General features: G+C 46.0%; 2 protein-coding genes across 2 annotated transcripts; one reads left to right on the top strand and one right to left on the bottom strand.

Moving 5' to 3' along the window:
- Window positions 1-10797: 10797 nt before the first annotated feature.
- On the top strand, window positions 10798-13110 carry JUN (Jun proto-oncogene, AP-1 transcription factor subunit). The gene has a single exon (XM_069232574.1). The coding sequence runs from the start codon at window positions 11492-11494 to the stop codon at window positions 12431-12433; it is 942 nt and encodes a 313-aa protein (XP_069088675.1). The 5' UTR covers window positions 10798-11491; the 3' UTR covers window positions 12434-13110.
- Window positions 13111-40374: 27264 nt separating this feature from the next.
- Window positions 40375-124462, bottom strand: LOC138293952 (uncharacterized). Its single transcript, XM_069233220.1, has 6 exons — window positions 124242-124462; window positions 122057-122353; window positions 95242-95349; window positions 93726-93781; window positions 79082-79135; window positions 40375-42587 (listed from the first exon to the last, which is right to left on the bottom strand). The coding sequence occupies exons 1-6, from the start codon at window positions 124460-124462 to the stop codon at window positions 42553-42555; spliced, it is 771 nt and encodes a 256-aa protein (XP_069089321.1). The 3' UTR covers window positions 40375-42552.
- Window positions 124463-144179: the final 19717 nt, after the last annotated feature.

Here is a 144179-nt window from a genome sequence, read left to right as displayed (position 1 = left end):
CTCAGGAGGCTACAAACAGTGCGGTCGAGGTACGCCCTATTCAACGTCCAGATTCTGCCCTACCAGATCCCGGAGAGGTCGGGCCGTGGCTTCAGGACCAACAGCCAATGTGGTTTCAACGCCTCTGATGGGGCAGCAACAGGTAAGAATTATTCCACACTCAGAGGTTATTCTGGGGATGAGGTTGAAAGAGCATATTCAGGCTTGGGAACGTATCTCTCAAGACCCTTGGATCTTGCAGACTGTTCGAGGGGACAGACTAGAGTTTTATGCTTCTCCTCAGCAGAGCGCTCCTCCTTGTCCCATTCATTTTTTTCAAGTAGAGAGCAATTTCATGGACAGCAAGATTAATGCACTTCTGCGCAAACAGGCCGTAGTCAGAATGAGTCCTCACTCTTCTGGGTTTGTAAGTTCTGTATTTTTGGTACATAAGAAAGGAGGGGGTTCCCGTCTAGTGCTCAATCTGAGAAAGTTCAACTCCTCGATAGTCTACCGTCACTTCAAGATGGAGGGCATCCATCTCTTAAGAAATCTTCTATAAGAAGGAGACTATCTAGCATGCATAGATCTCAAAGACCCGTATCAAATGGTACCTTTACGGTCTGCACCATCGATATCTACAGTTCCGTTGGTGAGACCAATGGTACGAATTCACCGTCCTTACTTTCAGACTTTTTTCAGCTTTTTGATGCTTCACCAAGCTTCTACGTTCAGTGGAGCAGTTCCTCAGAGAAAGAGGCATTTGCCTCATTATAGATCTTCGCGATATTCTGATCATGGCACAAAGTGAGGAGTCGGTGTTGATGCAGCTGTCGTGGACTATCCAGTTTCTGTAAGATCTGGGTTTCCTCATCAACTCGGACGAGTTAATCTTGACTCCGTCCAGGGTCACAGAATTCTTAGGTTTTCAGGTAGATTCTATCAAAGCCCAGCTGTTATTGCCTCTGGTAAATAGCATTTCAGGGGTTTCTTTTGCTAGTGCTAGATGTGCAAAGACAGCATCTAGATGCATTTCTTAGGCAGCATTTTCCATCATCGGAAACGATGTGTGGTCAAATGTTTGAAAGCTTATGAGGAGTGTACTTGTGAGATTTGTAGAGATATTCGGGGACAATTGCTCATTTCATTACAGAGTCCCTTTGGACCAGTCCCTGTTACTACTCTGGCAAGATGGGTCAGATGGTTATCAGGGGAAGCTGGGATAGATATTTCTAAGATTGGAGCTCACTCTGTTCTGCGAGCTATTGCTTCTAAGGCATTTAGTACTGGTTTTCGTTTAGAGGACATTATGGCAGCAGCAGACTGGTCTTCAGACTCGACTTTCAAGGTTTTTTTAGCATAAGCATATTGTTAATGTGGCATCTGCGGTGGGGGAACAGCTTTGAGCTAGCATAATCTGAAGCCTCTGGTCTTGACATAGAATCTTGACATAAAATTTAAAAAAATCTAGCTTAAGCATTGGTTGGATTCCAGTTCTAAGGAGTCAAGTAATATGGTTTCCCCAGCTTGCAATAAAAGAGGAAGGACTGTGTTTGCAGGGACTGATGTACATGGATCAGGCATGTGATTGGTGGACAGTATGGACTACTGGGGCTCTTGGGAAAAGTAGTTTTGTTTTTAAAGGTTTTTGATTGGTTGCTGTTTAATATTCAGTAAAGAAAGGGAAGCATAATCCTAACCTCAGTGTCCTTAATAAAATTGAAAATTCTTGACACGTAAGCTAGAAAATATTTTATTCATATGCCAGAAGTAGATGCAGCATGTAGCTGAGACCTTAAAAGGAACAGGAGAGGAAAATACAATAGAAAAGAAAGGGCAGATAAGCTCCCCGCAAGAAAGCAGGAAACTGAAAGGAAAAAAATAAGGAAGATTGCGCAAAAAGGAGGACATATTGAAAAGAGGTTGGAAACGTAAGAGATACATCCTTCTCCAGCATGCAAGCCTTTGCGGGGGCTGTGAGGGTGCATCTTCTGAGATTGTCTAATTTATTGGACAGTGTCTGTGAAAATAGCAGAGTGGGTGTACAAATAAGACAGCACACACTGTAATCAGTGCCCAATGAACAAGCAGTGTGCCACACAGTCCATGCAGAACTACCTCACATCCAGCCCCACAGAGGATACAACTACGTCACTTGCAGAACATGGTCTGCAGTTTGTGTAAAGCCATCTCGGAACAGCTGCGTGACACAAGATAAAATAATGCCCTCAGGGCGTGAGGCATGAAGTTCTTCAGAAGTACTGCAGACCATCTCTAGAGTAATGCTCCTCACAGCACAAAGTTTACAGTACAGTCCATATAGAATTGTCTCTGGAACAAAACAAAAAGTGAATTTGTAATGAAATCTGTGCTTAATTCTTTCCATATTCATTTGTTGAGAAAACCAGTGGCACCATGGATTGAGCTCAGAGTATATTAGCATGTGATTTCCTGGGATACAGGAAGACGTACCTGGGGGTGAGCAGGCTCATGTATCATGTGCTGTCTTCCAGAAATGGCCTAAGTGGCAGAAGAAGCAGCGCAGAGCAGGAATAATGTCAGTGTGATCATTCAGTTGGTTAAGGGTGCGTTCTTCACACTTTTAATTGGTGTGAGTCCCAGGTGTTCGTACATGCTCATGCTCCTGGAGAAAGGATGTGCTTTAACTGAAGCACAGCACAGGAAGGCGAGGCAAGGAAAACCGCCACAGAGAGATAAGAGGGGGCAGCGCTGAAGGCCACAAGTCCCCGGCACAGGAGGAGGAAGCAGTGACTGGGACAATCAGCAGCCAGGCAGATGGCACTTGTATCTAATAAACACAGCAGCACTCCTAACATGTAGTGGACCGGTCACCCATTTTAAAAATATTAAAAAGTAGTTGGGCGGTGGGCTTTGGGGGGGCTAAAAACCAGAAGAGGCATAATGTATGCATGCACTTGACAAATGGGGAAACCTACAAATTGAGCGACTATAATGCCAGCAAATAAGAAGCTTGTGGGCAGGGCTGTAAGACCGAAAATAGATACAGCATGTCTCAGTTCGAGACAACTCATGCGTGCCACCTAGAGCTGAGACCTAAAAATGATTGAGCTTAAGACATCTTTGTTTCTAGGGCACAGTGTATCAAATTTAAGTGTTATCTCTTTAGCCAAAAACCGTACGATCTAAATAATCCACGTTTTAGTAAAAAAAAAAATCAAACTTGCAGTCATGCCTCTCCCATTTAAAACTTCAAACATTTTAATCAACCAGCATTATGTATTTCAGGGCTGTCAACATATAATCTTACAAATTCTGGGTGCCAAAGACATTCTCAAATATATTAATTTAGAAACAGTGTGATAACATATGTGCTCAACCCTTCAAACAAGAAATCTGGGATACATTTTGAAATGCAAATTTGGTCAGCCTGAGAAGCAATGTTGGGAATGGAAAGCTTAGTCTAAATAATTTAGAGTCTGAAGAGAGTTACAATCCACAAATGGGAGCAAGAAAACAAGTGTCTCAACATGACCTTCATAAAACACTGTAATACAATAAAGCATTGACGTAGAGAAACTCATCCTGGAAGATCATAACTTGGCTGTGCCACTGTGCCTCTTACAACTTGAGAAGAGGGGGTGGTTATTTGTCTTTTTGTAATGGCTAAAACGGATTGTTAAACGTAGCGCACTGAAATATATCAGTAAAAGTGCACAATTAAGTTAATGTTTCATGTATGCCACATTTAATCCTCGTTTGCAAAAATTGCTGCTATAGTATTTTAGAAATGTTATTCTTTATGATCATTTTATATTCGACAAGTATAACATTTACAGTATATTGAACTGAAAGTACATTTGTGTTCATTTTAGTTTGGTTGGAGCAAAGGTGCATTCTTTTTGTGTATTCTAATCTTCAACGTGAAAGCTTGTTTTTCCAAAGCCGCAGGTGCCAAAGCTAACAAGGAAAGTGTTGTACATGAAAGATAAGAGTCTGAGAGAAGCGAAAGAGTATCCTGGCATTTGGAGCTATAGCTTTTAATAATCCTGAATGCGAGGGTGTATGAAGGTCAAGTGCCGAAAGGCTTTGGAAGACTGAAGTGTCAATTATAATTAATTTGCGGTTTTGTTTTTCAAATGAGAGTTTTGGTTATTATGTCATAACACCTGGAAAAACCAAGAGTTAAGTGTGGTTTAGTGGGCGAATGCTTCAGATTCCCTTTGCCCCTTGCTCGGAGCAGACCCTTTCAGCTGCAGACCTCCTACTTTCTATGTGGATTTATGCCACTGCACCGCTCCTGAACAGAATCTTTTACCGAAGTTCTGTTTGCTAACCTTTCTCAGATATTCCTTTAGTATTAGAATAGTTTAGGAGCTAGGTTCAATGGTTAGGCAGGAAAACTTGATTTTAGAATCTGGACATCATGTACTTTTCCTGATTTTCTGCATTATTGCTATCCAAGTCTTGGTCTTTATATGTTTCTTCCATTTAATATTGTGCACTGCCTTAATTCTTAATTGGTCATTTGTATATCTAAACTGTTGTTTTGAGACTCACTTTTGTGACTTTGGCATCAAATCTGTAATAAAGCCCTTTGAAACTTTAATTTGGACTCTATGATTTCATGTGGGAATATTGATTTGCAACGTAATTGATTTGTATAACATGGTAAAATTATTTCTCCAGCCCTCGGAAAAGGAACAAAAGATTCATCAGACCCCAGATAGAGAAATAGGGCCCCTTGCTAGATCAGTCCTTATACTTGAAGTATTTCCAAGCTCTAGTCCAAGCTGACTTTAGGTCCAAAGTTGTTATGCATTTAGGTGACTGCCCCCAATCACAGTCTACTACCTGACAATTGCAAAGTACCTGTGATCATTGTTGGCAGCCAAACAAAATGTTTTAAATAAGTGGACCAGTGTTATCTGGACTTCTCATTGTTGCGATGCTCGCGCACAGTGCTTCGCGCACAGTGTGTTTACACTGGGCACGAGCATCGCTAGGCAACGGGAGTTGGACGGAGGTTGAGGAAAGACAGTTGCGAAGACGAGCGCTTCGGATTTCCTGTATCGGGGTCGCATTTAACGTTACAATAAAAGCTTGTAAATCACATGAATTTCGTAACGTTTATTCATCACAACAAAATTGGCGACGAGTTATTAGCGACCCCGAGGAAGAACCCACACGTCCAGCAAGCAAATGTCTTCACAGCTTGAGGCAGGATTTAAAGGAAGTTGTAGGATTTGATATTTTCGTGCTGTTTTCAACAGGACTTGGTGATTGATGTAGCGGTAGGATTAAGACTTTGTTTATCAGTTGTTTTGTGCCAAGTAAACCAGACTGAAAATGTCTACACGCCGCATCTTACGTTTTCAGATTGTCTGACAGTGTCAAGCAAACAAGTCTCTTGTGCTCTTGCGCAGGGCCTGCGCACGTTTGATTATTATTTTTTTTTCGTAAGTCCATCATTTTTTCAAACTTAGCGAACTTGCTGGATTAATATTTTCTCCTTTCCAAGGAAATATTTGTTGTAAAGTTATTTCATCATAATTTTTGGTCATGGCTTCTGGAAATGCATGGAATCTTAGCGCTCCTGAGCCATTCTTGCCAAAAGATGGAGAAGCTACTCTAAGATGGGAGGAATGGCGAGAATATTTTGTAAACTACATTTCAACTTTTGAAGATGAAGAAGAACTTACTCCAGAAAAGAAGAAGAAAATTCTTTTACACTGTTTAGGTGCAAAGGGTTTGAAAATTTACAACAGTATTAACAAAAAGATTAGAGCACCTGAGCAAGGAGATGTTTTTAGCCATGCTCTTGAAGATCTCACAGAGTATTTTAGACCTGCCGTGTGCGTAGCTGTTGACCGATTTAAATTTTATCATAGGAAGCAACAATTTGAGGAATCTGTAGATGATTACGTTGCTGCACTCAAGAATTTGGCTTTGTCATGCAAGTTTGGTAATCTTCATGACGAACTCATTAGAGACCAAATTATAATGCACACTGCCAATCCACATATCCAAGAGAAACTTTGGTCTAGAGGGGAAGCACCGTTACGAGAGGTTATTGACATGGTCAAAAGCGCTGAACTCACTGGAAGATGCGCAAAGGCTGTTCTGCGCAGTGAGGAAAAATCATTTTCAAAGTTGGAAGACAATGCTACTATTGCCATAGTCAAGAAAAACAATGAATTATCGTCTAAGAGAGTCCATTTTTATCAAGGGGAGAAAGATAATTCATTCATGAAAGACAAAAAATTTTGTTTCAGATGTGGCAGCAAATCTCATCTGGCAAATGATAGGAAATGTCCGGCTCGGAATCAGAAGTGCTCAAACTGTGGTGTTTTGGGACATTTTGCCAAAGTGTGTCGCAGAAGGAAATTTGGTGGGGGTGACGCAAGTGTTAAATGTGTGAGGGAATGTGACAGCGGTTCATCGGAGGAGTCGGATTCTAATTTATGCATTCTTAATGTTGATGATAAGGTACAGAATGTTAAAAACAACATGAGTAGACTCTTATGCCATGTTACGATTGCTGGCATTGATATTTCGGTTGTTGCGGATTCTGGTTCTCCCTACACTATTCTGAATGAGGAGATTTGGCAACAATATTTTGAACCTTTTTTAGGTAATTGCTTTGAAAAAACTGACATTTCTCCAAAAACATTCACGGGTGAACCTATTAGAATGGTGGGTTACAGAAATTTGCTAATTGAATTTAAACGCAAACAAGCGTACTGCAAGGTGTATGTAGCGGTTTCTGGGCCGTCCGTACTGGGTTGGAAGGACCAAGGAATGTTGGGTATTATTTTGAACCCCAGTAGTAGTACACCTGTGTCTATTGTACAACATACCGAAGATTTATCAGGAAATATTGCAAAAAAATTCCCCAATGTCTTTTCTGGCCAAATTGGAAAACTAAAGGGTTTCCAACATAAAATACAAATGAAAGCTAATTCCACACCTTGTATTCACAAAGTCAGAAACATACCTGTTTCTGTGAGGGACCAAGTAGAAGAAGAACTTAAAAAACTTCAGTCAGACGGCATTATCGAACCCGTGGAATCCGCAGAATGGGTCGCACCTTTAGTTGTAGTTAAAAAAAAAAATGGCAATTTGAGACTCTGTGTGGATCTCAGAGATCTTAACAAGAATATTTTAATTGATCAATTTCCTTTGCCAAAAATAAACGAAATGTTAACTCGCACTAAAGGTATTAGATGGTTTTCTAGTATTGATCTTAAAGCTGCTTACCATCAGGTGCCTTTACATGCTGATAGTAGAAGTTTAACAACTTTTGTGACACCTGTTGGTTGTTACAGATTTAAAAGAGTACCTTTTGGGTTGGCTTCTGCAGCAGCTATGTTTCAGAGGTTAATGCACAAGGTATTATCGGACATAAAGGATGTACTGATTTTTCAGGACGACATTTTGATAATGGGGAAGGACAGAAATGAACATGATCGTAATTTAGATATTGTTTTGCATAGACTGAGCACACACGGTTTGACAGCAGAAATTGAAAAATGTAGATTTGCATTTAACAAAATTGATTATTTAGGTCATGAAATTTCAGATGCTGGTATTAAACCCAAATTGGAATTAGTTAATGCTGTCAAAAATGCCCCAAGACCTCAATCTAAAGATGATTTGCGAGCTTTCTTAGGATTGGCTGAATTTTACGCCAAATTCGTCCACAATTTCTCAGAAAAAACATATATTCTGCGTCAACTTCTTAAAACTAATGTTAAGTTTGTGTGGAGTGAGGCATGTGATGAAGCATGTGAGGTAATAAAGAATGATGTGGCTTATGCTCCACCACTTCATGGTTTTGACCCCATGTTGCAAAGTGTGGTCACAACGGATGCCAGTTCTAAAGGCATAGGTGCAACGTTATCCCAGATCGATGAAAGGGGAGTTGAATGGACCATAGCTTTTGCCTCGCGTTCGATTACACCGACTGAGGAAAGGTATTCTGTGATCGAGCGTGAGACACTTGCATGTGTTTGGGGTTTGGAACATTTCAGACAGTTCATTTGGGGTTTTCATGTGTTGTTAAGATGTGACCACAAACCGCTCACTAAAGTGTTGACAACAAAAGGGTTAATTTCAGCGTCACCACGTATAGCTCGTTTGTCGGTTAGACTTTTAGATTTCAATTACAGTGTACAATATGTTCCGGGAGTCAAAAATGTGGTGGCAGATTTTTTAAGCAGGATGCCTTTACCTGTTGTGTGTGATGAAGATACGGATATTGAACAGTTTACAGTAGCCAATGTGTTAACTGATTGTCCAGGTATTACCAAAGAGGATTGGGAACAAGCTCAAGCTCAAGATAACATCTTTGGTGTGGTTAGCAGATATATCAAGAATGGATGGCCTAATAAACATTTGTTAGATCATAGTATGCGTGTGTTTTGGGAACTGAGACATGAACTTTCTCTGGAAGGTGGTCTAATTTTTAGGAATGGCAGGGTTATTCCCCCAACATCTATAAGAAATAGGATTATTGATATATGTCACGAAGGTCATCTTGGAATTGGTAAAACCAAATACAAAATTAAGTGTACTTATTGGTGGCCAGGTTTGGACTCAGACATTGAAAGAAAAGTTAGAGACTGCTATGCATGTAATTCATCTGACAAGACTCAGGTAACATTAAAACCACCTCTCCATCCTATTCCGTGTCCAGATGGACCTTGGGAAAGGATAGGCATAGATATTGCAGGGCCAGTAATGTACAATGATAAACAAAAGTATTTTTTAGTTTTGGTTGATCATTTTTCTAAATGGCCAGAGATTGAGATTGTTAATAGGGCTGATGTGGATTCAGTTGTACACTTCCTGGACAAGGTGTTTCTGAAAGAGGGTTTACCTAAGTGTATAGTAAGCGACAATGGACCTCAATTTATGTCTCGCATTTTCAAAGATTTTGTACAGGGGAAAGGTATTGTACATAATACTACGGCTTTATATCATCCGGCAGGAAACGGTGCTGTGGAGAGATTCAATCGGGTGATTAAGGGCGTCATCCAAATGGCAAATCACAACAATTTGGATTGGAGATGTGAATTAATGCGGAATTTATGGTCATACAGAACGACACCTTGTGTTTCTACAGGGTATTCTCCCTTTGTGTTGATGAGAGGGAGAATTCCCTGTGGGAAAGATAATGTGGGTTGGAGTTTTGGGGATAAAAAGGCTGATTGGACACTTAAACAAGTTAAACACAACATTAAAAGTTCCCAAGTGCATAGTAAGATGTATTATGACGCGAAACACAAATGCAAAGAACAAGCCATAAAAGTTGGTGATGTGGTTAGAGTTAAGAAACCAGGTTTCATAAAAAAAGGTAATAATCGATTTTCAGATCCCCTTAAAGTAAATAGAATTTTTTGTAATTCTGCATTATTAAGTGATGGTAAGGTTTGGCACATGTCTTCATTGTCCATGTGTAGGAATGTTAATTCTGGGTTGGTTGGGAAGGAAGGAAAAGTTATCAGCCCAGAACGCAAGGTATGCAAATTTGACTGGTTAGATGATTGGAAGTATACGCCTTCCTATGATTCTGATTATAACTCTAATGTACAGTCTAACGTACCTACTGTCAACAATCATTTTGATGTGCCTGCAAGGAAAACAAGCAAGTGTGGTCGTTTAGTCAGGACACCAAGCAAATTTCAGGATTATGTTTGTTTTGCATAATGCTACGAATGTGAATGTATTATTCCTGGAGGGTAAAATTGTTTTCGTTTTCGGAATTGTTTTTTATTTTTTCCTCGTTGTATTTTTTGTTTGTTAGGGGGAAGATGTGTTGCGATGCTCGCGCACAGTGCTTCGCGCACAGTGTGTTTACACTGGGCACGAGCATCGCTAGGCAACGGGAGTTGGACGGAGGTTGAGGGAAGACAGTTGCGAAGACGAGCGCTTCGGATTTCCTGTATCGGGGTCGCATTTAACGTTACAATAAAAGCTTGTAAATCACATGAATTTCGTAACGTTTATTCATCACAACACTCATCAATGTTGTTAATATTTACATTTAAAAAAAAAATATATATATATATATATACACATATATATATATCTCTCTATATATATATATGTGTGTGTGTGTGTGTATGTCCCTTTTCTATAAATCCTATGACCATTCTGTGATTTTTGTATTTATTTACTTAATGTTATTCATGCACCCTATAAAAATGCTAGATACTGTGATGTACCAAGGGATAATAGACTAAAACGTGCTTAATAAACTTGAACTTGATCACTGTACTAAGGACTAATGCATTCTGGCGATAATTAATGATGAATTATGCATCCAGCCTAAAATTGCCTCTGCTCCAATATCTGTTAATGGAAACATATTTTTTAAATTGTTGGTATAACACAAAGCTATACAGATGTGTAGCGATAACCAGACAGGCGAGTTTTGCGGTTGTTACACGAGTACAGCAAGGCTGCCACTGCCTATTTTAACCCGGAAGTACAACGCGTCATAACGCTACCCATATTAACGCCCTCTCCGTGGGCGGCGTGGGTGAAGCACTAAGTTCCCTTCCCATCCCTACCACAATGTTCAACATTATCCCCTGAGATTTCAGAGCATGCGCGCAAGCTTAGATGAGGACAAACTGGTGACTATTCTCCCGCCAACATCCACAACCCTTCCTCCTGTTCATCCCCGCCATCCTGACGTGGAGCTCACGTGACCGCCTCTTCTAGTTATGGGAACTCGCAACTACCGTAACCAGATATTCAAAAACAATACGTAATCCCAGCGTGCTCCGCTCGCCGGAGGAGGGAGCATTACCTCATCCCATGAGCCTTCGCGGGAGTTTAGAATCTTCTAGGTAGTCGCCATGGCGATAGGTCCGTTCTCAGGCCTGGGGGCCACCCACAGGCCTCGGCCGTCCAATAAGGAACGCCCGGGGTGACATCATGGTTATTTTTAGCGGGTGACTAGTAGCTGATAAGTGTGCGCTCCACGCTGGAAGGAACTCAGACTGAGCACAGCGGCTCTCGCTGACAGCAGCAGCGCCGAGCGGAGCTGTCACAGAAACACTTGTGGCTGGAGCCGCGCCGCGTAGCTGGTGTGCAACGAAGGCTAGGCTTCTCTCAAAGCGGGACCCCAACACACGCTTTCACTATACTTTCTGCAGCTCCTGGCCCGTTGGAACTGCCAACCCAAACTAAAGACACTTCAGGACCCGTTCGCCACTTCTGGGCTATTCTATCACAACTCTTAAAGGGCGCCAAACAATTCTGAAAGTGGTCCGGGGCTGCATGGTAACACTGGGAAAGGGGGAGACCCCTTCTACTATGCTCTTCTGACAAGAGCACGGCACTTTCAAACTTTATCTTCCAAAAGTTGCTTGTGTTCGGACTCGAAGGTTTGGTAGCGCCCAGACCTCTGCTCTCGAGGTTCTGGCACAGAAGGAGGATTTGTTACAAGTCGCGCAGTGACTCCTTCGGCTGCCCCGCTTGAGTTTTGTGAACTTTTTATGCCCGCGCCGGACGGTGTTCTATGACAGCGAAGATGGAGCCTACGTTCTACGACGATGCGCTGAGCGCGGCTTTTGTCCAGCCCGAGGCTGCCGGCTACGGCTACAACCCCAAGGCGCTGAAGCAGAACATGACCCTGAACCTGTCCGATCCGTCCAGCAGCCTGAAGCCGCACCTGCGGAGCAAGGCGGCCGACCTGCTCACCTCCCCCGACGTGGGGCTCCTCAAGCTGGCCTCGCCGGAGCTGGAGCGGCTGATCATCCAGTCCAGCAACGGCCTCATCACCACCACCCCGACGCCCACGCAGTTCCTCTGCCCCAAGAACGTGACGGACGAGCAGGAGGGCTTCGCCGAGGGGTTCGTGAGGGCGCTGGCGGAGCTGCACAACCAGCACACCCTGCCCTGCGTGACGACCTCCCCCGAGGCCGCCGCCGGCGGCGGGATAGCGCCCGTCTCCTCCATGGCCGGGGGCGCTGCCTTCGGTACCAGCCTGCACAGTGAGCCGCCCGTCTACGCCAACCTCAGCAACTTCAACCCCGGCGGCGCGGCCGCCCCCGCCTTCAGCGCGGGCACCACCATGGGCTTCCCCCAGCACCACATCAACCCGCCCATGCCGCTGCAGCACCCGCGGCTCCAGGCGCTCAAGGAGGAGCCCCAGACTGTGCCCGAGATGCCCGGGGAAACGCCTCCGCTCTCGCCCATCGACATGGAGTCGCAGGAGCGCATCAAGGCGGAGAGGAAGCGCATGCGGAACCGGATCGCCGCCTCCAAGTGCAGGAAGAGGAAGCTGGAGCGGATATCTCGGCTGGAGGACAAAGTGAAAAACCTGAAGGCGCAGAACTCCGAGCTGGCCTCCACGGCCAACCTGCTGCGGGAGCAGGTGGCGCAGCTCAAGCAGAAGGTCATGAACCACGTCAACAGCGGCTGCCAGCTGATGCTCACGCAGCAGCTGCAGACATTTTGAGACGGGAAAGCGGACTGAGAGAGGTAAAAGTTGGGATCACTAGTGCCAGAGTAAGCCAGGGAAGAGAGCGGGTACAGTGAGTAGAGCTGAGCGCGTCAAGCCCTGCACTGCGCCCAGCCGAAAAGTGTGTTGAGAATGACACTCTTCAGTGTGACTTGATGGTCCCTCAGTGGGATCTGGTGGCAAAGAGACAAGTTAGTGTCACTCTGGCAAGCCCTGTTCTGCCACCACGAGGCGCGAGAACTGTGCTGTAACACTGACCAAGACCTGCACGGTTCTAACCGTCCGACGAGCATTCAGTATTAAGAGGTTAGAACTGCAGGAAAGACTGCTGAGAGACTGACTGTTGCTTCTGTAGGGCACGGGAGGTAGTCTGCACTTGAGAAAAGAACAATACTTGCCTGCAAGTAAATATTGTCTGTACATACGACTTTTTGTACTATTATTTTATGAAAGCTGACCCAAGTTCGTAAGCAGCTTTGAGCCTTTGTAAGTTATTTGTTGTTTATTCTGGGCTCGGCCCAGTACCGTCTGTAAATAAGAGCAGCGAGCACCCGTTGAGTTTACCATTTGTAATAAAGTATACAATTTTTTATGTTTGTTTCTGAGAAAATTCCAGACAGGTTCAGTTATATTTAAGAAAATATAATAAAGAATAAAAATGACTCATGTCCCTGGCCTTGTGTTCTGTATTTTATTTTTGAAACTGTTTTGACTCTAGTAAACTTGCTAGCGCGGTCACTGTAAAGAAATGCGGTTCAGTGCTGCAGAATCCTGCTGGGAACTAAGCAACATAAGTAGAAACCCCCAAACTCATGTAGGGCTTTGTCGTGGAGGTGTGTCTTATTAAGAAAGTAATGGGCGGGCGGATGGCATGTCCTTCAAACTACCTATTCGTTTTGAGCTGTAACCGGGGGGCGCTAAGAAATTCGACTTACAATGTAATCACTGCGTGGCGTTTAATCTTTTGAAAGCTAGCTAACTATTTGTATGTGATTGAAAACTTCAAAGCAACAGTTAGCGTGTGGTGTTACGTGCAGGGCCAACGATAGTGTAGTGTGAGCGAATAGAATGTAGGCTCACTTAGTAAATCCACCTTTGAAGAAGCATGTAAACCTACCGGGCGGCCACACTGCTGGTAAGGAGTAATGTCAGCAATGCGTGACTTTGTGTTCAATTAAGAAAAAACATTTACTTTGAGGTCATGTTTTGATTAGCGCTCTATTTTTCGAATGGTTGTTAGTAAACCTGAAATGGAGCTCGTGCAAGCCAAAAACCTGGGCACCGAGTGTTGCTTTTGTATAATTAAATAAATACTAATAGTTTACGGTGCTCATTATCACTATAAAAGCAACGGCGTATCGTACGCCTGGTAAACAGTTCTCCCATGATGTCAGTTTGTCCCCGCGGAGCTGTACACGTGTATCCAACGCTATTCTGTTTCAACGTTCAACTGTTTTTTTTTTTAATAGGGACGTGCCCATTCCATTGGCAGATATGCAGACTACGCAGAGCTGTTATCTGTCCATGTTTCTTGTGAGGGTCGACAGGCGAGACCTGGCTCCTTCTCCGACGACCCCCTTCTAGCCAATAAATCTGTTGTGCCCTGGGAGTTGGGAAACAGGACAGTGGAAACCAAACGGCTAACGCAGAGTTCGGCGCAGTGGCGTAATGAAACTTGAGGGGGTTCTCCACTCCAGACTCTCAGGAGCTTTCTAATCAGGGTACTGTACTGATGGGAAGGGAACCCTGGAGTTTGTCAGCCCCCACCCCACGGGCCTTCACAACCGACCTTGCATTATCGTTCTGCGAGGCTTTGTACCATCATGTGTCCGGAGCTGCCACGGGGGCTCGCTAAAACCGATTCGGGCTCCTTACTGTCCTAGGGAAGTGACAGTGAGCGTGAAATAAGCCTCGGAGCAAGCGAAGAAGCGAAGAAGCGCTCCTGCACCTGCTGTAGCCTTGGTGATAACTACAGACTTTGAGGGGCGGGAAATCCATCCAAACTTCAGTGCGCCTTTTGGTGGCTTGCTGGAGTATAATCCCAAAGTGAGAACTTTATTTCAGAGCGGCCACTACCAAGCAGGGAAAGCAAACTGTTTACCAGATTGAGTCCGGCAATAGTAGCGATAGACGTCGCTAAAATAGCTTTGCAGTTTAAGAAGAAATATTAATTTAAGCACGAAACCTCTCGCGCGTTAACCGAACTAGTGAAGAGTAACGGTTATGTGTTTGACACCATAAATTTAGCATTGCAACAACCTTCGTGTCCGCCAAAAAGCACGTCAAACTGTCGTTCCATTACTATTCATAGGCTTCGAGGAATGCACCGTTGTCAAGTCTTGCCTGCAAGGGGCGGCTCTGGAAACTTAGAATCCACAAAGGTTAAATATGTGGTTATTCCTAAAGTTTATATAGTTAACAAAATAGTGTGCCGTACCAAAAATACATTGCCTCTCCCCGTGCGCACTTTAACAGCGTAAGCCCAATTAACACGTGATAACCATCATCGGTGAAATCTTTTACGGGAAAGTTATTATTTACTGTCCCTTCCCTACTTTTTACTTGTCTCGCCAGTAGAGAATGAATGCATCGGTGAAGTTCGCATTGTCACACTTTGCCTCTGTAGTGTAGACGGTAGCGAGGATGTCGTTCTGGAATGACGGAATCCCTAGTATTTCATTTATGTCATATGGAGTCGGTTGCAGGGGGGCACATTATAGGTATAGCCTGCCAACGAGACCGAAGATTTGTCAACTCAGGGTAGCATTGTGACGTCCTGTTTCATAGTTCAGGAGCATTAAATAGTTCTTTGCAAACTTTAGTTTTTCGAGCATATTACTGCAAAGTTTATGCACTAGCCAGTAGCCTACTCATATTCACCTCTATGTCAGTGGTCGCAGAGGTTGTTTTGGCTGTGGTGTGTACCTGACATGAAAGTCCGCCTCTGAGCAGTCAAATAAGGTGGCCTAGACGCGTGGTACACCGGGCCCTGGGCGAGGAACACTTGTGTACATAATACATGCATGCAGGTTCTTTTCAAACTTTAGTCTGCAGTCCGAAACCCCTCACCGAGTAAATCTGATGATAATTCTGCGCTTGTCGATTAGCCCCATATATGATATATTATTTAGATCCTTCCAGGCAAGGAGGTACGCGAAAACAAGAAGTTGAAACATCACAAATGCGCCAGGTAAAACAAACACGGTTTACCAGTTGTCACGTGGGACTCGGAACAAACGTACTTTTTTTTTTGTTTCTGTAATCTGTGTGTGAGGCAGAAAGAAGAGTCCTGCTCTGAGCGCAGTTAGGTGTGGCAAATTAATGCAACGAGTTCTAACTAGTAAAGTGAGGAGGCAGGGCAGCCAGGCCCCTGCACAGGCCGGTTCGTTTCTCCATTGTATGTTTCTGAATAAACTCCCTCGGCTAATTGTCGACGTTATTTGTGAAGTGTTTACTCAGTAGACGATGGGTTGCCCCACAGGGCTTAAATATGAAAGCGGAGTAGCCTGTCCGCAGCCCAATAACAGATTGTTTTACTTCCAAGGCCGCCAGCAGAAAAGCATAATATTACACCAGCCACAAATGAATATTACACAAAACACAGCAGAAGGCCAACTTGCAAGACTCGGGCAAATCTATATGAACATTAAAAAAGATACCAATAACCAAGTAACTACCGCTTTTTTTTTTTTTGGGGTGGGGGGGGGGGGGTGTGTTAGTGACCCATGAACACTGCCCTCGCTTTTGTCCCAGATGCTTGTACTTGTGAAACCTAGTCCACGCTAAATCTTATACCTCCCAAATTGCTTGTTCTAGTTGACTTGATGTTTTTTTTTTAAGGTATGTTAGACTTCTCAATTCCTTCATTTTCCCCCCTACTGCAGACCAACGAGCATCCCGTTGCTCTCTCACTCAAACTATGCGATTTATCCGAGCATGAACAGACCTGAGAAAAACAAATGCAGACGTCCAGAGAGGTCCGCCTTTATATTTTCTACACAGTGCCTCTCGGGACAGACATACAGTGACACTTCCTTTTAGTGTAAAAGGTCATTTATTTAGGACAGGATTTAAACATAGCATCGATCAACATTTTTAACTGTACATCAACACTTTTAACCAGACCTTAACTTGTACTCTTCCTTTCCCTTCATTCTTTCCTCAAATAGTTCCCTTCAATTCTCCTACCGTATACGCTCCCCTATTCCTCCCAAGCCTTCCTAGCTTGTAAACCTACCCCCCCCCGTTCTGATCCTTCAACTCCTTGTTTTTCCCCCTGGAAGGGTGGACAAGCCTGCATCTGGCTCTCCACCCTCCCCATCTCCTGCTACCACACGACCTGCTTCACCTGCCCTAAATGACAACTAAACTCCCAAAAACCTACCCCCCTATTCTACCCTGAAACTATATATGCCATCCCCAATCCTCTTTTCTTCTCAGCTGGGTGGGTGGGTGGTCAAGAACTGCCTACGTCTAAGCCCCACAGTCGGCGCGGACAGAGGCCGACCCCACCCCTCCACCCCCCTTTTAAAGACCTGTCCTAAGCCCTCCCCCACTTACCTGGCTACCAATAGGGCGCCTCCGCGCCACTTCCTGCGTCCCGAAAAAGCCCACGGAGAGACTAGACCGGGTCTCTGTCTCCGCGGGCCCCTCCATAGTGTACCCCATAGGACAAACAGAAATAAGGGCCTGTGGCATTGCAATCGCAGCTCTGCAGGGCTAGTGCTCAAGGTAGTTCCTCTATCATTAGGCCAAAGTCGCACAACTTTTTATTGTCAGCAGTAGCATCTTACTACTGGAAATTCGGGAGTAAGGGCCTAGGGCCAGATCATGAGGCAATTTTGCAGTCTCAAAGGATCTGGTTTGGAAAACCAGGGCCTTTGAGACGGCAAAATAACCTTTTCGTACATGCAAAACCCAAATTGAGATTCTGTAACGTGTTTGGATGTGAGTAAATAAAGAAGCTGTATTTGGAAGGTGCCTGTTTAGGATATCCCTTCCAAATAGCATTTCACAGTGAGATGTATTCATGTTTTATTACAGAAATCTGGCCGCAAAACATTAATATATTACCAACTACATAAAGGTAGTGGTAACCCATTTGCAAATGGGAAGGGGTCCTGAAGGGAACCCTTACACTTTGTGAATGTTGACAAGAACGTTTCTTAGTGGTAGACACTAGTCTCTATGGCAAATACATAGTCTAAAAAAAGTTTGTAAAACATATTTTTTTTAACATGCTGTTTTCCTTTATGAAACAGGCTGCTTAAAAAAGATTACTTTGTTTAAAATAAATCACAGAGTGATGTTCTGCTGACCCAGCAGACCGCCTGTTACGTGATGGCAGGGAATTGTGATAGGTCGCAATTTGCAATCTACCTCAATAACATACATGAGGTAGGTCGAATTGCCACACACTACGATTCAGTATTTTGCGACCCGAACTATTAGTACATAGGTCAATTTGCAAAATGCCATGGATTCATTAAAAATCAAAGCACATGTGAATAGTGTTCAAACATCTGGCTCTTGGTGTACTATTCTCATTCAAAACACTGTTGTGTGCAATTCACACATGGACTGGTGTGTGAATGGGTATGCACTTTGTGATGACCCCTGTGTACTAATATCACAAATTGTCCATCACAGATGGTCACAAAATGGCCTGATTAATGTACATTAATGAGGCAGATCACAATTTGTGTCCCTGTGGGCGTGCCTGCTACACAAAGAGGGGAGCACAAGGCACAGAATATCACCAATCCTGTGCCACTGTTCTTCTAAAGAGCTGATGCTGCTTTTAACATGACACTGTCCTCCTTGCTTCTTCTCCAAGGCTGTGGAAAGCATTAATGAAGACAAAGGTATCCCCCTCTTTTGAGATGTCAGTCAATGGTTTGCAACTGCGGTTGCAAACCATTGATGCATACTTACGACTCACAATTGGGAGATGACGCCCCTTGCAATAACCCCTTCGTGACTGAGATTTGGAATGGATCACAAAACCCATTTTACTAGTCAGAAATGCGTTTCTGACTCACAAAATGAGCTTCATACATGCCAATAGGCCATTTTTCTCTCTCAAACCCAGTGAATTTGCAATTTGCTGGAATGCAATCACAAAACGGCTTTGTACATCAGTCCCCTGGTCGTTTCGGAGTCGCAAATAAGAGATAAGTATCTGCAGGGTAAAGGTGATGTATTTTTACTGCCCTTAGTTTTTTAGGTCTGGCCGAAGATCTCAAATTAGAATGGCAGAGTTGTTTTCCCATCTCAATGAATAATGCCGCCTTGAGAGAAAAGAGAAGGGATTAGTCGCACTTGAAATGTAAAGGACGGCGAACCCCTCAGCTGATTGATGCCATCACTGGAAATTGGACGGTTATTTTCTAGAGACATCAGAAATCCTAAGGTCCACGGATATCTCCCTGATAGCAAGTATGCTACGCCCAATCACCAAACAAAAAACAACCCAACTGCAAGTGCCCCGCCCCTGTTTGCTAAAGGCACGTATCACGCCTGTAGAAGGTGCATAGCGCCTCTTCTCTATAGAAGTATCTAAACTGACTGCTGGTGCGCCACCTCGCTTTGCCGAACACATATCACACGAAAATCAAGTGCGCAACTCCACTTCACCGAACAAAAATATCATAAGAAAAGGCACTGCCCCACTCGTAAGCACACATTACACAGATAGAAAGAGCGCTATTCCTCCTATTACCCAGAGAGAGTCCACCTTCTCCACCTCATCGAGCATACTCTATATGTGTAGCATGTGCACTACCCCTCCCCATCAACCGGATCTTCCTGAGCCCCGCTCTAATATAACATACTTCATGTCTGTGAGCTCCTTCAAAACGAGGCAATTTGGCATACCTTCTAATTAACCTCGGACACCGACGTCACCGCTCATAGAACACTTGACAGTAAGGTGAAGCAGATGTCTACATTCTGCCCCACTTACACAAAAGAATTGTCCCCTCCCCAGCAAATGGGGCAGCGAGTTCAGATTGTGGCATTTTAAAATACAAAGTGTCCGGAGTCCATATAAAAAAAGTCCAACTTCTTTTCTCCTATCTTGTCCCACCCCAGTATGTCTGTCCAGCCCCCAGACACAATCTTTCAGCGTCCCGAAATAGGAGAATGTGTAACAAAGTAACGTGGGAGTTAAGAAAGTGATGGAGACTTCGGGGTTTGAACACTTTACGGGAATTGGGCAGACAAGATTGGTCGGTTTGTCTGCTTTAAACATCAATGGTACGCTACCAATCAGTGCAGATATCTCTCTCCACAGACTTAAAGTTCCGTCTGAGTCCGCTCTTCGCCCCCACGCCTCTTCTCTGTCGTGGTTGTCTCTTTCAGCCTCGCGGCAGATATTCTATTGTGCCTATTACCTCTATTATCTCCAGATTACCTGCATGCGAACACCACCTGAAAGCACGCTAGCGCCTCGTCAGGGATAGTAAGCGCTATATAAATAGCAATGCAATCAATATCCCGCTATGTAAAAGTCACAGGGCTAGCGCCTGTGAGAAGCAAGGGGCCAGTCTTTAGCCTTCAGCAGTTGGCATTCTAATGCCACGTATCGCACCGCTAACAGTGGCAGCGGGGCAGTCCTCACTTGGAGGGGGCATACCCTTATGCAGATGAGAATGCCACCTAGGAGGCAGAAACCAGGTGGTGTCAGCACCCTGAGTATCGCCCCCTGTTGCCCAAAGGCAACACTGACACATTTTTATGGCAGTCCACCACATGGCAGCGCCGCCTGTCTATTTTTAAACATCAACAGAGGCTTTAACATTGCAAAATACATAAAAGTAATAATACCATCACTTCCGAGCAATTCTAACACTAGTATATAGATAGTCTATATTGTCACATTTACAGGAGTGTAATGGTAAGTAGGTAACATTGGTACTGGTAGGTAACATTGGTACTGGCATTGGGTAGCACTGGTAGGGAGAATGGGTGGTGAAAGCTGTTAGGGCCTCCTGAGAAATAGCTTAATCCGTGGTACTTATTTTTCGACAAGTTAAGATAACTTCTGACGCGATAAAATATATTCGCTTTTGCCATAGGTTTTGACGATTTGCTTTGTGACTGGCATCATGTTTTTAGAGCCTCTTATAAAAAACAGCTACCCAACCAAACAGTATCACGAAGACGGACCTGAGCTGAAAGTGATACAACTAGGCAAGATGGCTGCTTACGTTTCATTCTGTAAAATGGCTCAGCGACACAATATGAGCAGTGCAAAAATCTGTGCCATTTCAACCCCAAAGGTTTAAATAAGGTCATCAACTCAGCTTCACCTTTCTGCGGCCAACTAATGAGTCAAAGTGAGCAAGGGGAGGCGTGCTTTACTCAGCACCAACGATAAAACAAGGTTTCATTAAGGCCTGATTGAAGTTTAGGAAGAGAATTAGGAGTTGCACGTAGAGCTTTGTCCATGGGAGTGTCCACAACGCGTTTTCCTTTTATAAAATAACAGAATAAGTGGGTAAATCAAAGTTTTCAATCTCAGCAATCAAATGTGCCTCTTCCTCAAAGAACTGCCTGAATAGGCTGTGCTTGAAAATAATATTAATATCTCAGTATTATTACCAGTCGTTTAAGTGTCATACCGTAATTGGGACTTATTCATAAAATCAAAAATATAACTTAAGAATGTATGTGCTAATCAATGAAACCACCTCTAAACAGCAGTCTTAAGTGTTAGCTGAAAAACCCCACTAGTGTATTTCAAGTTTGCATTTGAGACAATATGGGAACATTAATCAACACCCACTTGGTGCAGGGCATTACAAGATGACTGAACGCTATATGTTCGTTCTTTCTGCATCTAGAGCCAACTGGGCAAACGTTTATGCAGTGCCTAGGTGCCTCTCGAACCATGGTATGGCATTTAGCCACATACACCCAGTATCACTGCTACCAAATGCTACAGGGCACAGCCTTAAGCAGGAACAAGGTGAAGGGCACGGCCTGGGCGCGATTTCACCGGGCCCTTACTGATGTAATCCTTGTGTTTTTCTGTTAATGTACCCTACATTGCATTATATGTATTTGAGTGCACATGTTCATTTATAAACGGACGCTTACTGCATTTAGTATTGATTGCACGTGTATAAATTAAAGTTGATAAATAAAGGATCAGATCCACCTGCCCCAAGAGGCCACTTGGCACAGCCTCATTAAATGCCTAAGTGCACCAAGAAGCAGGGTACAGCTTCCGTTCAATTTGGATTTAGTGCTTCACTCAGTTCCAAAGGTCCAGAACACAGTGGGCAAATCCTTGAGCTGTGACCTGTGGGGACACAGCATGCCAGTTGACACTTCCCTTTGGAAGATTTCCTGTTGCTCTAGCACACGTGTTTTAATTCAGGTAAAGTACTGGGGTGAGTGGAAAAAGGGCCAAACACAAATGTGGAGAAGTGGAAAAAAGAGGCAATCTTCCTGAAGTGTGATTTCAGAGCTTATCTGTGAGAACTCACCAAATCGTCTGATTTATTCAGTTAATGTATTAAGGTGCTTGTATGTTCTATGAGACTGCAATTATCATGAATTATCCAGTTCCTGGATGAATAGTACTCTTCATACTCAAAATCAATTTCTTGCAAAGTTAAAAGGCGGTGGCATTGAAACAGCAAATCTTGCTATCGCACGAGGTAAGTAAAGGCCTCAGTTGAGTAAAAAAAATTCCTAACAAGCGTAAGGATAAAGATCTGGATGAGATACAGTACAGCAGTCAATTGTGTCATGGATGCATAAATATTTATAGCTGGAGGAGTTCAATGTTTGCTATGCCGTGTATCATACAAACATTTTGATGTGAATTTATATGTATTTTTAATCATATTGGTTACTAACTGACCTTAGCAGACAACCCTAATGCCTGTTAATAAATATTATTACTTTACTTTTTTGTGTTTTGTAATGCTTCACCTGAACAGCTGCCTAAAATGTGTACATTGCTTGTGCATGGTTGATGGCCATGCTCATTATCCAGCACGCTTTCACTATCCTTATTGGGTGTGGCTTGTTCCTTCGCCCTGTTGTACCATGCTTATGCTGAAGTCAGGACGGAACAATCGTCTGTATACCTTTCCCAGTGCTACTCCCCCAATTATCCACTGAGCACAGGCAAAGCCTGCTTCTGAATGTAGAGAATGGCTGCTGGCAAGAAGAGCCCTCTGGGTAAAAGCCTTTGGTTCTCTGTGGAAGGCATGATTCTCTTTGGTCACATCACGCACCCAGTCCAACAGCTTCAGAACGTGCCATGTATGGCTGTGCTATGTGTCAGCATAGTTTGATTCAGGGCAAAGCCTTTGTCCCAGCCTCAACATCTCCTTGCACCCTAACATTTTTTTTCTCCCCCCAATAGCCAGAATCTCTCCAAGTGTGTTTGTCACTAAGAAATTGGGGTGTTGGTTGAGGGGGGTAGGTATCAGCCTTAGGTAATACAGTACATACAATCCTTGTTAGAATGAATCACTAAAGTCACTAAATTAACCTGAACTCAATACCCTAGTAGCTATGGCACAGAGCAGACAGGCTTACCCTAGAGGCAATGCGTAAAGAATTTATGCAGTACTAAAACAGTAGTAATGTCGAAATGCTAAACAATAAAAAATCCCAAACTAATTAGAAACATAGAGTAGTATATTTAATAAACCATATGACACCAAAATTACCAAGCATTCAATAATGGGAACAGGAGATATGAATTTTAAAAGTTTTCAGTATAAATAGCACCAAGAAGCACAAAGTACAAGTAATAGCTAGTTGTTGCAGTAGAACAGGACCTAGATGCAATTTGGTGTTCACTGCAATGGTGTGCGACTCAGATACACTAGCCAGGTTCATCTTGGTCAAAGATTTTTCATTTTCATGTTAGTCCTTTGAGTCCCAATCCACCTCAGGAGTACACTTCTACCCCTCCCGCCAGGACCTCAGGAGAGGCATAGAGAAACTCACAGTGTGGCAGGCAGAGGCCCACAGGACGGTCTAATCTAGCTCCAGCTGCCACTGGTCACCTAGGCAGTTGCAGGAAAGACCTCTTGTAACTTGTTGTATCCCTGTACGTTTAACAGGAGATCAGCCTTATAACTCTTGTCCACATCTTTGTCCTGGGTTCAAGAGAGAGAGCAGCTCCAGTCTATAACCTTTTCTCCTGTTTCAGACAGCTGGTTCAGTCCTCTTCCGATCTTCCACAGGTCCAGGACTGTTTTGAAGTGGGTGTCTAGCAATGCCATATTTATCCCTGGTATGAGCTGATGGGTGGGAAAGACCCCTGGGCATGCCTTAACCAATGGGGTAAAGGTTTTTGAAGCACTTTGGGCATTATCAAGATGCTGAAAGTCTTCAGCCACATTAAACATTTGGCTTTCAGGGCTGGGGTGTATTTAGGGAGGTTATTATGGTAATCCCAGTATCGTCCCAAATGTAACAATAAAATAGAGTTGAAGCATGTTCTGTACACACAATAAACACATAGACATGTGTTTGGTAGAACAAAAGTTGAATTTTCCAAGACAACAATACAGTGTACACTAGAACTGTTCCCTGCAAACTCTATCTTTAAAAGATGAAGCCAAGAGGACTTAATTTCCCATCATCCATCTACACACTGTCCACTGCCCTCTGCGCTCCTCTTTCTTTCCAGGACCTCCTCAATGGGGGCCACAGCAGACGTGTCACAGTCACTCTAAAGGTGCACCCTTGTGCCTGTCCGTACCTGAACCACCACAGGCATCATGGGCCTTCCCCTGCCCAAAGCTACCTTACTGTGCTCTGAACTCTGGCTACTGCTCACTGCACTACTGCCATACCACACAACACAACATGCAAGGAGTTTTCACATGCACCTCCTCCAAGTCTTCATGCACTCTCCTCCACCCTACACGCACCACTCCAGCACCAAGAAGCACTCAGCACCACACTCACTTACACAAACTAGCCTCCCACTCACACCGACCAACCACCACCCATGCAACATGCCACACATGCATGCATGCTCCTCAACACCTGCTTGCTCACCAAACAGACCCCGGAGATATGAAACCTACTGCACAACCTTGTCTGGACCAGCTCTTTGTCACAGAAACATGGCTAAACCCAGTTTTTTCCACTGGACATCGCTACATCCATCCCTGCCAGCTACAAGATCGCCAGACACAACCATCAGTACAAAGGTAGAGTCTCCATCATGTTTGAAGTTATCATCAGCTGCACCACGTATAGGAACACCCCCAACAGCTACATGGAGCACCTCATGTTTAAGCCAACTTCTCTGTAACGAAAATCCTTGTAAGCACCAATTTCACTAGCGACATCACGGACTTTGTCACATTCCTCATCATCGGCGTCTTTATCCTCATCATAGAGACCTTAACTTTCACCTAAAAGGTTGCACTGACCCAAACTCTACAACCCTTCTAGAAGTCTCAGAAACCTCAGCCTCACCCAGCATAGTACCAAAACCACCCCCACCAATGAACATCTATTGAACTCAATTTCTCCTCAATCATCTACATCACAGTCAGCAAGCAGCAACTATTACCAGGATAGACCACACCCTTGTCAGTTTCGACATACCGATCCCAGACACTCCAGGATTTTGCGGCTTTGTCGCAAAACATCAAAATTTGCATCCCAAAACATCAAAATTTGCTGTAATTTTGTGGTGGGCAAAAAAGGTGGCTGCCATTAAAATACTACAAGGCCTGTGCTGTCACTGCTGGAGACTGTGCTATGTCCCAACCTGTAACCTCATAGAGTTTCCAGAAGCCCAGCCTCTCAAACTTGAGGGTGTCCGATGCCGCAGAGAGCAGATTATAATATGAAACATACCCTTTCTGGCATCAGACAACCTGCATGTGCTTGGAGGTTAGGGGGTTGACAGGAGACAGACCCGAACCCCAAAGCAGAGGAGTGAATGGAGGATGGGGGCAGCAGTGCCTCCCAATGACCTGCAGAGTCCGCAGGGGGCACACAGGAGTATGAGACAGGCTGCAGGCTAATCGCTCAGGAGGTGGGTCTCTGCATTTCAAAGGAAGGCCGCAGAGAAAGTAAACACCTCTGCTATCTGCCAGCCTGTTGATCACCTTCCCTTTACTGGGTCAGCGGTAGCACCGAGCCAGTAACGTGAGGGCCAACTCCATGTTTTTTTAAAACATATTTTACAGGCACTTTTGTAAAAATCACAGGATTTTTACAAAAGGGCAGATTTCCTAATTTTTTTCACAAATCATGAAATCGCAAGAACCTAGGGGTCTGCTGTACAGCATCGCTATAGACCTGCCACCACCAGACCCACCCGTTGTAGGTTGAAAAGTATCACAATGAGGCAACTGGGCTTATGCCCACTCCATGCACCAGCTGGAGCACACAAGTAATTTACCAAAAACCATCAAGAACAGCTGGCCCCCTGCAGGTGGGACATCCTGGCACCCCTTAAGCACAATCCAATGACGAGAGCACAACCACAGGACAGGTGGTACACAGAGGAACTTAGGCTGATGAATTGCAACTACAAGCGACTGGAGTACTGATGGAGAGCAAGTCAAGACACCACAGATAAAAACATCTTCAAATTCACCCTAAAATACTACCAAGAGCATATATGGAACACCAAGCTCACAGCCCTTGTAGACTGCATTGATGCTGACACAACAGCAGCAAGGAAATCTTCACCATCATCAAAGATTTCAAAGCACCACCTGCCACTTCCAGCAACAAGCTTTTGAAATGCTTCCGTAACAAAGTATCTCCGTAAGCATCAACTTCAACCCTCAACTGGATCCGGTCACTGCTCCAACTCAACTTCCCATCACGGCTAAAGAATAAACCCTGACCCCATGGCCATCCACCACCACAGTTGAAATTGCAGCTAACATGAAGACCATTTAATTGGAGGCCCCATCTGACCCTTGCCCCCATCATGCCTTCACCAGAGAACTACTACCTATCTGTGAAGCACTAACACCCATTCTTAATGCATTCATTGACTCAGTGACAATCCCGGACACCCGTAAACATGGCACCATCACACCCCTGCACAAGAAACCATCGACTAACCTCCAGCCACACTCTCCAACTACAGTCCCATCTCCCTTCTACCATACCTGACCAGGGTCCTAGATAAACAAATCAACTGATGCCTCACCAACCACCTCAGCAACCACTAGCTCCTCGATGCAACACAGTCTGTATTCAGGCCCAACCACAGTACAGAAACAGAACTTATCACAGCCACAGGATCTGCATGATCCTGGACAGAGGAAACAGAGCAGCCCTCATTTTACTGAACTTCTCTGCAGCATGTGACACAGTAGCACACCCTTCCTCATAGGCATCTGCATGAGTTTGGCATCCAAGAACCCACTCTTCACTGTATCTGGTCTTTCATAATGGATAGAACATACATACAATGGCACTTTACTCTACAGAAGCCTGTAAATTCATCTATGGAGCATCTCAAAATTCATCACTCAGTCCCTCCTTCTTCAAAAAATACATGATCCCTCTGGCTAACATGAAAAAAGAACACCACATCGACATCCTCTTATATACAGATGACCTCACCTCACCGTCACCTCATACTCATCCTCTCGAACAAACCCCCAGCACAAGAAACAAGTTCACTGCCTGTCTGACCAAGAACGCTAACTGGATGAAAGAAACAAGTCCACTGTCTGCATGACCAAGCTCCCTCACTGGATGAAAGCAAACGGTATCAAGCTCAAACCCAACAAGACAGAAATAGTGATCTTCTGCAAGAAAGCCTTGTCATGTGACTCCAGCTGGCGCCGGCTGAACTCAGACGCACACGCAGCACCCACTCCAGGATCCTTGGAATCATCATCGACAGCCAGCTGGACTTGACCACACAAGTCAGTGCTGTTGCTCCATCCTGCTTCCAAATTCTGAAGATGCTGAGGAATATCTTAATATCGCTCCCAAGCAGCAAAAGAAATATCATCACTCACACCTTTGTCACAAGCAAGTTGTATTATGGGAACACCCTGTACGCCAGGTTCTCCAAGCAGCTCACCAGAAGGTTACAAACCATCCAAAACTCGGCAGCCAGACTCATCCTCAACCTCCCCCACAGAATTCACTTCACACTACATACTGTCAGGTCCACTGACTCCTGATACACAAGGGCACTCATTTCAAACTCCCAACATACACATTCAAGGCTTTACTAAACTTAGTTCACACCTACTTGAAGAGTTGCATCTTGTTCCACCAACATTCCAGACACTTCTGCTTCACAGGACTCCCACTTGCACACATCCCACGCATACACAGAACCAGATCAGGACAACAGCCATTCTCTTACATCACTCTTAAAGCACGGAACGACCCCCCACTCTACATCAGAGGCCCTCCCCACCTTTTCTTGAATTCTGCAAGAAGCTGAATGCCTGGCTTTTCAATTAACCAACGTAACCCTAGGATGGGCTAGGCACACACAACTGCTCAGCACCAGAATACCCCACTGGTCACAGTGCTCTTACAAATACTATAACATAAAGTCTTCTTTGCACCCTTTGAAGTGTACCTCAAGTGTTATATATAAAGCTCCAGTAGACCTATCAAGCATGTATTGAAAGTCCAGCAGGATTTGACATTGTAATGTCAAAAAGAGGACCACTGCAATTGAAGCCTGCCTCGCTCGGAGGGGGGCAAAAGAAGGGGGCAGTCTTGGGTGTTAGCTACATCTGTTCATTACAGGGTAAGCCACTTTAAGTTTATCAAGTTCCTGGGCACGTTCCAGAGGCCATCCTCTTAAGGGCATAATAATACCTTCCCACATCCAAGAACTTTTGTCCCTGTCCTGGAAGAAAGTTCATACCTCATCAAGGGGCTACTGAAATGCTAATTACTGGCTAGCAGAAGTGGAAGAGCAAAAGCAAATTAGTCTCCAGGAACTTCAGGCAGGCAAAATATAACTTTCTAAACATTACTTTCCTATATGTTTAGTACAAAGTTGGCTTCACCATGGAATTGGATTTTTAATAATTGTTAAAAATAGTTATTTATTATTTTTCTAGCTAGCCCCATTGCCGAACTACAGTATTAGTATTTAATATTGCATCCTAGTGTTTTCTCAAGCAACAGCCAGCCTTGCTACAGTGAAAATAGCTTTGAGATGCTAGTTTTTGGAAGGACATGTGCTACTTTTAAATACCATGTACTCTGCCATATAGGCATAAGACATACTTAAAGGTGGCTTAGAACTATTTAAAAGGAAAGTTTAAGCCTGTCAAAAGTGATTATTTTGAAAGGTTGAACTTGCAATTTAAAACTGCACAGCCGGGCTAAAAAAGTAGGCCTGCAGTCATGTTTGCACTGTCAGTCTAGTGGATGGCACAATGGGTGCTGCAGTCCACTAGTGGCGTTGAACGTACAGGCCCTAGGTTCAGTTTCTACCAAATACTGGAGACTTATAGGAAAGATAAAAATGCCATATACGAGTATACCAATTTTGCCATGTTACAAGGAGGTGAGAAATCACTTTTATAGGTTAGCAGGGGTAAAGTGCACAGATATAATATAGGGTCCAGCAAAATGTGAAAAATGTGGGGTGACCATGCTGAAAAGGCAGATTTCCTAGACTCACCTTAGGTATAAAAACATTTTTAGAACTGCACATAACCCAGTTCATGAATCAGGAAGAGGTTTAGTATATGGTTCATGAACTCCATGTCTTAAATGTCACTTTTTGGGGAGAAGGGAATTTCAGGAAAAAGTTTAAAAAATGCTTGTGGGGCCTGGCGAGGTCCCTGGGGGACCCCAGCACCAACCCTAAGGGCTCAGGGTATTCCAACCCAGCCACCTTTTCTTTATTTTTAGGTTTATTTTTGGGACTTAGCTCAGTTCAAATCCTAAAATGGCTGCCAGCACTTCCTGGTTGAAGTGTTGGCAGACAATCAGATATTAGCGCAGGGACTATCGGATTTGCAGAAGATCCACATCCCTAGATATCCATATTTTTTCCTTTATTGTCTTAAAAATGACTGAATGGATTTACACCAAGGGGCTCTTTCTGGACCAAGAGCTACCTTTTTGCCAAATTTGGTGTAATTCTGCCCAGCGGTTCGGCTGTAGTCGTGTTCAAAATCCCTATGGGAAATTGCATTGGAAAATGCCTTTTGGGACCTCTCTTCTTTTCCTCAGCCCATGCTTTGCGAATCACCCCAACACTTTCAAGACAGAAGCTGAAGTGAGAAGCAAACTAGCTTTGAAAAATTCAGGGGGATATGAAGATATATATATGTGTGTGTGTGTGCATGTGTGTGTGTGTATATATATATGTATCTATATATATATTTCCTTATCCTTCTTACTGGCTGCCACTGTGCTCCATATCCGAGGGCGTGTTAGCTGTATGAGGAGTCAGCACTCTACTCTTCACACCAAACTCAGCCTTCACAAACCTCACAGTAAGGACACCGACGCTGAGAGTACTTTTGGTGCAAGTTTATTAAAGTGCTCTTGTGCTCCTAAGTTGACGTGTTTCGGCAGTAGTACAGTCTTGCTCACAACATTGTGAGCAAGGCTGTAATACAGCAGAAACGCATCAACTCGAGGGCACAAGAGCACTTTAATAAACTTGCGCTGAAAACGCCCCCAGTGTCGGCGTCCTTGCTGTGAGGTTTGCAACGGCTGAGTTTGAATTATTATATATATATATATATATATATATATATATATATATATATATATACACAGATATATATGTGCATGAAAACAGTTAGGGTATCAGGAATATGCCCAGTGCTATTCCCAGAGCACTGGTAGCCAACCTGTAATATTTAATGCAAATTAATGAACTTCTCTCCCATTTTCAGAAACATGTTCCACATGCTTCGTTTATTGTTGGGATACTATTTTCACAGCCAGACAGCCATCATATGTTTCAAGACTCAATTTTTTCTTCAGGGCTGTTCAAACAAAAAATACAACACTGATTAGGCTTTAGAGCTCAACAATGTGTTGTTACATAGGATGACCCAGAACATGTCAAAATTTAAGTTGGTTAGCAGGTCCTGAACCCGTCGCCTCCATGCCGTTGTCTGTTGCTTCCCCCTTTTTCAGGCCCCCGCCGCCTCCCCACCGTTATTTCCCGCTCTTTGCCCTTTACACTCCAGGATCTACTTAATGGCAGTCACTGCGCGACTTCTCTGAGCAGGTTCTGAACCAGCTCTCTTGCACTATACTGCTAACGCTCCTCTAGAGCTTGCAGTGTAGCGCCTACATTGCTTCCTCTGCCGCTCTTTGCCTTGCTGCTTCTCCTGTTTCCCTTATTATAGTCCCCACTGCCTCCCCGTATTTGTTTGTTGCTTCCCCCTTTTGCAGGTTGCCTCCGTCTCCCCATAGTTTTTACCTGCTCTATGCGCCTCCGCCCGCCTCCTAACTCCTCCCACTCCAGGACTTAGTTAATGGTGGTCACTGTGCATCCCACTGAGCAGGTCCTGAACTAGCTGTCCTGCACTACACCACTAGTGCTCCTCTAGTGATTACAATGTAGTGCCTTTGCTCCCTCTGCTGCTTTTGCCTTGCCGCTTCTGCTTCCCTTATTTCAGGCCCCCGGCCGCCTCGCCACTGTTGCCCATTCCTTCCCCATTCTTCAGGTCCCTGCCGCCTCCCTGCCATTATTTACCGCTCTTTGTACCCCCGCCATCCTCCTCCCTCACTCGCCCCATGCCCCTTCTACTCCAGGACCTACTCAATGGCGGTCGTTGCATGACCCCACTGAGCATGGTTTGAACCAGCTCTCCTGCACTACACTACTAGTACTCCTCTAGCATTTGCAGTGTAGCACCTACATTGCTCCCTCTGCTACTTTTGCTTTGCTTCTTCTCCTGCTTCCCTTATTTCAGGCCCCTACCACCTCCCCGCTGTTGCCTGTTACTTTCCCTTTTTCTAGGCCCCCGCCAGCTCCCTGCTGTTTTTTCTTGCTGTTTGCAGCCCTGCCTGCCTCCCTCCTGCCCCCGCACCCATCCCACTCCAGGACCAACTTAATGGTGGTTGTTGCACAACTGCACAGCGGCCACGCACAGCAGGTGCAATGCTAGCATGCCAAAGAGAAGCCCTTCTGCATGCATCCACGTCTGGACAACACCCAGCGGACGGGACCCTGGATCTCCCGCCACCTGCCAATACTCTGCTGCCGAACTCCGGGACTTGGCCCCCAGGAACCGGGACAACAACTGGTGCATTTCCTCCCCCTGCATCACTGTTCAGCCCTACATCTGCTGCCAATGCCACTTCACCTGCACTTCACCTGCAACACCTGACTGACACCACACCAGCACAGCTGCCCTCCAAGCCCGCAAAGCAACTCCAATGTCTGCTTATCAACGGAGTCTCAACCCTGAAAACATGCTATGGAAATCTGTGATACTGTATCCATGCGCTGGCCAGACCTGATGTTCATCACCGAGACCTGGCTCACACCTGCCTCAGTCCCCGACATCGCCTGCGCCATCCTTAAAGGACAAAAACTGATCCACAAAGACCACCGAAACAAGCATAGAGGAGGCATTGCCATCATGCAAAAGGACAAACTCACATGCACCAAAGAAGATGAGCTCCACCTCATGGAACACCTAAACTTCAGAATCTAAACCGATGCCAGAACAACCATCAGAGAAACCCCGCATACAGACCCCTGGGTCCACGCCCCATGTTCTGCAGAGCCATTGCTGACCTCATCACCCTTCTAGCAATCAACTCGACACACTACATATTCCTAGGAGATCTGAATTTCCATCTAGATGATCTTAGCGACCACTCCACCACCAATCTCCTAAACTACCTAAATAACATTGGACTCAAATAACTAGTCACCAGACCCACCTGCACCGTGGTCCACACCCTGGACCCCATTTTCACAGCCAGCGAGAAAATCTAGTTCACCCACACAATGGAGCTTACATGGACCAACCACCACCTGGTACACTTCACCATAGCCAGCAAACCAGAACCGTCTACCTCACCCTTGCCTGCCCCTCCTCCCAGTTGGGGAAAAGTTACAGAGACACGATGGATCACCGCCCTCCAGTCCAGCAAACTCATCCTCTCCGGCAACCTCAAACAAGATGCCAGCAACCTTTCTGAATGGATCATCAATATCACCAACAAAGTCGCCCCCACAGGGAGCTTCACCTCCAGACGATACAGCAAGCCCACTAGCAAACCTCCCTGACCGCACTACCTTCAAAGATGCGCTGAACAAGTACCATTACCGCCTCAAGCAAAAAAGGTCACCCTACTTGCCTCATTGAGGAAAGCACCAAGCACCCGAAGGAACTCTTCAAGATCGTCAAAGAATGTTCCTGCCCAGCAGCCACTGAAGACACGATCCAACCTTCCCAGACCCTCTGCAACCATTTTGCTGACTACTTCCATGACAAAAACACAGCCATCTACAGCAACTTTCCTACTCAACCCACCAACACAGATCACCTTTCGATTCCCCATCTGAGGACTCCCACAGCCACATAATCACAGATTGATTCCCCCTGTCCACACAGGAAACAGCCGCCCTCATGACTTCAACCCACTCTGGTGTACCCACATTACATCTTCAACCTGCTCCAGAATGAGATCAGCAGCTTCCTCACTCACATCTTCAACACCTCCATCGAGAATGCCACCATCTCAGAACCATGGAAAGAAGTAGAGGTCAATCCGCTCTTGAAGAAACCTTGTGCCAACCCCAGTGAGTTCAAAAAGTACTGCTGCATCTCTCTGTTTCCCTTCCCAGCCAAGGTCCTGGAAAAAGCCTTCAACAAGCAAATCTCTCAACACCTGGAAAGACACAGCTGCTAGACTCCTTCCAATGTGGTTTCTGCTCCAACCACAGCACTGAGACCGCCCTCATCGAGCAACAGACAACATGAGGTCCCTCCTAGACAGCAGGGAGAAAGTGGCCCTGATCCTCCTAGACCTCTCCACTGCGTTCAACACCATCTCCCACTTCACCTTCGCCTCCAGACTCCACCACATCAGGATCAGAAGTAACACCCTCAAATGGATGCACGCCTTCATCACAGGCTGCACTCAGCAGGTCTGCCTCCCACCCTTCACCTCAGAACTTAAGAGCAACATTTGCACATTCCTCAAGGATCCTTCCTCAGCCCCACCCTTCTCACTGTCTACGTGACGCCGTTGGCCGAAATTGTCCATTCTCATGGACTCAACATCATCTCCTACGCCAATGGCACTCAACTAATACTCTCCTTCTTTGAAGACCCTGCCACTCCCAGAGACATCTTCAGCAATGCCATGACACACATCGCCGAATGGATGAGATCCAACTGCCTGAAATTGAACATGGACAAATCGGAGGTGATCATTTTCGGAAGCAAGCCCTTCCCGGGGATGACTCCCGATGGCCATCCACACTCGGACAAAGCCCCACGGACTGTGAACGCAACCTTGGCATCATCATCAACAGCAAACTCACCTTCAAACAGCAGATACACAGTGGCCTTCTCCAGCTTCAATAATCTCGGCATGCTATGGAAGATTTTCGAATGGATCCTCATCGAAACCGAAAAGACGGTCACCCAAGCCATCGTCACCAGCAGACTAGATTACGGAAACACCCTCTACATCGGACTCCCTGCCCAGGTCCTCTGCCAACTCCAGACCATATAGAATACAGCAGCGAGGCTTGTCCTAAACCTCCCCAGAAGGGACCCCATTCCCCCCACCTCAGAGAGCTACACTGGCAGCCGGTGCACAAGAGGTGAACATTCAGTTTTCTCCCCATCGCATACAAAACCCTCCACAAAATTGGATTCAAGCTACTCAACCACAGACTCACCTTCCACCAGCCAACGAGGAAGCTTTGTTCTACAACTCTCACCCTCACTCACATCCTGGGAATCTGACGCAGCTGCAGCAGAGGTTGCTCCTTCTCCTACCTTGCCAGAAAATCCTGGGACGCCCCCCCCTCCCACCCCCCTCCACCCTCACCTTCGCACATCGCACACCCTCCTCGACTTCAGGAAAAAGCTAAAGACATGGCTGTTTGAGGAGTAGCCACTGACGCACAGCAACATCCCAGAGTGCCTGTATACCCCTGGGGTGATAAGCAGCACTTTAGAAATCCTCTGAATGATATATTGGTTGATTAGTCAGTAATAAAATATTATATTACATATACATTTGAGAACTCAGCCATATCTGTATTTCTTATCTCTCTCTAAACAAGTTTTCTCAGATAAAATACATGTCATATTCAGTCTCCTATGCCAATGGAATGTATAATACTCCATATTCGAGCTAGCTCTAAAAACCTAAATGTCAGCTTCCAACATGTGGACTCTAACCATTATCTTATGGGCACAGAACCCTGTGGAAGAGTCCTATCTAAGGCATCATACATCAAGTTTCAAAATCCATGAAAATTACTTGGTTGTGAATAACTCCTATAACTTTCTCGTAGTTAATTGTTCTAGTTTGAAGTTTCCCATCACTAACCCACTAGAGGATATGATCAGTATTATCTGTCAAGCATACCACGCTAAGAAATAAAACACAATGTGACCTGGCCTCATGTACTCGCTTGCACCACTTAAGCTCAAAAGAATAAATCTATCCAAACAGCATGATTTAAAAAACAAAATACTAACCCCTAATGGAGAGTTGTAACCAAAATTACTTAAAAGTGCTATTGAAAAATTGTTCTTGCGACGTAACTCCTCTGTCGGACTCGAATTGGCACTCCGCAGCGTCTAAGAGGTAGAGAGCTGCTACATGCTATCTAAACAGTTAATGAGTTACTCAGTCAAAAGGAATACCGTATCCGGAGAAATTTGCTTACCTTCACGGTCAGATACAGTAGCTCAAAGCGACTTGTTATATGGTTATAATTCCAATTGTGGTGACAATTCAACAGATACATTGGTATCCCCAACGTGCAACATTGTATTTGTAAAAACGAAGAACATCACAGTTCTATCGAGGTAGAATTGCGTATTTCACAACCACAGAGCACCTTCTGCTCACCTTTTTAAAAAATCGAAGAATTATGTACTGTAAAGCGCCTCCAAAAAAGTCAACTCTCTGATTAGGAAATCTGAAAGCAGATAATTATAAATTATTAATGTGATCGATTATAGCAATAAAAATCGGTCCATGGCATTCAAGGTCCCACCGATAATCTCCTCACCTAAACTGGGAATTATGAAATAACATATTCAATCACAGCATAGTTTTCATGCAGCAACTTTGCTTACTCCAAAAATTCAAAAGAAAAAAATAGCTCTTTCACCATGGCGTAGTTAATATAAATATACATATATATAGGCTATTTTGTAAGGTTACTCGATGGTCAGGCAAGATAGACTATTGCTATCATCTTCAAACGGAGACCTCAAATGTTCTTTCTCTGATCTCCCCAGTGATGCTGTGAAGCCTTCTTTTTTCTCCCTGGCCCTCTCAAAAAATGACAGCTGCGTAGCAGATATATTGTCCCTTCTAGCATTGCACTATTCCAATGCGTTGGTGCTGGGTGATTTTAATGTTCATTACGATGATTTAACTGCCAGATAGCAAAAACTGTAGAGTCTGCAGCTCCGACAGCTAGTATCTACCCCATACACAGATTCGGTCATATTCTTGACCCTGTGTTTACTAACTTGGTAAACATTGAAATCTGCATGACCATTTCGATGGTATGGTCAGACCACCTAGCCTTCTCTCTAAACCTATCTTGTGACAGGATGCCAGTGATCTCTACTCCCGCACCCGCTAGTTCTCTACAGTAACTCTGGTGAGGCACAACCATGCCTTGAAAAGTAATAGTCTGAGCCTGGATCACAGTGCAAACAAAGCCAGGTCCTCTGCTGGACACCTGGCTAAGAGAAGACCTTGACCAGATTGCCCCCTTCCTCCCCACTTTCAAACAAGCTGCTCGGAGATAAAAATCCTCAGCAGGATGGTTCAATGATGAACTTTTTCCTTTTAAAAAGAAGTGTATAGTGCCTCTGGCAGACACATTATGACCCCTGTTGTGAGGTGAATTATAAAATGGCGATAAGGATATCACCAGCTTATTTCTCAGACCTGGCAAGCATACCACTCACAGAAGATCTCAGCTGCTAATAATTCTTCCTGTGAAATATTTCAAATTGTACTAACTCTCACATCACTATCTTCTGTTTCACCTTCCTCTGTGTCCTCTGAAGACAGTTGCAATGCACTAGCCTCCTTTTTTCACTGAAAATCTATAACTCCTTCCCTATAGAAGCTAGGTGTCACCCACAGCTGGAGATGTGGTTTGACTAGTCAGCCACCAGTGTTAAATACTTCAATTCTGTCCAGTTTCTATTACTAAACTGACTTCCCTCTGCTGTATTGTTAAATCTGGATCTTCAGCTGATCTAAAACCCGGGCCATTCTTGAACAGGGCTGCAAGATTATCCAACCTGCTGTCTGTGAAGTCATTAATCTCTCCCTTCCCTCTGGCCGAGTACCCCAAACATGGAAACATGCCATGGTGGTTCCTTTGTTAAAAATAAAATTATTGGATCCATCAAGGCCGGGAAATTATCGTCCCATATCATTGCAGCCTCTTTTTGGCAAGCTAGCGGAAAACACTTAAATAGGTAGCTTTCCAATTTCTTGGAGTTCAATAAGCTCATACATGGTACCCAGTCAGGCTTTCACCCCTCTTATAGTACAGATTACTTGCTGCTTGCCCCCGAATCTGCAAGGCAGATTATGGATCAGGGTAACATTGCAGCCGTTCTTATGCTTGTCCTCAGTGCTGCGATTGATACTGTATCACACAATATTCAGCTGAAGCAGTTCTGAAACAGTGGAATTAATGGAAAAGCGCTGTGTTGGCTGACTTTATTTCTACAGGAATCTTCCAGGTGTCGCACAAACCATTTCCGTCTTCCATTTGCTCCTTGCAGCAAGGATTGTCTCACAGTTCGTCATTAAGCTCAACTCTTTATCATATTTATGTTAGCCTTCTGAGTGGGGAAATTGAACAGCATGGTTTCACTATTATCCCATATGCGGATGACACACAGCTTGTCATCACTTTGTCCCACAATCACAACTGGTCTGCCTTCTGTATCTGGGCCCATCTGTCTGATGTTGCTACTTGTATGGCCCTCAGTTGTCTAAAGCTGAATGCTGAGATGGCTAAGGTTCTGGTGCTGGGCAGCCATCTTAATATCTGGTCCAAGACATGGTGGCCAAATCTCTTAAGCCTAAACTTAAGAACCTTGGCATCTGGTTTGATGAGTAGCTTTCCTTTGATGACCAGATCAATGGCCACACAGCAAAGTGTTTTTGGACATTGAGATCCCTGAAAATATTCTTCATCTCCTTCCTCAATCTGCCGAGAAAACAGTGTTCCAGACTCCAGTCATATCTAGATTGGACTACTGCAGTGTCCTCTAACTGGGTGTTGCCTATTCATAATTGAATATGCTTCAATGCATGCAGAATGTGGCAGGTCGAATATTGCTTGGGCTTCCAAGATGAGCCCCCATTAGAGATGCACTGAAGAAACTGTACTGGTTGCTAGTGAAACAGAGAATCACCTTTAAGGCTCTCTGTACTGTTACACGGTGTTTGCCTGCCAAGGCCCTGACTATTTACAGGCTATGAACACCCTGAATACCCCAGCCTGAAATCTGAGGCTGGCGGCTGCCAAATTGGCCTTTTTCCCCAGATTTAAAAAAGCTAGAATCGATGGCTGGGCCTTTAGTCGTCTGACCCCTAAAATCTGTAACGCAATACTTGTGGAACCTCGGCTAGCCCGCTCCGAATTGATCTTCAGTAATAAACTGAAAACCTGGCTTTTTGGCCCCAGTTAAGATTTTTTTGTCTCTGTACAACTTCTTTCCATATTCAGCATCCTAGCGCTAGGATGTTAGAAGCAGTCATGCGCTCTACAATATTGAATTATTTTTATTATCATTATAATTTTATCTAAAGCCTTACCAGTGTTGTATTTTTTATTTATACACTCCTGAAGAAGAGTCTGAGGGCCTGATTTAGATCTTGGCATAGTACTGCCAATCCGCTACTGCCACAGACCTGAAAACACAGTCATGTCAATGGTGTTCCACCAGCCATATTTAGATGTAATGCGGCTGAATTGCAGGCTGCAATAACAGAGTGCACTTCCTAGCCATCAGGCTGGCGAGTTCCTGACGACCATATTTAGATGTTACAGTCCAGCAGGCAGTGTACTGGTGACGGTTTGCTGACGGAGGGAGCCCGTTACTGGACCCAATGGACATCGTAAAATGGCAGTGGCAATGGAATAGAGGTAAGTCACACAAACACACACTGTAACTTAGCCATATGTGTCCCCCCTGCACAAGACAACACACACCACACATGCACTCGAATACATCATCGTTCCAACACCACACAACACATACATGCCGAAAACACACATTGCCATACATCCATGACACAACACACACACATTATTGACACTGCACCCACACACAATACAACCACTACAACCAACACAACTACACACTCATCTACACAAACATACTCACACACAAGCACCACTACACACATCACAACAACCACCAACAACACTCACCTGAATGCTGAACAAAGCAACACAACACACAACCAAGCATACACAACAACATCAAACCTACATGCAAGTGGCACACATACAGATACAACCACATCGTCCACTCCAGTTCCCTCTGCCTCAACCAAACAATCGAATCACACACAAACACACACATAGACATACTGACTCATAAACACAACTGGAAGCACAACATCATAGGTACAGGTCTCCTTGCAATGTGCTCACATGGATATAGTCGATGGCTGTGAATGTAACCTCACTGTGGTCCCAGCATTCATTTGGCATTGAATACTGACACCAAAATGACAGTCGTGTATGTGTGCAATATGTGTCATGTACCAGTGTGTCCCCATCCATGTCTCACACAAATGTGCTCCCGACATATGCAAGGCACAGTAATAAAAAAAAATAACTGTTACATGTATATAACTGCAGTGGTCTCAAGCGCATATGAGGTACACAGCCAATGTGGATTCCCTACCTTTAAGTCCGGCAAGGGAAGGGTTGTGTTTTCTCCATGGTCCAGTGGCAGCAGTGACAGAAGGTCATGTCCAGTCGAAACCTGAAGTGGAATGGTGAAAAAAAAGATAGGTTTGTATCCCATTTCCACTCCAATCCACCAACTCAGGTGTGGAGTTCGGGTAAGGCACATACAAATCTGCCCAGCAGTAAAGGTGGCTGGAGTCATGCCATCGGCCCCTATTCCCAGTGCTGCCGTCGAGACGGCTGGAGATTCTTGGTGGAGTCAATAAAACTCGGGCGCTTTTTCGCCTGTGGTCCCACCAACATCTAAATTGGGCAGGCAGACCACCAAGGTGGGGGATGGTTTTCCATTGAAAAATCAATGGAGGGATCATTACGGCCAAGATCTAAATCAGGCCCTGAGTCTCGAAACACATGTTAGTGGTATGGCTGTGAAAATATTCTTTCAAGAATAAAAGAAGCATGTGAAACAAGTTTCTGAAAATTAGATTTATTTACAGACAAGTTTATTAATGTGCATATATATATGTGTGTGTGTGATTAATACACAAGTATCTAGGCAGATCTGTATATTGATGTCTCTAAATCTATATCTACATATATATTTATATAGGGGCCCTCAAATCCTTAAAGCGAAAGACATCGTCAAAAGTAGAGGTAGGAGAGAGAGGTTGTACTAAAAAAATCGAAAAAGATAGAACACATTCCCAGATGGCCCTTTGGATTGTGAGGGTTCCTGGGCAATTGCCCACTTTGCCCATTCCTTAAAACATCTCTTTGTGATCCGAACCTGGAAAGAAAGATAAGAAAGATCCAAGAACTTTAACCAAGTGGACCGAGCCTGCACTGTGAGATATTGACACATTTATTTCAGGATGCTTGTTGAGATATAGGAAGGAGGAAAGAAAACCAGTGATTGAATTTTAATGACATGTTAATGATAAAATCTATATGTGTTGTCTATTTGTTAATTGTACCACAACCTCCCTTCTCACAAGGGATTTTCATAATACACTGAGGGTTGAGATACTCTCTTTATAACGTGTGTTCACCTTACCCCACAAAGCACCAGAAACATTTTTAAACAGTAAGGTTCAAGAATCAAGAGAGCCTCTTCACATACCATAAAATAGCTGACATCAGTAAAATGCCTTAGACCACATTTAAGTTTAGAATCTAATTTTGGTTAGTGAATTGGGTCCTATGCCCATCAAACATTATACCCTTAAGAGTTTTTAAGGAATATTTTAGAAATCAAAAAAATAGAAGACAAGTATACAACTGATAGTGCCTGGGACCCTTTCACTAATTCTGGGGTCCGATGAATCTTTTCTTCTCAGTCCCAAGGGGTGAAGAGTAACAAATTTCAATTTTATCAAACAGTTTTTTTTATAACCCATATGTCCAATAATATTTGGAGTCAATTTACAGGGTTAAGTGGGTTTATTATAGACTCAAAGTCAACGTTACATAAATGAGTCTCAAAACCACAATATAAACATATAGGCCCTCATTATGTCGTTGGCGGTATAAACTGCCTACCGCCACGGTGACAGCCGCCAAAATACTATCACCACGGCTACCATCCGTCCACCACATTATGATCACTGCCAAATTTCTGCCACAAGAAGGGCAGAAATCTGGCAGTGATCATACTGGCGGACCATGGTAAGCTGTCGCTGCTACCATCAGCACCGCCACGCCAGTTGAATGCCGCCAGCCATATCATGACTTGTGATTTGTCCTGGTGGTGTTAAGCTGGCGTGCGCTGCTATTGGTACAGTGCCCCTTCCTGTTCCCTGTCGGAAGACCTCTTAGAACAAGGTAAGTTGGGCTTCCGACAGGGGAGAGAGGTGGGGGGGTGTTGTGTGTGCATGTGTGTGTCTGGTTGTGTGCCTGAATGTGTGAGTGTGTGCATTAATGAGTCTATGTGTGTAGTGTTGTTTGCGTGGGTGTATGCATGTGAGTGAATGCGTGCAAAAATTGTGAAGTGAGTGCGTGTCTGCATGTCAGTGTGACTGTGTGTAAGAATGTGTGCGAGCATGTCTGGAAGTATGCGTGTATGAATGTGTGTATGCCAGTGTGAGTGATTGGGTGTATGCATGGTCCGTGTCTGCTTGTATGGGGGGTGGGAGGGAGTAAGAGGATCGGAGGGGGTGGTTTTGATGGAGGAGGTGTGGGGGCTTCAGGTGGACGTTGAGGGGGGTGAGGGAGCCCCCTACCGGTGACAGGGAAGGAATTCCCTATCACCGGTAGGGCCTACCGCCATGGTTTTGAAAAGCATGGTGGTAGGCAGGCTCAAAATGCCAGCGGCGGTACTATGCCAGCCGCCGGGCTGGAGAGTGACATCTTCGGCCCGGCAGCTGATACCGCCATGGCGGTGTGATTGACCCACCATTCTCATAATGTGGCAGTATGTACCACCACATTAACACTCAACCCTGGGGTCATAATGACCCCCATAATATCACTAAATGAGAATTAAAGTGTTACACAATGTTAAACCTAGTTAGCATATACAAGACTAAAACTTCTATTGCAATGATACAAAAGATCAAGAAAAGCATATGATTCCATATGAAAACCAAACTCTCCTGCCTAACCATTTAAACTGAACTCTAACCATCCTAATACTAAAAGTTTTCGAGAAAGGTCTGCAAACAGATATTCAGTAGAATATTCTGTTGAGAAGTGTGATGGCATGAAGCCTCACAAAGTGTGAGGTCTATACCTCAGAAGGGTCAGTTCAGCTCTAAAGATAGAAAAGGGTCTGAATCTTCACTCACTAAACCCTCCTTAAATCACAATTTTCCAGGACGACGGCATCAAGGTCAAAGCTCCTCAAAAGAAATCCTAATTAAAATGAGTTGCAAGTTACAATTTCCAACCCCTGACGCATCCCATCTTGATACTGTTCCGTCTCAGCAAATTCAAGAGTTACGACTGCCAAGCTTCCAGAACACTCCTCTCTTCCTTCTTGCATAGTTCGTCCCAGGCTTTCTTATATTTTACGCACAATGAGCTTCTAATTGACTCCATCTCCACTCCTAACGCCTGCATCTAAAAAAAAAACATTCAAGAAAAAACAACTCCACAATGAAAGTCGTATGGAAAACGAAAATTATATGTGTAGGACTTCACTCCAGCCAAGTTAATAAAACATGAGTATATTTTCAAATTACATAAATTTGAAACACTACATAGAAGAACATACACGACAGGTGTGCAAAATAATACTATTAAAAACGTTAGTCTTGGAAAGATAATAAAATGTTGATTCTATGCCATGAATAAAGAAAGGTGCACTCCACACACATTCTTTGCAATGCAGAAATACATTAATTGTACTAAATGTTAGACAAAATGTGGCCACCATCTTGTGACCAACAAAAAAAATAACCCCTTCACGTTCTTTTTCCCAGAGGCATAGTGGCACAGCCAAGCTACGCTCTTCACAACCACCCCCAAAAGGATTTTATATTGAATAAAGTACTAATTTCATGTCAAGAGTGGTATATTTCTAACTGGTGGTTATCACTGTAGGGTTTGACAAAAATTCAAATGGGAGTCTTCTACATCATTTCACGCCTTGACCAACTGCCACAAACCTTAAAGATAAGAGGGAATGTATACTTTTTTGGAAAATGTCAAGATTCATCAAAGGGGTTAAGTCTTGCTGGGTCTTCTATATGAAGTCGGGTGTCTCCAAGAGTGTAGGGCTACTATTCACTGAGCCTCAGATACTATAAGTCATATCTGGTGCCACCGGTAAGGTCACTGATGACGTAATTTATCATTTTATTTATGTTTCATCCGCAGCGCATGGGACGAGTGTTATGGTTTGTAGTTTACTGTACTTCAGAATTACAGTTGCCATAAGATTTTGGATCCCACTCATAATGTCCTTTCAACTGAAGTGTTTTTTTATGGCAAGTTTAGTGGTTTCTTTTAAATAATATTTGTTAATTAGACAACCAAAATACCTGTTTTTAGTGATCGTTTAGGTTTTATTGTAAGAACGTGCTTTAAGAAGTGCGTTGAATTTGACCTCAAAGGCTTCTGAGCACTGCCTGCTGCTGTGTCTGGTGGACACTAAGGGCCTGATTACAACTTTGGTGGAGGGGGTTAATCCTTCCCAAATGTGATGGATATCCCACCCGCCATATTACGAGTCCATTATATCCTATGTAACTTGTAATACAGTGGGCGGGATATCTGTCACATTTGGGACGGATTAACCCCCTACGCCAAAGTTGTAATCAGGCCCTAAGGCCCCTCATTATGAACACGGCAGTAAGCGCCGCACCTCCAGTGGTGGCAGTAACAACCGCCAACAGACGTGCGGTCCATACCTCCAAATAATGAACCAACTGAAACACAGGCACCCTAAAAACCACTCACCGCCAGCAGAGGAGTGCTGACCACGATGGCAGAGCCTGCACACAGGCCGAAGGAAAGGCCCTACCTGCCCATCAAATAATGAAGCATTAGACCGCCATCAGTTCCGGGGCGGGAACCACTGCCACGCAAAGCCAGGCCGAAACTAACCAAAAATAAGGAAACACTCACTGGAGGCTCACACAACCCGCAGGAGTAGACATGGATAGAGTAGAGCTGCAGATCATGCCAGCACTGCTCCTTGCCATATACCTCCATGACCGAGACCACCGATGAAAACAACATCGGTAAGTACCGCAACCTACGAAACAAGGCAAGAAAGGACACAGTTACATACCCACCCACTCCACCCACCCTGCAACGCTCCCACAACCCTTCACAGCAGCACAAGCCATACACCCCACAGCAAGACGTACTTACCCGACACAAGGCAAATCCAACCTGCCCAAAGTACACACATGTGCCCCACACCCACAAACAATGAAACGAGAGACCACGGCTCCAGAGTACCAATAAAGGAGTTATCAACCATCCATACTTCACTTTGTTCAAACTTAATGACAGGGAACATTGTTACAGGTGAAAAGGTGTTTTATTTGGTGCAGGGATTAAATCGTGCAGATTTCAGTGATGGGAGTGGGATACTGGTGGTTGTCCAATATGGCAACATGGTTGCAGCATTGTTGGCAGTAGTGGTAGGTCCATCCATGCTTACATGAGTTTGTAGTATTTTTAGCACTGTTTGGTGGTTGATTCAGTGGGACACTTGGAGGACAGTTTTCTTAGAGGGGGCCTTGTTCTTGGCAGGTGTTCCTGTGCCATATCTGGGCCTGAGGGTCCCTTTGGGTGCCTGGTGTTGGCCGGTACAGGTTGAGATGGATGTCCCCTGTGTGTCCTGAGAGGGTGGTTCATGTGAAGTTGCTGCTGATGTTGTTGTTGTCCGGTCTGTATCCTGGGGTGTGGTAGGGGCTTCCTGGTCTGTGTGGGCTGCAGGCTGTGTTGGGACATGCTGCAGCAGCGCACCTGCAATTGCGGGCATTGTGCAGTTTCCACTGCTCCATGGCCTCATGGTGGTGTGCTTGCTGCATCCTCTGACTCTGCTCCAGGGTGGATACTATCTGGGCCAATCTGTCCTGGGTATGGTGATATGCTCCCAGGACCTCAGAGATCACATCATGGGCTGCAGCATCCATCCTGTGGCCCCCTGGACCACTGATGTCCTCCCACCGGGCCTAGCCCCCTGTGCCTGTGTCCCCTGCACAGGTCTGGCAGTACCACTTGTACTGGGGCCATTGTCTTCCTGCCTGTTGGTAGGAGGTGACTGTGGCCTCTGTACTTGTGTTCCACCAGTCTGTGGCCTGGATACACAGGTGTGGGGATGGTTGCCCTGGGCTGAAGTTGTTGGCTGGGTGGTAGGGGTGTCAGTGGTTCCTGGGTGGGGCTGCTGGATGGTGACAGTCAAGGACTGTGTGAGGGGCCAGGGTGGTGATCGTCAGTGTTCAGGGTTCCATCACCGGTGTCCTGGGAGGTGCCTCTGTCTTCCTGTGGGGCACTTCCACTCCTTGTCCTGTCCATCAGGGTGGCATGGGTGGTGGTGCCTGTTGGGAGGAATGGACATGTCTGTTACATTAGCATGGTCGGATGGGGTGCATAGGCCTGGGCGGTTTTGTGTAGGTTACACACTTTGGTGACATGCAGGATGCTTTGGTGAGGTTAGCAGTGCTTTTTTGCTTAGGATGTGGATGTGCATTGTGGGTGCTGTAGGCCATTGTGTTTCCTTGCAGGGGTGGGTGGCTGTGCAAAGGGGGAGGGATGTGGGCCTGTTAGTGGGTTTGTGGGCATGCAAGGGCGACTGGATTAATTGCCTGTGGCCTGGGTGGGGTTATGGTCCTGGTGGTAGTTGGAGGAGTGTGGTGGTGTGGTGCATGCATTCCAGGTGTGATCGATATGGGGTAATTGTAGATTACTTACCCGAATCCATTCCTCAAGTGAGTCCAGTGAGTCCCTCAGGGTGCAGGATGGCAGGTACCTTTTCCTCCCAGTCAGTGTAGTCGAGTGGTGTTGGTGGAGGTCCTCCCCCAGTCTTCTGGACTGCAATGTGGTGCCTTGATGCCAGGGCCCTGACCTTCTCACGCAGGTCGTTCCATCTCTTGCAGATGTCATCCCTGGTGCGTGGATGGTGTCCCATTGCATTGACCCTGTTGAATATTGTCTGCCATAGCTCCATCTTCCTGGCGAGATGGGTGTGTGCTGGACCTGTGCCCCGAATAGTTTTGGTTTGACCTTCAGGATCTCGCCCACCATGGTCCTTAGCTCCCATTCTGTGAAGCATGGGTGTTTTGGGGGTGCCATGGTGAGTGTTGTGAATGATGTCTTGTGTGGATCTATGTGAGGGTGCTCGTGTGGTTGGGTGTAAGTATCGTGGATTGTGGCATTTGGTGTCTCCTTTTGGTGTTCTCTGTATTAGTTGCCCTACTTTCGTTGCAAAGAATTATGGGGTGTGTCTGTGATTGTTTTATAGTGTTGTGGATGTGTGTCAGGTGTGTTGATTTCAAACTTATCCAGTGTATGCATGTCTTGCTGTTGGGTCCACTTGCCGCCTGTTGCGGTCTGCACCGCCAACGGTCGTTCGGCTTCCACTGACTGCCGCGGTGGTTTGTGCTTCATTATTTGAAGAGTGGGGTGTTTGTGTGCTCAGCGGTGGTGGGGTGGGAGGTCCAGCATTTCCGCCGACAAGGTTCTGGCAGTGACTGGTGGCAGGGGGATTTATGTCAGATTCAGATTTGAGCATCATTATATGGCAGGTTTCTGTTCACCGCCAATGGCAGTCTTCTGTTCACTGTTTCCACGGCGGTTGACGGTGTTTACCGCCAGGTTCATAATGAGGGCCTTAATGCTGGCATGGCCCCACAGCAATAAGCTGTGTCCAGTACACTTGCCCTAGTTCCTGGTAGAGTTAGCATATGGTGTGTCCTGCACCCAAACACCCAAGTCTTTACTCGAGTGCCCTGAAGAAAATCAAGCCAGTGCTCTGTACCTGAAATTCCTGTGTAGTTTTTAAAGATTTCCCATGTGAGGCACTTGTGCATTCCACTGTCCCTAACTTTCTCCATGGATGCAAAATGTGGTATGACACAGTCTGCATCTTCCTCTGCCGTTTGCTCTCAGAACAGCTAGAGTGGAGTAAGGTAGGTGGATGAAAGCGCAGGAGACTTTCACACCTCATGGCCCAAAAGCCAGGGACCTTAAATCATTCTTTGGTTCTGCTGCGTCCTTATTGAACTAGGCCGCTTTGCAAGGCGACTAGAAGTGATGTTGGGCAACCTGAAAAGGGATTACATAAGTCCAAGCAGATCCCTATGAAATTCTGTTAATGTGAGCATGCCAAGGAAAGATCTAAGGTGAGAGGTAACAGCAGCTCATTTTACCCAGGTGTATAGTATATATGATGACTCGGCTGGAGTAAGGGACTCTGCCGTAGTCAGCCTCTCATCAGTAGAGTAGCTGGAATGTACATGAATAGGTAGAAAACAGTTTAAAAGTTTCCCACTTCTCTCATTGACCCCATACATGAAGAGCAACATGTAAGTGACTGGGTATTTATAGTGGCTAGGCCATCTCCCTATCTCAAGTTTGCTAGGGTTGGGCACAATAAAATATGTTGAGCGCATAGAATATGAAATGTATTTTGCTGTTCCTTGCGTCTTATAAAGTCTAATGCAAGAGTTGAACCTTGTAGGGGCTTCTTGCTATTGCCAGGTGACAACTAAGGTGGTAGACTAACCTCAGTTAACTGTTTGGTGAACTGGTACTTTTGGTGTCCTCTATGTGTCATTACACTGTCACCATGTAAGTAGATGCTAGTGGAAGCCAAGGATGCTTGTCCTGCCCCCGTGCTCATGGCCCTATTTCATGATACTTCTTCATTTTCCACTACACTTTACTGACATTAGAGACAGAGTAGATCTTCACCAATGGCTATAAAGGTTCCATTTTTCCATTCTTGGCTGTGAGTGTGCAAACTACAGGCATTTACAAACAAAGTGATACAACAGCACGGTGTGTCTTCATTCGCCATAGAGATCAGAGCAGGACATATAGCAGGGGATATGGAAGAACACCAGGTGGCATCAGCTATCCAAAATCCGGTATTTCGGCTCCCCCTGAAACTGAGGAACTATGCAATGATGGATGCACATGCAAAGGATTGAAGTCAGATTAGCTTTGAAACTGATGGTGGGCATTGCCAGACAAATTTGTGTAAGATGCTGAATCTGCCAATAGCCATCCTTTGTAGGAAGGATTCTATGAGGCAGTCGACAGGAAAGTAGGCAGCACTGTGAGTTGTAGTCTAAAGTTTTGCAGGTGAGGGAAATAAAATAGTCACAGCAGGCACACTCATAGGTCACAAGAAAGAAGTCAATTTCACCAGCAAATTAATACTTTGGCAGACCTATATGAGTTGGTTAAGCTTCAGTACTGACTACCCAGGAGCTGTTGTGCTTAAGGGCCATGAAGTGGTGGTGGTAACTTAGTGCACCATCGAAGACTCCGTACCCTCTTCCTTCAAATAATATGGAACGTTTTAGCAGATATTATAGTGACTGTTGCTTTCCTATTCATGTTGTCTGTATATTTGTTCCATTGTAATTAGAATGCTTCCTGGTGGTTGAACAAGTTATCTGCCTTCAGTCTTGATGAGTATCAATGCCAGTTTATTGTACATTTTTGTTACCAATGTCTTTGGATAGGATAGTCATTCCTGTCTTTCCTTGTAACTTGTAGAACAAAGTCATTTCATTTGTGTCTATGCATGCATCTCAGCATATTTTGATTTGAAGCATGGCAGCATTGTGTGACAATCTTTGTTTATGCATTGAAGTGCATGCTGGCCTCACACTCCAGGTGAACCGAGAGGCTACAATAGCCATCGTGTTTAAAGTAAGTGAACAGGTACCTGTGGGCTTCTTCATCGTAATACAAAAGCAGTAATACGAAGGTTCCTCTTTCGTGATCCTGTGCCCGGCAGATTGTGTGAGAAAGTGACCCTTCGTGCATCATCAGGTTTGACCATATAGTTACCAGACAGACTCATATGAAGGCATTATGCTGCCAAGTGCCAGCATGACACTTTTACCTCTCTGTAAAGGTCCAGTGACGCTGTGGCACATAATACACATTGATTCCAGTTTTTGAGTCATGGCTTCTCTTCTTGGGTTTAATGATGGACTTGATCATGTTCACAATATCACTGACTAAGTGAAATCTCTGCTGTAGAATTTGAGATTCAGTTCCTGTTGGAATGTCTCTAATCTACCTACATTGATCAAAGTTTCTACTACTCTGCGAGGAATGTTCTCCCATTAACATCCTACAGAGACTTAGTTGGGAGGAGGAGAGCAGTGATATTGGAACTGACTTCAAAGCTGAACTCGAGCTCAAAGCAGTTTCAGAATGTACATAAAAAATCACCAAGTTGCTCAATTTTGAAAATGGGCCAAGCACAAGATGTGCTCCTGGAAAATTGGGACTCAGATATAAATCTAATTAATTCAGTACAGCAGGATAACCTCTGAAAATATACAGTATAGCATGAAACGTTAGTGGAATCATATTGAATAAGTACCTAGAAAACAAATATATATTTTGTGGGTCTAACATTAACTAGCAAGGATGTTAAACTACAATACTGATTGACTAAACTGGTTAAGTATCTCTTAAAAAATAAATAAAAAGCTACTATGAAACGGATGTTTCTCATGTTGCATTTAGAAGGGCATCCAGCTATAATAAGAGTTGGACGAACAGTCATAGTTCTTCTGGTTCTGCTGCTGTAAACCTCACTCTGACAGCCTGCCAAACAAGGGATGTAGGTACCTCAGACCATTAGTCCTACTTATGGTGGACCACCTGACATAGTTTTTTTTTCCTGTTCGTGACTGCCATGAAAGGCTTTGTGGTTCTGAAAAGAAAGAAAATGACCCTGAAACCTTGGGAGAAAACTCTTAAGGTGTAAAGGGTCGTTCATTTTTTGGTACTTCCTCTTTCGGAGTTTGTGTTTGAAAACCAAAAAAGTTTGCAGAGCAGTTGCATCAAATATGGCAGCTGCTTAGCAAACATTGAGGGCCTAATTATGACCGGCGGACAGTTTTCACCATCCACCGAAGTCCCATGGTCAGGCTGCCGCCAGTGCTGCCACCTTCCCGCGGGTCCTATTAAGAGTTACCCGATGGGGCAGGGGTGTAACCTGTGTTTTCGCCCGCTGGCCTAGCGGAGAACGGCCTACAACATTGACTGACGTAGTGCGTAGGGTGCACCAGCACCTGTCACGATGTTCACTGTCTGCAAAGCAGACAGTAATCATCGCGACGGGGCTGGCCAGGGGGGCCCCCTGCACTACCCATGCCAAGTGCATGGGCAATGCAGGGGCCCACCTGGGGCACCCCTCACCTCATGTCTGCCAGCCATTACATGGCAGTGCTACCGCCATGTAAAAACTAGTGGAGAGGGAGGTCGTAATCCCCAAGGCTGCGCTGCTTGCAGCGCTGCCCTTGTGGATTAGGACCACCAGTCCCTCCTGTGAAGGAGAACTGGCGGTGCTGGGGGTCCTACCATGGTACGACCATCACGTCCATAATGTGGCGGTCAGGCCACTGCCAAAGTGGTCGGACCACCGCTTTGGCAGTGGTCAGACTGCCACTGCGACCTTGGCGGTCTGAAGACTTTCAGGGTTATAATCAGGCCCTTAGTGCCTAAAGGCAGATCCTCTGAAGGCATAGCACTCTCTTTCATACAGGCAGAGATCTCTAAATATGGCAGGTGGTAACCCACCGCAGTGGTAGAAGGTATGACCTCTGTCTCCCAGACAGACTGCGAGCCACCCAATAGAACTTTAATTAACCCTGTTAGTCTCTAGAGTCAAGTGATAAAGCATGGTGAAGAATTGTGTTGTCCAACTTATTTGTGGAGTAGCAGAACATTTGGTTGAAGTGTTCTCCTTGGCATTGGTCTATATTCGAATTTCTGGAGCTGTTTGTTGCATGTTTCTATAAAGGCCACCTATCTCTCATCAAGAAGGCAGCTGCTGAAGTGGTTTGGCACTTTCCAGTCCCTCACACAGTTGTGACCACCTTACACTGCCTTTGTTGCAGTGCAACTACAGAGACCCAGAAATCACAAAATTACAATGAGGGTGTTCAAGTCAGTTATTGTGACGTGTTAATTATTTTGACCTGATTTGATTAATGAGTTCCCTTATTTATTCTTTAACATCGTTTCTTCACATTAGTGAGCGTTGTTGATTACAAATGTGAGCATTCATGCAAGAGCGTAAGGAAATACTTATCTGTCTGAGTTGTTCCATCACAACTCCATGAGTGATACTGGTGTAGTTTTTGAGGTCATAACATGTTAAAGGCTTACTGAAGTCCCAAGTCTTTTTGTGCTGATCCAATGCTTAAAAACTTTGCTAGATAAACAGAAATTTGAGGTGTGCAAATCTAGAGTGTTGCTGGTGTCGCAGGGTGCTCCTTACTAGAGCTGCTCTCCACCTAAACTTGGGAACTACCCAGAGTTCTCTATTCCTTTTTGCAAAATTTATGCGGCACTCTAACCCTGAAAGGGATTTGTTTTGACTTATACTGGGTGCTTCTTTGTGTCTGGACAAAGCTAAACCTCTCTGATGAGCTCTAATGAGAGCGAAACACATGTCAGGGGTTACCTTTACTCATTCCAGGTTGGCTTGGACGGTATTTTACCAGTCCAAAGCTGTAATACTGTGCCTGGAGTGGTAAATGGCTTTTGTTATCTTACAGCTCGGCAAGGTTGACACTGTGTTAAACCTATGCTTAAAGACTTTGCTGTACAAATGGCAAAAAAGTTTGTCACTATCTAGCTCGGCATGGATAGCACTGTGCTGATCTAATGCTCAAAAACTTTGCTAGATAAGCAGACATTTGAGGTGAGCAAATCTAGAGTGTCACTGGTGTTGCAGGGTGCTCCTTAATAGAGCTGCTCTCCACCTAAACTTGGGAACTACCCAGAGTTCTCTATTCTTTTTTATATATATATATATATATATATATATATATATATATATATATATATATATATATATATATATATATATATATTTCAAAAGAAGGGGATTTCTCTTTCACTTTGTCAAGAGAAAAGAACCGCACTCCGTCCCTCCAACAACAATCCAAAGATCAGCAAGTGAAAACAAGAGGGAGAGGAAGAGGACGGGGCGCAAAAGGAATAAACCCACACGAAGCGGACAAAGAGGGAAGGCAAAGAAAAACCAGGGCACAAACAGCGGCAATTTTCAAGAGTTAAACATCATTAATCTTTCTACCAGAGAAATGTCCCAATCGGAGGAATCAGTCCTAAAAAAGGGGTTACAATTCTGCCCATCTACTGATCTGGATTTAGTACAAACACGAATAGATTTTTACAAGTACATACGTAAAATTAAACTTGCTAAAACATTTGCAGAAGCAAAAATGAAAGAGAAAACTGACCCACTACCATATGAGCATGATTTAACTGTGGGAGATAAAGATACTCTGATGACTTTGGTGAACTTAGACCTAGGAGACAAACCAGTGGAAGCAAGTGATATAGTGAAACCTCTTGGGGCTGGCCTGACAGATAAAAGACCACCTTCCAAGTTTTACCCAGTTTTACCAGCAGGGAACAAAATAGACCTATTCGCGGAGATGGTCATTCATGATCTTTATAAAACGAACTGGAATAAAAAAGTGGAGAATCTAACGATACCAGAGAAACAGGCGCTGCACAGACTTCAAATAGATACAACGGTGGAAATCAAACCCGCTGATAAAGGTGGAAACATCGTAATACAAAATAAACAGGATTATGTGAAAGAAGCCATGCGGCAATTGTTAGACAAAACATGTTATGCACATGCTATTGGGAACCCACTATTAAAATTGAAGGAGGAGATATATCTGTGTATTGTAAGGTGGGAAAATCTAGGTCTCATTGATCAAGTAGAGGCCAAATACTTACAAGTGGAACATCCTGTAATTCCAACAATATACTTTCTCCCTAAAATTCATAAAAACTTGCAACATCCACCAGGCAGACCAATTATATCAGCCAAAGCATCCTTATTAGAACCTATGTCAGAATATATTGATTTCTTCTTAGCACCTTTAGCAAGAAATTTGAACTCCTATTTGCGTGATACAGGAGACTTATTGTTGCAACTGGAAGGCATACCCTGGCAGGATACCTACAAATTAGTAACGAAGGATGTGGTCTCACTCTACACAAATATTGAACATCATGTAGGGATCCAGGCATGCAAATTTTTCCTTGACCAAAGGAATATACGTTTTTATCAACATAATGAGATGCTGTTGGAAATGATCAACATTTGTTTAACGAATAATTATTTCCTGTTTAATCAACAACTATACCTGCAAATAAAGGGCACTGCAATGGGTTTTTCTTTCTCCCCAAACTTTGCTAATTTGACAATGGGTTGGTTTGAACAGCGAATAGCTTGGGCAGAAGAGAATGAGACTTATCAACAAAAAGTAGTGATCTGGCTGAGGTTCATTGATGACCTTTTTCTGATCTGGGATGGCACTGAGCTAGAATTTGATGAATATTTTAAGGTTTTGAATTCTAATGTAGCAAAATTTAATTTCACCTATGACATCAGTGCAAAACGTGTGACTTTCCTTGATACAGAAATTTATGTCAAAGAGGGGACAATTCAAACCTCATTACATAGAAAAATAACAGCCACAAATTCTATACTACATGCTAATAGTTTTCACCCACCACGAACAAAGTGGAATATCCCTTATGGTGAATTCTTACGAATTAGGAAAATCTGCTCAGAACCGAAAGAGTGTGAGGAGCACTTAAAATTATCGGAGGAGAGATTCCTGGCAAGACAATACCCGAACAAATGTTTAGCTGTAGCGAAGAAACGTTTGAAACAATCATCAAGAGAACAACTAATGCATGGTGGTAACCAAGTTACTAAACATTCCAAACAACAGCAGTTGAGGTTTATAACTACATACTCTCAGAGTGCTACACAAGTTCGAAAAATTTTGGAGAGTCACTGGGCAATTTTACTTATGGACCCAACAGTGGGAGAAATTATGGGACAATACCCACAAATGACTTTTAGAAGAACAGCAAATATAAGGGAAAAATTAACACACAGTCATTTCCAAATAAGAAAAACAAACTGGTTACAGAAACCTGGTTTTTGGAAATGCAGTAGCTGTAAGGCATGTAAAATTGGTGTGAACAAGAAAGAGTACTCTACAAATACTGGCATGGAAAGAGTGATACGCAAACATTTGAATTGTAAAAGTCGTTTCACAGTATATGTGATTGAGTGCCCTTGTGGGCTGAAATATATTGGCAGTACTATATGTGAAACTAAAAAGCAAATTTTAGAACACATTCAAGCAACTATCAATACAGATAGGAGCTATGCAACGGCGAGACACATGGAACAAAAACATGATAGCAAGTGGGAACTCATGAAATTTTATGCAATTGATCAGGTACCAAAACTGGATTGCGGTGGTGATAGAGAAAAGAAATTACGCCAGCTGGAATCCAGATATATACTGGATATCCGATCTCTCACTCCGTTAGGTTTAAACCAGGATGAAGAGTTATTTGTACACCTATAAGGGTTAAAAAGCTTGCCATTTATCTAACTGAATTTCATCATTTTTAAGATGCTTCTCCTTGGGGGGTTTGTTTTGGCCTATATGTTAGTAAAGAGAAAAGAGAAGAAAACATTTTTCCATTTTTTTATTGCTGAGGGAAGAATTATAGGTTTTTGCTTTACCCTTAATTTTCCCTTCACTCTCCCACCCGTCATACTCTCCTCCTCTCCATCTCCCCCTTCCTCCCTCCCCTTGTTCTTTATTTCTCACCTCCTCTCTCTGTCTTTCTTAGTTATTATTATGATGGACATATACATATTTTTGGCGCCAAAAATAGAAGTTTATTGCAGTAATAACATTAAAATAGACTGACATCAGAGGTGTAGGATTAAGTGTGGGCCATTGTTAAAATAGATTTTTGGGGATTGTGCTATTATAGGCAAGAAATGAATATGATCCTTATTCTATTAATCAAAAATTAATGAGGCTCCATGCAGTATGTTAAAACACCTCTAGAACTGCTCTAATATTGTTTTTCAATCAATTTAAGAAACAAAATTTAAAATAATGCATGTTAAAATAATTTAATTTATTTGACGAGATGTTATAAACTACATCTACCAGAAGACATAGCAAATGGGAAATTGAGGAGACAAACATCTCGGATTTTTGTAACAATATTATTGTTGGTTGAAGAACATTAGTAAAAGAAGTTTTTGTTTTTTCTTGCTAAAGTGTATATATTTTGTGATGTTAAGGAGCATTTTTTGATTTTTTGATGTTTGGGTGCAATTTTAGTAGTATTTTTTCTGTTGAGTCTAGGTAGTTTATTTAAAGCGCTAAATGAGTACACAGGAAACACCTGTGAACAAGGTCCGGTGTGACCGAAATGCGTCAGGGGATTCCTGTCTTGTTTGTTTGTAATCCCACGAATGGAATAAAAGTTTAATTATTAATTGCACAACGACGGAGTGCGGTTCTTTTCTCTTGACAAAGTGAAAGAGAAATCCCCTTCTTTTGAAATACGGACGTCCTGCCTTCAATCAGCACCACCGGTGAAATAAGTGCGCCACAACACGCTTGTCAGGACATTTCTCCTCTTTTTATATATATATATATATATATATATATATAATATATATATATATATTTTCATTGGAAAAAGCAAAGGTTACAGGGAAGTTATTTAAAAAACATTAAAATTCACTTAAAAAACAAAGTTTACAGGAACGTTATAGTTAGGCTCACATTTTAAATGTACGAAATCATACTCGTGTCCTGAGGTAAAAATATTTACTGAAAATATTACATTGATATTATCAGTGATGTTATCAAAGATGTCATGAGTGCAGTAATTTGTGAGGTAATTAGCAGTGCATGGCGAAGGCACAAGTTATAGTTACCTTAGGGCACGATTTATAGTTACTTGACCCCCTTACTCCCTCAACCCCATGCTGCGCATGGCCCTTTGACCGTGCGTGGTGGGAGTTGGCAGTGGCCTGTCTCTCTAGCTGTGAGAATAGGTGCAAGAGGGTGTATCTGGGGGGGGTGAGCGGCTGTGAGAGTGTCTGTCTGTGTATGAGAGTGGGTGCATCAGTGTCTTAGTGGATGCGTCAGTGTCTGTGTGGGTCTGTCAGTGGGTGTGTGGGAATTTCAGTGGGTCTGTGAGTTGGTGTGTGAGAGTGTCAGTGGGTCTGTGAGTACGTGCGTGAGTGTCTGTTCGGGTGTGAGAGTGGGTGTATCAGGGTCTTAGTGCGTGCATCATTATCTGTGTGGGTCTGTGAGTGGGTGCTTTAGGGTTTCAGTGGGTCTGTGACTGGATGTGTGAGAGTGTGAGTCGGTGCATGAGTGTCTGAGTTGGTCTGTGAGTGGGTGCGTGAGGGTGTGAGTGGGGCTGTGAGTGGGAGAATGAGATTGAAAAAGGGAAATTGAGAGCAAGAGAGAAAGACCCTGAGAGGGAAAGAGGTAGTGAGTTTTTTAGGCTGTGGTGAATGATATACTTAGAATGAGATATTTCTGGACAAATTAAAAAGAAAAATGTATTTGTCAATGAACAAGAGTGTGATTACCTTTCAGTATGAAACTTAAACTTTTAAAGTTTAAAGTAAAGTAAAATAGGTAAATGACCACAGACACACCTGGACTTTTAGTGTGAAGTTCTGTGAACTTAACCATTATGCCACGGGTGACTTATTATTATAGTCATTGCATGGAAAGACCATTGCAATGACTATCTCTCTCTCTCTTCCATCCCACTAAAGGGCCCTGCAGTCCTAGTCGACTCCCTGCGTCCTGTGGGAGCCTGTATTGCTCCCACAAGTAGGGAGTTGCTTTTAATAGCATATTTGCGTGCAGGGAGGTCAGATGAAAACTCCGCTTTCTGCAAGTGAGAGATGTTGAACAGCTCTCTCTTGCAGAAACTGGACTTTGTTTGCTTTTGCTTGGTGAGAGATGTCAGCTCCCACCAAACAAAAGCAAAACTAAACATCTATTTCCCGGGGGTGGGCACCCGGGGACATTGCAGGAGCCGGTCCTGGTGGGTGGGGGTCCCCAGGGCCAACAGTGGCTTCTCGAGGGGGGCTGTGCGACCCTCCTCCAATGAGCATACCCCCAGGAGGTGGGGGTCCCCCAGGGCTGTGAGTGTCCAAAATGGACCCCTTTCACTCATTTATTATAGCCTAAGGGAGGTGACGGTCCCTGGGGCAGCGTGGGGCCCCATGTCTCCCCATCATATTTGTTTTAAGACCCGGGGAGGTGGTGGGCCCCAGGGCAGTGAGGGGGCACACGGCCCCTGCATCATATTCGTTATAAGCCCTAGGGAGGTGGTGGCCCCAAGGACAGTGGGGGGGGCTGCGTGGCCCTCCCGCATTAAATTTTATGAAAGCTCCGGGGAAGGGGTGGTCCCCGGGGCAGCGGGGGGGCTGCACTGCACCCTGCATCATATTATTTAAAAGCCTGGGGAGGTGACAGTCCCCGGGGCTGCGGGGGGGAGGGCAGCCCTCCTGCATTGACATTTTTTGTTGCCCGGGGAAGTGGCGGTCCCTGGGACAGCGGGGGGCCTGGGCAGCCCCCACATTAAAATAACAATGCACCCTGAACCTGGCCCACCCAAGGGGTTTATGAAAAAAGAAGTGCTTGGTTTTTATTTTTTCATTTTTGCGGATCAGTGAGTCTGCATATTTTTTTTTTTAAATATGCTTTTTTGCCCTGGGGGTTCCCTGTGGGACCCCAGCACCAGAGCTAAAGGGTCAGGGTGATCCTACCTTGGCCCCTTTTCTTATTTGTTTACTTTTTTCCTGAGAATCGGCTGAAGCCGAGCCCTAACATGGCTGCCAACACTTCCTTGTTGAAGTGTTGTCAGCCAATCAGATCTCTGCACAAGATCAGGAGGGTTCACTGAGCCTTCATTTCCCTATATAAACAAAGTTGGATTTTTTTTAATTTCTCAAAAACTACCGAACAGATTTACATCAAATAGCTAAAAGGTTGCTACTGGACTAAGAACTACCTTTCTGCCAAATTTGGTGTAATTCCGTCCAGTAGTTCAGGTGCTATCGCTGTTCAAAATCCCTATAGAAAAATGAATGGGGAAAAAGCATTTTGGGACACCCCTTTTTTTCAGCCCCAGCTTGACTGATCACCCCAAAACGCTCCAGACAGACACTGCAGTGAGCATCATATTTTATTGGAAAATGTTGTCAAGAGTCACCAAACGGTGCCTAAGTTATGAGCAAAACAAGAAACTAGGTCCTATATACGGAGGTCACCAGTAGGTAGTTATACTGTTATACTTAGGACCATGTTTCCATAGGACTTGCCTATATCTTTGGCACCGTATGATGGATCACAAAATTTTCCAAAAAACAGTGTGTCGGTAATACTTGTTGCACATGGAAAGTTTCAGTGTGGTCCATCAAGCAGGAGCTAAGAAAGAAAAAAAGGGGTGTATGAAAAACAGAGCATTTCCCAAGTTCATTCCCATGGGAGTTTTGAGCACAACTACAGCCCAAACAGCTGGACGGAATTACACCAAATTTGGCAGAAAGCTACATTTTGTTCTGCAGATTGTGATTTTTGTTATTTGGTGTAAATCCATTCAGTAGTTGTTGATAAATTTAAGGAAATCCATATTTGTATATCTATGGCTGCGGTTCCTCCGCGACAACTTCTCCAAGAGTAACAAACTTGTGCAGGAAAATACAGAGCTCTGATTGGCTGCCAACACTTCAACCAGAAAGTGTTGCCAGCCATCTTGAGACTCGGTGAGTCCCACAAAACAAAGAAAAAGAGAAAAGGGGCAGCTTGGTAATACAGTGACCCCAGCCCCCCAAGAGGGACCTCAGCAGGGCAAAAAAACATTAAAAAAATTGTAGCAACTTTGCAAAATTCAAGAATTTGTGGCAAAAAAAAAAACAAGTGCAGTCTTGTTTTAATTGTAGCCCCTGCATGGGCCAGGGCCTGGGGTAATTGTTTAAAAAAAGAAGGGGGCGCACAGGGCCACCCTACTGAGGCTCTTGGAGTCCTGGGGACCATCACCTGCCAGGGCTTTATTTCTTAAAAAAGGAAGGGGTGCACCTGGCCCCTCTTTTGAGGCTCTATAAGCCCCAGGGAGGACCACCTCCCAGGGCAAAAGAAACAGTAATGGGGGGGGCGCATGGACCCCCGCCCACTGGACCCAGGGACGACCATCTCCCCAGAGCCGAATACTTTTAAAACAATGGTAGAGGGGCAGCGCGGCCCCCTCCTGGGCCACGTATGACCCTGGGGACCACAACCTCCTTCGGCCAGTCCTGAAAAGTAAAGGAGGTGGGCCCCCTCATGGAGTCAATAAAGGCCCGGGGGATCACCACCCCTCAGGGCCGGATCGTGCTATGTTCCAGGGTGCCCAGCCCTGGGACATAACTGTTTGCTTCTGCTTGGTGGGAGCTTTGACAGCTCCCACCAAGCAAAAGCAAACACTCCAGTTCCAGCAGGTGGGAGCTGTCAAAATACTTCCACCTGCTGGAAGCAGAGGTTTCATCTTTATCGCAGGCAGGGAAAGAGATGTAACGATTGCTTTTGCACACCGGGAGCTGCATTTCTGCAGCCGAAGGCCATGTGCGGCAGTGGTTCAATTAACATATAGTAATAAAAATTATTTCATGATAAAAAAACAAAGAAATTCACTGAAAAAAACAAAGGTTACAGCAACATTATAGTTAGAAAATAGAATTTAAAAAAACATAGAAATTCACATAAAAAAATAAATGTTACAGGACCGTTATAGTTAAGCTCACATTTTAAATGTACAAAACCATAGAAGTTCACCTGTTATAATTATGGTTAACTCAAGTAACTGTAACTCTTTCTCTAAGGGAACTATAATTCGTGCCCTTGCCATGTACTGCTAATTACCACAGATATTACAGTACTCATGATAACTTTTATAACATCAGAAAAAATATCAATGAAAAAGTAGCAGTCAAATTATTGAAGAGAAAACTGTGCATGGTTGGGCCGCGAGTTATAGTTACCTTAGGGCACGAGTTATATTTACTGGCGCTAACCATAACTTTCACAGGTGTATTTTTATGGTTTTGTATGTTTAATATGTGAGCCTAACTATAATGACCCCATAACCTTTGCTTTCTCAAGTGAATATATATATAAGTATGTGTGTTTATATATATATATATATACATATATATATATAATCCCCTCACCACCCAAACAACCCATACCCACCCTAAAACCTAAAAATGCCCTAACCACCCGAAAACCCACACTCACCCTAAACCCTAAAAATCCTTTACGTTCCAAAAACACATACCCACCCTAAACCCTAAAACCCTTTGCCACCCCTAAACCCATACCCACCATAAACCCTAAAAATACCCTTGCCACCCAAAAACCCATACCCAGCCTAAAACCTAAAAATGTTCCTGCCATCCAAAACAAAAAACAATACCGACCCTAAACCCTAAAAACCCCTTACCACCCAAAACCCACAGCCACTGTAAACCCTAAAAATACTTCTTGCCACCCCTAAACCCATACCCACCATAAACCCTAAAAATACCCTTGCCACCCAAAAATGCATGCCCATCCTCATTCGTAAAAATGCCCTTGCCACCCAAAAACCCATACCCACTCTAAAATTTAAAAACCCATGCCACCCAAAAACAATATTCACCCTAAACCCTAAAAGTACTCTTCCCTCCCAAAAAACCACATACAGCCTACACCCTAAAAATACTCTTGTCACTCAAAACCTATAGCCACCTTAAGCCCTAAAAACCCCTTACAAACCAAAAGCCTATTCTCACCCCATACCCGAAAAACACTCTTGCCACACCTAAACTCATTCCCACTCTAAACCCTAAAAATACCCTTGCCACAATGAAACCTATACCCCCTTCAAACCCTAAAACATCTATGCCACCCAAAAACCCATACCCAACCCAAGTAAATCTCCACACAATGCAAAAATGCTGCTACAGTCATTTTTAAAACTTTGAGTGTGGCCTCAATAGACACTGTACTGTGAATTTGAATTGGTTAGGGGAACGGGGAGCACATAATTGTTCAGATGCCAATTGTGTTGTTGCACTGTAAATCAAAACACTGCTAAATCTTTTTTTAAATAACTCTTTTTAGATTGACCTCACATTGTGATTTCATTCTTTTGCTGAGTGTACTAATCAACACCAGGGCGGCCATTTTATAGATCCATCCCTTGCAGAGCGATTAGCACTCTAGTCTATCAGGACCATCTTCCAGGCCAGGTGCATTTAAGCATGGCAGTGGCACAGATGCCCAGCAGACGCATACAGCGGGCACCCAGCCAAAGGCACGGCGAAGGCACACCAAAGGCAAGCCCGTATGCGCCTGTCCATGCCCGAACGGGACCAGGGTCCAGGAATTTTGGCCTACCTCCTCCAGACAGGTTAGTGTATTCGACATCACGCCGACCTGCACTTTGACCCAGTTCGCAATCTGCCTGTCTCTCTTCTATTGACCTAAGTGCCAAGCAGTTCAGCTGTGCACACTTGACTTAATAATTATGACACAAAGTACCATGGTGAAGCAAAAGAGTTGATCCTGGGTCTTAGACCAAAAGCTCCTATCCAAAAGCTAGAATCGGCTCAATACCAATTCTTTAGTGTGAACTGTCACTCCCTAGTAAAGCACCAAAGGTAAGTTTTTGGCTTCTTAATTGACCATAACCGGGACGCTCTTTTTCTACCTGAAACTTGGCTTAATGAAGCCTCAGTTCCGTACATAATTACTGCCTTACCTACCACATATATTATGATCAGAGTGGATCGTCAGGGTAGGGTGGGGAAATAGATTGCAATCATTTTTAAATCAATAAATCAATGCAAAATGGCGAACATAGCAATCCCTGACTGCAAGAGCCTCCTGTTCTACCTATTACCATCAAACACCTTTGCTTTGTGTATCGCCCTCCTAAACCAGTGGGTAATTGGTCCACCCATGTCTTATAGATAGTTTTGCTATAGATCTTGAAATGTGCTAATTTCATGATAGTAGGGGACCTCAATTTTCACTCACTCTGAATGCAAGGAGTGTAACATAGCTACAGCAATTATAGAGGACCTAGAAGCCTTAGATTTGAAGTTCATCAACAGTGTGCCTATACATAGGATGGACCATTTGCTCGACTCCCTGCTTTCAAATCTTAAAGCTATTCACACTGAACCTCCAATTCGCTTGGTGTTGTCAGACCACCTGGCAGTACCATTCTCCTATGATACCCTATTCACACACAGCAAACAAAAATCTGACACATCCATAACACTGAGGAAATGGCCCAAAATGGATATGTCAGCTATGAACCATAAGTTAAAGATGAGTGATCCATCCAGAAGCCATTCAGTTGAAGCAGATTCAACTATCATTGATGATTGGCTCCGATCCTCTGTTGATATTGTATTACCTCTGACCCACTCACACATCACAGAAAACTTCCCCGAATGCCGTGGTTTAGTGACGCGTTATGTGAAGAGAGAAAGAAGTGTGAACACTTACAAAGAATTTGGAAGAAATCATATGCTGAAAGTGATAAAACACATTAGAAAAAAGTGCTAAAGGGCTATCATAAAAACTGCTATACTAGAGCTTCTTTTTTCTCAGACAAGAACATTAATGCTCAAAAGAACCCCAAGACGTTCTTTCAAGTGGTGAAAAGTGTATCAGACCCCATCAAGATTGCACCCCAATTTTCTCTCTCACAGCTCCAATGTGATGAATTGGCCTGCTTTTTCTTTAAAAAAAGTGGCTGATATTCAAGTCTCCCTTAATTTAGCAAACTCGCCCGAGAAGAATGGAAAAGACAGTAGATTCCTTGATACATCCCACTGCCTCCACCATCCAAGACCACTCTGAGGATGGTTTAAGAGAATCTGCAACTCTGAATTCATCAGGAAATTCATAGAAGAGGACTAATGAAGATTACCACATAAGTCTTGACCTCCCCTGCGTCCCTGCGTATTGAGAACATCTGCACCTCTGGACCTGAGAACATTTATAGAGCTGCTAAATACCATAAACTCTCTCTGCTAAACCCTCTGCCTCCTTCATTTTTGGGTAAGCTGGACCCACAGGTGTTGAAACTTTTAACACAGCACCTGAATGCCTTTTCAAAAGGAGGGGTATGTTCCCAAAGCATAGAAGCACACAATGGTTATACCATTGCTGAAAAATCCAAACCTAGATGTTGCCAACTGGGCAAACTTCAGACCTATTTCTCTTCTTCCAATAATACCAAGATCTTGAAAAAACATACAATTAAGCAGCTCACAATATTTATTGAGTCTAAGGTTCTTTTCCACCAGTCCCAAACAGGTTTTAGAGCTGGACATAGCACCGAGGCAGCCCTACTATGAGTGAGGGAAAATCATAAAGCACAGTTGGACCGAGGCAGTAACGCTGCTCTGATTTTATTGGACCTTAGTGCCGCCTTTGACACAGTGAGTCATAATCTCTTACTATAGAGATTAGAAGACATAGGTGTGGGTGACACCACATTGCTAAGGTTCAAACCCTTTTTGAAGGACTGCTGCTTTCAAGTTCACCCAAAACAGCGCTGCTCACAAATGTATCCATTATGCTGTGGGGTACCACAGGGACTGACCCTCAGCCCTACCATGCTTAATGATAACGTACGCCCTATGGCTGACCTTGTAGAGAGCTGTGGTCTGAATCTGTTCTCATATGCAGATGACACCTAGATTGTTGTGTCTGTGAAAACCCAGGAAAACCAGGATGCAGGTGACTTAAATACCTGCACATCAAATGTGATAGCAGGGATGAGCATTGAACAGTGACAAGACCGAAGGTCTGGTGATAGATGAACAACCCCAGTTGTGGGGCCCGCATCTCTTGCGTAAAATACTTGGGAGTTGCCCCATGCCTATGCCAGCAGTCAAGTATCTGGGCATATGGATAGACAACAGTCTGTCAATGAATACCTAAATTACTAAAGTAGCAGTGTCCAGCTTTGGAATGCTTAGATGGCAGAGAAAGATTCTTATCTGCTTGCCGCTCCCAGCACAAAGAGTAGTGATACAGTTGCTGATCCTGTCCCGACTGGATTACAGCTACGTTCTATATCTGGGTGTTACCAAGGGTGCTATCTAACGATTGCAACTAGTACAAAATGCTTCAAAGAGACTGCTTCGAAAGCCACCAAAATTCACCTCCACAGCCACAGCAGTAAGTAAGTAAAAGTAAGTAACAAGCATTTGTTAAAGCGCAACCGTTCACCTAACAGGTATCGTGGTGCTGTGGAACCATTCCAGTAAAGAACCTGTAGAAGATTAGCTCATTTCAGAAAAGGAAAGGAAATATCACCATTAGTCGACATTAGAAAGAGTTATAGTTATTGTGAGAATAGCCAGGTCTTCAAGTTCTTTCTAAAGCTAGAGAGGTTTGCACTAGCTCCGAGGAAAACAGGGAGAGAATTCCAGAGATGAGCTGCCTTGACTTAAAAAGCTTTTCCTGCTAATTGGACTCCTCTAAACTTCAGGATGCAGACAAGATTTGCAGAGGCAGAGCGTACCTCCCACTGGGGTTTGTAACATTTAAATGGATTTTGCACAGCCTGGGGACCTATTTTGTTTATGGCCTTATAGACCACCACCATGGATTTGAAGATTATTCTCTCCTTGACAGCTGCTGCTTGTACTCGATATAACCTCTTTATCAAATACTCTGAGACTCCCAGAAGCAATAATCGATTTGACTTAGAATTGTGCTCTGAGCCGCTAGTTCCATGCTGGCTGAGGTAAGAGCAGTACAATCTTCCTGAGGATCCGCAGGAGCCCAAAATAGATGCTGGCCGTTTTATTGATATGAGACCTCAAAGTCAGTTTATTATCCATGACAATTCCAAGACTCTTGACGTACTTGGATATTTTAAAATTGTCTGTGGAAGTCCAAGGCCAGAAATCCGGTGGGAGATAATAGGGCTCTTTGGAGGGTGCACAACAAAGAAACTCCGTTTTCCCTCAGTTAAATTTCAGCGAGTTTCTTTTCAGCTGTTGGCCATCTCATTAAGGCAACTATGCAAGCCTGACATTGGGGTGAGGTTTTTAGCTAGGGCCAGGGTCAGCTGCGGATCGTGTGCATAGTTTACAAACAAAATCCTGTATGATTTGATAAGGGTCAGCAGTGGTCGCAGGTAGATATTGAAGAGCATGGGACTCCGAGCAAAGCCTGAGGTACCCCATATTCTGTTCTCTTAAAATCTGAACAGAAAGGTGGAAGTGAGATTGCCTGTGAGCTATCTGACAGGTAGTATTCTAACCATTTTAGAAGAATGCCATCTACCCCTATCTCTCGTAGCCTATGAATGAGAGTGTGATGGTTTATTGAGTCAAACGCAGCTTACAGATCTAATAACGCGTCTTGAGACCCTCAGGGATGAGTAGCCGCGCGTTTCAAAAAGTGATTGATTGAAAGATAACATCAGAACTGCTGTCTGACCATTATCCACTCTCATCCTTAACTCATCTAAAGTGAGGATGAGTGCAGATTCAGTCCCTTGGGTAGGTCTGAAGCCCATTTGCTCCCACTCCAGCAAATTATGTTTTTTCCAGATGTTGCGTCAATTTTTTGCTGATGTACTTCTCCATTATTTTTATTGGGGAAGGAAGTTGCGAGATCCGTCGATAGTTACTGGGATCAGTTTTTATTTGCCTTTGGCTTTTTTAGTAAAGCTTTTGCATGAACTCCACTGGTTGCCGGTGAAAAGAAGAACTCATTTTAAAACACTGTGCTATATGCACAAACTATAATCAACAATGGCCCTATATATCTCAGACATGTGGTCTCATCCTACAATCCACATTGCTCCCTATGATCCACCAAAGTCAACTTTTCTTCAGTTCCTAGAGCCAAAAGAAATGTCTAGGTGGACATGCATTCTCCTACCTAGGACCCAAATTATGGACCACAATACCACAATCATTGAGATCTTGTCAGTCACTCTCCATCTTTTGAAAACAACTGAAAATGAGGCTGTTTGAGTAAACCAGTTGTTTTTTTGGATAACATACCTTGTGAAAGCCTAGCGCCTGGAAACCCATTGTTGCGTGGGTGGCCGCTTTACACAGAGTCTATAATAATAGTAAGAATAACAATAATAATAATGATAATGATAATAATAATAATAATAATAATAATAATAATAATAATAATAATAATAATAATATTAATTACCTAAACCATGGTAATGCCCTTGCCACCCAAAAACCCATATCCACTCTAAACTCTAAATATACCATTGCCATCCAAAAACTCATACCCATCCTAAATCCTTAAAGTACCTTGCCACCCAAAAACCCGTACCCACCCTAAAACCTATAAATGCCCTTGCAACCTAAAAACCCATACCCACCCTAAAACCTAAAAATTCCATTGCCAATCAAAAATCCAAACCCACCCTAAACTCAAAAAATACCTTTGCCAACCAAATACCCTTACCCACCCTAACACCTAAAAACTACCTTTCCCTACTATATATATATTTTAATGTAATACCTGAGTAATACTTACGTTTACCTGTAAAACTTTTGCAATGAATATCGAATATGCCTTTACCATTTATGCCTTCTTTACAATGCGCATGCACGGTAAAGGCATATTCATTGTAAAATCCTGTGGGGTAAAGGCATGCATGGTAAAGACGCATGGTTTGTTAAGCATACATGGTAATGGCATACATCGTTTCAGCTGCGTTGTAATTGCGGTTTCCCAATTTAAATAATTGGATCAAAAGAGTGAAACACGCTTGCCGGATTCTCAAAGTATCTTCATCAGTTGCCAGTAGACAAGCTATATCAACTGCAACAGCAAATAGGTAACAAGTACTTTGGTGTTCTCCAATGCTTTCTCTTAGGGATGGAAGCTACCTGACATAGGAGCTTTTCAACTCATTGGAATGGTTACAATTGGTGCCTGCACATTTCTCTAAGTGGAAAGGGACTTCATAAGTGGGCATGATTTGTCTTTGAGCCTCAGAGCACTGCGAGGTGAATAGATGCCTGGTTCTGTATCAATGAAGGAAAGACATAATCCTTCCTTTAGAGGTTTCTCTCCAAGATACATAAAGTTTTCAAAATACCTGAAGAAGGCTATTTACTTCTTCTAGATACCAAAGAGGCTTGAGGTAACAATTACAGACTTATTTAGGGAAATTGAAAATATGGATGGGGACCACCTCTCATAGATTAACCTTTCCATGAACTAGGAAAACGGACAGCTATAGTGGATGGAAGGAATTTCCCAAAGATGCTCATCCTTAGAAACAGATGCATCCTTCCTAACCTGATCTGTACATACCACACTGATGAGGTGGTGAGGTGGAGATTGTGTCTGAATACATGGGATCTTTGGGGTCCAAAGGAGTTCTTAATTATGGTGCTGCATATGTGACCCTTTTGATTTAAATGCACACATATCCCTCCTTTCCTAGTCAAGGTCACCTGCATTTACTTCCAACAGCCCTGTAATTGAAAGCAGGACTATACTAGCATTGGATTTCTGAATTCAAAAATACATCACTCCTTAAACTACATAGTTCTTCAAATTTGTCCATGCTTTTCATAGGGCTCCCCCCAAATTTTTTTCCCACCATTTCTCATGTAAGTAGCACCGTTTAGAGCTACATTAATCCTCTATTATCACGTTTCCTTTAAGCACATAATTCATAGGTCGAGCATAGCAGCGCACAAGCACTGCTTTTCAACCTATTCCAATCTATTCTGTGGGCTTTAACCAGGCCCATCTCACCCCCATCACTTTAATTTGTTCCTAGGCCTGCCTTTCAAAAATCCCTTGATGTCGTTGGTAAATGCTTTACATTTGTCATGCCTTGGGGCTGTTTTGTTACCACCTTGGAGATTGCCCCTGTTACATGGATTATTTTTGCACGATCAGCCGGATAGCTTTGTGTCGGCACACAATTATTTATTTTGCCTCACCACTTCGCTCATGGCGGTATGTTGTTTCTTTGTCCTCCTTGGTTTTGGGCATCTTGCTGCTTCTTTGTGACATCTGTGGGGTCTGTTTTTTGCAGTTTTATGTTGCATGAACTTGCACAAAGGTATTGGAGTGCTTTTTTTTGTTTTTTTGCAGTTTTATATCGTGTGAACTCGATACAAAGGTATTACAGCACTTTACATGAGAACCGGTTACATTACACAAGAATACATTCATTTTTGGTAGCAAGGGGAGATTATGAAATTCACCAGAATCACAGGATGTTTAGCCAGCGCCTAGACTCAAACCGCGTTCCCCAGCTCTGGCCCTTACACCACATTCTGTCCCCAAGAGTTCTTTGTCTGGTGCGTGTTGGTAATAACTATTTTTTTTTATATAGCGCTTGGTAATACAGGTTCTGCTATTTCATAGCATTGCAATGCAGGTGCCATTTTTACCAAAAATTGCTATAAATCATTGCATCGACCTTGCAGAAGTGAAAAAGCTCTGTTAGTATAATGTTTTTGCAGTTTTATGTAGTGTGACTTGACACAAAGTTATTGTAGCTCTTTATTATTATTTTTGTTTGCAGTTTTATATAGCGCAAACTGCTACATAAGGTACAAAGGTATTACAGTGCTTTACTTCAGCACTGTTTACATTACTCATTCATTTTCGGTAGGAGAGTAAGTCATTTGCCCACCATCACAGGATGTTGAACTGGCGCCGAGACTGGAACTGTGTTCCCCAAAGTTGGCAGCTCTGGCCCTTATGTCACATCCTGCAGCTCTTGGTGATAAAGGTTTTGCCATTTCATAGCACTGCAAAGTAGGTGCCGTTCTTAACAAAGTCACAGAGGTGAAAAAGCTATGTCAGGATTGTAATCTCTGACATTCTTGTTCTGTCAAGACCTCTGCAGTGGGTGCATTAACCAACTGACTTGAGTAGAGCTTAACATTAGGCGATAGCACATGCTCTTGATAACCTCTGGAGGGTCACCAACCAAGCACATAGGTTAGTTTTTAGGCAAGAAGATGGTGAAAGGTCTTTTTCTCCAAAATGGTAGACAAGGAGTTGTGACTCCAAACCCAAGCACTTCACGGCGTCAAGCTTGATAGCTGGATGTAAATTGGGCCTCCTCAAATAGAGTGCTCAGTGCTTTGCTTGAGCACTGGTTAAATTACACAAGAACACTTTTATTTTTGGTAGCAAGGGGAGATTAAGTGATTTGCCCAGAACCAGAGGATGTTGAGCCAGAGACAAGACTCAATCTATGTTTCCCAGCACCAAGGTCGGCAGCTCTGGTCCTTACATCACATCCTCTCCTCAAGGTTCTTTGTTAGTGTGTGTTGGGGCAGTCTGAGAATAACGCTTTTTTTAAACAGCACTTGGTGATACAGGTTCTGCCATTTCATAGTGCTGCGAAGCAGGTGCCATTCTTAACAAAATCGCTAAAATGAATTTACAGTTAAGATGCCTCTTCTGTTACTCTCTTTGTATACAGTCAATGTTTTTAAAACTTAGGCTGGTATTGCCAATGTAGAGGAATAATTCCTTTGAAAGTTTAACACAGAAATAGAGGGCTGACCCTTTTCTTTGCTCCTAACTCTTTTGACCCCCTCATTCTGCGGGTTAAATGTCTCTTTGTGGCTTGTTTGGTGCTATAAAAGTTTAGCTAAACACACTAGAAAGGGCTCATCTCTAGGGTATAAGAGCCAGTCTGTAAGAAAGGGGAAAAACACTCCCAAGATGGCAGCCTTGTTGTGTCCTCTCTCCTGCAGTGACAGGCCTGTGAGGGTTGCTGTGGCACCTGACATACATCCACTACTCTCCAAACAAAAAAAAAACACATAGGTAAAAAACATTGTCATTTACAACACCAATACCTCTAACTCTCACAAATGTGAGACCTATTGCATTGCAAATGCTTGTTTTCATTATGCTCTAAGATGAAGGGTTTGCTGGTATGAATTTGCCTTTTTTCCTGCGTCCACTTCAATACTGAAAAATATGCAAACACCAGGCAGTACTCCTCGTAGATCCCTGGACTGCCATCTACGCACAAGTCAAGGCAGTCCATGTCACAGCTTTTCTGATTAGATGCCATAAGCCAGACACAGAGGTCCTAAAAAGAGATTTATGATGGACTTGATCATGTTCACAATGTCATTTATTAAGTGCTTTTGAAAGTGGTGTCTGTGCTATAGTATTTAAGGTTGAGTTTCTCTGGAACTTCCTCTAATCTGTGTAGAGCTCTTCCATTACCATTCTATAGAGACTTGTTTGCAATAAGGAGAGGAGTGAACTTGGAAGATACTTCAAAGCCTAACTTAAACTCAAAGAAGTTTCAAACAAGACATACAAAGGGGCTTATTTACAAGTCCTGTGGCACAGGGCAAAGCAGTAAGTATCTTGCTGCGCTGCCCTGAGCCACAGAGAAAGGGTAGAAATGCACTGTATCAACAAGAAATGGCGCATTTCTGTCCTCCCTCCTGCGCTGGAGCACAATGGGCTGCCTAACGCCGATGCAGGCACCCTTGCACCATAGTGCAAGGGTGCCTGTTCCACAGATAGGATTGTTTTTTGCAGGAAGGGATACCTTCCTGCACAAAAGAATCTAGGGAGGCGTTTTCCTCTTTCTATGCGTGCTGCAGAATGCAGCACACATAGAAAGAGGAAAAAGCGAGGAGGAAAAAGCGAGGAGAAATAAAGATATTTCTCCTCATTGTGCTTCCCCTGGGGAGGTGTAAGATTTTAATGTATTCCCAGGTTTACTATGCCTTGTTTACCTGGGAATGCGCCAAAAGTAATGGGCGTTGCGTGGGAAAACTCACAGCAATGCCCACGAACACCTAACTAACACATTGTACGGCAATGCAGCGACTTGCTCTGCGTTGCCTTACACCATATGTACAAGGCCACGAAGAGTCACGCAGAGTGGCTTTGCATGGCCTTGTAGATATGGGCCTGCACTATGAGCTGCCGGTGCATCACAAAAAGTGATGCACCACCGGCAAACGGGGCTTGTAAATAAGTCCCCAAATAACCATGCTGCTCAGGTTTGGAAGTGGACCATGCACAAGATGTACTCCTGGAAAATTAGGGCTCAGGTGGTAAACTAATTTAATACAGTAGAGGTAAACCTGTGAAAAACATACAGTATAAAGTTAAACTTACGTAGGGTGATATCGAATACGTGCCATGAAAACAAACTTATACTTACCGCACCTAAAATAACTAGCCAGGATGTTAAAATAAAACACTGATTGACTGAATGCAGGAAGGGAAGAGAAAATATTCAAAACAGTTTAAGAACCTCTTTAAAGGAAAATAAAAAGTTGATTGGAATAAAATGAAATGTCAACATAGTCTGAACAGTCACTTGCGCTGCTACAAAATAGATGTTTCAATCTCCGGTTGCACTTTGATACATTTGAACTTAAGGAGTTATTTAGAGTTTGATGGAGAGTGTACTCCATCACAAAAATTTAAATGAGGTGCATGCATGAGCTGCTGGAAAATCAGAGAAGAGCCCTCATGTAGTTTGTGCGTCAAGTCTCAAAAGTGTATGACAAGCGAGCCTTTTGGAGGAGCTTCTCACATCTAAGTCTTCAGTAAGAATTGAATATTTATGTCATGTTCATCAGAAAAATCTTTGGTGTGCTTAAGAAACTTGGTGCTAGTAAACTTGAGATCTGCATTTATCCGTTTTTTCTGCGCTGTGATTACTTTCTAGTTGTCATAAAGGACTTTTACCTCCTTGTTATTTTCTCTCTCCTGCGTTATTCCTACCACAAGCCATTAATTCATCAATCAATAACTTGCATTTTTTATATTTTCTTGTGCCGTTTCCCTTAAAATGTACCATTTTAAAGTTCACTTAGTCACTCAACTCCCGGAAGTGTAACTAATGTCCCACTCTGACTAACTTCCTAAATTAATTTTTTTCTACCACGCACTTATCACTTTAAAGCATAATAGATTAAAGCATAATAAAATTCTTCCTTGGAATAGTGGTCCCAACCACGAAAAATAAATGGATCTTCCCAATGAGCAGACACTATTGTCATGCTTTTACTCTTAATTTGGCCAGTGTGTAATTTTTATTAAGCAAGCATAATCACAGGTAGATTCCACTGCTGAAGTAATTTTCTGTATTCTTATGCTTACGCCAACCATGCAGCTTTCTCAGATGAGCAGAGTTTGTTTGAGCAGAGATGTCTCACAGCAATGGACAGCGTGAGTCATTGGCCCTTGATATAAAAAAAATTGCAAAAGTCCTGACTTTTACTCAAGTGGCAGCCATTTCGTTTTACTTATACCATTCTTTAATCACTCTTAACTTGGAGTCTAATTATATGCAAATCCTGAAAAGCAAAACATTTCCCTTGCATTTGCAACTCTTGGGCTGTTTCCCACTCTATTGCCATGGTTAACTGTTAACATTGCCACATGGAATCATTCTCCCAGTCTTAGGTGGGGCTACAGGGAGAAAGCTTCCAAGAATTAACAAGCAAAAACATAGAGATATTTTGTGCACAGGATCCGAATGAAGTTGCTTCACCTTCAGGCACAGTTATCTATAATATTGAGCACATGTATTTTTACTTATTAATTTATTTATGCAATTTGTGTTGCAGACGATGGCACTTTAATGGATCTTCCTCTCGTTGTAATAAGTAATGCAATATATGAACACATGTATTAATCATTATCCAATTTGTATCAATTCAGTTATTAAGTATTACCATGGATGTCATTTAGGGGTCATCAGGGGTGGCAGCTGCCCTTTGCGACCCCTGGCATTGCCTTTGCAACCCCTGGCTTCAGAGGTTGCAAATTCTGTGCCAGGACCATAATAGCAGCTCGTCCTTGTGCACATCAGTTGCACCCCATTCTCTTTGTTTCCTGTCAATTTGTTATTACACCAATAGTGAATAATAATGTATCTTTTACTATTAGTGTAATCAAAATGGAGTACAATTAACTGGAATATGCCTTTCCATGGCAGCTGAGGTAAATAAAACATGTTTTTTAATGTATGTTGTTTGTGTGCTTGTGGATGAGAGTGGGTTTATGTGAGAGAGAATGTATGTAAGTGTGAATATGTGTCTATGTGCAAGTATGTGTGTGTGAGTGAAAGTGGACATCAAGGGGCGTGCGACTTTCGCTTCATCTGGCATTTCAATGAATTGACATCCATGAATATTATTCTTATTTAGTTGGATATAAAGAGTAATTTCATGTTTTTATGCTTATTAAACAGGAAGACAGAATAGCACATGTCATTTTTGAGTCTGGAGCCAGTGACATAGGAGGTAATTTTCTTTATTATATGACAGGCCTTAGTTACAGATATAGCATAGCTCTAGCCAGGGTTCCACCCTCCCTCCAGCTGTAAGACATTCCATTAAACAAATGCTCTCACCCTATCAAGCACTAGCTATTACATGAAAGGAATATGAACACGTGAAGACACAAATCACAACACACCTTCCTTTCCTCCCAGCAGTGAATATACAAGAACAGCAAATAAGTGTGCCACCACAATTAACCAGAAAAGAGCGCATCAACAAAAAACTAAGAGACAAAATCCTCACAGCCTCGAACACAAAACAACACCAAACTTGTATCCCAGCATGTTGGGACAGAAATGCCCCTTGCATGGTGATAGACATGCACCCTTGCCTTGAGTGCACCGGCTGCAGTAATATCTGGTTCTTTGGTAAAGATTTTTGTCATAGCCAAGCATGGATCATGCATGTGCGCCATAACCTCAGTCTGTCTCATGGATTGCGGTTTTGCATTGACAGGGAGGGGCGCCCAAAGCGTTACCCTTGTGTGCTGGGAGGCTACTGCCGTCACCAGGAGTTCAGCAGCACAAACACAGTGGTGCCAGCATACTGTGTTTTACACAATTATGATCAGTAGAGTGAATAGGTTTTCTTTACCTATGTCACAGGGGGTGGGGCCTACTGACCCTCTCATATTCTGCTGTTAACTCAACCTTGGCCTACATTAGGATGAAGTAGCACTGTACAGTGCCCCTGTGACTATTTGTGCAAGCTGGTAATTATGGGTACCTGATAGTGGTGACATGCATAGAAGACAGCAAGTGTCTATGTGAGTGTGCTGGGATGTATGTGTGCCACTGAAATGGTGTACTATATGGAAGCCTGTGTACTGTGTGCACATAGGGAAGTATTTACGGATGTGAAGGACACAATATGTGGAAGTCTCCATTTTGGGAGGGCCAGGTTTTGTTAGCTTCTGGGGGGCCTACATGGAGTAATTTTCACAAGGCACAGGAAGAGTGCCTTTCACTTGTGTGACTTCAGAAGGACACCAGGAAATGGTCAGCAAAGGAGTGTTTGAACAACAACATACTGGTTCAGTGAATGGCCCGCTGCACAGAGGACCAGTGAATCCTGAACTAGGTTCTAGCAAGAGGCTAGTGCTTCTGTTAGTGCACAGGAATTTCCTGCTGTCACTGGCCCATGAAGTGACCTTGGCAGGACACTTGGGCATTAGAAAAGACCTCTGTTCTACTGGCCAAGAATATACAAAGGCACAGAGGTTCTGTAAAACCTGTTTTGCTTGCTAGATGAGTGGTAACTCAGGAGGAAGGACAAAGGCACCATTAGTGTCACTTCCAGTTGTAGATGTTTCTTTTTAGCGGGGGGAATAGACATAGTTGGTCCATTTTACTCCCCCCATGAAAAAAACTCAGATCACAGCAATCTGCACCACTCTCCTATAACATCCATACATAGCCACAAAAGCCTAAAAAGAGAAGCAACAGTTTTCTGACAAGTCAAGATAAAACCTATGAAGTCCCCAGTTATGACAAGAAGGCCCCCTTGTTGCCATAGTGTAATCTCACATCAGATCTTAAATAACAAGACACCAGTTATTTTGGCAATTTGAACACCCACAACAGCACAAGTCACCCATCTTGATACCACCTCAGACAACCTACTACTATTCCCTCTGAAAATCTGGCCTGCACTCAACAGGACATGGTCAACACTTGAAGATGACATGCCACAGATAAAGCAGGTAGACACATCACAAAGGCAAAACACAGCCAAATTCACAGCACGACTGGAATGCGAAAAAGGGCACGCTTCCCACTAGCACTCAGAAGGATAATCTTCACCAGCCTACTACCTGTGCATCCATATAGTAACCTACAAAATAGTATTACCCTTCTCCACTGGCTCACACAACAAAAGACCTAGAGGTCTTCCTACTGTAAATCCTCCAAAACAAAACTCATAACCACAGAAAATACGGTTGTATATTGCTGTACTCATTCTGGAATAACAATACTACATCCAAGTGAAAAAGAAGCAAAGCAAAGTTTTGGATGAAAGGTCTCATCCACACTTTTGGCATGCTTCATCATCGGCCAGTCTATCCCACCATGTTAAGATGAGGGAGATCAAAATACATGTTTTCTGGTCACGTAAGGGGTCCAGACGTTTTGTAAAACCACCTCTGTGTAAACCCAAGAGTTCCCTTATTTTGGGTGCGTAGGGCTGGATTAAAAAACAAACAGGAGGATGTTAACGGGAGCCTATGTCTCAAACATCCTTTCTACTTGTCAACTGCCAACATGTTTCCCCTTAAATGACCAGAAAACAGTACCCTTTTCCAGCTTACAAAATACAACAATCTCCTCGCAAAGGTTGTTCACATCACCCCACTCTTTCTAGTCATACTAGTTCCTGAGAAATATTTCTCTCAGCATTAGAACTCAAGTAAAATTTAGGAATTAGAACACTTCTGCTCGTTCACTTTTTCACGTAAATACGTAATTAGCATGGTATTTTACTTTTATATTTATGTAGGTCAAGGGAACAGCCTATCTAATGTTTCATGGAAATCAATACTGTTTTGGGTATGCGCACAAGTTAAAGAAACATTAAAGTTGAAATATTTAAGATACTTGTATGAGTAATTCATTTTTATGAGTTTTTAAGAGTTTTGAGTAAATTGGGTGAATTGATTTTATTTCTGATGGGACTGTGTTACCACTTCGTGACTTCTGGTTCATTTTAAATGGATGCTGTAAATTGTATGCAAACTAATAAAATAAACTTCAAATGTCACTTATCATTGTACGCATATGTACTTCTTCACATAAGGTCAGTGATAAAGGGTTGAGGACAGTATCCCCTTTCAAAACGAGAGCACCCCACATCACTAGTGAAACGAAGACCAGATGAGTCAAGGGCTCACAATTTAGCCTTCTAGCGTTGGAAGATCGACAGTTCAATTTAATCATAACACAGAAAGAAAAGTGCCGACTGCTTATTTTGTAATCGTTTATGAATGCGGTTTGCCAACTATCGTTCGTGTGTTTTTTCCCTGAAGAACTTCATTTACTGGGAACTCAAATCAGATTAAAGTGTATTATGAACGGTTTAACTAATTAGAAAAATAACTAAAACATATTTGTTTGAGCTGCTTGGAGGTTGTGCACCTTGCCAGATTTAGCTGGTGCTCAGGTCTGTGCTGCTGTTTCTTTGACAAGCAAAATAAATGATTTGTTTTCCTCCCAGCAGGGCTTGCGCGCTACAATAGGCTTTCTCCACTCGATGAGCTTTTAGCAGGAGAGCGGTTCTATGGAGATCTCCATTAGAAGCCCTTCTAATATTTGAATCTCTTACCAATGTTTGCTTGTTATGATTAAGTACTGCGTCTGATTTATTATGTAGTCCAAGTCTCATGTTTGGGAACTCCCAAAACGTTTCTTTTTCAGGTTTAGAAAAAAAGGCCTGTTTGCCTTCCCAGCTGTGCCGACAAGGCGCTGCTTTCCAAACACTGCATTGTGAGCGGGTGTTTTTCTTGGCCATGATTATTGCCCGCGATTTCAAGAAGTTCAGTTGGAAAGTGGCAGAATTTCAAAAGAGGCTCAACGCCGTTGCTCAGGCGGTTAAAGCTTACAGTGGTGATTTAGGGTTGAAAATCCTTTGCGCAGGGTCCAGGTATCCTCCTCCTACTCATGTTCTTATTCTGCCCAACATGTTGGCATGTGCTGGAGACCTGCGACACAGGTGCTTTGGCTGATGTTCTAAATAAAGCTGTATGCTGGTCACCAACAGAGTGCTAGGTTGTTCAATAATAAGAGAGCATCTACAGTGGTACTCCTTTTAACACGGATGAGTACTGTCTCAATAAACAGGCCATGCCACATGTAAGGGTGGGAAGTGGCTGATCACTCGTTGTGTGATACATCCTTCATAACTGCACAACAGTAGGGAGACTTCCTAACTCTGTGTGCTCTGTCATTACTGCCCGGGATTCTCCTCATTGCTGTTTTTTTGTTGATCTCACATGTAAATAGTCCCTCAGGTGAAGGGGTGCTCAATATGTTTTATTAGTAGCAGAGCTCCTGCCTTCCCTTTGCCTGCCTACTTCTCTTTCTCATCTATTCATTGTCTCCTTCCATGGAGAAACTATTGCAATGCCAATTCCATATGTCTGGTGCCAAATCACACTTTTTCGAGTTGAGCAGGCAGCACCTTTTATATTCCCCGTCCTTGGATGAAGCCACTTCCCCCACACCAACGTGTGGCCTGACAGAAGTGACACACAAACAGACTATTGTCAGGAGCCTAGCCAAAGCTGCATACCTAGACAAAGAGGGCTGTCTGTCATTCCTCTGCATCCTATCCCTGTTGTGTCAAAAAGCCAGGACCCTGCAACAGTATATGAGAGGACATGAGTCATCAGATTCTCAATCTTAAATGTGACGACATTGAACTTGAGGCTGAATAGAGAACAGTGGACATCATTTTAGAGGTCGTAATTGAGAGTATCAGGGCATAGTTAGGGACTCCGATGCAATTGATTGTCTAGAAAAACATTGTCCAGAAGCAGACGTAGAAAAAAGAAAGTAAAGATCACAAAGCATAACTTTTCTTTCTGGAGAAATCAGGGTAAATCTTATAAAATAAAGTGATACCTTGGAAAATAGAAACAGGAGGGAGAACGTGAGAATGGTCTACCGTAGAGCACAGAAAATGGCCTATTGTCTGACAACCTTTGTACAAGTATTAGATATAAAGGGTACCATTTTTGAGATTGAGAGATCACACTATGTCAACCATATGAACATGGTCCATCATCCAGGCTAAGACCAACAAAATGAATACATCTTAAGAAACAGCCAAGTAATGAACATTTGTAGACATGCCAAGGAACCGAAGACCATGATCTGTGCAGGGTGAAAGGATTTTGTTTCATGATATCCGAAGAAGTGCTCAAACAGAAAAGTGATGGTACTTAAAAGAACTGAACATACGGTAGGCCTCTTTCACACTTTTATCTCCAAAATTCCGCATACAACGTATGTTCAATGGCATATAGTGCCCAATTTCCCATATATATCATAGTAACACGAAGAGATTTGGATATCTCATGACCACAAGGGACAAATATTTTCAAGGGCATATTTTCGGACAGTCTCACTATACTAGGACTATCCATTCACAGTGCCACATTTATTTTTCCACATTGGTTTATGGTGTGGTCTTTTTCTGTTAAACAAATCAACTGTCTTTTTTGAGTGACAACATTTTCACATATTAGCACTAGGGCCTAAGATAAAGTATTCACAGAGAAGGGAAAGTTCGTCAAATAACTGAATGTACAATAGGTCTCCTTCACCCTTGAAGGTTCAAGATAACACTTATGATCAGTGGCTTAAAAAAATTAAGAACACATACGCCATAAATACCCAACCTGACATTTTGGAAATTTGGCTGTCTCATGACACTAAGAGAAAACTTACTTTTACAGTTGGAATTTAGCGCTATCTGTATTATATTAGGATATGTCGGAACGGACAATCTCCTATTCTGGATCCAAAAACAGCCACGCACTCTTCCATCTCTCACTGTCTCCACCAATGACCATCTACAATGATAATAGAATGCACAATAGTACAAGGGGGGAATGGGATGAGTGAAAGCAGAGTTACCAGATACCAACCCTCTGATGTGTCACTCCTGCTGGTCATTGATGTCCAGAGAGTGAAGTGGGTATCTAAAGGCAACAAGAAATAGCTTAGAAACCTGCCATGAAAGTTCTGCATCTATCCACAACAGTGAAAAGAATATCATAACTGAATCAATATGCTTTACAAGTCTCTGTATTCTGTTATGAAACTTGCTATTCATTAAACTGATGTGTTTATGTAATCAAGCTTCCCGTTGGCCACCAGCAACTATAGCTTGTAAACGTAATAACACACTTTCAGATAATGCTTTTTATATTCCTCTGTGTTTTCACATGAGCACTAATTCTGATGAGTGTTCGAATAAATATATGTTTTGGGAATTTTTGATCATTGATATTGTTGATATTATATATCTTTACTTGATTTATAGCATTCATGATATCATTATGTGATTCTAATTGTTTCCACTAGGTATGCCTATTTGTATTGCATTTGCAGACCCTGGTTCCATGTTGTCAATGGACAGCCCTTGTTTCATAAACAGATTAGGAGTGCAGCTCTTGTGTTTCAAGGGCTATTGAGTAGTGGAATTGATGTAATCTACCATTATAGAGAGACTCCTATTTACTCAGATCAATATAAAGTCAAAATCCTCAGCTGTCTCTCATTATTTGGATCAGCATCTACTCTATCAGCCACGCTATTGGTTGAACTGGAAAAGATTTGAAAGGAGCATGATTGAACTACTTTACATGCACATATGATAAAAGAAGATTTAAAATCTAGAGCTATTCCATGACATCTCTAAGTTTTGTAATGCACCAGTGATCTTTGCCAATGACCCTAAATTCAGATTGGGCAACAACATGTTCCTGGCATTGGTTACTTTTAGGAATGGGCATAGTAAAAAGAATCTTTTAAAAATAGCTGAGTTAGAAAAGAAAATACTTGACTCAACTACCATCACCAATGCTGAAGCAGCATTGGACAAATTAAGCAAGGTAATTCATGCAAAGATGAAATGTATAGATCGCTCAAAATGCAACCCACTACCAACAGCATGAGCTCCATAAACAAATTCTTAATATCACAAAAAAAAAAGGGCTATTTAATAATCACGCATATTTTTTCCTGAATGTGAAATCATCCCGTACCCCATTGTTGTATACATTTTCTAAAATTCATAGAAATCTGCACAATCCATCTGGATACCCTATTGTTTATGGCTGTAGATCATTCAAATGTATTGATATCTTCATTAAACCATTTGTTTCTACACCTACCAGCTACATAGGGGATAGCGCTGACTACATAAACAAAGTATACGTAAGGTATTCTTTTTGATCTGAAGTCAAATTTTTTGGAATGTTTGGATATAAAATCTCTGGATTCGATCATTCTTCAGAATCAAGAAAACAAAGTAATCACTGAATTACTGGAGACTCAGCAAGCCATATTGATGGCCACCGTTGCTTTTATTGCATCTCTTGTAGATTTAACATTAAAAAATAACTTTTTTGAATTTGCTGGTTAGTATAAACAAAAGGGACATCTGTGTGAGCTTGCTTTGCCCCTGACGTTGCTATTTTCTTTGTTGATAATTTTTAAGCTGAATTTGTCTTTCAACTGATAATATTCCCTACTATAATCACCTCTCTTCGTGGTAAAGCTCTATCAATGAAACCATTATATTTTGGCATGGTAGTTAAAATAATGTGAATGTTTTTTTGTCTGATTAATCTCTCTGACCGCTGACCTAAAATTCACTTCCATGTAAACTAACTGCCAAGTTTACTTTTGGATCAATCCACCATTCCTGCAGATGGCCTTCTATGGACCAGTTTATATAGAAAACCTACAGTATGCAATACACTTCCCCAGTATTTTAGTTTCCATCCAAAACACGATGGTGTCCTTTACTGGCCCCTTCTTTGCATCCATCATAATTGTAAATGGCATCAAGATTAATTCAGGGTTACTTCAGGGAAGCAGACATCCTAAGTGTTACAAATTGGGTCGCTAGTTGGAGGAGGTTTGCACCCTGTAGGGGTCACAATCGTAGACAGGGTAAGTCAGATACACACCCTAAATTTACTTGTGCTCACCCCCTGGTAGCCTAGCACGGAGCTGTCAGGCTTAACTTAAGAGGCAATATGTAAAGTATTTGTGCAACACTTAATTAGAGTAACACACTGAAAGACACCAGAAAAGACTCCTCAGTAGGTTAGAAGAATAGAGCATATGTATCAGAGTAAAACAAGACCAAAATGCCAAAAATCCAATCAGTATGAATTTTTAAAGATTAAGGGGGTCATTCTGACCTCGGCGGTAAAAGGCGCTTACCGCCGGTCAGAAGACCGCCATAACACCGCCGCGGTCGCGGTAAACCGCCACGGACATTCTGACCCGCAACTGGCAAACCGCCAAGAACCCGACATCCACAAAAGTCCGCCACAGCAACGGCCACGAAAAACTGGCGATGACCAAACCTCCACCGTCACGCCAACAGAAATACGCCCATGCCATTCCGACCCACAAATCCCCGCAGCGGTTTTTCAACCGCAGTATTCCATTGGCGGTACACACCGCTGCGCTCAAAATACACACACCTCTACAAAACACAGCCACATTGGACAATTCAAAATACACACACCTGAGACACATACACACACCACTCCCACACACCCGATGAAATATAAAACACACACCCACATCACCCACAAACCCTTACGACCACAATTGCGACTGAAGGACAGAGATAGACAGCACAGATTAGAGTAGACCATCACACAGAGGCAAATCACAACATCACCCACACAATATCCACGCACAAAACACCATACACCACCACACTCACCACACTCTACAACACATACACCACCCCTCACCTCATCCACACCACCCCATGGCACCCCAAAGACACCCCAGGTTCTCTGACGCAGAACTCAGGGTCATGGTGGAGGAAATAGTTCGGGTAGAGCCCCAGCTCTTCGGGACACAGGTGCAGCACACCACCATTGCCAGGAAGATGGAGCTATGGCAAAGAATAGTGGACAGGGTCAACGCTGTGGGACAGCATCCACGAAATCGGGACGACATCAGGAAGCGGTGGAACGACCTACGGGGGAAGGTGCGTTCCATGGTATCAAGGCACAACATCGCGGTGCAGAAGACTGGCGGCGGACCCCCACCTACTCCCCCAGAATTCACAGCATGGGAGGAGGAAGTCTTGCACATCCTGCATCCTGAGGGCCTCGCAGGAGTAGGGGGAGGAATGGACTCTAGTAAGTCAAATCTTCACTACTTCATTCCCCCCACCCCACCTGCATGCCAAATCATACCCCCACCCCCATCACACCAACTCCTTGCAAATGGCTCACCATCACAACCCACCCATCCCAAAACCTAGCCCTGCATGCGTCCACAAAGCATGGACACCCATCACCAAAGCATGCCCACCGCACATACCCATCTCCCACACAAGCCACCGTCACAAAAGCCCCCACAAGGGAATGCCAGCACTGGGGTACACAGCCACCCACCCATTACACGAAATGGCACACACAGAAGCAATAACCATACTCTTATACCCCTGCAGGACCCGAATGCCACCACACCGCCCAGGAGGGTCCAGAGATGTCCATCCCACCCCCAGAAGAGGCCCCCAGTGATGACAGCAGCTCTGTCTCCCTGGACCCAGATGACCAGCCCGGCCCATCGGGGACCTCGGGACAGTCGGTTCCCCACAGACAGCCACAGGCTACAGCAGACCTAACCCCCTCTGGGAACACCAGCACAGCTCCCACCCAGCGGGCCCATGCCTCTGTCTCCAGGAGACGTCAATCAGCAGTGTGTCCACCACTACAGGGCACCCAGGTTGACCCACCACCCCAACAACAACAGGGACCTGGGGGCAGTGGTAGTGGGCACACGGTCCAGGGGACAGAGGCCCAGGGAAACAGGGAAACTGGGAGGGCTGCTGTGCGACAGGGGGGGGACAGGCCCAGGGAACCGACTCTCCAAGAGGCCCTCTCCTCCATCATGGGAGCATACCACCACTCCCAGGAGACGATGGCTACGGTACTGGCCAGGTTCCAGGAGATCCAGATACTGCAGGAGGAACAGTACATGGGGTTCAGAGAGGAACTGAGAAACATTAGTTCCGCAATGGGGACCATCGTCGTGGCCCTTAACCAGATAGTCACCACATTGCGGGACCATGTGGCACCACCAAGGGCCCCTGTCACTAGCATGGACCCAGACCAGGCTACCACCTCCGCCGGCGCTAGTGGACAGGAGGCCCCCACACAACGACAGGCCACCAGAACCACACCTCCTGCAGAAGAAGAACCACCCCGCAAGTGGTACAAGAGATCTAAGAAGAAGACAGAGTAGGATGCCAAGACCCCGCCAGCAAACGATACCCCCTGATGTCATCCCATTGTCCCACATTGTCACCCTGTCCAAACTTAAACTGCCCCTGCTCCATCCTTCCACAGGCATATGGACAATGCACCTGTGAGACTGAAAACTGGACTCTGCCATGGACATTACTCCACCATCACCCATCACCGTTTTACCATCATGTCCTTAAATTTAGCACTTTAATAAAATCACTTATTGCACTTAAAAAATCTGGAGTCTGCTTGTATTTTGAACAAATGTATTAGACATAACGGTGCCAAAATGTTCAGTTACATTGTGATGACAACATACCACTGTCACACAGCTGTAGTCCATGGGCAAACAAAGCAGAGGTCACGCAGTGGGGCCCACAGCTCTGAAAACGGAAGGGAAAGTCACAACTCAGTTAACAGGAACTGGGGGGAAACACAGACAGTAGAGAGGCAGGAGACTTTAAGTTAATGTAAAATGGCGGGGTTGATTCGTACCTGTGTGCTACTGAAAATACTGTTGTATCACTGTGTCCCTGTTGTCTGTGTCGTCCCCGTCGTCTTCCTCCTGTTCACTCTCCACAGGCTCCACAGCTGCTACAACACCACCATCTGGACCATCCTCCTGCAGGAAAGGCACCTGGCGTCGCAAAGCCAGGTTGTGAAGCATACAGCAGGCCATGATGATATGGCACACCTTCTTTGGTGAGTACATTAGGGATCCACCTGTCATATGCAGGCACCTAAACCTGGCCTTCAGGAGGCCGAAGGTCCGCTCGATGACCCTCCTAGTACGCCCATGGGCCTCATTGTACCGTTCCTCTGCCCTTGTCCTGGGATTCCTCACTGGGGTCAGTAGCCACGACAGGTTGGGGTAACCAGAGTCACCAATTAGCCACACACGGTGTCTCTGTAGCTGTTCCATCACATAAGGGATGCTGCTATTTCGCATGATGTACACGTCATACACTGACCCAGGGAACTTGGCATTTACATGAGAGATGTACTGGTCAGCCAAACAGACCACCTGGACATTCATCGAATAATAACTTTTTCTGTTCCTGTACACCTGCTCACTTTCACTGGGGGGAACCAAAGCCACATGGGTCCCATCAATGGCACCAATGATGTTGGGGGTATGTCCAAGGGCATAGAAATCACCCTTCACTGTAGCCAAATCGCCCACCTCAGGGAAAACAATGTAGCTCCGCATGTATTTCATCAAGGCAGACAACACTCTGGACAAAACCTTAGAAAACATAGGCTGAGACATCCCTGATGATATGGCCACTGTTGTTTGGAATGATCCACTTGCCAAAAAATGGAGTACTGACAGAACCTGCACCAGAGGGGGAATCCCTGTGGGTTGGCGAATGGGGGACATCAGGTCTGGCTCCAGCTGGGCCCACAGTTCCTGTATAGCGGCTCGGTCAAGTCTGTATGTCAGTATGACTTGTCTTTCTTCCATTGTCGACAGGTCTACCAGCGGTCTGTACACGGGAACATTCCTCCATCTCCTCGCAAGTCCCAGCGGACGGTGCCTAGGAAGGACAACTTGGAGCACAGAGTCAAGCAACCCACAGGTACGTAACCACAGCTTGCACAGAACACGATTCGCTATGCATTGAATGGCTTGTATGAGTGGCAGTGCAAGGCCTAGGCCTGTGTGACGCAGTAGAAATTAAGCCATGTGGGCCCTTGAAATGGCGGCTGCCTGACCTGTGAAGTGTGACAATGGGATGTGAGGTCAATGCGCTGGCATGGCACACCGTGGCGGTAGGCGGTCGAAGACCGCGGCGCAAAGCAGCATTGGTTAACATTGAACCCTATGGGTCTCAGGAGCCAATGATGATGTGCGCCGGCGGTCGCGGTACGCACCGCCGCGGGCGTGACCGCCATTTTCTATCTGCTTAATCACTCGAGACCTGATCATCCACAGGAGAGGACCTATACTGCAAGTGCTGCTGTGACCTCGGTCTGGAAGAGACAATGGCTGCTGCGACTGGGGAAAGGGCCCCTGCCTTCACATCTGAGGAATTGGAGAAACTTGTTGATGGGGTCCTCCCCCAGTATGCGCTACTCTACGGTCCTCCAGACCAACAGGTAAGTACACTGGGACCATGCTTTGTGGGCAATGCCTGTGTTGAGTGGGGTGGATGAAAGATGGTGGGGAGGGGAGCGAATGAGGCATGCATCGCACGACAGATGAGAGCTTGCGCCATATCGCAAGGTTGGGGAGGGGGGACCACTCACATCGACCATGCAGAAAATGATGATATTTATTTTCCCGCCCTGTCCATGTCACATAGGTCAGCGCCCATCAGAAGATCGACATTTGGCGTGCCATCGCCAAGGACGTCCGGACCCTGGGGGTCCACAACAGACGGGGCACCCACTGCCGAAAGAGGTGGGAGGACATCCGCCGCGGGAGCAGAAAGACCGCGGAGGCTCTGCTGGAGATGGCCTCCCAACCTAGGAGGGGTGCCACAAGGCAATTGACCCCCCTGATGTCCCGTATCCTGGCGGTGGCCTACCCCGATTTGGATGGGCGCGTGAGGACAACACAGCAGACACAAGGGGGTGAGTACCAGCACATTCTGCTATATTAGCGCACAGTGGAGGTGTCTGGGTGGGGGAGGAGGGCTGTGGGTATCTCTAGGCCAGGGCGATTTCTGTAGGCTAGGCCCCTCCGTAAGGCATGGCCCTGTGCCCCCGCCCCCCACCTCTGTAAGGTGCTAAGTACAGCTATCCATGGCCCTGGGTCACCTATGTGTGCAGTTGTCGTCCATAGGCTTGTAGGCCAAGTCACAATAATTGAGTAGTGTACACCGAGTGCGCGGCGTAGTGCAGGGGGCTTCTGTGTCTGTCCTCTCCGCCAACGGTGTCGCCAATGCATGCACTCAACATGTCATTCTTTCTCACCCACCCCCTTTTTTTTGGTCTTCCTGTTCATGTGTGCATTAGCATCATCAGGCGGAGGAGAAGTGGCATCGGAGCACGAGGGAGCTGCATCTCACATGGCCCCGGAGGGCCATGCAACCGACTCCGAGATCACCAGTGAGACGGAGGGCGAGGGGAGCTCCACAACGGGGACCCGTGGAGACGTCAGCGACACAGACACGTCCTCGGAAGGGAGCTCCCTTGTGGTGGCGGCAACATCCGTGCCCACCGCTACAACAGGTACAGCCGCCACCCAGCGCACCAGCTCCGCCCTCCAAGCAGCCCCTCAGCGTTCGCCTGGTGCCCGCTCGGCCAGGAAGGCGGGCATCTCCTTTGCCCCAGGCACCTCAGGCCCTGCCCCAGTTACCCCTGCTGCCCTCAGTGAGGAGATCATTGACCTCCTCCAGACGCTCATTGTTGGGCAGTCTACCCTTTTGAATGCCATCCAGGGTGTAGAAAGGGAGGTGCACCGGAGCAATGCATACCTGGAGGGCATTCATTCGGGTCAGGCTGCCCATCAACGATCGTTCAACGCTCTGGCCTCAGCACTGACGGCAGCCATTGTCCCTGTCTCCTGCCTCCCCCCTCCAATTTCCTCATCCCAGTCCCACTCCCCTGTTCCTCTGCCTATCCCAGCCACACCTACAGACCAGCCTGCACACACCTCAACACCCAAGGGCAGCTCATCCAGACATAAGCACCACCGATCACACAAGCATTCACACATGCAACATCCACATGCAGACATGCCAACAACTACTGCCTCCTCTGTGTCCCCCTTCTCCTCGTCTCCCTCCTCCCTCCCTGTGACGTCTCCACTCACACCTGCATGCACACCACCATCAGCCAGTACGTCCATCACCAGCACACCCACCAGAACACTCCGCACACGTGCAGTCACCACCCCCACTGCCATTTACACGTCCCCTGTGTCCTCTCCCAGTGTGTCTGTCACCCCCTCTTCCAAACCACACAAACGCAGGCAGCCACCCACCCAACAGCCATCCACCTCACGACAGCCTCCGTCGCAAGCACCTGCACCCAAAGACACCACACTTGACTCTCCTACAACCACATCCTCTTCCTCCACTCCCATACCCACTGCACCTACCCTTCCCACTGCTCCTAAAAAGTTTTTCCTCTCCAAAATTAACCTCTTTGCCTCACCTGACCCACCCCCTCCATCTCGTAAGAGTCCAAACAGCACCTCAGCCACCACAAGCCCTGCACCTACAAGGACCATAGTCCAGGGCTATTGGAGTCCACCAGCTTCTAGGGCAGCAACATCGGCCAGCAGCAAGGGGACAGCCAGCCCACCCCCTGGGAAAAAAACTAAAAAAGGGAAGGGCCGGCGCGAGAGGCCAGAGACTGCAGCCCCCAAAGGCACTACCCTGCCACCATCACCTGGCACATCCACAAAGGGAGGCAAGGGCCCCAGAGAATCGGCGAAGGAGGGCAAGGGCAGCAGGGCGGACAAGTCCGGCAGCAGGCGAGCTGCCCCGGAGCGCCCCACCAGCCCCATTTCGGGTGTGAAGGAGGGCCCAGGACTCCAGCACAGGAGGGCCCCGCAAGCGAAAGGTCGGATGGCGACTGAGCGGAAGATATTGGCCCGATCTGGTTCCCTGGGGAACCCATGTCAAGCACCGCTGAACAGGGCCCCGCCGTGACAAGCACCGCTGAACAGGGCCCCGCCATGGCAAGCACCGCTGAACAGGGCCCGCCGTGACAAGCACCGCCGAACTGGGCCCGCCGTGACAAGCACCGCCGAACTGGGCCCGCCGTGACAAGCACCGCCGAACAGGGCCCCGCCGTGACAAGCACCGCTGAACAGAGCCCCGCCGTGACAAGCACCGCTGAACAGGGCCCCGCCGTGACAAGCACCGCTGAACAGGGCCTCGCCGTGACAAGCACCGACAAACTGGGCCCTTCAAGACAAGCACTGCTGAACAGGGCCCTTCCTGTCAAGCACCGCTCCGCTTGGCATCGCCGTCTCTGCACCGCTCCGCTGGGCCCTTCCTGTCAAGCACCGCTCCGCTGGGCCCTTCCTGTCAAGCACCCCTCCGCTGGGCCCTTCAACTCAAGCACTGCTCCGCTGGGCCCTTCCTGTCAAGCACCGCTCCGCTGGGCATCGCCGTCTCTGCACCGCTCCGCTGGGCACTTCCTGTCAAGCACCGCTTCGCTGGGCCCTTCCTGTCAAGCACCGCTCCGCTGGGCATCGCCGTCTCTGCACCGCTCTGCTGGGCCCTTCAACTCAAGCACCGCTCCGCTGGGCCCTTCCTGTCAAGCACCGCTCCGCTGGGCCCTTCATCTCAAGCACCGCTGGCCCATTGGCAGGGCCAGATCTGGGTCGGCAAGGGCTTCACGAAGCACTCTGGGCACCATGCCTCCTCCAGAACCAGTGGAGTCTGTAATCCACTTGATGAACTGTGGCTTTGCACTCCCCAGGATGGTACAGTGGGCAACCCACCCACTGTAGAGACTTGTGAGACTGTGGCTTTGCACTCCCCAGGATGGTACAGTGGGCATGGAGGCCCCTCGTGGATCTGGCGTCGTGGACTCAACAGGCTGAGGTGCCCCCCCTTGCCTTCCCCCTGAGGTGCCTGTAGTTTTACTATCTGATGCCCCTGCAGTGTTCTCTCCAATGGAATCGGGTCTCGTGTGTGGGCTTTGCCCATGTGTTTAGGCCCATTGGCCCACGAACAATGGATGATAGCCAATATGGGCCGGACTTTTGACCTATGTATATATTGTTCATGATGTAATATATTTTATTTATATATTTCATATTTCACTTAACTTCAATTATGCTATAATATACTTCATTTTTTATGATCATTTCATTTTGTCTTTGCATTCTTCCGGGGGGTTTGGGGGTGTCACTCTGACTTGTTGCTCTGCATTGATGTGTGTGTTGTAGTGGGTGAGGGTGGGGGTGGGTGTGTGGCGTATGTGTGTCCCCGTAATTTTTTGCCTCCCCCCTCCCCTGTGTCGTAGGTGCAGTACTCACCGTTGTCGTCTGCGCCGGCGTTCGTGCTCCTGGTAGAGGAGCAGGAAGACAATGGCTGGGAGGATGTGTAGTTCCGGTTCCATGCTGTCCAGATTCCTCGTGGAGTGTGTAGAGGTGAGCGTTTTCCCGTTCGTAGTCTGTTTCCGCCGTGTTTTTATCGGCGGGGCTCCCACCCCGGAAAAGGTGGCGGATTGGTGAGTTGTGATAGGGTGGGCGGTACATTGTCTGCCGCCTGTCTGTTGGCGGTGACCGCCGCGCTGCTTGTCTGTCCCGCCGTGGCGGTCGGAGTGTTAAAGTGGCGGGCTGTGTTGGCGGTTCCCGCCAGGGTCGGAATTCCATTTTTTGGGCCGCCTGCCTGTTTGCGGGTTGGCCGCCGCTTTAACACCGACCGCCAGGGTTGGAATGACCCCCTAAATGTGAAAACAGTGCTTACAAGTCCATAGCGCTCCAAAGGTTACTTAAGGTCACCAGGAACTGGCAAAAATTCAAAATCCCAGCTAACTGCCATGGAGGGTAGGCCAGCTACAGAACCCACACATGGTCCGCTGAACGGTATCTTTGTTGGAACAATGCATCGACCACGGGGACATGATGCATCTATATGTCTGCCGCACTCTCGGCGATGCATCTCTTTTTGAAGTTTGTAACTGCAGAACCCACTTCTGAGTCCCAAGACTGGAGGGGGCACCTCAGGCAAGGGTAGGACTCAAAGATGGCAGAGTTCAGAAGCACCAGGAGAGTTGCAAGCAGTCTTTGATGTCCCTGACACTGCAGATGAACAAGGGGCAAGACAGCAAGCCCTTGGAGACTCTTGGGTTCAAGGATGAAGAGAACAAGTCCAGTCACTCTCACTGCAGGACAGAAGCAGTAGGCAGCAGGCCAACACAGAAGAGCAAACAGAAGAGTGGCAGTCCCTCCTACAGTACAGCACACAGCAGCAGTAGGCCAAAACAATAATGCAGTTGCAGAGTGGCTATTCCTCCTGGCAGCACAGCAGTCCTTCTTCCTGGCAGAGTGTCCTTGGTTCCAGTAGAGATCTGACTTGGTGGTGCTGGGGGTCCAGTATTTATACTTTGGTGCCCTGGTTCTGGAAGGTGGGAAAAGCTTATAGGCCTTCCTTTAAAATTTACAGATGCCTTACCTCCCCTGTCCTGGCACCAAGCTTGCTGGAGTGACAATACAGGGTCGTTAAGCGCTATTGTGGGTGGAAAGGACAAGTCTATTCAGGTGTGAGGTAGCGCTAAGCTCCGCCTCCATCAAGCCAGTTGATGGCCCATTAAGGCCCATAAAGTCTCATCTAGACTCCCATTGTGTGTAGCTGTCTAAAGAGAACGCACAAAGCCCAACTGTCACCCAACCCCGATGTGTATTCAGAGGCAGGCAGAGGCACAGAATGGTTAAAGTAAGAAAATGTCAACTTTCTAAAAGTGGCATTTTCAGACTTACAATTAAAAATATGACTTTATCATAAGTTGTGATATTAAATTGGGAGCCCAGAGACACCACACCGCACATTTCTCTCTTTTCCCAATTGGGAGTTACACTTAAAAGATGTTTTAAGGTCATTCCAATGTTATCGTATAGAAGAGCTAGGCCTTGCAATAGAGAAAAACAAATATAGCAGTTTTTCACTACCTGGACATGTTAAATTTAAAAGTACATATCCAACTTTTTTAATTCACTTCACCCTGCCCTTGGAGCTAACTAGGGCCTACCTTGGGGTTGACATACATGTAGTAAAAAGGAAGATTTGGTCCAGGTCAAAATGGCAGTTTAAAACTGCACTCACAGGCCCTGAAGTGGCAGGCCTGAGTCATATTTAAAGTGCTACAGTAGCGCTGCAGGACCACTAGTAGCATGTAATTTACAGGCTTTGGACACATGTAATGCACTTTACTAGGGACTTACAAGTAAATTAAATATGCAAATTATGATTAAGCCAATATTATCACATTTACAGGAGAGAGCATATGTACTTTAGCACTGTTTAGCAATGGTAAAGAGCCCAGAATCCTAAAACCAACAAAAACAGGGTCAGAAAAATAGGAGGAAGGCAAAAAGTGTGGGCATGACCCTGAGGAAAGGGCCATTTCCAACACTAAGCAAAAACCTTTGGGTGGGAATACCAAATGTTGTGGTACTCCCCACAGGATTATCAACTATCCCCAAATTTAAAAAAGACCACTTGAAGAGCAGAGTAGTAAATGTTACAAATTGGTTAAACACATTGACTAGTTATCCAGTCAATAGGTTCAACAAATTAACTCCTATGTTCATGCAGGAAAGGAAAAAATATGCACAATCATCTAGTCCACGCCAGGATCCCCAAAGGGAACCATCCCCAAAACGAAAATATAACACGTCTGTGGCGACTTGAAACGTTGGTGGGTCATTTTTGTTGTGGCAAATGTGTTATATGTCCCTTCACTGCTAGCACAAAGGCCTTTGTACATGAGGGACAAACTATACCCAGAAAATGTCTCTTATTGGAATTCACACAATGTTAAAAATGTTGTATGGTGCCAATGTAATTTATTGTAGAATATGCCAACATCACAGCTGGTTTAAATTTAAAGTCATGTCAGCACATTTGGTTGATCATTTTGTAGCAAAGAACATTTCAGAAAATTAAATCAGATAGCAAGTCATTGAAGTCATCCAAATGCCAACTCGGGTGGAGACATGCAACTATTATTGAACAAATCCGAATGCCACTGGGTACCTCAGTTGCAACACAGTTGAGAAAGTATTAAAAAAGATGGAAGAGTGGAACAGTATCATTTTTTGTAGGCTTTCTTTGGATTTCTGCTGTTCATCCACTAACCTATCCTTTGAGTTCCTGTTCACGAATCTGGCAAGACTACAATGTTAATCAATGCACGTTTCATCCATTGTGACTGTACTGAAAATTACCTGCCGACATAATTTGTTTATGGGGATTATCTTTTTCTATACTGATTTGATTAATCATCACCTGTTGTCAATTGGAGAATTGTTAGCTTCTCTAGAGTGATTATTCTTTCTTTAATCTGTTTCCTAAAGTTGATACTGAATATGGTCAGTATTAGTTTATCATATTTGTAACTCAAATGTTATATGCAATACTCTGCTTCAGCATTCTAATCATCCCTTTAAAGAACTCACAGGTCCAAAATTTCTTCATGGACATAGTTACAATCATGATTGGACGTGGACATTTTTAATTCTGCTGTGTCAACCTGGCATTCAATCTTCCCTTGCATCAGAACCCATCTGCACACCATCGGAGTTATAGGAGGGATTGGCCTGACTTACTTGCTTTCACAAAGGTTCCTTCTAAATGGATGCTGGTTGGCACCATTACAGCACTTTCAGTGTCACTTATTGTGGTAGCGCATTGCTTTGGTTGCAGTGCCTATCAATGGATAAGCTTTAAAAGGAGGGAGACACTGAACTAAATTAACGGCCCCCAGTAATTGTGATAGGTAATGATACATTTCCCCGGATTTTCCTAGTCAGAACTCTTTTATTATAGACAACTATACTTGGCATCTTGTATTCATTTCTCTAGCTGCTCCAAAATTTCAATCCTTAATATGTTTTTCCGGGTAAAACATTTAGGGGGTCATTCTGACTCCCGCCGGACGCGGTCACCGCGCGCCCGGCGGGAGCCGCCAAAATACCGTACCGCGGTCGGAAGACCGCGGTGGGTATTTTGAGGTTTCCCCTGGGCTGGCGGGCGGTCGCCAAAAGACCGCCCGCCAGCCCAGGGAAAAACTCCCTTCCCACGAGGATGCCGGCTCGTAATCGAGCCGGCGGAGTGGGAAGGTGCGACGGGTGCTGTTGCATCCGTCGCGTATTTCACTGTCTGCCAAGCAGACAGTGAAATACTTGTAGGGGCCCTCTTACGGGGGCCCCTGCAGTGCCCATGCCAGTGGCATTGGTGGGAACCTCTGGCACAGTTAAAAACACTACTAGGATGGAATGCAGGTTTGATGGCCCACCCATCCATGATCTGCCAATGCGTTTCTGCCCTGTTTCTCGCCAATACAGGTCATAGGCACTGTTGAGGGCCAGGGGATCCCTAACAAACAGACTTTCCTAGTGTCAGTTAGTGCAATACAGAATAGTAGTGTCTAGGTGAGTCCTACCTTGGTTCTGTGTTATTTCTCTCTAACTTACGGGGTACCAAACTTCATGGTCAGGGAGGAGACAATACCCTCTGTAGTCACACATTCATCAAGACGTGCATTGTACAGGAAACCTAACCTGCACAGTTCTGTTTGAACCAATTTTCATAATTGCAGGTGGCATCAGAGAACATGAATCAATGATGTCCATTGTGAGACTTCCTACCTGGTGCCGGTGTGCTGCTGCTACAGCTTTCTTTGAAGTTATCTGTGATGATAATGCTGAATAAGTGAAAAAATATGCATTAACTTCTACAAAACAAAAAAAGTCCTGAACATCAATCTGGTTCCAAGGCTTTGTGCAAACGCTTCCCACAGTACATGGAGCAGCAGTGACTATAACTAGCAGCAGCATCAGAACTTCTGATATACATTATAATAGAGAGCAAGAATCTGATGATCATGAGAACCAGAAGAATATTGGTGTGTTTCCCTCCCTGTTCTGCAACAGCAGACTAATGTATGTGGGATATTTGCCCATTTAATGAAAGAGCACCTGTAATCCCCTCTGTTTCTGTGTTATATTCCCACATTGCGGTGTTCTTGCAATCACTGGCTCATGTTGCACAGAAAGTCAGTTAAAACTTGTTTAATGCACATAAATAATTAGCTCATTAATTTAAAAGTTGAGACTTGCATATCTATTGATATTCCCGAGAATGCAATCTGTAACTGTTATCAGTCTCCGTGGAATGAGAAGATAAAGAACTGGCAGAGTGAGAAAATAAGAGACAGGGGACAGAGGATTGATGAGATAAAGGTGGCAGGCATCTCTGCTAGTAAAATAACTAATCTAGAAATGGGTCACTAACATTAATTATTACCCCTTACCCTTTTAATGCATCCTGGACTGTTTGTGGGCCACATAGGTCGATTGGAATGTGGGTCAATAATATGTGTTTCTCACATACTCTACAATCAGTAATGCTACATTAATGTATACTTTATACAATGTATACATTAAGGGTGTGTTTTTCATTATCTCTATCGATATAATATTGGGATGAAATGAATCAAGTTACTATACTATTCTGATTATAAACATATATTTTAATCCCCATACACACATTGTACTAACGTAGAGAAGACTATTTTTATTTTGTATTTATTAAGAAAAGTGATAAAGTTTAAGGCATAAATGTACAAAGTCGAGCTAAATCATAAACTATAAACCATGATGCACTTTTTAACACAGTTGTTTAGAGAGTCTAACAAGGATGTTTCACAGAGTATCTGTCTTATTCCACATGGTTCATTGACAATAATTCAATGTTTCGGGATTGACAATTAGCATGGATGATAGGTTTTAAGTCCTTTGTAGTTTATCTCAAGAGTTAGTAATTATTTAACCCTGCTTTTTTTCTGAGTGTTGAATAAGAGTTTGTTACTAGAAACCAATTGGACCACACATAATCCTAAAATCATGTTCAGTACGGTACGACTGTCCTAAGCCCTTGCAAATATGAAACACAGTGACCTAACTGTTCCCAAGGATGGCTCGTGGTGGTTTTGTCAGTTAGCTCTTGAAAACCTGTTTGAATTACTTAATCGTTGTGTACTATATTTCCAAAGTAAATGGCAAAACTAAGACTGCTGGCACCTAGGAGGTCATTTCAGTGTTATTTCAGTACCAGGTGTACAACTGAATATTCTTCTTTTACAGAGACTAAACAATTACTTACCAGGAGTTCTCACCACTCTCCTCCTTGGAGCTCGCCTGTTGTTGGTAAGTACTTGTGAGATGTAAAGTAGCTCTGATGCTCCTGTAACCGCTGGGTTCTGAGGAACTGCTGTTTAAAGTACAATAAGTGATAAAAGCTGTTGCTTCACTGTTAGTGTGCAGTTTTTATACACATTTCTGTGCAGTCACTGACCCCCATTTAATGAGACATACATGTCTCAAATCATAATGATGAAGACCTAGGGCATCAATAATATGATCTAATATCAATATTGCTGCTATTTCATATAACTAAATTAATTGAATTAAATTACAATAAAATTAGTTTTTTAAAAGGAGGATATCTATCTCCTAGTGTAGCCACAGCCCAAACCCTAGCCCTTACCTAAATAATTGTTATTTATTTAAACCTTTTATTTCATTAGTTGCTTTATCACATATGTGACATCCCAACTCTAGTGATAGAGAGGACAGAAAGCAAAATCAATGGTAATTATTTAATTATACTTATTTAAATTATGAGTTAATACATTTTTAATTTATCTTAAATGCATGCAATTATACCAAACTAAACAATAAATATATATATATTTATTTTCCCGTTTACTTTCTGACATGGCAATGAAGCACACTGTAATGGCAACTAGGGTAATCTATTGTTTTTTTCAGTTTTATTTATGCAAGTATAACAAGTTATAGAAGTTTGCACCGTATGAGAATCGCATTTCATGAACCATACATTTTTTTCCGCTCCATTAAATATAACATTATTCCATATCGATTCAGTTATTTGTGGACATTTCCGGTATGTTACATACAAAACATATGGGTGGTCATTACAACCCTGGCGGACGGTGTTAAAGCTGCGGAAATACCGCAAACAGGGCGGCGGACAAAAAAAGGGAATTATGACCCTGGCGGTAACTGCCAACAAAGACAGCCACTTTAACACACCGCCCGCCACGGCGGTACAGACAAGCAGCGCGGCGGTCACCGCCAACAGACAGGCGGGAGACAATGTACCGCCCACACTATTACAACCCGCCAATCCGCCACCTTTTCCGGGGCGGAGTCACCGTGGATAAAAACACGGCGGAAACAGCTTTTGCTATGGGAAAACGCTCACCTCAACATACTCCACGAGGAAGGAGGACACCATGGAGGCCGAATTACAAATTGTACCTGCCCTTGTCTTTCTGCTCCTCTACGACCAACAGCTACGTAGGCGCCGAAGACACCGGTGAGCACTGCACCTACGACACGGGGAGGGGGAGGCAAAAGTTAGGGGGACACCCACCAAACACCCCCACCCTCGCATATTACAACATACACACCAATGCAGTCACAAAAATCACAGTAACAACCCACAATCCCCCCGGAAGAATTAAAAGACAATGCGAAATTCGGGCAAACATTGTAATGTGCCAATATACATGTCATAAAAAAATATACATATATATATATCTCAAAATCACTCTTATTTACACATACAATCCGAGAAGTAGTGCAGATATGTACACAACAATGTCCGTGCACCAACAGTCCAAAAATGCATGGGCGAGGCCCACAAACTATACCTGACCAAAGTCGGAGAGAACACTGCCGGGGCATCAGATAGAATTACTACAGGCACCTCAGGGGGAAGGGAAGGGGGAGGCACCTCAGCCAGATGAATGCGAAGCCAGATCCACGACGGGGCTCCATGCCCATTGATGTATCCTGGGGAGTGCAATGCCACAGTCTCTCAAGTCTCTACAGTGGGTGGTTTGCCCACTCTGCCATCCTGGGGAGTGCAAAGCCACAGTCTCTCAAGTCCCTACAGTGGGTGGTTTGCCCACTCTGCCATCCTGGGGAGTGCAAAGCCACAGTCTCTCAAGTCTCTACAGTGGGTGGTTTGCCCACTGTGCCATCCTGGGGAGTGCAGAGCCACAGTCTCTCAAGTCTCTACAGTGGGTGGTTTGCCCACTGTGCCATCCTGGGGAGTGCAAAGCCACAGTCTCTCAAGTAGATGCAGTTCTCTACTGGTACTGGGGGGGGACTGGTGCCCAGACTGGATGAGTCTCCCCGTGAAAGTTAATGTCCTGTCACTGTCCCAGCTGCACATGGGAGAAGGATGCCTGATGTGGCGGCCTTTTCATTCCTACACGGTGCATGCCCTGTTCAGCGGTGCTTTGCCATGGCGGTCTTTGCCCTGTTCAGCGTGCTTTGCCATGGAGGTTCTGGACTGTTCAGCGGTGCTTTGCCGTGGCGGTTCTGGACTGTTCAGCAGTGCTTTGACATGGCGGTTCAGATACGGACATTGGTGTGTGGCATGACAATCTCTACACTGGGCATTGGTGTGTGGCATGACGTTCTCTCCAATGGCCATTGGTGGGTGGCATGACGTTCTCTACAATGAGCATTGGTGGGTGGCATGACGTTCTCTACAATGAGCATTGGTGGGTGGCATGACGTTCCATCATTGCCCAGTGGGGCTGTGGCAACCGGGCCCCTCCTGGGCTGTGACTCCAGCGGTGGTTTCTGGACCAGTGACGATACTTGGGCCCTCCTGGGCTGTGACTCCGGCGGTGGTCTCCTGACCAGTGACGATACTTGTGCCCTCCTGGGCTGTGACTCCAGCGGTGGTCTCCTGACCAGTAACGATACTTGGGCCCTTCTGGGCTGTGACTCCGGCGGTGGCGGTGGTCTCTGGACCAGTGACGACAGTGCTGGCGGTTGTGTCTGGACAGCCGGAAATGATGGCGCACTTCTCCGCCGGGACACTCACAACAGGCTTGGCAGACTTCCTCTGGACCTTCCCCACCTTTGTTGGAGTTACAGCTGACTCACCAATCCCCTTCGAACCCATGTCACTTGTTGTCCCACCAGGAGTCTTAACACGGTCCCGTCGTCCACTCTCCAATTTTATAGCCTTTACAGGGGGTGGGCTGCCAGTGCCTTGGCTCCGGGTCCTACTGCCTGCCCTGGTGGCCGGTGCACTCCACAAACCTTGAACAGGCACCTCTGGTATTGGAGGCTTTTTGGCTGAGGCGCTACGACGGGACTGATGAGTTGGAGGGGGGGGGCAAAAAGGTCAATTTGACATAGGGACAGTTTCTGACAGACACTGGGATGGGTAGATGGAGGGGGTCTGGGAGTGGAGGAAGAGGAGGTGGTTGTAGGAGGTGTCACTTTAGGTGTTTTGGGTGCAGGTGCAGGTACTGGAGGCTGTCGTGAGGTGGATGGATGTTGGGTGAGTGATTGCTGGCGTTTGTGTACTTTGGGAGGGGGCGTCACAGACACACTGGGAGAGGACACAGGGGACATGTAAATGGGAGTGGAGGTGGTGAGTGCAGGTGAGCGGCATGTGGTGCTGGGTGTTTTGGTGCGAGTCCTAGTGCCTGTAGATGTCGCGCATGCAGGTGTGAGTGTAGACGATACTGGGAGAGAGGAGGGAGACGACGAGGAGGGGGACACAGTGGAGGCAGTGGATGTTGGTGTGTCTGCATGTGGGTGATGCTTGTGTGAGTGCCTGTGGGTTGTGTGGTGCCTATGTTTGCCTGAGCTACTTTTGGGTGTTGAGGTGTATGCATGCTTGTCTGATGGTGTGCTTGGGACAGGCTGGGGTACAGGGGATTGGGTCTGGGTGGAGGAAGTTGGAGGGGGGAGGCTGGACACAGGGACAATGGCTGCCATCAGTGCTGAGGCCATAGATTGCAGGGTTCGCTGAAGGACAGCCTGACCAGAATGAATGCCCTCCAGGAATGCATTACCGTGTTGCAACTCTCGTTCTACACCCTGGATGGCATTCACAATGGTAGACTGCCCAACAGTGAGTGACCTGAGGAGGTCAATGGCCTCCTAACTGAGGGCAGCAGGGGTGACAGGGGCAGGGCCTGAGGTGCCTGGGGCGAAGGTGATGCCCACCCTCCTGGGTGAGCGGGCACGGGGCGAATGCTGGGGGGCTGCTGGGAGGGCGGTGCTGGTAGGGGAGGTGGCGGCTGTACCTGTAGAAGTGGGGCGCACAGATGATGCCACCACCACAGGGGAGCTCCCATCGGCGAACAAGTCCGTGTCGCTGGTTGGTGATCCGGTGGCCGACGTGAAGCTCCCCTCGCCCTCCGTCCCACTGGTGCATTCAGAGTCTGTGGTGTGGCCCTCCATGGCCATGTGGGATGCAGCTCCCTCGTGCTCCGGTGCCACTCTACCTCCGCCTGTTGATGCTGATGTACAAAAGGACAGGGAGAGCAGGAAAAGGGGGGGAGAGAGAAGAAAGAGAGCTTGAGTGCATGGCATTCCGCTACCGTTGGCGGACAAGACAGACGCAGCAGCCCCCTGCATAACGCGTTGCTCCTGCCCTCTGCACATGCAATTTCTGGGATATGGCCTACATGGCAATGGTGGACATCTGCGCACATGGATGTCACAGGGGCAACTATACCTCAACTTGGCACTCTGGTGAGGTGGGGTTGAGTGCCACAAGGCCTACATTCCGGAGGGGCCTTGCCTACCTAACTCGCCCTGGCCTAGGGACACCCACAGCCCACCGCCCCCACCCAGACACCTCCACTGCACGCAAAGTCCGCAGAATGAGGTTGTACTCACCCCCTTGTGCCTGCTGTGATGTCCTCAAGCGCCCATCCAACTCCGGCTAGGCCACCACCAGGATCTGGAACATCAGGGGGGTCATGGTGCGACGGGCACCCCTCCCACGTTGGGAGGCCATCCCCAGCTGAGCCTCCGCCGTCTTCTTGCTTCAGCGGCGAATGTCCTCCCATCTCTTCCGGCAGTGGGTGCCCCGTCTGGGGTGGGCCCCCAGGCGATGGCACGCCAGATGTCCCTCTTCTGGTGGGTGCTGGCCTACATGACATGCACAAGGGAAGAGGAACAGTCATTACCAACTGCACCATCGTTGTGAGTGGCCCCCTCCCTAATCTGGCCATGTGGCCCATTCATTCCCATGCATTAATGTTCTATGAACTCTGCCCCCTTCCCTCTTCCACCCAGCCCTCTCCACCCAGGCCTAGCCCATACAACGTGCTCCCTGTGTACTAACCTGTTGGTCTGGAGGACCGTAGAGTAGCGTGTACTGGGGGAGGACCCCATCCACAAGTTTCTCCAACTCCTGTGCAGTGAAGGCAGGGGCCCTTTCCCCAGACGCAGCAGCCATCGTCGCTTCCAGACCGAGGTCACAGCAGCACTAGCAGTGTAGGTCCTCTCCTGTCGAAGGTCAGGTATCTAGTGATTGAACAGATATAAAATGGCGGTGACGTCCGCGGCGGTGACGTCCGCAGCAGTGCGCATCATCACCGCCAGCGCACCTGTTCATTGGCTCCTGGGACCCATAGGGTCCAATGTTAACCAATGCAGCATTGCGCCGCTGTCTACGACCGCCTACCGCGACGGTGTGCAATGCCAGCGCAGTTACCCCACAATCCTATTGTCCCAGTTTAGAGGTCAGGCAGCCGCCATTTCAGGGCCCCACATGGCTTCATTTACTACTGCGTCACACATAGCTAGGCCTACACTCAACACAAATACAGGAAGGGTTTTGTGTCTGGTGTAGTCTTGTGTGTAACAGTGGGTACATACCTGGAGGATTAATGACTGGTTCTTCGCTGTTGTCCTTCGTAGGCACCGTCAGCTGGGACATATGAGAAGATGGCGGAATCCTCCAGTGTACCGACCGTTGGTGGACCTGTTGACAATGGAAGAAAGACATGTCATCGTCACCTACAGGTTTGACCGTGCCACTATCCAGGAACTATGTACCCAGTTGGAGCTAGACCTGATGTCACCGATCCGCCATCCGACTGGAATCCCCCCTGATGTGCAGGTGCTGTCAGTGCTCCATTTCCTTGCAAGTGGGTCATTTCAGACAACAGTGGCCATGGCATCAGGGATGTCCCAGCCTATGTTTTCCAACGTCTTGTGCTGAAACACGTAAGGAGATCCATCATATTCCCTCAGGTGGAGGATTTACCTACAGTGAAAGGTGACTTCTATGCCCTTGGACATATCCCCGACGTCACAGGTGCCATTGATGGGACCCATGTAGCTCTGGTCCCCCCCGCAGGAGTGAACAGGTGTACAGGAACAGGAAGAGTTATCATTCTATGAATGTCCAGATGGTCTGTTTGGCAGACCAGTACATCTCTCAGGTAAATGCTATGTTCCCTGGCTCTGTGCATGACACCTACATCCTGCGCAATAGCAGCATCCCTGATATGATGGGTCAAATCCAGAGGCACCGTGTATGGCTATTGGGGGACTCTGGTTACCCCAACCTTTCCTGGCTATTGACCCCAGTGAGGAATCCCAGGACCAGGGCAGAGGAACGGTACAATGATGTCCATGGGCGGACTAGGAGGGTTATCGAACGCACCTTCGGCCTCCTTAAGGCCAGGTTCAGGTGCCTCCATATGACAGGTGGATCCCTATTCTACTCACCGAAGAAGGTGTGTGACATCATCGTCGCCTGCTCCATGCTCCATAATTTGGCAGTGCGACGCCAGGTGCCTTTTCTGCAGTAGGATGATCCAGATGACGGTGTTGTAGCAGCTGTGGAGCCTGTGGACAGTGAGGAGGATGAAGCTGAGGAAGAAGAAAACGACAACAGGGATTCAGTCATACAGCAATATTTCCAGTGACACACAGGTGAGAACATTTTCTGGTTTAACATTACATTAACTTTCACACGTCTACCTCTATCCTGTACCTACATTTCACTCACTATTTGTTAATTGAGTTGTACCCTTCCATTTCAGTTTCACAAGTGTGGTAACCTACGTGTCAACTGCTTGCATCCTTCAAGGGCTTGTGATGTGTGACATAGGTATGTTAGCCTTACAATGGGTAACCCATTATGACACTGTGATTGATAATACAAAGAACCAAATCATAGACTGACTCCAGATTTTTTGGCGTTTTAAGGGTGTTTATTTAAGTGCTCAAAAAATGAAGGGGGGTTGTAAAATGGTGATGGGTGATGGTGGAGGAATGTCCATGGCAGTCTATTAGTCTCACAGGTGCACTGCCCATCTGGGCATAGGAAGTGGAGCTGGGGCAGTTTGAATATGGACAGGGTAACAAAGTGGGACAGTGGGAGGACAATCAGGGTGGTCTTATTTCCTGGTGGGGGTCTTGCCATCTTGCTCTGTCCTGTTCCTGGATCTCAGGGACCGCTTGCGTGGTGGTTGTCCGTCTGCAGGGAGTGGGGTGCTGGTGTGGTGGTCCTGTGGCGGGGCGTCCTGTCCACTAGCGCCGGCAGAGGTGGTGGGCAGTTCATCGTCCTGGCTAGTGTCAGGGGCCCCTTGGAGTGCCATGGTGTCCCTCAAGGTCTTTTGAATGTCTGTCAGCACCCCTACGATGGTGCCCAGGGCGGAGCCGATGGTCCTGAGCTCCTCCCTGAACCCCAAATACTGCTCCTCTTGCAGGCGCAGGGTCTCCTGCAACTTGTCCAGGACCGTCGCCATCGTCTCCTGGGAGTGGTGGTATGCTCCCATGATGGAGGAGAGGGCCTCATGGAGAGTTGGTTCCCTTGGCCTGTCCTCCCTCTGTCGCACAGCAGCCCTCCCAGTTCCCCTATGTTCCTGTGCCTCCGTCCCCTGGACCATGTGCCCACTACCACTGCCCCCAGGTCCCTGTTGTTGTTGGGGTGGTGGGTTATCCTGGGTGCCCTGTAGTGGTGGACACACTGCTGATTGACCTGTCCTGGGTAGGGAGGTTAGGGCCCGCTGGGTGGGTGCTGTGCTGGTGTTACCAGAGGGTGGAAGCTCGGTGTTGGGCTGTGGCTGGGCGAGGGGAACCGACTGTCCTGAGGCCCATGATGGTTCCGGGCTGGTCATCAAGATCCAGTGGGGCAGAGCTGCTGTCATCACTGTGGGCCTCTTCTGGGGTGGAGTGGTGTTGTCTAGACCCTCTGGTGTGGTGACGGTCCTTCGGATTCCTGCAGGGGTATGAGAACATGATTATTGCATGTGTGTGTTTCATGGTGTGCAATGGGTGGGTGTGCGTGTACCCCAGTGCAAGCATTCCTGTGTGGGGGCTTGTGTGATGATGGTTGGGTGGGTGTTCTGGGTATGTTCAGTGAGCATGCTTTAGTGAGGGGTGCCCATGCTTAGTTGTGTCATGCAGGGCTTGGTGTTGGGGTGGGTGGTTTGTGTTATGGGTAAATTACTGAGGATTTGGGGTGATAGGGGAGGGTGTGAGGGTGGGGGTGTGTGATAGCATGCAGGTAGGGTGGGGGATGTGATAGTTAAGATTTGACTTCCCAGTGTCCCATCCTCCACCGACTCCTCCAAGGCCCTCAGGATGCAAGATGGTCAAGACTTGCTCCTCCCATGCTGTTAGTTGTGGGGGAGAAGGTGGGGGTCCGCCGCCAGTCCGCTGCACTGCGATGTTGTGCCTGGATACCGTGGAACGCACCTTCCCCCGTAGGTCGTTCCACCTCTTCCTGATGTCCTCCCTATTTCTTGGGTGCTGTCCCACTGCGTTGACCCTGTCCACTATTCTGCGCCATAACTCCATCTTCCTGGCTATTGATGTGTGCTGTACCTGTGAGCCAAATAGCTATGGCTCTACCCGTACGATTTCCTCCACCATGACCCTGAGCTCCTCCTCGGAGAAGCGGGGGTATCTTTGGCGTGACATGGGGTGGTGTGTGTGAGGTGTGGGGTGGTGTATGTGGTGATGAGTGTGGTGAGTGTAGTGGTATGTGGTGTTTTGTGCGTGGATGTTGTGTGGGTGATGGTGTTGTGTGCCTCTGTGTGATGGGGTTGTCAATAGCTGTGCTCTCTCTCTGGCCTTCTCTCAGAATTTCTGGTTGTAGGGGTTTGTGGGTGATGTGGGTGTGTATTTTATATTGTGTTTGGTGTGTGGGAGTGGTGTTTGTATGTGTATCAGGTGTGTGTATTTGTAATTGTTCAATGTGGCGGTGTTTTGGAGATGTGTGTGTATTTTGAGCGCGGCGGTGTGTACCGCCAATGGAATACCGAGGTTGAAAGACTGCCGCATGGATTAGTGGGTCGTAATAGCATGGGCGTGTTTCTGTTGGCGTGGAGGTGGAGGATTTGTTTCCGCATGTTTATCGCTGACCTTTGGTGTGGCGGTGTTGTGTGGGTGTCTGAATTTCGGCGGATTCCGTGATGTGTGTCATAATAGCTGTGGCGGTCTACCGCGGCTGCGGCGGTGTATTGGCGGTCTTCTGCACGGCGGTAAGTGCCTTATACCGCCAATGTTGTAATGACCCCCATGGTCGGCAATACAATAGTACTTATACAATGTTTTAGCGCTACTACATAACAGTTGCATACAGTAGTGATGGGCTAGCCTTCCCATATCAAATACAGTGCATAGTATATTAACTTTTAACAATTAAATTGTGATACTGTAGTCCATATTACCAGATACAAACGTGAAGAGAGAACAGCTGCCACACACCACCGGACCAGTCAACAATATCTCGTCAGCTTAGACCCTTAGTTCGGTCAGCTGAATCCAATCTGTGGCTATATAAGCGGAATTGAACGAGGAGGGGAGGAAGTTGAGGCAATGCAGGTCAGAGCCGACAGGAGAGGGGGTGTATCATAATTCAGAAACACTCAACCATGCATCTGAAGCCACCACTTTACCACCCAAGGAGGCATGACAGTACTCGCACTTCGTTATTGGTGTTCATCGGCCGAGGTGCCCCATCTTCTACCACAGGATCCCCATGCAGTCCTTCAATCATACCACGCCAGATTTCCAGATCCCGTTCAGTGCATTCATCCATAAGTATCTTACAGAGGCAAACTTCCTTCGCAGTTGCCCAATTAAAAAGGTCAGTTAGCCACGCCTCCTTTGGTGGAGGGGTCGTATTTGCCCTTCGGATCGCAATGCGCTTCTTAGCCAAAACAAGCCCCAGCTGTGCAAATCTGAACACCATTTTGCACCCTTTTTTTGGGGAGTGGGAGGAGGCCCAGAAAGCAATGTCTCATTGTTACCTGCAATTTCACAGCGGTTACATCTCTTAGTGTTCTCACTATTTGGTTCCAAAAAGGTTTAATAGAGTTACATGTCCATTGGCGGGGGTTACACTACTTTGAGCCCATTGAGCCCATCCATCACAACGTGACGGGAATAGTTTAGAAAGGCGCTGTGGTGTCAGATATACTCTGCGCAGAAAGTAAAAAGTTATCAATTTAAATGTGACATTGCTAGTCCCTTCCTGCACTAGTGAGCAGGCCCTATTCCACTCCCCATCTATAAGCAGAGATCCCAGGTCTGCCTCCTACATAGCCCTCGTCCTGTTTATATTAATCTATCTCTTTTTAGGGCCCTGTAAGTGTTGGAAAGTAGCCCACAATCGCATCCTGGCTCTATAATAGCCGATTCAAGGTGGGATTCAGTGGGTTCCGTAGGAAAGGAGGTCCAAACCTCCTAAGACGTTTCCGATGGGCTAGCGTATTGTAGGAACTGGCACTGGTCAATTCCAAAGAGGGTCTCAGCCTCCTCTGGCCTGTCAAATGCTCCATTCTGATATAAATCACCAGGATTATTACATCCGCCCGCTCGCCATTTTGTAAAATCTAGTGATTCGGTGACTAGCAAAAGGGCGAATCCATGAGAGCGGAAATAGGCACGCATATGGCACCCTCTGCAATACCCATGTGTCAGCCCTCCCACATCGGTGCCACCTGCGACACTAGGAAGGGGATATCTTGCAGTAGTCTAGCTCCGCACATGAGCAGGCCTTGCAATCGAGATGTTCATATAGAGCAGAGGTCTTCAATTCTTTTAGGTTAAGCCCCCCCTTCTAAATATTTTTAGGCATCAAGCCCCCCTACCACCTGACAAAAATTTCTGGAAGCTGGTACTCTGCATCATCGACAGCAACCCCCACCCGCAGAGTCCAGATCATATTTGGGAAATATTATTCTACAAATTCAGAGTGTCTAGTAAACCAGTGTGTAGGTGACAGATACTTATTACACAGTTCAAATGAAAAGCCTCCAAGAAAATGTTTGCACAGAACAATTTACAATGCAGCTTTATTTTTCCCTACAACACATAATTTGACATTAGACTTTCAAAACTAATGTGACAGGTGTGCCTGTTTTTCACCACATAGACAGTCAATTTGTTGATGAATTTTTGCTACTGCCATCCTGAGGTTGTGCGCCACTTCCAGTCTTGAGCGATACTTAGTCATCAATACCCCAAGTGCTGAGAACCCAATCTTGCATAAATATGATGTGCTGAAAGGCAAGGGAGTTTTGATAGCACTTTCCCTCAAAGCTGAATGTTCTGCAGGCATTTTCAGCCAAACCCCCCCAAGCAGAGTTTGCTAAATTGCATTTGCAGTGTGCAATCACTCTGGAGAGCAATTAGTTCTTCCTGCATGCGAATTGGGACATGGATACCCCCATCTGCCAGGAATGGTTGAAAGACCCAGTCAGTAACATGATTTTTTTCCTCAGGAAAATACTTGTGAAAACTGTCGCTGAGTGATATCAAGTGAATTTTTATTAACTCTGCAACATTTTGAAGGTTATATTCTGTTTCCTCAAGAGCATTGGCTAAACATGGAAATGGCTCAAACTGGACAACTTCAATTATTCTCCTCCATAATTCCAGCTTCTTCTTAAAAGCAGATATTTGTTTCATGGTAAAAGAAGTGATTTCACCTCCTTGCAAAGATTGATTCAGGGAATTTAATTTCTCAAAGATGTCAGCAAGGTATGCTAAAAGCACAAGCCAGTGGGGTCTACATAATTGTTCTGCTTTGCAGGGGTCCAAATCCAGAAGAAATTGCCGTACTTCATTCCTTAATTCAAAGTGCGATTCAGCACTTTTCCACGGGATAGCCATTGGACTTCTTTGTGAAGCAGCAAGCCATCATGTTCAGCTCCCATTTCTGCACATACAATTTCAAATAGGTGAGCTCTTGTTGGGTGGGTTTTTGTGAAATTAACTATTTTAACAGCAGAATTCAATGCAGCCTGAAGTTCACCATCCATGTTTCAGACAGCAAGGGCTTCCCGGTGTATCATACAGTGGGTCCACAGAATATGTGGAGCCGCTGTCAACACTTTAGCTTTTAGGCCAGCTCTAGCACCACAGATGGAAGGAGCACTATCTGTGCAGATCCCGACACAGTTTTCCCATTTTAAGCCATGAAGACCCAGAAAGTCATTGATAATGTTAAATAAGTCAGATGTTGTTGCTCGTCCCTTGAATGGCTTGCAGAATAAAAAGTCTTCCAGTATTACTGTTTCATAGCAGTATCAGACATAAGCATTTTAATGTGCTGCCTTTGACAAGTCAGTTGCTTCATCCAAATGCAAAGCAAACCTACTTGATTTCAACCGAGCTATGAGCTGTCAGTGGATATCTTCTGACGTGTGAGATGCAAACTGTTGTGTCTGAGATAGGTATTATTTTGAACTTCTCTGCTGCTTTTTCACCAAGCATTGTTGTAGCCATGTCAAGAATTGCTGGGAGAATCACTCTTTCTCCATCTGTAAATGGCTTTTTGTTTTTGGCAATATGGTATGCCATCTAGTAAGATGCTTTCAATGCATTTGCTGTGGTGGAGGCCACATTTTTCATGGTTTCCTTCTGTTGAGTCATGTCTTACAACTTCCTGGCAAAAAACTCTCTACTCTTTGCTGCTATAGACCCATGCTGTGTTTCCAATTGAAGCCTTAGTTTTGTTGGTTTCAAGCTGTCATTGGCAAAGGTCATACCACAAACCACACTCTGTGGCCTAATTTCTCCACCAACAATGCAGGTGAAACCAAAGTCCAAATAGGAGGCATCATACTTCCTTAATTTCACGGTTTTTCTCTCTCCATCTGTTTCTGTTTTGGCCTTTCGCTTGGGAGCCCTACTGTCTTTTGGCAGCAGAAAACGATCCATGTCTGTTGTGTGCTTTACCTAAGACACAAAGGGGGTCATTACAACATTGGCAGTAAAAGCCGCTTACCGCCGTGCAGAAGACCGCCAATACACCGCCGCGGCCGCGGAATTCCGCCACAGCTATTATGACACACATCTCAGAATCCGCCGAAATTCAGACACCCACACAAGTGCGCCACACCAAAGGTCAGTGTTAAACTGGCGAAAACAATTCCTCCACCGTCACGCCAACAGAAACACGCCCATGCTATCACGACCCACGAATCCACGCAGCGGTTTTTCAACCGCGGTATTCCATTGGGGGTACACACCGCTGCGCTCAAAATACACACACATTTCCAAAACACCGCCACATTGGACAATTCAAAATACACACACCGGATACACATACAAACACCACTCCCACACACCCAACACAATATAAAACACACACCCACATCACCCACAAACCCCTACGACCCAATACCAGAGACGAAGGCGACAGAGAGAGAGCACAGCAATTGCGAACCCCACCACACAGAGGCACACAACACCATCACCCATACAACATTCCACGCACAAAACACCACACACCACTACACATCACCACACACATCAACACTTACACCACCCCACACATCACCCACACCACCCCATGTCACGCCAAAGACACCCCAGGTTTTCAGAGGAGGAGCTCAGGGTCATCGTGGAGGAAATCCTACGGGTAGAGCCACAGCTATTTGGCTCACAGGTGCAGCACACCTCCATAGCCAGGAAGATGGAGCTATGGCGCAGAATCGTGGACAGGGTCAACGCTACGGGGGAAGGTGCGTTCCGTGGTCTCCAGGCACAACATCGCAGTACAGCGGACTGGCGGCGGACCCCCACCTCCTCCCCCACAACTAACAACATGGGAGGAGCAAGTCTTGGCCATCATGCATCCTGAGGGCCTCGGAGGAGTAGGTGGAGGAATGGACACTGGTAAGTCAAATCTTAACTATCATATCCCCCACCCTACCTGCATGCTATCACACACCCCCACCCTCACCCCCTCCCCTATCACTCCAACTCCTCACTAATGTACTAATAACACAAACCACCCATCCCAACACCAAGCCCTGCATGACACAACTAAGCATGGACACCCATCACTAAAGCATCCCCACTGCACATACCCATAACACCCCCTAAACCATCATCACACAAGGCCCCACACAGGAATGTTAGCACTGGCGACACTCTCACCCACCCATTTCACACCATGGCACACACACATGCAATAATCATGCTCTTATATCCCTGAGGACCACTATGGAACGTCACCACACAGGAGGGTCCAGACATCTCCACTCCACCCACAGAAGAGGCCCACAGTGACGACAGCAGCTCTGCCCTACTGGATCCTGATGACCAGCCCGGACCATCGTGGGCCTCGGGACAGTCGGTTCCCCTTGCACAGGCACAGCCCAACAATGACCTTCCACCCTCTGGTAACACCATCACAGCACCCACCCAGCGGTCCCATACCTCCGTCCCCAGGAAACGTCAATCAGCGGTGTGTCCACCACTACAGGGAACCCAGGATAACCCACCACCCCAACAAGAACAGGGACCTGGGGGCAGTGGTAGTGGGCACACGGTCCAGGGGATAGAGGCACAGGAACACAGGGGAACTGGGAGGGCTGCTGTGTGACAGGGGGCAGACAGGCCAAGGGAACCCACCCTCCACGAGGCCCTCTCCTCCATCATGGGAGCATACCACCACTCCCAGGAGACGATGGCTACGGTCCTGGCCAAGTTTCAGGAGACCCAGCGCCTGCAGGACAAACAGTATTTTGGGTTCAGGGAGGAGCTCAGAACCATCAGCTCCGCCCTGGGCACCATCGTGGGGGTGCTGAAGGACATACAAAAGACCATGAGGGACACCGTGGCACTTCAAGGGGCCTCTGACACTAGCATGGACGATGAACTGCCCACCACCTCCGCCAGGGCTAGTGGACAGGAGGCACCAGCCACAGGACCACCACACCAGCACCCCACCCCCTGCAGATGGAGAACCACCCCACAAGCGGTCCGGAGATCCAGGAACAGGACAGAGCAAGATGGCAAGACCCCCGCCAGGAAATGAGACCACCCTGATTGTCCTCCCACTGTCCCACTTTGTTACCCTGTCCATACTAAAACTGCCCATGCTCCACTTCCTATGCCCATATGGGCAGTGCACCTGTGTGACCAATAGACTGGACTCTGCCTTGGACATTCCTCCACCGTCCCCCATCACCATTTTACAACCCCCCTCCATTTTTGAGCACTTAAATAAACACCCTTGAAGCACAAAACAATCTCGAGTCAGTCTGTGATTTGGTAAATTTGTATTATCAATGACAGTGTCAAAATGCGTTTTCAATTGTAAAGCCAACATACCTATGTCACACATCACAAGTCCATGAAGGATGCATGCAGATGACACACGTTGGTAACCACACTTGTGAAACCGTAATGGAAAGGTACAACTCAGTTACCAAATACTGCTACTAAATTACAGACAGGATAGAGGTAGAAGGTTGAAAGTGAATGTAATAGTAAAATAAAATGTTCTCACCTGTGTGTCACTGGAAATATTGCTATATGACTGACTCCCTGTTGTCTATGTCTTCTTCCTCAGCTTCCTCCTCATCACTGTCCACAGGCTCCACAGCTGCCACAACACCGCCATCTGGACCATCCTCCTGCAGAAAAGGCACCTGGCGTCGCAAAGCAAGATTGTGAAGCATCGAGCAGGCGATGATGATCTGGCACACCTTCCTCGGTGAGTAGAATAGGGAACCACCTGTCATATGGAGGCACCTGAACCTGGCCTTCAGGAGGCCAAAGGTGCGTTAGATCACCCTCCTAGTCCGCCCATGGGCCTCATTGTAGCGTTCCTCTGCCCTGGTCCTGGGATTCCTCACTGGGGTCAATAGCCATGACAGGTTAGGGTAACCAGAGTCCCCTAATAGCCACACACGGTGCCTCTGGAGTTGACCCATCACATACGGGATACTGCTATTCCGCAGGATGTAGGCGTCATGCACAGAGCCAGGGAACATAGCATTTACCTGCGAGATATACTGGTCCGCCAAACATACCATCTGTACATTCATGGAATGATAACTCTTCCGGTTCCGGTACACCTGTTCACTCCTGTGGGGGGGGACCAGAGCTACATGGGTCCCATCAATAGCACCTGTGACGTTGGGGATATGTCCAAGAGCATAGAAGTCACCTTTAACTGTAGCCAAATCCTCCATCTGAGGGAAAACGATGTAGCTCCTTACGTGTTTCAGCAGGGCAGACAGCACTCTGGACAATACGTTGGAAAACATAGGCTGGGACATCCCTGATGCCATGGCCACTGTTGTCTGAAATGACCCACTTGCAAGGAAATGGAGCACTGATAGCACCTGCACGTCAGGGGGGATTCCAGTGGGATGGCGGATTGGTGACATCAGGTCTGGCTCCAACTGGGTACATAGTTCCTGGATAGTGGCACGGTCAAACCTGTAGGTGATGATCAAATGCCGCTCCTCCATTGTCAACAGGTCCACCAGCGGTCGGTACACCGGAGGATTCCACCATCTTCTCAAATGTACCAGCTGACGGTGCCTAGGAAGGACAACAGCGACCACAGAGTCAACAAATTCCCAGGTATGTACCCACAGATACACAGAACACGACACAAAACACAAAACTGTTCCTGTATGTGTGTTGACTGTGGGCCTAGGTATGTGTGACACAGTAGTAAATGAAGCCATGTGGGCCCCTGAAATGGCGGCTGCCTGACCTCCAAAGTGGGACAATGGGATGTGAGGTATCTGCGCTCGCGTTGTACACCATCGCGGTAGGCGGTCGTAGAACGCGGGGCAATGCTGCATTGGTTAACATTGGACCCTATGGGTCCCAGGAGCCAATGATGAAGTGCGCCGGCGGTGATGACACGCACCGCCGCGGACGTCACTGCCGTGGACGTGACCGCCATTTTCTATCTGTTCAATCACTCGATACCTGATCTTCGACAGGAGAGGACCTACACTGCAAGTGCTGCTGTGACCTCGGTCTGGAAGAGACAATGGCTGCTGCGTCTGGGGAAAGGGCCCCTGCCTTCACTGCTCAGGAGTTGGAGAAGCTCGTGGACGGGGTCCTCCTCCAGTACACGCTGCTCTACGGTCCTCCGACCAACAGGTAAGTACACAGGGAGCACGTTGTATGGGCTATGCCTGGGTGGAGAGGGCTGGATGTGAGTTGGAAGGGGGCAGAGTTCAGGGAACATGAAGGAGTGTGAATGCATGTGCCACATGGCAAGGGTAGGGATGGGGGCCACTCATATCGACTGTGCAGTCGGTAATGACTTCTCTTCTTCCCCTATGCATATCATGTAGGTCAGCGCCCACCAGAAGAAGGACATTTCGCGTGCCATCGCCAAGGACGTCCGGACCCTGGGGGTCCCCCAGAGACAGGGCACCCACTGCCGGAAAAGATGGGAGGACATTCGCCGCTGGAGCAAGAAGACGGCGGAGGCTCAGCTGGGGATGGCCTCCCAACGTGGGAGGGGTGCCTGTCGCACCATGACCCCCCTGATGTTCCGGATCCTGGCAGTGGCCTACCCTGAGTTGGATGGGCGCTTGAGGGCATCACAGCAGACACAAAGGGGTGAGTACAACATCATTCAGCGGACTTTGCGCGCAGCGGAACGGTGTGGGTGGGGGAGGAGGGGTGTGTGTTTCCCTAGGCCAGGGTAAGTTACGTAGGCTAGGCCCCTCCGTAATGCAGGCCATGTGTCACTCCACCCCACCTCAGTAGAGTGCCAAGTACAGGTATACATGCCCCTGTGGCATCTATGTGTGCAGATGTCCACCATAGCCATGTAGGCCAGATCCCAGGAATTGCATCTGTAGAGGCCAAGAGCACGGCGTAGTGCAGGGGGCTGTTGTGTCTGTATTGTCTGCCAACGGTAGCGGTAAGCCATGCACTCAACCTGTCTTTCTTCTGTCGTTCCCCCCCTTTTTCTGCTCTCCCTGTTCTTTTGTGCATCAGCATCATCAGGCGGAGGTACAGTGGCACCGGAGCACGAGGGAGCTGCATCCCACATGGCCATGGAGGGCCACACCACAGATCTGAATACACCAGTGGGACAGAGGGCGAAGGGAGCTTCACGTCGGTCACAGGAACACCAAACAGCGACACAGACTCGTCCGCCGATGGGAGCTCCCTTGTGGTGGCGTCACCATCTATGCCCCCCACTTCTACAGGTACAGCCGCCACCTCCCCTACTAGCACCACCCTCCCAGAAGCCCCTCAGCGTTCGCCCCGTGCCGCTTCACCCAGGAGGGTGGGCATCACCTTCGCCCCAGGCACCTCAGCCCCTGCCCCTGTCACCCCTGCTGCCCTCAGTGAGGAGGCCATTGACCTCCTCAGGTCACTCACTGTTGGGCAGTCTACCATTGTGAATGCCATCCAGGGTGTAGAAAGGGAGTTGCAACACGGTAATGCATTCCTGGAGGGCATTCATTCTGGTCAGGCTGCCCTTCATCGAACCCTGCAATCTCTGGCCTCAGCACTGATGGCAGCCATTGTCCCTGTCTCTAGCCTCCCCCCTCCAACTTCCTTCACCCAGACCCAATCCACTGTACCCCAGCCCATCCCAAGCACACCATCAGAAAAGCATGCATACACCTCAACACACACAAGTAGCTCAGGCAAACATAAGCACCACACAACCCACGGGCACTCACACAAGCATCACCCACATACAGACACTGCAACATCCACTGCCTCCACTGTGTCCCCCTCCTCATCGTCTCCCTCCTCCCTCCCAGTGTCATCTACACTCTCACCTGCATGCACTACATCTACAGGCACTAGGACTCGCACCAGAACACCCAGAACCACACCCCGCTCACCTGCACTCACCACCCCCACTACCATTTACACGTCCCCTGTGTCCACTCCCAGTGTGTCTGTGACGCCCCCTCCCAAAGTACACAAACGCGGCCACTCACACACCCAACATCCATCCACCTCAAGACAGCCTCCAGTACCTGCACCTGCACCCAAATCACCTAAAGTTACACCTCCTACAACCACCTCCTCTTCCTCCACTCCCAGACCCCCTCCAGCTACCCATCCCAGTCTTCATCAGCAACTCTTCCTCAGCAACGTTGACCTCTTTGCCCCCACCACCACCCCCCCAATTGATAGGTCCCGTAGTAGCACCTCAGCCAAAAAAAGTCCAGTACCAGTGGTGCGTGTTAAAGGTGTGTGGAGTGCACCGGCCACCAGGGCAGCCAGTGTGACACGGAGCCAAAGCACTGCCAGTCCACCCCCTGTAAAGCACCTCAAGTTGGAAAGTGGCCGACGGGACAGGGTGAAGGCTCCTGGTGGAAAACCTGCTCACAAGGGTCCCAGGGGGAGTGCAGAGACAGCTGTGACTCCTCCAAAGGTGGTGAAGGGCCAGAGGAAGTCTGCACAGTCTGGGAAGAGTAGCACAGCAGAGAAGGGCGCCATCCTCTCCGGCGGCCGGGATGCCACCGCCAGCACTGTCGTCACTGGTCCCGAGACCACCGCCAGAGTCATTGGATTGTCTGGAGTTGACCCATCACATACGGGATACTGCTATTCCGCAGGATGTAGGCGTCATGCACAGAGCCAGGGAACATAGCATTTACCTGCGAGATGTATTGGTCCACCAAACATACCATCTGTACATTCATGGAATGATAACTCTTCCGGTTCCTGTACACCTGTTCACTCCTGTGGGGGGGACCAGAGCTACATGGGTCCCATCAATAGCACCTGTGACGTTGGGGATATGTCCAAGAGCATAGAAGTCACCTTTAACTGTAGCCAAATCCTCCACCTGAGGGAAAAAAATGTAGCTCCTTACGTGTTTCAGCAGGGCAGACAGCACTCTGGACAATACGTTGGAAAACATAGGCTGGGACATCCCTGATGCCATGGCCACTGTTGTCTGAAATGACCCACTTGCAAGGAAATGGAGCACTGATAGCACCTGCACGTCAGGGGGGATTCCAGTGGGATGGCGGATTGGTGACATCAGGTCTGGCTCCAACTGGGTACATAGTTCCTGGATAGTGGCACGGTCAAACCTGTAGGTGATGATCAAATGCCGCTCCTCCATTGTCAACAGGTCCACCAGCGGTCGGTACACCGGAGGATTCCGCCATCTTCTCAAATGTCCCAGCTGACGGTGCCTAGGAAGGACAACAGCGACCACAGAGTCAACAAATTCCCAGGTATGTACCCACAGACACACAGAACACGACACAAAACTGTTCCTGTATGTGTGTTGACTGTGGGCCTAGGTATGTGTGACGCAGTAGTAAATGAAGCCATGTGGGCCCCTGAAATGGCAGCTGCCTGACCTCCAAAGTGGGACAATGGGATGTGAGGTATCTGCGCTGGCGTTGTACACCTTCGCGGTAGGCGGTCGTAGAACGCGGCGCAATGCTGCATTGGTTAACATTGGACCCTATGGGTCCCAGGAGCCAATGATGAAGTGCGCCGGCGGTGATGACACGCACCGCCGCGGACGTCACCGCCGCTGACGTGACCGCCATTTTCTATCTGTTCAATCACTCGATACCTGATCTTCGACAGGAGAGGACCTACACTGCAAGTGCTGCTGTGACCTCGGTCTGGAAGAGACAATGGCTGCTGCGTCTGGGGAAAGGGCCCCTGCCTTCACTGCTCAGGAGTTGGAGAAGCTCGTGGATGGGGTCCTCCTCCAGTACACGCTACTCTACGGTCCTCCAGACCAACAGGTAAGTACACAGGGAGCACGTTGTATGGGCTATGCTTGGGTGGAGAGGGCTGGATGTGAGTTGGAAGGGGGCAGAGTTCAGGGAACATGAAGGAGTGTGAATGCATGTGCCACATGGCAAGGGTAGGGATGGGGGCCACTCACATCGACGGTGCAGTTGGTAATGACTTCTCTTCTTCCCCTGTGCATGTCATGTAGGTCAGCGCCCACCAGAAGAAGGACATTTGGCGTGCCATCGCCAAGGACGTCCGGACCCTGGGGGTCCACCAGAGACAGGGCACCCACTGCCGGAAAAGATGGGAGGACATTCGCCGCTGGAGCAAGAAGACGGCGGAGGCTCAGCTGGGGATGGCCTCCCAACGTGGGAGGGGTGCCTGTCGCACCATGACCCCCCTGATGTTCCGGATCCTGGCGGTGGCCTACCCTGAGTTGGATGGGCGCTTGAGGGCATCACAGCAGACACAAGGGGGTGAGTACAACATCATTCAGCGGACTTTGCGCGCAGCGTAGGGGTGTGGGTGGGGGAGGAGGGGTGTGTGTTTCCCTAGGCCACGGTGAGTTACGTAGGCTAGGCCCCTCCGTAATGCAGGCCATGTGTCACTCCACCCCACCTCAGTAGAGTGCCAAGTACAGGTATACATGCCCCTGTGGCATCTATGTGTGCAGATGTCCACCATAGCCATTTAGGCCAGATCCCAGGAATTGCATCTATAGAGGCCAAGAGCACGGCGTAGTGCAGGGGGCTGTTGTGTCTGTATTGTCCGCCAACGGTAGCGGTAAGCCATGCACTCAAACTGTCTTTCTTCTGTCGTTCCCCCCCTTTTTCTGCTCTCCCTGTTCTTTTGTGCATCAGCATCATCAGGCGGAGGTACAGTGGCACCGGAGCACGAGGGAGCTGCATCCCACATGGCCATGGAGGGCCACACCACAGATCTGAATACACCAGTGGGACAGAGGGCGAGGGGAGCTTCACGTCGGTCACAGGATCACCAAACAGCGACACGGACTCGTCCGCCGATGGGAGCTCCCTTGTGGTGGCGTCACCATCTATGCCCCCCACTTCTACAGGTACAGCCGCCACCTCCCCTACCAGCACTGCCCTCCCAGCAGCCCCTCAGCGTTCGCCCCGTGCCGCTTCACCCAGGAGGGTGGGCATCACCTTCGCCCCAGGCACCTCAGCCCCTGCCCCTGTCACCCCTGCTGCCCTCAGTGAGGAGGCCATTGACCTCCTCAGGTCACTCACTGTTGGGCAGTCTACCATTGTGAATGCCATCCAGGGTGTAGAAAGGGAGTTGCAACACGGTAATGCATTCCTGGAGGGCATTCATTCTGGTCAGGCTGCCCTTCATCGAACCCTGCAATCTCTGGCCTCAGCACTGATGGCAGCCATTGTCCCTGTCTCTAGCCTCCCCCCTCCAACTTCCTTCACCCAGACCCAATCCCCTGTACCCCAGCCCATCCCAAGCACACCATTAGACAAGCATGCATACACCTCAACACACACAAGTAGCTCAGGCAAACATAAGCACCACACAACCCACAGGCACTCACACAAGCATCACCCACATACAGACACTGCAACATCCACTGCCTCCACTGTGTCCCCCTCCTCGTCGTCTCCCTCCTCCCTCCCAGTGTCATCTACACTCTCACCTGCATGCACTACATCTACAGGCACTAGGACTCGCACCAGAACACCCAGAACCACACCCTGCTCACCTGCACTCACCACCCCCACTAACATTTACACATCCCCTGTGTCCACTCCCAGTGTGTCTGTGACGCCCCCTCCCAAAGTACACAAACGCGGCCACTCACACACCCAACATCCATCCACCTCACGACAGCCTCCAGTACCTGCACCTGCACCCAAATCACCTAAAGTTACACCTCCTACAACCACCTCCTCTTCCTCCACTCCCAGACCCCCTCCAGCTACCCATCCCAGTCTTCATCAGCAACTCTTCCTCTCGAACGTTGACCTCTTTGCCCCCACCACCACCCCTCCAATTGATAGGTCCCGTAGTAGCACCTCAGCCAATAAAAGTCCAGTACCAGTGGTGCGTGTCAAAGGTGAGTGGAGTGCACCGGCCACCAGGGCAGCCAGTGTGACACGGAGCCAAAGCACTGCCAGTCCACCGCCTGTAAAGCACCTCAAGTTGGAAAGTGGCCGACGGGACAGGGTGAAGACTCCTGGTGGAAAACCTGCTCACAAGGGTCCCAGGGGGAGTGCCGAGTCAGCTGTGACTCCTCCAAAGGTGGTGAAGGGCCAGAGGAAGTCTGCACAGTCTGGGAAGAGTAGCACAGCGGAGAAGGGCGCCATCCTCCCCGGCGGCCGGGATGCCACCGCCAGCACTGTCGTCACTGGTCCTGAGACCACCGCCAGAGTCATTGCCCAGGAGGGCAGCAGTATCGTCACTGGTCAGGAGAGCACCGCCGGAGTCAGTGCCCAGGAGGACCCCGGCAGCCACAGCCCCGCTGGGCAATGAGGGACCGTCATGCCACACACCAATGCACAGGTCAGAGACCGCCATGGCAAAGCACCGCTGAACAGGGAAAACAACACCATGGTGAAGACCGCTGAACAGGGCAAAGCACCGCTGAACAGGGCAAAGCACCGCTGAACAGGTCAGAGACCGCCATGGCATAGCATCTGCTGAACAGGGCAAAGCACCGCTGAACAGGGCAAAGCACCGCTGAACAGGTCAGAGACCGCCATGGCAAAGCACCGCTGAACAGGTCAGAGACCGCCATGGCAAAGCACCACTGAACAGGGCAAAGCACCGCTGAACAGGTCAGAGACCGCCATGGCAAAGCACCGCTGAACAGGCCAAAGCACCGCTGAACCAGGGCAAAGCACCGCTGAACAGGTCAGAGACCGCCATGGCAAAACACTGCTGAACAGGGAAAACACCGCCATGGTGACTACCGCTGAACAGGGCAAAGCACCGCTGAACAGGGTAAAGCACCGCTGAACAGGTCAGAGACCGCTATGGCATAGCATCCGCCGAACAGGGCAAAGCACCGCTGAACAGGGCAAAGCACTGCTCAACAGGGCAAAGCACCGCTGAACTTGGCAAAGCACCACTCAACAGGGCAAAGACCGACATGCCAAAGCACAGCTGGACAGGGAAAAAACTGCCACATCAAGCATCGTTATCCCATGTGCAGCTGGGACAGTGACGGAACAGGAACCGTCACGGGGAACCTGATGCAGTCTGGGCACCATTCCCCCTCCAGAACCAGTGGAGGCTGTTATCCACTTGAGAGACTGTGGCTTTGCACTCCCCAGGATGTAACAGTGGGCAAGCCACCCACTGTAGAGACTTGAGAGACTGTGGCTTTGCACTCCCCAAGATGGAACAGTGGGCAACCCACCCACTGTAGAGACTTGAGAGACTGTGGCTTTGCACTCCCCAGGATGGTACAGTGGGCAACCCACACACTGTAGAGACTTGAGAGACTGTGGGTTTGCACTCCCAGGATACATCAATGGGCATGAAGCCCCGTCGTGGATCTGGCGTGGTGCTGTAATCCGGCTGAGGTGCCCCCCTTCCCTTCCCCCTGAGGTGCCTGTTGTATTTCTATCTGATGCCCCTGCAGTGTTCTCTCCGTTTGTGGACAGGTATCTAGTGTGGGCCTCGCCCATGTATTTTGGGCCCAGTGGTTGTTTACGCACATACTGCCAATGAGGCTCTGCAAGTTATTTTTTCAAAGTTTAGTGAGAGAATACTTTAGCCCTGCCCCTTCAGCCATCACTCAAAAAAACATCCGTACCTTCTTATTGCAATGCCTCCCTTGGGAAGATTGGATTTCACTCCTAATGATCCTGCTGTTCGAATAGCAGTCCTCTTTCTAGTGATTAAGTGGATTTTCCCCTTGCAACTAAAAGAGAAAGTGTAAGAAAAGTTACTTGCATGTTCCTGTGTGAGGCATCATTACACCTCCCACCGAGACCACAATGATAGTGATGGGTGAGGGAGTGAATGACATGCCTTCAAATTTGCTGCTGCCTGGTCTGAAAGGCCAATAAAAATATGCAGTGATATGTAAGAAATATGAAGTCCTGAGTGCCGGTAAGAAAAATATGAAATAAAGTTAAGACTTTGAATCCTGGTAGGGCCAGAATAGCCTTCCATTCTTTCAAGTTTTATCCTTTATATACTTCCTAGCAGCTCCTTTACTTCATTATCCTCCACACACACTCCTTTAAGCACAGAATTTGCTTTACTTTGTCAATATTTCAACAGCAGTCTATTTCCTTCACACACTTTTGCATGGAATCACAATTAAAATTGGAATAAGTGACTACTGTAATGTGCACTCTGCAGAGGCCAACAGTGGTATGAACATGTATTCTGAACAACTTTATTTCCAACTGACAGGCACAGTGAGAGTTTTTCACTACCTTTCAGTGTTAAGTCCAGAGGTCTCAGTCTTGGTCCATGTATCAGTGGTGCCAAAGAACTACTTTTATAATTTTTGCACAGCACACCATGTCTTCCCTTTTGCAACAATCCAGCATGTGGGTGCAGTATTCAGTGTGTTTGTCCATTCTCACACTCACTGCTGCCAACCTTGTGATTATTGGCATCAATCTTCTGGCTAGATTCCAACATATTCATAACACAGATGCCCGGATGATTTTTTGCTTGTGTAAGCATGGACCTATCTCTGATAGACACAGGAGTTCTATATAATTTGCATGGGGCACTTGGCGTTTCCATAGTCCAAACGTGGCTGCACTAACACTGTAACTATAGGGGTGTGGTGTTCTGATGCAATATAGATAAGGTAGTTGCACAATAATTGGCTATCTCGGATAGCTGCATCCCACTGAAAATTCCAATCCAAGGTGAATGCCGGCTTTAACAGTAAGCCATGTTCCATTTGCCATGTTTTTGTGATCAGAAATTTTGTTTTTGATGGGCTCAATTTAACAAAACTATAAACCATCCATTAGTGTACATTTATTATGACAACAGCTAACCCAGCATGCATGGGACACCTGCTAGTGTACGGGTGGAGGGTGCCTCAAATAACATTTTCGTCATGTCGAAGAGGAAAATGGTTTTAAAGCCATTTTAACAATAACCCTTATGTGCTTGATCTCCGTTAATGACTTTTCCTATTATAAACAGGGTCCCGGTTTTATGGTATATATTCATTTAACATTTCCATCTGTATTTATCCATATTTATTTTTCGGCCCTCTTATTGGTATTTATCCATATTTATTTTGTGTATTTTAATAAATGATGTTGCAAAATAGTATATTTCCACATTTATTTAACTGATGAACATTCATTTATACTTTATTACCTTTTGCATTTTTGCTAATTTGAAAGACATCACAAAACGTGTATATATAAATGCACACACTCACAGTATATTTGAGGGAATCTTGTTCTGTTTTTAATTCCCCATGCTCTCTATCTGCTTAGCTGTTGGCTTGTAATTCATGAAAGACAGCATGGAGAGTTGCTCACAAGGAGTTACATTTTCAATATTTTTCCACTTTAAAAATAGGCACAGACAGGAAGCATTGTTTTCTGTCTGTATTTATCTTTAAAAATCTGTAAAAATGGAAAACTGGGAGCCTTAATTACAAAATAAACAATGACCTTACATTGAGTGTGCATTGTTATTGTATTTTGTTTATGATGGCACCACAAGCCCTGATAGAAAAGGGAATTAAGCTAGTGACATTGCAAAAGTAATTAAGGCATGCAGCAGGTGCTGTAAGGCAGTTTCTCAATCATTACATGAAATATTGAAATGCTGCACACAAGCTCACCAAAACATGGACAAGTCCCACATAAGCAAAATAAAACCTGGCAGCTATAATCTTGCATTTACAAACAGACAAACATAAACCAGTCTCCAGGATCCACAGATTTGCAGGTTTTACTGGCACACATATTGCCAGCCTAAACCCTGCTCTGATTTGCAATTTAGATAAGAGCATGTGTGAGGCAGAACAATAAATATAGCAAACTAAGGAGAGCTGGGGGCACAAAAACGAAAATTAGCAGCCCTGACCCAAAATGTAACATCCTCTTCTGTCCCAAACACCGAACATTCCAATAGCAGGGGGAGAAAAGAATAAAGCCATTTAAAAAGCTGTTAATGCTTACCTGCCTGTGCAGAATGCAGCCGATGGAAACTCCCTCGCAGCCAGACAGTGACAACCAGAAGGGGCGACGCTAAAGATGAATCGAGGTATCCTCGAGGGTGAAGGCAGCAACCAGGAAGAGACGTGAGGTGAAACAAGAAGCGAAGTGCAGCAGTGAAGAAGCACTGTTCTATCAGCCAATTTACGAGCTTTATGCACCAAAATTCCCGGCACTTCCTGCATCTGTGCTGCTGTCCATTTGATTGGTGAAACCTCAGTGCTGACGTAATTGCTGATGGTGCCTCGAGCTGATTGGCTGCTGTGCATATTTACACCAATCAGAGAGCGCAATTTTGAAACAACTGAGGAAACACCGAAGAAAATGTGCTTTCTACGTCGAAAGCAATAATGGGAGCTGAACAGGTGAGGTGGAGTACGCGCCTCCCCTGAGAAGATGCCGGGCCCCCCCGGGGGTGCGCCCCACACTTTGAAGCCCTATGATGTAGAACCTTCTAGTAACTCTTTTTCCCAGTTGGGGGCTATCACTGCACCACATGGTCGCATACTGCAGCAAGCCCACCATGTAGTATAGGTGGAGGTTGGGTAGCACCAATCCCCCATCAGCTAAATCTAACTTTAAGACCTCGAGGCGGACTCTGCATCTCTTACCTGCCCAGACTAAGGATCACAGCAGTTTATCAGTCTGTTGAAAAAGAGAAGAAGGCAGTGCACAAAACAGGTTTTGCATAACATACAGGCATCATGGGAATAAAACCATTTTACTAAGTGCAACTCTGCCCATTACCGACAACAGGAGCGTGATCCAAAATTGAACATAAGCTCGGAGTCCATCCATTACTCTATCCATGTTCAATTTGTATTGAAGTTGAGGAGAGTGGGCTATTTGCATGCCAAGAACTGAAAGGACTTGGTCTCTCATGTCAACCCTACCAACGGCAACGCCGCCGCCTCAACTTTTGTCAGCCCCGCCATGGGTTACAGTATCGTCTTCCGATGATTGACCTGGAGGCCACATATTCCTCCAAAGTCAGCCATCATCTGTAACAAACGCGGAAGCGATCTTTCCGGGTCATTAACATACACCAGGGCATTGTCTGCATACAGCAATACAACATGTGTTCTGGTCCCCACCTTTATGCCCCACCTTTTTAAGCCTGCCCTCAATTGTATAACTACAGGCTCCATAGCCAACGCAAACAGCAGCGGCGACAGTGGGCAGCCCTGCTGTGTGCCCCATTCAAAATCAAACGGGTCCATTACTATCATCCCCGTTCGCACCTGTGCCTGTGGCGTTGTATACAGCCGACACACCTATGACAGAAAGTTTAGTCCAATGTCCATTCTGCATAGCACCTCCCTCCCACAGGTAGTCCCAGGACAAGGTATCAAACGCCTTTTCCATGTCAGGGCCACTAACATGGCATGGGTTGCAGAGTCGCACGTCTCATCTATTACATGCAATAACCTCCGCAAATTTATATGGGTTCCCCTCCCCGGAATGAATTTGCATTTGCATTTGCGGGTTGCCAGTACTTTTGCAAGTATTTTTACATCGACATTGAGCATAGATAGTGGTCTGTGGGAGCCAGGATCCACTGAATCCTTCCCTGATTTTGGTATCATAACTATCAGTGCTTCCCTCATTTGCGATGGCAGTGAGCCTTCTCCGTGGGCTTCGCAGAATGTTTCTAGTAATCGGGGATAACCGTTGCAGAATTTGCATGGTAAAACTCAGATGGCATACAATAGGAGCCTGGCGTTTTACTGTACACCATGGCCCCCAAAGCTTCCTGTAGTTCCTCTAGTGTTACTTTCCCCTCTAGCTCTGTCTGTGCCTCAATAAGCTGGGGAATTTTGAGCCCATCAAGATACATGCACATCTGGCCGCCATCTCTGCTCTTCGGCGAAGTGTATATGTGTTTCAGGTGATCTCGTAAAAGTAGATTCACACATACTTGGCCCAAATACATCTCCTCAGATGGTCCCTGAGGTGACAGGATTATTGGTAAAGGCTGTTTGTGCTTAAGGAGCCAGGCCAGCATGCGCCCCAGCGGTCTCCCTTATGGTACAATCGCTGTCTGTAGTCCCTACGTATATAACTATCAAGCCTATTCCAAATAGCTCCTATTTTTGCGTGCATCTCGCGACAATCTGTCTCAGAGACATCTCCACTGGCCTCTCCGTACTGGAGAGCGGCCAGCACATCCTCTTGCTGTGTAAGCTCCTGCTCCAGTTTTTCCCTAATGCCATAGGATTTACCAAAGCTCTTGCCTCTAATAACGACCTTTAGGGCCTCCCATTCTATGCCGCGTATCCGGGTTGTAGACCAGTTCACGCTAAAATATCCATCTAGTGCCGCCTGTATATCTCCCATATATTCAGGGTCCCCGGGTAGCTCAGGCCGCATTCTCCACAGAGGAATCTTCGGTCTAGGTGTATGGGTCTCGCTTTCTAATAACAAGGGGGCATGATCTGATAGAAATCTCACCTGATAGGCAACATGACGAACATCCAGTGTTGCGATGTTTGCCAGCACAAATCTGCCCAGTGTTCTATGTGCCCCATGTGTGGGCGTGTAGCAGGAATATACTGTGGAGGTGGGGTGTAGCTCCCTCCATATATCTACGAAGTGCAGGCTACTCATGACCTTGCAAAGTTTGGCTGTCATATGTGGCTGAGTGCCCAGTTTTGGTGGGCTGCTATATAAAGGGCTACCCAGAACACAATTAAGGTCTCTGCCCAGATGACAGGCATTCCCATGTAGGGTACTAATTCCTGTTGCAGTGTTTTAAAGAACTCCACATCATCCGAGTTGGAGGTGTATATATTCAGGATGCAGAGTTCGTGCCCATCCAATTCTCCATGTAAGAATATATAGCGGCCTTGTACATCTGCTGCTAGGCCTTTGAAGTGGAAAGGCACCCCAGAAGCAACCCAGACAGAGACCCCCTAGCAAAGGAGGAATATGTTGCCTAGTACAACTGTCCCCGGCACTTTTTCTGTAGCTTTTGTGCTTTACTATCCATCAAGGGCATCTCCTGTAGGAAAGCAATTTGGGTGCCCATTCGTAGGTGTGCACTCTATATCGCTTTACAAAAGAGTTCAGCCCCCTTACATTGCATGTAACAATTCGCATTAAGGTACTCATCCTGAGCTAAGTCTTCCAACAGTCGCAGCTCCACTTCCTGACCTCCTCTCCACACCCTGCCCATATCTGCCCCAATCATGTATTCCAGTCCAACGCGCACTCAACAATACAACCCAACAATGCAACTCCATGTCCTCTCTTCCTCACAATGCATACAGTACCCATGGGTATGAAATATAATACCAACTGCATCTCAAAATCACATTCAAAATCAACATCCCCAACTCTCCCCAAGGTAATCTATTGTTGAAGTAATTTTGTTGAAGTAAGTCAGTAGAGGTAATGTTTGAGAAATACTGAAATGTAGGCAGTTGGTCCTTATCTAGCTCATTGTGTTGGAAATGAATGTAGAAAACCTTATCTATGAATGTTTGCTAATTTTTGTGCAGGTTTTAGTTTTCATTCTTATTACATCAGTTTGATTATTATTCATCTCATGTGACTTTGCCCTATACCACGCACGCCACCACATGAGCACTCTCGAGTTGAAACTATTTTACCAGTGCATTAGATTGGTAATCCATCCTGAGCCACCATCCAAACTCTGTGCTGCTGTGGCTCCAAATATAATAATAGAATGTTTAGAAGTGAAAAGAGAAAAAGTCTACATATTCACAAAAATCTGTTTCCATATCTTCACATAGGTCATATCAATAAACCTGAAAAAAACAGTATGCTACATATTATTTATATTTAAGTCTCTGTAAGCAGCTTTTTGCTTTTTGTAATGTGTTAGCTGGGTCCATAAATAAAAATCAACTGTGATATTTTGAAATGTAGGTACCATTTTTTTCACACCAGCTTGTGTCTAAAGGATAGTTAATGATCTCCTGTCTTGAACTGATGACATGTCCCTTACACAGGAGGGTTTTTGGTCATTATATGTCCATTAATTTTTACTTTAATTAGAAGTTGTCAGACCTAAAGACTTATAAGACAGGCACAACATGTCCATTTCCTTAATGAACCTAAATTATATGTGAATTGAAAGCAAGGAATGAAGTAAAAAAAGCCTGCTACCTACTGAGGTGCCCATAAATTAAACAAAGCACAAGAAATACTGTGATGTAATGCACCAGTTAATCCACCAGTGCCATCTCACATTGAATGTGGAAATGGTTGAATGTTAGAAAAGACCCATACCATCCAAAGTGTCCCAAATCAGAAAGTAATCCAGGCACCCAATTACCCACTGTTGCAGAAAAACAGATTATCACCTTATTGCTCTCTCTTTTTCTATCTCTCTTTCTCTCTCTCTTCTGCCGTGCATCGCAGAAGTTGGCCGCAGGGCCTAGCCTGCGCCCAGGCCCTGCAGCCATCCCCTTATAACCACCCAACCTCAAGCCACAGGTTTGGTCAACCCTCTACAACTTCCTACCCCAAGCCACACACACCAAAGGGGGTAGGCCGCAGGCCTGTCTCTGCAGCCAAACCCTATAAAAATCCTACCCCACGCCACACATGGCCTTCAGCCCATGCGCGTCACGGGTTGGCTGCATGGCTTGGCTATATTTAAAAAATATGCAGGGAGGCCATGCAGGCCCCTCCCTCCATGCCCCAGGGATCACCACCTCCCCGGGCCTACATAATTTAAAAGAATAGGAGGGGTGCGCAGACCCCCCACCCCGGGGGCCACCACTTCCCTGGGGCCACAATAACCAAATAAAAGGGAGAAACTGCATGGACCCCACCAGGGCCTTAGGGACCACCAGGGTTATATTTGGCAAAAAGGCAGCTTCTGGTCCCTGGGGCCCAAGTGGGGGGCAGAGCGGCCCGGGATGAATTAAAAACATGCTTTTTTGCCCTGGTGGGGTACCTGGGGCACCCCTGCACCAAAGCTAGGTAATTAGGGTAAACATAATGCTTAGTCGCGTAAGCTCTCATGATTCTGATGAGACTACTGGATTTTGGGTGGCAGAATCGCCTGTGGTGTGGGAGATTGAGTCTGACTCACTACAGGTGACACCTGTCACTACAATCCGGGCTTTGTTCTGGCTAACTAGCAGTGCCTCTTCTCTACCCAAGGACGGGAATGATTGGGCAGCCGGTCGCATTACATAATTGATTTCTCAGGGAAACCGTGGTCACTAAGGCCGCGTCCGTTTCTCTCAGTTACATTAGTCTCAAATACACAATGACAAACAGAGGCAGTAGAGGTTTCAACAATGCTTTAATAAAGCGACTGCATCTTAGATAGCAAAGCATGGACAGCAATAACCAGGATGATACAGCATGACAAGATTAAAATTGTGACAAGGAGAGTAAAGCATAGAAATAACACTACCATATTGTCACTAAAGTCAATAGACTAATTCCTACCTAGGTTATAATACAGCACAGCGTGTTATGCTCTAATTCTGCCCTTCAGCTTCCCCTGGGAAGACATCATCCCCCATACCTGAGCAAAGGCCTGAAGTCTGCATAAGCAGCTGTAGCGAAACATACAGTTGTGGTTCTCTGGCTGGAATCTCCCTCTAGAGTTTAAAGTGGTATGTTTGACTAACATTTTCACTAAACTATAACATCCCTTTAACCTTTGTTTTTTTCAGTGCATTTCTAAGTGTTTTTTTAAAACTGTACAGTAAGATATTATTACAGTTCCTATAACAACACGGTTTTGTCAGTGAATGTTTTTTATAATGTAAACAAGTTGACATGGGGGTTGGGTGAATGTGTTTAAAAAAAAAAAAGAGCGCTGGGGCTGCTGCACTCCATGCAACCGTCCACAACATTAACAAATGCCAGTTGGTTCCCATGCTCCTTCTAGGGGCACCACCAACACCAAAGCAGTCACTAAAAAACCTTTGAAGGGCATTTTTAAGAGGTCCTTGTCTGGAGCAGTAAATAATGAATGAGTGTTTTGTTTTTATAAGTTTTCTTGGGTGCCCCAGTGCCTACCCAGAGCACCCACAACTTTTTCAAATGTTGCGGGCCACGGGGTGTGTGGGAGCTCTAAAGTCCCCATGGTCCCTGCCAGCTCCCCATCCCTGCTGATGGGAGCAGCTGTTTTTTTTTACTCTGGGCATCCACAACATGTCAATAGCTAGAGGCTGGGGGATACTCCAAGGCCTCCCAGCCACTGCTGGCTCTCCGGCCAGCATCCATCCTGGACTATTCTTTCCTATACTTCTGCCCAGGGGTAGCAGCTTTTTCCTCTGCTCCTGCCAGACAGGAACAAAGTTGTCTTCCCTGCCCAAAAGAGTGTGAGCAGGGAATGAAGTTACTATTCCCTGCCGCACTCTCCCGTGTATGGGAATTGGGTTCCCAAGACACTCTTTGGATCAAGCTCTGAGGCATTGAGTCCAAGGAGGTGGTCTATAACTCCGGGAAGAAGCCGCATACCCCTCCCCGAGTTTGTTAATCAGCCCTAGAGTTTTGGGTCACTGGGCTCTTTCAATGGTCTGGGGAGGGTGGTCAGACACATCTGCCCCATTCTAATAAACACTTCAGCCCCAGGGATTGGGGCCCAGGGGCCTTAAAAAGCTTGGGGAAGGGGACCGCATGCCTTCCCATCCCCAAAAATAAATCAGCCCAAAAATGGTGAGGAGAAGGGGGCTGCACGTCCCCTCCCCACATGTCCCTCTCCCCTGATTTAAAAATCAGCCCCAGGGATTTTAGTCACCTAGCTCTTTCAAGGGCCTGGGGAGGGGACCACACACACCCTCCCCATTTTTAAAAACACTTCGGCCACAGAGATTTAGTCCCCAGGGTCTACAAAGGCTTGGGAAAAGTGGCCCAATGCACCCTTCCCAAAAAGTAAATCAACCTAAAAAGCAGCAAAGGGAGGGGAGGCTGCACATCCCCTCCTTAAAAAAACTTCTGGACTCAGAAGATAGAGTCCCCAGTGCCTTCAAGAGGATGGGAAAGAGGGGGAGCTGCATGCTCCCTCCCCATAATTATTTAATTGACCCTCTGGGATGGTCATTGGGGCCTTTATAAAAACAAAACAACAATCGCAACCTTCCGCCCCGGGCCCAGACGCAGCTTGTTTTGCAAATCGGCACTGATTTAAAAAAAAATGTTTTTGGCCTCAGTATCCCTATCCTGCTGTGCCCCTCCAAGTGTTTTTTAATACTTTTTTCACAGGACAAGGGACTGAGGGCCAGATGTACGACACGATTTTGCAGTCCCAAACTATAAAAATTGCCTTTTGCGACCACAAAATGGTCTTGTTGGATGTACTATCCCTATATTGTGAGTCGGTATCCTGTTACTGAGTCACAAAATAGGGATTGCGACTCACAATTAGGAAGGAGCGCTCCAAGAGCGTCCGTTCCTAATTGCGACTCACAGGCTCATTTATGATTGTTTTGTGACCCTGAATGCGGTCGCTAAACAAATCAGTTACAACCAATTTCAAATTGGTTGTAACCCATTTGCAAATGAGAAGAGGTCCCCAATATTGCCAACATTTTTCAGAGCAGGCAACAAGCTGCAATAAAAAAAAAAATCTTTATTAACAAAGCAATCACAGGCCTGGTGGTCTGCTGACCCCAGCAGGCCACCATCTCTGTGATTGTTGCCATTCACAAATGGGTCACAATTTGTAACCTACCTCATGAATATGTGACTCATTTGAGAATCACAAACAGTGTGGTTAATACTGTTGTACATTTTCTAAATATGAAAAGGGGCAGATGCGATCACTGCTGCACCTTTACATTCAGTTACATACACAGTTGGCTGATATTAATGGTGCATGGGTCTTGAGGGCCAACCCCCTAATCCTCAAACACCAGGAAGTCCTGGTACAACAAAATGAAAATGAGACTCAGCACATATATATAGCCAGTATTATTAGGAAAGAATTTCCTTGTGTATCACATATCCTCATAGGATGCCATGTGTCATAATCTTCCACCAGTCAAATCTTCATCATTTGTTTTGCCTTTATTAATTCATGATATAAATGTCTATATGTAAATTCAAGTGGTGATCAAACTGGCCTTAGCTTATTTCATGATGTAATTGTCCATATGTAGATTGAGTTAATAATCAAACTAGCCATAGCCAACGTGTTACGTCCTTACAGACTTCTTCAGGGCTAGAAACATACAAACATATATATTTTTTTAAAAATATATTTTATTAATCTTTTGTTTCTTTACATTTACATGTTTGCTAGTCTACATTTGTGGCACGCATTATACATGTTTTGTTGCATATTACTTTGGTATTGTTAACATTTTCTATGCATTCGTTAGTACTTGGTGTTAATATACACATCCCTTTGACAAGCCGTGTTATGCACTTCGCCATCCTATACTATCGACTTAATTCACGTATGTGATCAATCAACTTAAACCCGTTCTACGCTGTACTTTGAGTGGGAGAATGGGAGGGAAGCAAAATAGGAAAAAGAAAAAGAAAGGAAGAGAAGGAAATAAAGGGGGGGGAGGGGAGAAAAAATGTAAGCAAAATAGGAGAACAACTTTACGGCATTATGTGGGTGGGATTTGTAGCTATTAATGTTTGAGGAATTAAAGCATGTTAGCATGTAGGGGGAGGCCAGGCGCACCAGTTTACGAGGAGGACAATAGGCCGTTTGCTTCATCCCCGTATCTAATGGTGCTGTAGCATTTAGTGGCTCGTTGGTTTCTGTTTTGCGTTCCTCAGTATGGGCTCTACTAGTGTTCAGTTACCCCAGGGGATTCCTTGGGGGTCCCACCCTCAGGTCAATTCCACAAGATGTGCTAAGCATCTTCTACTACTCCTTTTGGGGCTGCTGCTCTCTTGAGTAGTCCATCCCAGTTTGCCACTAAGTCTTCCCAGGCCGGGGCAATAGGAACCTGTTGGATGCCCCTGGCCTCCTCAGCCTTCAGGACCTGTAGTTCAGCCCTAGACCATTTCGTAACATCCCTTTTCCAATCAGCCAGTGAGGGATGGTCTGAGGATTTCCAGCCCCTTTGAGATCAGTCTTTTGAAGAGGGCCAGGGTAACCATATAGGCCAGCGTTTTGTTCCACTCTGAGTCAGTCAAGTCCCGCCTAATCGTGCCTCCCCATCGCTCCCTCAATGATTGCAAGGGAACTAATATGGATTGTAACTGGGCTTGGTATATTTTAGTTATCAAGTGGGGCTCCTCCCCCGATGTTAGTAGGAGGTGCAACACTCCGTGGAGAGTGGGCTCAGCGTTCATCGTGCACCAGTGGTCCTTCAGTGTGTGCACTAACTTCCTGAAAAGCAGGAACTGACCCCGGGGAACACCCACACCTGTCAGGTCAGCAAAGCCCCTCAGTACCCCCCCCTCAAATAGTTCACCCACTGTCTCAATCCCAGGACCCGTCCAGGGACCAAGTCCCAGGCCTCTCGGTCCTTTCCCCCCAGACTCCATAACCAGCGCCGAGAGCAGTAAGACCGGAGAGTATGGCGGGCCCACTCCTACCCTCTTCGCGCACCTCTTCCAGCACGCCAATGGGACACTTAACATTATGTTGTTTTCAGGTAGGACTATTTTCCTGCCTGTCATGTGTGTCGCAATCCATGACATATCTATTACCCCTTGGGAAGTCCATAGATCCAGGTGTCCTTTGCCCACCAGCCAGCCGGACACCCACTGTAGTTGGGATGCCAAGTAATAAGCCTCAAAGTCGGGGGCACCCAGTCCTCCCATATGAGTCGGCCTACAAGTGGTCGTGAGTGCAGTGCGTCTGCGTCCATCGTCCCAAATTAGCTCTCTGAGCAATACATTCAGGTCACGGAACCATGCCGGGGGGATCAACAATGGTAAATTGACAAAGTAGTAGAGGAGTCTGGGAAGCATGATCATTTTAGATAGTGCCACTCTGGCCATTATTGATAATTTCAGGGAGCGCCAGAACTCAACCGAGGACCTCAAGGATTGAATCGCTTTGCCAAGGTAACCCTCTCTGAGATCTCCCAACTCGTGGAATATTTGAATACCCAGGTACCTGAAGGACCGTGGGGCCCAGTTCACGTCTGTCGGGCATGTTGATGGGCGCTTGCAACCTGAAGTTAAGGGGAACACGTACGTTTTGCCACAGTTAAGGCGCAATCCCGAAACCTCCCCAAAGTCCTCTAATGCCTCAAGGGCCCAGGGGATACCACTGGGACCGTCCCTAAGATAAATTAGTATATCGTCAGCGTAAAGGGAGACGATGTGCTCAGTTGGCCCCCATTCGATCCCCCTACCCACACCCCCCTCCCGCAACCGAGTCGCCAGGGGTTCAATTGCCAGGGCAAACAGTAGTGGGGAAAGGGGGCACCCCTGTCTAGTGCCACGGAACACCGGATACGCTCTGGAGATTGTTCTACTCGTCCTCACTCTTGCCAGTGGGGACGAGTACAACAGGTCCACCCATCTAACCCAGTTCTCTCCCAGACCCATTTTTAACATCACCGACCTCAGGTAGTCCCACCGAATCGAGTCAAACGCCTTCTCAAAATCCATAGCCAACAGGATCCCCTCCGGCGGCTTCAGTTCTTCGGGTATGTGTAAGATAGAGAAGAATCGCCTAAGGTTTAGTGAGGTGCTGCAACCAGGGATAAAGCCATTTTGGTCAGCATGTATCAGTGTGGACATGTGGGGAAGCAGTCGGCCGGCTAAGATCCTGCTGAGGATCTTGAAGTCACTATTTAGCATGGATAGCGGGTGGAAATCGGACACCGAAGCCTCCCTGTTGGTTGTCTTGGGGAGTGGGACTACCAGTGCCTCACGCATTGTGCATGGCAGCTCCCCCTTTTGTTTCGCCTCCGCATACATTTCCGCCAAGCAGGGAGTCAGTAAGGATTTATATTTTTTGTAAAAATCCATAGGAAGGCCGTCTGTACCAGGGGTCTTCCCAGGGGCCAGCTGCGTTATAGCATCATTTATCTCTTCCATGGTCACTGGCCCTCCTAGCTTGTCCACGTCCTCGAGATCCAGCACCGGTAGGGGGATCTGCAATAAGTAGTTGTCAAATGTCGCCGCCTCCAGGTCGTTAGGTCTTCTATACAGGTGTGCGTAGTAATCCCTGAATGCGTCATTGATGGGGCCTGGGCATAGCCTACGGTTTCCCCCTCTATCCAGCACACTTGTGATGGGTTCACTATCTCCGTTCGGGCGCACCAGCCATGCCAACAGCTTACCCGACCTCCCCTCCTCTGATTGTTGGGATGCTAGATATTTTTGCATGTTATGGCATCTTAGCCTTTCTTCAACCTGTGAGTGTTCTCTGCGTGCTTGATTATATACTTCATCTCCTTGCGTTGTAGGGCCCTGCCTTAGTTCCCCCTCGTGTATGACCTCCTCCAGGGCAGTTAGCTCCCTCTCTAGTGTGCGCCTCACTCCCGCCGACTGCCCAAGACAGAAACCCCTCGTCGCCACCTTGAGCGTCTCCCATTCCACGGCCCTGGAGGGGGCGGAACCCTTGTTAGTTTCAATGTGTTCTGTTAGGTGGTTGCGCAGTGCCTATCCATATGCCTGATCCTCGAGTGTCGCGGGGGCCAGTCTCCATGACGGGATGGGTGGTCTGTCCCGTGACACTCTCATCGTTAGTAGTAGAGGATTATGATCCGATATTGTGCGAGCAAGGTATTCGGACTGGGTCATACCGCGAGCCAGCCCTGGAGTGCAGACCACCATATCAATTCTGGTGTGTACCCGGTGGAGGCCCGAGTAAAATGAATAGTCCCTGGCGGTCGGTGCTGCACCCGCCAGATGTCCACTAACCCCCAAGTACTCAACCACTCGGTTGGTTTTTGTGCTATTTTAATTGATGTTGCCCCTTGGAGCGGCGTGGTAGACCTGTCCATGTTTATATCTAGTACTGCGTTGAAGTCCCCTCCTATTAGTACTTCCCCTGTTCTCTGGCGGGTGAGGTGTCTCGATAAGCCCGTCATGAATGAGATCTGATCTTGGTTAGGGGCATAAATGCAACTCAGGACTATCGGAGTCCCATGTAGTTTCCCCTCCAGTATCACAAAACTTCCCTCTTTGTCAATGCTAGAAGACTCAACTGTCAGTGGGACCCCCGCTCTAATCCAGATCAGTGCACCTCTCGCATAGGCTGAATATTCCGTGGCATATACCTGCCCCCTCCACCTCTGTCTTAGTTTCTCTCCCTCGCCCAGTGCCAAGTGGGTCTCCTGCAACATTGCTATCTGCACCCCCCTTCTCTTTAGGAATGATAAAATTCTATGTCTTTTGGCCGGAGTGCCCATCCCCCTGACATTCCAGGGTATAGGATTGTAGTCTGCCATCCAGTGCTTGGAACCTGCTCATGGCAGGTCTGGCGCGCCCGTGATTTTAATTGCCCCCCCCCGCATGCCCACTCCTCTACTGTAGTCAGATTTCTCCACCCATTTAGCCGATTTAACTCGTAACTGTAAACCCCAACTCCCCAACCCCAGGGCGCCTCCGGAACTATAGGTTGCCCAATAAACTGTGCTATAGCGCAACTTTTTCAAACACATAACTGCAGTACTCGCCAGCCAAGTCGGACAGGCAAGAGTCGAGTCAGGGGGGGAGCCAGGTCCGGAGGGGCCACTCGTTCAAACAGTGTGCCATGTCTCTGGGCGCCGCTACACGTCGGGGCTATACGAGCTCGTTGGCTGTCTGTGGGGTCACACTCGGCGCTCGTGACAAGCCCTCCGAGTCTTCGACAGAGGACACCATTGTTTCGTCGGACTCTTCTTCGGACCCTCCTTGGGGGGGCACCTCACCAACCACCCGGGCCGCCGCCTCCAGGGCCGCCCTCCTGTCCGTTTCTCTCTGCGTTTGCGTTGGTGCCAACCGTGGGCGGTCACTGGACCTCTTCCCTCTCGTGGCTCGGCGGGCTCTTCTCGCTCCAGGGTTCTCGCTTGCAGGTCGCACAGTTTGGGATCCATGTCTCTCGAGCCATTCCCATGCCTCCTCCGGTGATTGGAAGAATGTGGTCTTTCCCTCCACCATCACTCTTAGCCTGGCCGGGTATAATAGCGAGTACTGGATCCCTTCGTCTCGCAGGGCTCTTTTGACCACTAGGAATGAGGCTCGCCTGTTCTGGACCTCCAGCGTTAAGTCCGGGAACAGTGTAACGATTATATGACGGAACACCGAATTAAAAACAACTACTAACCATAACAACGAAGTCGGAACACCGACCTCGTCCTTACTACTAATGATTTTACCACGAATGCCTTAACAACGATATTTCGTTGTAAAGGCATTCCTGATAAAATCATTAGCAATAGGCACCATTCACCCTACATCCCTCACCCCACCCCCCCAACCCCACCTCAAAACCTAAAACCCGCTGACCCCCCAACCACTCCCCAAAACCAAAAACGCCCCACCCCCCAACCCCACCCTAAAACCTAAAACCCCCTGACCACCCACCCACTCCCCAAAACCAAAAACGCCCCACCCCCCAACCCCACCCTAAAACCTAAAACCCCCTGACCCCCTACCCACTCCCCAAAACCTAAAACGCCCCACCCCCCAACCCCAAAACCTAAAACCCCCTGACCCCCCACCCACTCCCCAAAACCCAAAACGCCCCACCCCCCCAACCCCACCCCAAAACCTAAAAACCCCTGACCCCCCACCCCCTCCCCAAAACCAAAAACGCCCCACCCCGCCAACCCCACCCCAAAACCTAAAACCCCCTAACCCCCCACCCCCTCCCCAAAACCAAAAACGCTCCACCCCCCCAACCCCACCCCAAAACCTAAAACCCCCTAACCCCCCACCCCCTCCCCAAAACCAAAAACGCTCCACCCCCCCAACCCCACCCCAAAACCTAAAACCCCCTGACCCCCCACCCCCTCCCCAAAACCAAAAATGCCCCACCCCCCCAACCCCACCCCAAAACCTAAACCCACCACTTACCTTCGCCAACTCCCTTCTTTGTACCTTAACCACGCATGTTCGTTGTTTAGAACATACGTAGTTAAGGCACAAAAATACAAAGTCGTGGTTAAAAAAAGCGTTGTTACGCTTTCGTTAACCACGACTTTCGTAATAAAAAAGTCATAAAAAAGGATGTTTCCCCAGTGTAACTTCCCCGTTCCCTACTTTGAACGGGCCCGTCTCTCTGGCTTTCTGAAGGAGGATGTCCCTGTCTCTGTAGTGCAGAAGTTTAGCGATTACAGCATGGGGGGTCTGCCAGGGGCTAGAGGTCTCGATGGTACGCGATGGGCCCGTTCCAGGGTGTAGAAGGGGGTCAGGCAACCCGGCGCAACCACCTCGCTCAACCATTTCTCAAGAAAGTCCACCATGTTTGACCCTTCGGTTCCTTCGGGGAGGCCTACCACGCGCACATTGTTCCACCTGTTTCTTCCCTCCGCGTCTTCGGCACGTTGTTCGAGTCTTGCCACTCTGTCGGTCAGTGAGGTTACCTCCGCTGCTATGTCTTTCTGCCTTGGTGCGATGTCCGCTAATGTGGTTTCCGCTTCTTTGACCCTGTCAACCAACTTATGATGATCAGCCCTCAGTAGCCCCACCTCAATCGCAACTTGGTTGATGTCACTTTGCAATGTTGATTTTGTATCCTCTATGGCCCCCAGTATCTTGTCTAGGGTGTCCTGAACTTTAATTTGTGATTGGTTTAGAGAGTCCGCTTCGCTCACCCCAGGCGGCAACTCGGGTCCATGGCTCTATTCTTGTGTCGGCTCTTGGGGGGCATCGGTCCGGTAACAGGTGCACCTCGGAGGCCCCGGCAGACGGTCCGCGTGCGTTTGTGCGAACCACAATTGGGTTTGTCCCTTCTTTTCGGACTTGGGAGCTCTAACTTCTACTCTCTGACCTTTTTGGCTGATCTCCAAGCGCTCTGATGGTCGTGCCCAACGTATGGTTACCGGGATGGGGGGCACTCATGCAGGAGATCGCGGCCAATTACCACCTATTTCAGTCCCGGCTCCTTTTTTCGGCCTTCCCGTCAGGCCTCTTCCCGCCAGCCCGCTCCAGGCGCCCGCCCCAGCCACGGCCCAGTCATCCATCCAATGGGGCACTCACCCACTTTCCAGTCCTCCTTCCGTGCTCGTGGGTGTCCTCCTGTTCGTGTTCGATATCTTCTCTCAGGGGTCGGTTGTGCCCCAAGATGTTGGGGGGCTCTGTGATCCCCCCGCGTCGGGCGGTTGGTCAGGAACCGTCCGTCATGCGCACCTCCCCCAGAGCGCGACACATGGGGCCCCGCGTTCCACCACCACAGGCGATACATTCCGTCAGTCCGCTCACCACGTCGCCATTTCCGTGCCCAGGTGCTCCAGCCTGGCCCAGCACAATGCCCTCAGGTCGGCTCCGGTAAAAACGGGGGCCCCTACGCCCGCACCACCGGTTCCAGGGAGGGCGCACACCGGGGAGGGGTCCCTCCCGGGCCCCCAATTCCCTCCAATCGCATCGGGCCCCAGGATCCGCAATCGGTCTCGCACCGCTAGTGCGAGCGCCGCCGCACTTGGACCGCCCGCTTCGTTTCTGCCGCGGTCGGCTGTTCTCCACCAGGCCGCGGCTTCCAGCGATGGGAGGGGCCGCTAGCCTCCCCCTGCTACCGTCAAGTCGGCCTCCGATGCGAGCGCCGGCAAACCCGGGTCGCCCGCCTCGTTCTCGCCGCGGTCGGCAGCGCCACGTCAGGCCGCGGCTTCCACTCTGGGGAGGGGCCGCACGCCTCTCCTCGCTACGGGGCAAATACCACGGCCTGCTGCTCGCCCCAGGACTGCGTTTGGGGCTCAATCGCGCCTCCCGGTGATCCGCCACAAGGTGCCCACACTCCGTGAGCAGGCGGCCCGGACCAGCGCATTGAAAAGGATTATTCCGGTAGGCCCCTCCGGAGCTAGGAAATCAGGCGTCCGCCATGTTCCGGACCCTGGCCACTCCCCCGAAACATACAAACATATAAAACATAACTGACTACATACGTATTTATATGTTCTAAAAGTTATACATCTAAAGTCTTATTCAAAATACTATTTACAATGTTCTGATGTCGCTATTTTCATATATCAATATTTCAATGTAATTAAAATTATTTTTTAAATGTATTTTTTTCATCCAAATTTATACCAATTTATATCAGGGCATATATGTTTCCATCTTTCCTAACATGCTTACTATGTATCTACAGGTATTACTGCATTGATTGCATTTGCTATCATCATATTCTGTAAACATTGTGGATAACAAGTATCTGGTCCAGAGACAGACACGTAAATGCAGCTGGCATTTTAACATGTAGTGGTAGGGTTTAAGTGAACCGAATGTTACTATCATTGTCTTATTATGGATCTCATTTATTTATGTTGGGAAAATTCTCTCCTAATGTATATGACATAGAACGTGATTGATGTCATAACATTCGGTAATCATTAAGATTACAATTAGGACACCCTTATTATAGCCATAGACAAGCGCACACATCTGTGGCAATTATAATAAAGTGTGGCAGCGCAGTATGTTGAATAATGTGTCCTACCTGATACTGTCTGAGTATAAAACTCCATTGTCCAGACCAGAGGCTATGCATAAGCCATTAAAACTCATAATCACAAACTATGTTAAATGGTGTATTATTGCCGATGTGTATAACCACAGGTACACGTACGTAAAATATGGCGGCCATTTTGAAATATATTACCGCGATGGATCGGATAGTATGTTGTTACTAATACTATCCAAATGTAAAGATCATTTGTCAAACTTTTCAAATTCCAATTGAGTCTTTAAGCATGATGTTAAAATTTAATATCGCTTTAAATATATTTGTATCTGCTCTTCACCGCAAATACCAAAGTGCACTTGACTTATAGTTAATGATTGTATTTTATCCTAAACAGACTCCTACCTTATGGTCAAAGTTTACAATGTTGATCAGGGCACCATTCCATCCGGAGACAACCTTGCAAATCTTGTCCGGTTAGCTTTCACCGTTTTTACAATCCTAAATGATTGTTGACACCTGGGTGGTTTCCATCAAACCTCGGTTGGATTCGCGTATCTGTGGCTGCCATTTTGAAATGTTCCAGACATTTATTGGGCCGTGTATTTTACTTGATAATATGTGGAAACACAATCTATTTACTGAACCACAGCGTTATTTTAAAACTTAAACATAATCACGACCAAAGTATAATGACATATTCCTCCAAATCTTCGTGATTTCTTTTTAAGCATATTACCATCAATTGTTTAAATTTGCTATTTCTAACTCGCTCAATCTGACCATTATCTTAAAGCGCATATCCATGGCAGCCATTTTAAAATGTTCCCAACATGTATTATCCCGTGTGTTTTGCCCGATATTGTGTGGAAATACAATTAATTTGCTGAACACAACATTGTTTTAAGACTTACAAATGATCACAACTGCAGTGCAATAACATGTTTTTCGCGATCTTAATAATTTCTTTACAAAAATGTTGTCATCGACTATGTCAATTCACTATTTTTAACTCTCTAAACTGGCAGCAATATTAAAGCTATTTTAGATATCAAGAAAAGCAAATGCAATATATGTCTCCATTCCTCCAAATCTTCATAATTTCTTTTGAAATATGTTGTTATCGGTTATCTCAAATTATTGTTTTATAATTCTATTAATCTGGCAGCCATTTTAAGACTATTTCAGCTATCCAGAGAATAAAATACAATATGTATCCCAATTTGTGTGTACTCCTTATCCTATATTAAACTCTGATACCCAATACATGACATCACCTATATTCTATCCATTATGTACCGCCTATCATTCAGATTCCTAAGAAATAGTGGAATTCATTAACATTCAATCCTTCATATGCTGTTCGCAAGCGACATATCCATCTTGCCTCAGCTTGTCTTAGTGTGAGTTCCCTATTTCCTCCTCTTTTACACTGAGTCACACATTCCAATCCATGAAACTATATTTGGGTATTAGTGGGATGGATCAGTTGTATATGAGTGGCCACAGGATATCACACATCACCATTTTTTATGGCTCTCACATGTTCCATCCCCCCTGTTTTCAAACTCCGTATACTGCTGCCTACATATAATTTTCCACATGAACATCCTAATACATATACTACATACATAGTATTGCAATTGATGAAAGAGTCAATAGTATATTCAATCTGAGTATTCTATTTAAACGTTTTTATTTTATGAATTCCTATTTTGCATATGGAGCATCCTCCACACGTAAAGAAGCCCCTCGGTTTTGCTGGCAACCATGTTCTAACTTCTGATTTACTCTGATTATCTTTGACGTGGCTGGGACATAATATATTTCTTAATGTATTGCCCCTGCGATAGACTATTTTGGGTTTTTTAGATAACATTCCGTCTGATAATGTAGATGAATTTAAAATGTGCCAATTTTTCTTTAATGCATTGAAGATATGGTTACTATATATATTGTATTTGGTAATAACACATATCTCTTGTTTCTTATTGCTTTCTCTATTCTTCTTTTCTTCTATCTTTGTGTGATCTTCTTTCAGTGTGAGCTTTCTACCCACTCTTTTGATTTTTGTTTTTGCCCTTCTAAGGACACCCTCATCATATCCTCTTTTCAAAATCTTTTTGTTGACTGCAATTACGTCTGGCTCTTAGCATTTCACCATATGGTATCAATTCAATGGTCTTTTTAGGATGGGCACTCGTAGCATGAAGTACACTATTACAGGCGGTGAGTGTTTTTTAAAACATCACTGTGGATGACATTATTATGTATGTAAAGCTGTAGATCTAAAAAATCAATTTTATATTTGTCATATTTTTAACTCAGATTCGCCTTAAATCTATTATTATTTAGAAAAGCATGATAAGCCACAAGATCAATTAAAATTACCATTCCATATGATAAAAACATCATCTATGTACCCGCCATACAAAAATATATTATCTATCCATTGATGTGCTTGTCGGCCCCAGGCATGCTCTGCCTCCAACAAGCCCATGAATAGGTTTGCATAAGAAGAAGCAAACCTGGAGCCCATTGCAGTCCCCTGTTTCTGTAAAAACCATGTCTTGTTGTAAAGAAATGCATTCTTAGTCAGAATAATCTTAGCTATATCTAATAACATAATCATATGTTCCAACAAACTGCCATTGCGTTTATACAGAAAAAACTTAAATGCTTCAAGGCCACAGTCCATTTGTATACATGTATATAAGCTTTCCACACCAATGGTTACAAAAATGAGATCAGTATTATCCCAACAAAAATCCTCCAGTTTGTTAAGTAAATCCTTGCTATCTCTTAAATAAGACAGTACATTTTTGACAAGAGGTTGTAGGAAGATATCTATGTATTCTGTCGTGTGTTCAGTGGGAGACCCATAACTCGAAATTTTGGATAACACACCCTCAAATATTTGTGCTCTTCAAAAGTAAGTAAACATGATTCATGCCAGTCCAAACGTTTGGCATTGATCTGTTGTTGTATCTCTGTAGTTGGATTATTGTCTAATTTTTCATAACAGTTGCCATCTGATAATTGCCTTTCAATTTCTTTTAAATAGTCAACCTTATTTATGAATACAATATTGCCACCTTCATCGGCCTCACATATAACCAAATTCAAATCATTTTTCAAGTTGGTCAGAATACCCATTTCTCTTATTGTTAGATTAAAATTATGTAAACACTTCCTATTCTTATAATGTAAGTCTTCAATTTTATACAGATCTTTAGTCACTCTGTGATGAAATTCATCAGTCACATTGTCCTGTGTACTTGAAGGCATACATTTCATTAGAAGCTTCAGGCAACTATGTGTTCTCATGTTTCTTGTATATTAAGGTAACTTGCAACATTAATTAGATCTCCTACTTCCTCTGTATTGTCTATTGTAGCAATAGTATGTATATCTTCAACTCTGCAATTGAAAATCCAGAAACACTTGATGAATCTGATGGAAAGTCACTTTTGTGGGATGTTCCTCAAAATATTTCTTTAATTTCAAATTTCTTACAAATTAAAAAAAATCAACATGTAAATCAACAAATTACATTTTTTGCTTGGGCAAAAACTTAAACCTTTGCCCAACACCCATATTTCCTCTTCATTTAGAATCCTTGAGGACAAATTGATGATCTTTAAATCATTGCAATATGGTCTTCACTTGTAATTTCATTTAGCATACCAACCTGTCTGAATACAGTCATTAACTATAAGTCAAGTTTGGTATTTGCGGTGAAGAGCAGATAAGAATATATTCAAAGTGATATTGAATTTTATCATCATGCTTAAAGATTTAATTGGAATTTGAGAAGTTCGACAAATGAGCTTTACATTTGGATAGTATTAGTAACAACATACTATCTGATCCATTGCGGTAATATATTTCAAAATGGCAAACGTGTACCTGTGGTTATACCCATTGGCAATAATTTACTATTTAACATATTTCGTGGTTACGAGTTTTAATGGCTTATGCATAGCCGTTGGTCTGGACAATGTGGGACAGTTAAAATTATTTATGCACAAATAAAGGAGTTTTATACTCATACAGTATCAGGAAGGACACATTATTCTACGTACTACGCTGCCACACTTTATTATAATTGCCGTAGATGTGTGCGCTTGTCTATGGATATAATGCGGGTGTCCTAATTGTAATCTTAATGGCTACCGAATGTTATGACATCAATCACATTACATGTCATATACATTAGGGGGGAATTTGCCAGACATAAATAAATGAGTTCCATAATAAGACAGTTATAGTAACATTCGGTTCACTTAAAACCCTACCACTAAATGTTAAAATGGCTGTGGCATTTGCATGTGTCTGTCTTAGGACCAGATACTTGTTATCCACAATGTTTACAGAATATGATGATAGCAAATGGAATCAATGCAGTAATACCTGTAGATACATAGTAGGCATGTTAAGAGAGATGGAAACATTTATGCCCTGTTATAAATTGGTATAAATATGGATATAAAAATACATTTAAAAAATAATTTTGATTACATTGAAATATTGATATATGAAAAAGGCGACATCAGAACATTGCAAATAGTATTTTGAATAAGATTTTAGATGTATATGTTTTAGAACATATAAATACGTATGTATTGAGTTATGTTTTATATGTTTGTATGTTTCTAGCCCTGAAGAAGTCCGTAAGGACAAAACGCGTTGGCTATGGCTAGTTTGATTATTACTTTAATCTACATATGGACAATTACATCATGAGTTAAGCTAAGGCTAGTTTGATCACCACTTGAATTTACATATGGACATTTTTATCATGAATTAATAAAGGCAAAAAAAAAATTATGAAAATTTGACTGGTGGACGATTATGATACATGGCATCCCATGAGGATATATGCTACACAAGGAAATTCTTTCCTAATAATACTGGATAAATATGTGTGCTGAGTCTCTTTTTCTTACTGTTGTACATTTTGTTTCACGACTCAAAATTTGCGTTTCGCAAAAAATCACAAATTGTGAGTCACAAAACAAAATGGTCGTATATCTGGCCCTGAGTTCCTGAGTACTAAAATGGCTGAATGCAAATCTTTGTTGATGTGGTGGCAGTGAATCAGATTAAATCAGATCTGTTGGATCTGTGGATCATCCATGACATGATATAGTTATAAAAATAAATTCCTTAATTTCTCAAAACCTACTGAACAAATTTACACCAAATGACAAAATCATGAATTCTGGACCAAGATCTAGCTTTCGCCAAATTTGTGGTGATTCTTTTCAGCAGTTTTTGTGGTACTGCTGTTCAATTTTAACATGGAAAATTGCACTTGCAGGACAATGTTTTTTGTACTGTGTTATTTCTCTGTAGCTTTAACAAGAGGTCAGCCTTGCGACCTTTGGAGTCCACTTTTTATTCATTGGTACCACAGGGAGAACAGGTCCATTCTTCGGGACTCAGGCGGCAGGCGACACACAGAGGCGGCAGGTCCAATCCACTTCTGTTCTTCCACAGGTCGCTAACGTTTTCTGAAGTGGGGGTCTGAAGATGCCACATTTATGCCCTGCATGTGCTAATGGGTGGGAATGACCCCTGGGAATGCCATAAACAATGAGGTAAAGGTCCTGGGGCTAACCA

The sequence above is a fragment of the Pleurodeles waltl genome, chromosome 4_2, assembly GCF_031143425.1.
Source record: "Pleurodeles waltl isolate 20211129_DDA chromosome 4_2, aPleWal1.hap1.20221129, whole genome shotgun sequence".
NCBI lineage: Eukaryota > Metazoa > Chordata > Amphibia > Caudata > Salamandridae > Pleurodeles > Pleurodeles waltl.
Note: the sequence above shows the minus strand (reverse complement) of the source record. Positions and strands in the feature narration are given on the sequence as shown.

Bases quoted from the DNA above. Each gene is read 5' to 3' on its own strand.
- LOC138293952 (XM_069233220.1), bottom strand. From the start codon at position 124,462: ATGCGGCCTGAGCTACCCGGGGACCCTGAATATATGGGAGATATACAG. The intron at 95,350-122,056 runs GTAAGCATTAAC...TACTTTAAACAG, and splicing joins GCTGCATTCTGCACAGGCAG to CAGTTCCTCAGAACCCAGCG. The intron at 42,588-79,081 runs GTTGGTATCTGG...TTTTTTTTTTAG, and splicing joins CAGGAGTGACACATCAGAGG to ATGCAGGCGTTAGGAGTGGA.
- JUN (XM_069232574.1), top strand. From the start codon at position 11,492: ATGACAGCGAAGATGGAGCCTACGTTCTACGACGATGCGCTGAGCGCG.